This window comes from Monodelphis domestica, chromosome 4 (genome assembly GCF_027887165.1).
Source record: "Monodelphis domestica isolate mMonDom1 chromosome 4, mMonDom1.pri, whole genome shotgun sequence".
Taxonomy (NCBI): Eukaryota; Metazoa; Chordata; class Mammalia; order Didelphimorphia; family Didelphidae; genus Monodelphis; species Monodelphis domestica.
This window is the reverse complement of record NC_077230.1, coordinates 419,080,146-419,203,058: the sequence shown is the minus strand read 5'-3', so window position 1 is coordinate 419,203,058 and position 122,913 is coordinate 419,080,146. Positions and strand designations below refer to the sequence as shown.

At 51.8% G+C, this 122,913-nt stretch overlaps 9 protein-coding genes, 1 long non-coding RNA gene and 1 pseudogene across 25 annotated transcripts in view; 5 read left to right on the top strand and 6 right to left on the bottom strand.

Annotated features, from left to right (window-relative positions):
- LOC130453938 (uncharacterized) overlaps nucleotides 1–12,520 on the bottom strand; it is a 19,486-nt gene extending 6,966 nt beyond the window's left edge. The window contains exon 1 of the long non-coding RNA XR_008911615.1: nucleotides 11,778–12,520. This is a non-coding gene — a long non-coding RNA (uncharacterized LOC130453938). The remainder of the gene's footprint in view (nucleotides 1–11,777) is intronic.
- Nucleotides 12,521–16,090: 3,570 nt separating this feature from the next.
- On the top strand, nucleotides 16,091–23,552 carry LOC100018471 (cytochrome P450 2F2-like). 2 transcript variants are annotated; one of them, XM_056796217.1, is made up of 7 exons: nucleotides 16,091–16,865; nucleotides 17,501–17,658; nucleotides 18,683–18,886; nucleotides 18,992–19,133; nucleotides 19,512–19,699; nucleotides 23,052–23,193; nucleotides 23,300–23,552. In XM_056796217.1, the coding sequence occupies exons 1-7, from the start codon at nucleotides 16,685–16,687 to the stop codon at nucleotides 23,479–23,481; spliced, it is 1,197 nt and encodes a 398-aa protein (XP_056652195.1). In that variant the 5' UTR covers nucleotides 16,091–16,684; the 3' UTR covers nucleotides 23,482–23,552. The 2 variants fall into 2 exon arrangements, with proteins under 2 accessions (XP_056652195.1, XP_056652196.1); XM_056796218.1 differs by having other exon boundaries at nucleotides 16,117–16,865; nucleotides 18,710–18,886.
- Nucleotides 23,553–23,617: 65 nt separating this feature from the next.
- On the bottom strand, nucleotides 23,618–34,615 carry EGLN2 (egl-9 family hypoxia inducible factor 2). Of its 4 annotated transcripts, none has more exons than XM_056796219.1 (6): nucleotides 34,521–34,615; nucleotides 31,040–32,050; nucleotides 25,717–25,836; nucleotides 25,095–25,231; nucleotides 24,573–24,640; nucleotides 23,618–24,309 (listed from the first exon to the last, which is right to left on the bottom strand). In XM_056796219.1, exons 2-6 carry the CDS (start codon nucleotides 31,823–31,825, stop codon nucleotides 24,254–24,256), a joined length of 1,167 nt encoding a protein of 388 aa, XP_056652197.1. In that variant the 5' UTR covers nucleotides 31,826–32,050; nucleotides 34,521–34,615; the 3' UTR covers nucleotides 23,618–24,253. The 4 variants fall into 4 exon arrangements, with proteins under 4 accessions (XP_056652197.1, XP_056652198.1, XP_056652199.1 ...); XM_056796220.1 differs by lacking the exon at nucleotides 34,521–34,615 and adding an exon at nucleotides 34,342–34,473; XM_056796221.1 differs by lacking the exons at nucleotides 23,618–24,309; nucleotides 24,573–24,640 and adding an exon at nucleotides 24,647–24,797.
- Nucleotides 34,616–36,198: 1,583 nt separating this feature from the next.
- On the bottom strand, nucleotides 36,199–38,910 carry RAB4B (RAB4B, member RAS oncogene family). Its single transcript, XM_001364471.4, has 7 exons — nucleotides 38,736–38,910; nucleotides 38,507–38,587; nucleotides 38,260–38,374; nucleotides 37,985–38,047; nucleotides 37,737–37,891; nucleotides 37,028–37,123; nucleotides 36,199–36,869 (listed from the first exon to the last, which is right to left on the bottom strand). The coding sequence occupies exons 1-7, from the start codon at nucleotides 38,749–38,751 to the stop codon at nucleotides 36,754–36,756; spliced, it is 642 nt and encodes a 213-aa protein (XP_001364508.1). The 5' UTR covers nucleotides 38,752–38,910; the 3' UTR covers nucleotides 36,199–36,753.
- A 936-nt stretch (nucleotides 38,911–39,846) lies between these two features.
- On the bottom strand, nucleotides 39,847–41,819 carry MIA (MIA SH3 domain containing). The gene is made up of 4 exons (XM_001371604.4): nucleotides 41,289–41,819; nucleotides 40,868–41,001; nucleotides 40,458–40,568; nucleotides 39,847–40,009 (listed from the first exon to the last, which is right to left on the bottom strand). The coding sequence occupies exons 1-4, from the start codon at nucleotides 41,416–41,418 to the stop codon at nucleotides 39,986–39,988; spliced, it is 399 nt and encodes a 132-aa protein (XP_001371641.1). The 5' UTR covers nucleotides 41,419–41,819; the 3' UTR covers nucleotides 39,847–39,985.
- Nucleotides 41,820–48,530: 6,711 nt separating this feature from the next.
- On the bottom strand, nucleotides 48,531–55,690 carry SNRPA (small nuclear ribonucleoprotein polypeptide A). Of its 3 annotated transcripts, XM_007491937.3 has the most exons (8): nucleotides 55,585–55,690; nucleotides 55,085–55,258; nucleotides 52,538–52,633; nucleotides 52,184–52,356; nucleotides 50,203–50,379; nucleotides 49,752–49,925; nucleotides 49,560–49,648; nucleotides 48,531–48,946 (listed from the first exon to the last, which is right to left on the bottom strand). In XM_007491937.3, the coding sequence occupies exons 3-8, from the start codon at nucleotides 52,608–52,610 to the stop codon at nucleotides 48,787–48,789; spliced, it is 846 nt and encodes a 281-aa protein (XP_007491999.1). In that variant the 5' UTR covers nucleotides 52,611–52,633; nucleotides 55,085–55,258; nucleotides 55,585–55,690; the 3' UTR covers nucleotides 48,531–48,786. The 3 variants fall into 3 exon arrangements, with proteins under 3 accessions (XP_007491999.1, XP_007492001.1, XP_007492000.1); XM_007491939.3 differs by lacking the exon at nucleotides 55,085–55,258 and having other exon boundaries at nucleotides 55,585–55,684; XM_007491938.3 differs by lacking the exon at nucleotides 55,585–55,690 and having other exon boundaries at nucleotides 54,959–55,095.
- Nucleotides 55,691–55,848: 158 nt separating this feature from the next.
- On the top strand, nucleotides 55,849–63,736 carry ACTMAP (actin maturation protease). 3 transcript variants are annotated; one of them, XM_056796216.1, is made up of 6 exons: nucleotides 55,849–55,966; nucleotides 57,854–57,922; nucleotides 59,144–59,268; nucleotides 59,428–59,557; nucleotides 59,673–59,743; nucleotides 60,313–63,736. In XM_056796216.1, the coding sequence occupies exons 1-6, from the start codon at nucleotides 55,875–55,877 to the stop codon at nucleotides 60,624–60,626; spliced, it is 801 nt and encodes a 266-aa protein (XP_056652194.1). In that variant the 5' UTR covers nucleotides 55,849–55,874; the 3' UTR covers nucleotides 60,627–63,736. The 3 variants fall into 3 exon arrangements, with proteins under 3 accessions (XP_056652194.1, XP_016277726.2, XP_001371587.3); XM_001371550.5 differs by having other exon boundaries at nucleotides 55,904–56,696; XM_016422240.2 differs by lacking the exon at nucleotides 59,673–59,743 and having other exon boundaries at nucleotides 55,900–56,696; nucleotides 59,428–59,568.
- On the bottom strand, nucleotides 60,962–74,473 carry ITPKC (inositol-trisphosphate 3-kinase C). Of its 2 annotated transcripts, XM_056796211.1 has the most exons (8): nucleotides 74,360–74,473; nucleotides 73,091–73,299; nucleotides 64,789–64,888; nucleotides 64,332–64,545; nucleotides 63,885–64,089; nucleotides 63,163–63,264; nucleotides 62,775–62,846; nucleotides 60,962–62,323 (listed from the first exon to the last, which is right to left on the bottom strand). In XM_056796211.1, the coding sequence occupies exons 2-8, from the start codon at nucleotides 73,112–73,114 to the stop codon at nucleotides 62,120–62,122; spliced, it is 921 nt and encodes a 306-aa protein (XP_056652189.1). In that variant the 5' UTR covers nucleotides 73,115–73,299; nucleotides 74,360–74,473; the 3' UTR covers nucleotides 60,962–62,119. The 2 variants fall into 2 exon arrangements, with proteins under 2 accessions (XP_056652189.1, XP_016288774.2); XM_016433288.2 differs by lacking the exons at nucleotides 73,091–73,299; nucleotides 74,360–74,473 and adding an exon at nucleotides 66,144–69,019.
- On the top strand, nucleotides 71,830–91,599 carry COQ8B (coenzyme Q8B). Of its 4 annotated transcripts, none has more exons than XM_056796215.1 (14): nucleotides 71,830–71,970; nucleotides 72,491–72,727; nucleotides 72,906–72,972; nucleotides 76,944–77,021; nucleotides 77,110–77,229; nucleotides 77,898–77,983; nucleotides 78,066–78,206; nucleotides 78,287–78,368; nucleotides 78,499–78,592; nucleotides 80,791–80,932; nucleotides 81,172–81,279; nucleotides 81,374–81,439; nucleotides 90,864–90,950; nucleotides 91,040–91,599. In XM_056796215.1, the coding sequence occupies exons 2-14, from the start codon at nucleotides 72,494–72,496 to the stop codon at nucleotides 91,322–91,324; spliced, it is 1,590 nt and encodes a 529-aa protein (XP_056652193.1). In that variant the 5' UTR covers nucleotides 71,830–71,970; nucleotides 72,491–72,493; the 3' UTR covers nucleotides 91,325–91,599. The 4 variants fall into 4 exon arrangements, with proteins under 4 accessions (XP_056652193.1, XP_007491997.1, XP_007491998.1 ...); XM_007491935.3 differs by having other exon boundaries at nucleotides 77,107–77,229; XM_007491936.3 differs by lacking the exon at nucleotides 71,830–71,970 and adding an exon at nucleotides 72,097–72,365.
- Nucleotides 87,396–90,855, top strand: LOC130458869 (uncharacterized protein C1orf131-like; annotated as a pseudogene).
- A 989-nt stretch (nucleotides 91,600–92,588) lies between the features above and the next one.
- NUMBL (NUMB like endocytic adaptor protein) lies at nucleotides 92,589–101,573 on the top strand. 4 transcript variants are annotated; one of them, XM_056796212.1, is made up of 10 exons: nucleotides 92,589–92,854; nucleotides 93,894–93,981; nucleotides 94,221–94,474; nucleotides 95,109–95,183; nucleotides 95,732–95,806; nucleotides 96,736–96,876; nucleotides 99,047–99,236; nucleotides 99,434–99,748; nucleotides 99,985–100,107; nucleotides 100,199–101,573. In XM_056796212.1, the coding sequence occupies exons 1-10, from the start codon at nucleotides 92,807–92,809 to the stop codon at nucleotides 100,801–100,803; spliced, it is 1,914 nt and encodes a 637-aa protein (XP_056652190.1). In that variant the 5' UTR covers nucleotides 92,589–92,806; the 3' UTR covers nucleotides 100,804–101,573. The 4 variants fall into 4 exon arrangements, with proteins under 4 accessions (XP_056652190.1, XP_016288773.2, XP_056652192.1 ...); XM_016433287.2 differs by having other exon boundaries at nucleotides 92,590–92,854; nucleotides 94,335–94,474; XM_056796214.1 differs by lacking the exon at nucleotides 92,589–92,854 and adding an exon at nucleotides 92,876–93,288 and having other exon boundaries at nucleotides 94,335–94,474.
- Nucleotides 101,574–122,913: the final 21,340 nt, after the last annotated feature.

Here is a 122,913-nt window from a genome sequence, read left to right as displayed (position 1 = left end):
TCCCTTCCCACTTCCCTTCTCTTTCCTCTTCATTTCCCTTCCCTTTCCTCTTCCTTTCCTTCCTTTCCCTCTTCCCTCTCTCTTCCCTTCCCTTCCCTTCTCTTCTCTCCTCTTCTCATTTCTTCTCTTCTCTTTCCATGTCTTCTCTTCTTTTTTCTTCCCCTTTCTTTTCTTTCTCAAACCCTTCCCTTCCACTTAGAATCAATACTATGTTCCAAGGCAGAAGATCAGTAAGGGCTAGGCAATGAGGGTAAAGTGACTTGCCCAGATCACACATCTAGGTGGCCAAATTTGAATCCAGGATGTCCCATCTCCAGGTCTGGCTCTCCATCCACGGAGCTACCCAGATGCCCCTACCTGGAACTTTGTTGGCAAAGACACTGGAGTGGTTTGCCATTTCTTCTCCAGCTCATTTCACAGATGAGGAAACTGAGGCCAATAGGATTAAGTGACTTGTCCAGGGTCACACCGTTAGTAAGTATTTAAGGCCAGATTTAAGATCAAATCAAGAAGATGAGCCTTGGCGCCTCCGGACGTGACGCTGCCCCAAATGCTCTCCAATGTTGGTCTCCTTATCCTGTTACACTCTTAAGAATTATCGAGGATCCCTAATGAACACATGGAAACAGGTTTTGCCTGATAATACATGCAGAACCCGGATTAAATTGTTGGCCAGCTCTGAGAAGGCGGGGGGGGGGGGGGGGGGGGGGGAGGGGAGGGGAGGGGACGGAGATCATTAGGATCCTGTAATTGGAGATAAACTTGGGTGGAAATCTGTTGTTATATGTAATTGATCAAATAAAATCTTTACACAAATATCAGTGAGGATCCCAAAGGGCTTTTGCTTGCAGGTTACGTCCCATACGTCCCTGTGCTATCACTTATATTGATGTTTACCATATTAAAATTTAAACAGATATATTTTTAGATGTTTATTAGTTCATTAAAAACAATAAGTCAAAATATTAAAACAAACGAATGTGAAAAATAAAATAAATAAATAAAATATATGAAGAATAACTGGATTTTACAAGTCTAAAAATTGAGTGAGAAAACAGGCCTCTTTGCAAATTTCTTTAGAGTCTGGCTAAGTAGAAGACGGGATTCTCGTATTTGCTTCTGCATTCAGTCTGGCCTCACATGCATATGTAGTTGGAAAAGGCCAGAGCATTTTAATAAGCAAATAACATCTTAGCATTGTTATGAAAAGAGTTTTGAACTTGCAGATACTCTAAAAAAAGGCTCAGGGAGCGGGCTCAGCTAGGTGGCTCATGGGATGGAGAGCCAGGCCTAGAGGCAGGAGGTCCTGGGTTCAAATGTGACCTCAGACACTTCCTAGCTGTGTGACCCCTGGACAAGTCACTTCATCCAATTGCCTAGTCTTTACCGCTCATACTCAGCATTGATTATAAAACAGAAGGTGGGGGGGGGGTAAAATTAATAAAAAGAATAAATGTTTAGTCTCGGGGCTCTGTGGGTCACACTTTGGAGAAGCAGTACTCTAAGACAATTCCATACATTTGTAGCATGTAGTCTGTACCTGCCACTCCCAGGCACATACATATGGATCAGAGGCTCTTCATAAATGTCCGTAGCCACCTTCGTAAGGTGGTACTGAGAGGGTTCCAGGCCTAAAGGCAGGAAGACTCACCTTCCCGAGTTCAGATCCAGCCTCAGACACTTACTACGTGCCTATGTGTAAGCCACATCACCCTGTTTGCCTCAGTTTCCTTATCTGTAAAATGAACTGGAGGAGAAAATGGCCCGCCACTGCCAGAATCTCTGCAAAGACCCCAACCTGGGTCCCAAAGAGTCCAACCCAACTGAAATAATAAAAAGAACTAAAAGCACCCTCTGTGTGCATGGATTGGGAAGCCAGTGGTGGGCCACTTCCTTCTCCAGCTCATTTTGCAGCACAGAACAGTGTGGCAAACAGGGCTAGGACGCCCGGCGTCCTACAACTAGTGAGTGTCTGCGGCCATATCTGAAATCAGGAAGACGGGCCTTCCTCCCCAGGCCTGGCACAGTCCACTGCGCCGTCTCGCCGTCCAAGGATCTTGTGTTGGGCCCTGAGCACGAGAGGAAGACGCCAGAAGGAACTCACTGAGTGGAAGGGCAGCCTGGGCAGGGCTGCGCTTGAGGAAGGCCTGTCTGAGGGCAGAGCTGGAGAAGGGAGATGCTAGAGGAGGGTAAAGCAACCCTAAGCGATGGGCTCGTCCAGACTTGCCATGACGAGCACCCGCCTTGTCAGAGGGCAGAAGGGGCCACCTGGAGAGATGTCCTGAAGGGAGCATCCCTGGACAGAAGTCGAGGATATTCCTCACGTGTGAGCCCGGGTGACCAGAAAGATGAAATCAGGAAGGGAAGGCCTGGGGGGAAAGAGGCCGAGCTCCGCTTTGGACGGGTCCGATCGAAGATGTCTCCAAACTCTGGTTTGAAATGTCCAGGAGGGAACTGGGGAAACGAGACTGGAGATCGGGAGGAAAGTGCCATGGATGAGAATCAAATCCGTGGACGCAGACGGGATGGCCAAGCAAGCTAGAGGGAGAAGAGGAGAGAGGCTGGAGCAGAGCTTTGCGGGACGCTGGCCACCACTGTGTGTGAAGATAGACTGAAGAGGAGCAGGCAGGCAGAAGAGAGCAAGGCCATAAAACCCTAGAGAGAACGTGGGTCAGCATGGCATCTGACGCCCCATCTTCCTGACTGCCTAAGTACCGCACTGGGCCCTCTGCGCCCTGCCTCTCTTCCCCATACTTCCGCCCTAAGTCTATCTCACTTGGCTCAAAGCCTAAAGCTGGAAAGAAGTGCAGAGGTGATCTGATCCGCCTCCCCTCATCTTAAAGAAATTAGCAGCGTCTTTAACATCATCTCCATTTCCCCGTAGATCTCTTCCTCTTCCTCCTCCTTCTCTCCCCCAGAGCTATCAGCTTAGCAAAATGACTTACACAAGAGTCAGAAAGTTCTGCGGGTGCGGTGCGTGGCTCCATCACCTCTGCGAGAGGGCGGAGGCCCATCGTCCTCCCTCCAGTTTCCAATGTTATTGTTCTCTGCCTTTATGAGGCCGGAGACATCTGGTAAGACATGCGTTTACTTAGTTCTGTTTATTTCACTCTGTGTCAGTTCGTAGAAATCATCCCATAGCTCTGTGCGTGCTTCACAGTCATCACTTCTTCCCAGACAGTCATCTTCTACCACATCCGGGTAGCACAACCTGGATAGTCATTTCCCCAAAGGATGGGCATTTCTTGTATTTCTAAATCTTGGTGCATCGTCGACCTGTGACCTTCCTGGGATGTGTGTCCAGCAAGCGATGTCTGCATTCGTAGTCCAAAGCTGTGGACATTTTCACTGTGCTGGAATATATTATAATATAACATAATTAATCGACGTTGCTTTCCAGAATCAACAGTGTATTGGGTGACATATGTAAAACCCGATGGGATTGCTCATGAGCTATGGGAATGGGGTGGGAGGAGGAAGGGAAAAAACAGGAATCTGGTAACCATGGAAAATATCCTTAATTAATTAAATAAAATTTCAAAACCCAAGGTATGGGGGTGCCTCGTCTCTCCCCAGCCCCTGCGACAAGGACTCTGCTCATCTTTCATGACCTTTGCCAGTTTTCTAGCTGTCAGAATTGTTTGGATTGCCTTTCTTTTATCGTTAGGGACTTTGAGTGGTCTTCCTTTAAACCACTAATGGTTCGGCTTAAGAAAATGGTGTGTGCGTTTCTTTTGAGTACTTCTCCGCGGGAGCGGCTTTGGGGTTGTGATGTGGGTGAAATGGCTTATAAGGTCTTGGACTCATCCCTCCCCTCCATCAAAGAGAGCTCACACGGACCAGGGCTGACCCGAAGGGTCCAGTTCTCTCTCGATCGCTGCGCCCATCCGGACGTCCCCAGGAAAAGCTCTAAGGATTCTCAGGGGGTCCTTTTAGAGTCAACAAGGCCCGGCGGGCAGAAGCAGCCAGAAGGCCCGCCTCTACACCTGCGGGGCAGTGACTCTGGGCGAGCCCCCACCCAACTCCCTGGCCCTATCAATCGCTGAGCAGCATCGAGAGGGAGGTTCCTAACGCCGTGTAGTCATGAATGAAAATGAGTTCTTTTCATGACAGGCCACAGCTTATGGCTAGGCGCTCCCAAACGTGTCCCAGCTGCATGTCAGGCTTGGGGCATTTCCTGCCCAAGCAGAATGCATGCAGTTGCAAAGGCCTGGCGGGAAGCTATGCACACATGGAGCGCTCAGACGTCCTAGTGGACCTTCCCTCCTCTCTGTGAATGAATGAAGAAGCCCTTAGGAATGCTCACCCCGCGCTTGGGTGCCCAAGGGAAGGCCGGCTCCACTCTAGCGGGGAGTGGAAGCCGGGGAGGTTGCTTACCAATGTTCAGAAATGGCGAGCGACGCTTCGGGGCGACAGACTAGGCTTGATCACGGTCCCAGAACTGGATTGCACTGGGCTGCTGGCAGGGGAGAAGCTGTCCAAGGTGGGCAGCAAATCCAGGTGGACTAGGACAACACTGATCAGGACTTCTGGACAGGAGTTCTGGGCATGGAAGGGTAGAGGGCTGCCGCGCTGCCCCCTCCCCTTCACATCTGACCTCCAGGGCAGAGCAATTCATGGTCACAGCAAGGAAAGCAGAAAGAGGTGCAGATCTCTCAGTCCCCTTTGATTTCAATCCATTGATCAACAATCAACATAATATTGAGTTGAAGGGGCAGCAAGGTGGCTCGGGATCAAGAGCCAAGGCTAGAGATGGGAGGTCCTAGGTTCAAATTTGACCTCAAATATTTCCTAGCTTTGTCACCCTGGGCAAGTCACTTACCCCCATTGCCTAGCCCTTATCACTCTTCTGTCTTGGAGCCTATACTCAGTATTGATTTGAAGGCAGAAAGTAGAGGAGGAGGAGAGAAGGAAGAGGAGAGGGAAGAAGAAGAAGAGAGAGAGAGAAAGAAAGAAAGAAAGAAGAAGAAAGAAAGAAAGAAAGAAAGAAAGAAAGAAAGAAAAGAAAGAAAGAAAGAAAAAGAAAGAAAGAAAGAAAGAAAGAAAGAAAGAAAGAAAGAAAGAAAGAAAGAAAGAAAGAAAGAAAGAAAGAAAGAGAAAGAAAGAAAGAAGAGAAAGAAAGAAAGAAAGAAAGAAAAGAAAGAAAGAAAGAAAGAAAGAAAGAAAAGTGAGTTAGGGATTACATAAGGCCCAGATATGAAGGAGAATATTCCAGGAAGGGGTAACCTACACAAAGGTAGGAGATAAAATGGCATGTACAAGGAATAACAACAATTGGAGGGAGTGGGTACTGATGAGGAATATGTCATCAGCCTGATAAGAGAAGGTAAGGCAGAACATGAAGAAGTTTAACCCTAATTCCAAGGAGTTCATAGTCTATTCTACAGGCAATGGGGAGCTATAGGAACTTCTTGAGGAAAAGAGTGCCATGACCAGAACTATATTTTAGGAACGGCCATCTGCAGTTCTGACTTATGATAAAGAATCCATCGACGAAAAACTGTCTTTGGAGTCAGATTCAGATCAAAGCATACTGCTTTTCGCATTAGTTAATCTATGTTTGATTTAGGGGGGTTGGTTTTATAGGAATATTCTCTTACAACAATGACCAATATGGAAGTATATTTTGCGTGATAATACACGTATAGCTCAGATCAAAGTGCTTACCAACTTGAGATGGGGAGGGAGACAGTTTGGATCTTATATTTTCAGAAAACATAGGTTGAAATTGTCATTACATATAATTAGGAAAATAAAATAAATTTGAAGAAAGAAAAAAAAGACGATCATCTTTAAAATGAGGGGAGGGGGAATGTCAGTCTAGCAGTTTTGTAGAAGTCGGATTGAAGAGGAGAGAGGGATGCAGTGTTTAATTCTAAGGCTATTGCCTTAGTCCACGATTGTTCTAGTGTGAGCAAAAAAGGAGGGACAAGACAGCTGGGTGGCTCAGTGGATTGAGAGCCAGGCCTAGCGATGGGAGGTCCTGGGTTCAAATTTGGCGTCAGACACTTCCTAGTTGTGTGATCCTAAGCAAGTCATATAAGCCCAATTGCCTAGTCCTTATCTCTCTTCTACCTAGGAATATTAATTATTAATTCTTAGATGGAGGGTAAAGTGGAAATAAATGCTTGTGACTCTGGGAGGGGGGAGAGGAAAAGGGGGGGAGATGACAGGAATCATGTAACCATGAGAAATTTTTTTTAATTTTTTAAAATTATTTTAAATTTTAAATTAAAAAAAAAAGATGAAAGGTAAGTTACCAATGACCTTATTCCTGTGAAATGGGACGGTCTTTTCTAGTTCCCACTCTTCTTGGCCACCTCCTCTCTACTGCCTTTGACACCATTTTGGACTCTCTCTCTCTCTCTCTCCTTTCTATCTTTCTATCTCTTTCTCTCCTTCTCTCTCTCTTCTCTCTTCCTTCCTTCCTTCTCCCTCCCTCTCTCCTTTATTTCTCTCTCTCTCTCCTCTCTCTTTCCCCTCTCTCTTCTCTTCCTCTTCTCTGGCTCTCGCGCTCTCGCCCGCCCTCACTTCTCTCCTAGCTATCTGACACTGCCTTCTCAGTCTTTTCTCCCAAACGGGGTGTTTCCCCGAGTCTATCTCTCTTCTCTCTTTCGGTGGCCTCAGCAGCCCCTCTGGCTCTACTTATCATCTCTACCCAACGCCTCGGAGATCTCTTGTCCAGTCCCAGTCTCTGCCTGAGCTCCGTTCGGTCCAGCCTTTTGGGCCCGTCAGACTGGACGCCCCAAGGACACGTCGAACTCAGGATGTGGGAAACAGAGCTGTCACCTTTCCTCACACCCTTCCCTTCTTCCCGTGAGCTCCCAGTCTCCCGTGTTGGCTCCTTGGCTCTGGCCTGGACTCTCCGCCCGCTTTGCATCTCATTTCCAGATATTTGCCCAATCGTGCTCTTCTGGCCATGACAGCAGCCCCCCCAGTCCAGCCCTCTTGTCTCTTGCGCCAGCCTCCGAAGTGGGTGTCGGGGTTCCAGCCCCTCCTCCTGGTGGGCTCCTCTGAACGGCCACCCCCGGCTCGCCCGACTCCAGGGGCTCCCTCCTCTGTTTAGCCCTTAAAGCCCCCCCGGCCCGTTCTCCCTCCCTGGGCCGCAATGGCTCTCGATGCCACCGGGGCTCTCGTCCTCTGCGCTGGCTGTTCCCATGCCAGGGACGGCTTGGCCCCCCCCTCTCGTGCTCGTTCCTTCTCTTCCTCCGAGCTGGGGCTCCAACGCCATCTCCCCTCCGGAGCCGCAGGGCCTCTGGGAGCACCACAGCGGCCCTTGCCCACCTTCCCGGCTTCTTCCGCCCTCGGCTCTGGCACCAGCCAGCGGCCGGCCTCCTGGGCGTCCTGGCCCGGCCGTCTCCCTCTCCGGGTCTGTCCTGCCTTCTGCCAAGCGCCTCTCCGACGGCCCTCCGCGAGGGGCCCCAGCTTCTCTGCCCCCTCTGGTCGCCCTTGTCTCGCTGGGGATTCACGCGGCCTTCCTCGAGTCAGGGCGGCGCCTGCCTGGCCCCCCGGCAGCTAGAGCCCTCTCCCGGGGCCTTTGTGCTCCCCGGCTCGCCTTCACTGTGTGGCTGCATTCCGTTTGTCTCCCCAGCAGAACGCAGAGCCCTTTTTCGCCCTTGCATCCCCTTGGCCCGGCACGTAATGGGTGTCGTGGTTGAGTCAGTGGCCTTGAGCTCCTCCAGGAGACAGGTAGCCCAGAGGAGCGAGCCCTGGACCTAGAACCAGGAAGACCCGAGTTCGAATCTAGCCTCAGGCACTCCCCAGCTCAGGACGTCCCAGGACGGGTGGGGAGTCACCACACAGGAATGTCTGTAACGCACTGCGCAAATGCACAAGACTCCTGCTGGGGACACCCAGGGAGGCCAGCCGGGCCTCCCTCCCCGGGCAGAGCCTGGTCGAAGAGAGCAAGGCTGGCCGAGGAAGCTGGGCAGGAGGGAGGGGACGGGGGACTAGGAGCACCAGGACTGGGGAAAAGCCATCCGATCTCCGACACCCCCAAGAGAGCGTGAGCCCTATAAAGAAGGGGCCCAAACGCACACAGCCGGCCCTGTGAAAGGCTGGTCTTCATTGCTTAGAACAAGGGAAGATTGAAAAGGGCAAAGGTGGGGGGGGGGCCGCTGGGGCGGGAAGGCAGGCCCCCTCGGCCCCGTGAGGTTGGGTTTTTTGTCGTAAAGTCTCCCCTCCTGCCTTAGAATCCGTATCACGGCCCGGTTCCAAGGCAGACCAGCAGTGAGGTCTAGGCCAAGGGTGGGGCGACTTGCTAGTCTGGGAAGTGTTGGAGGGCAGATTTGAACCCAGGTCCTCCTGGCTCCAGGCCCACTCGCTCCCCCTGGCTAAGACTCTTCATGGAGCTATGGGGCAGCCCTCTGGCAAGCACCTTCCCAGCGCTCTGCTCAGAGAGACCCCCGCTGCTCCGAGACGCCCCAGCCCGCGTGAGGCCGCGGTCAGCGGAGCTCCAGAAGAGGGAAGCGAAGCGGCCGCCTGGCGGGGCCGCCCTTCGGGCCTTCTCATGAAAAGGCCTTTTCTTGAGCCTCGCGGCTCCGCCGGCACCCCTGGCTGCATTTGGTGCTGATGGAAGGGAGCAGCGGGGCCAAGAGAGATCAGCGGAGCCTTGGGTGGAGGACGGAAAGAGCAGCCAGTCTGGAGCCCAGGGTCGGCGGAGGGAGCGCCACGAGTAATGAAGCTGGAAGCTGCACGCCCGGCCTGGAAAGGCCTACGTGCCCGAAAGAGGATGTTGTATTCCATTCTGAGGGTCAGACGGAGCCACGTGATCAACGTGCCCTTCAGGAAAGTTCCTTTAAAGGCTGCCAACAATGGAGTAGAAAGTAGGAGAAAATAGCGTGGTTCGGGACCCCGCTCTAGAGGCTTAAGAAGCAAAGTTTGTGGACAGCCTCTGGGAGAAGGGGGCATTTTTAAAGCGAGGGGATGCCCTTCCATTGGGAATGGCTGAGCAAACTGTGGTACATGTTGGTGTGGAATACTAGTGTGCCAAAGGAATAATGAACTGTAGAAGGACCTCCAGGAAGTGATGCAGAGCGAGAGGAGCAGAACCAGGAGAACATTGTACACAGAGACGGATACACTGTGGTATATCGAACGTAATGGACTTCTCCATTGGTGGTGGTGTAATGGCCCGGAACAATCTGCAGGGATCCAGGAGAAAAACACTATCCACATTCAGAGGAAAAACTGTGGGAGTGGAAACACCAAGGAAAAGCAACTGCCTGACTACAGCGGTTGAGGGGACATGACAGAGGAGAGACTCTAAATGAACTCTCTAATGCAAATACTATCAACAAAGCAATGGGTTCAAATCAAGAAAACATCTAATGCCCAGTGGACTTACGCGTCGGCTATGGGGGGTGGGGGGGGGGAGGAAAAGAAAATGATCTATGTCTTTAACGAATAATGCTTGGAAATGATCAAATAAAATATATTAAAAAAAAAGAAATAATAACAAAACAAAAAAAAAAAGAAGTGAGGCGTGATCTGCCCGAGATTGGGGCACATATAGAACTGTTGGCCTTCGTCAGAAAACGAGGGCAAAGAGGAGAGTGACAGACTGGGAGGCCAGAACAAGGCGCCCCTTGTGAGTGCCCTCAGTCTGCTCAGTAAAATGAAAGGTCCTCATTCAAAGAGAGAGGTGGGGAAGGGCCGGGGTGGCGAAAAGGAGAGAGAAGCCGCAGAGGAGGAGGAGGAGACTGTCCGGGGCTGCAGGGAGGGCCTAGCTGAGATTAGAGGCCGCGGGCCCCAGACAATGGTGAAGGCCAGGCAGATTTGAATCCATGCTGCAGGCTGCCCTTGGCTGGAACCCAGTCTCAAAGAGTGAGAAGGTGGATATGTGTGAGAACTCCCAGGGTGCCTCCTTCCTCACCTTATGGGCCTGCCCAGAACATACACTCGTGGGGACCCAATTCTGTTCAGAGGCAAATCGTGGGAGGAATCTAGAACTGGTGTTTGTCGGCCTCTCGCACTCCCATGGTGGGGAATGGCGGTGGGGGGGCCTCGGGCCCCCGCAGCATGTTGGCTAGTTGTGTTGAATTTCTCTTCAATCTTGGCTCACTGGGTGAGAGGAAAGACGCAGATAGTCAGGAAAGGATGTCAGGTCCAAATAAAAGCTATCCGTAGGAACGGGCCGATGAAACGAAAAGTAAAGCCGGAAAAACAATTCTCAACTTTGAATGAAAGCAAGAAATGCCCTTCTTAAATACTTCCTGGGTCCCCTCTTCTCCAGGCTAAGACTGCCTGCAGCGTTTCCTCAGGTGTCATGGGCGCAGAACCCTACATCGCCCTCTTCGGGACACTCTCCAGCTCCAAGTCCTTCCTGGGGCTGCCCTGAATGCAGTTCTCCAGGTGAGGAGTGCCCAGGGGGCTGCTGCTTTCTCCTCCTGGAAGCTGTCCTTTTCTGGATGGACTCGGTTTCTTCCTAAGGGTCCGACATGGACGAGAGATTGACCGGCATAATTTGAAGGAATTGTAGCATGTGGAAGCATATTTAGAAGTAGAAATGCAAGCACAGTTATACGCACAGGGAAGGGCCCAGTAGATAAAGAGAGCTTGCAAATGAGACAGAGACTGAGAGAGGAGAAGGGGGGGGGGGAGAGAGAGAGAAAGAGGGGGGAGAGAGAGAGAGAGGGAGGAGAGGGAGAGGGAGGGAGAGACAGAGAGACAGAGAGAGGAGAGGGAGAGAGAGAAGAGGGAGGGAGAGGGGAGGAGAGGGAGAGGGAGGGAGAGAGAGAGAGGGAAAGAGAGAGAGGGGGGGGGAGAGGGAGAGGGAGAGAGAAAGAGAGAGAGAGACAGAGAGACAGAGAGACAGAGAGACAGAGAGAGGAGAGGGAGGAGAGAAGAGGGAGGGGGGAGAGAGAGAGAGAGAGAGACAGAGAGACAGAGAGACAGAGAGAGGAGAGGGAGAGAGAGAAGAGGGAGGGGGAGAGAGAGAGAGAGACAGAGAGACAGAGAGACAGAGTGACAGAGAGAGAGAGGAGGAGAGGGAGAGGGAGAGGGAGGGAGAGAGAGACAGAGAGACAGGAGAGAGGAGAGGGAGAGAGAGAAGAGGGAGGGAGAGGGGGAGGAGAGGGGAGAGGGAGGGAGAGAGAGGGAAAGAGAGAGAGAGAGAGAGGAGAGGAGAGAGAGAGAGAGAGAGGGAGAGGGAGAGGGAGAGAGAGAGAGAGAGAGAGAGAGAGAGAGAGAGAGAGAGAGAGAGAGAGAGAGAGAGAGAGAGAGAGAGAGGAGAGAGAGAGAGGGAAGAGAGGGAGAGGAGAGGGAGAGGGAGAGGGAGACAGAGAAGGAGAGAAAAAGGAGAGGGAGAGAGAGGGAGAATGATTGAAGGAACAAGCATCTACAGAGACAAGGAGGAGAGTGAGTCAAGGGCGAAAGTGGAAGGGTTGGGGTTGCCCAAGGTCCCCTTTGCCTCTGAGACTGGATCAAAGGAAGAAAAGATGGGTTATAGCTGATGTGACTTGGAATGTGGAATTAGGGAGGAAGGAGGGGACCTTGTGAAGGAGAAGTCCTCGATTTTTTCATAGAAGGATGAAGCAAGATCTTCTGCTGGGCAGCAGGAGGTGGGGGTGTAAGGCAACCCCCATGGCCCAGCCCTAACGTTCTTCTGATGCACAGTGTAGAGTCTAAGATGGAAAGTAAGGGTTTATACGTATATTTTATATCAGAGAATCTGCCTTTCTCACCGTGTTTCCATGCCCTTTCTTGCAAATGTGCAAATGTTGCTGGGGAGGGGGGGGGGGGTGGATTATGTGTTACTGTAATTGATAGTTACTTACAGTTGCCTCGGCTATCCCATCTGCCATTTCTTCAAGGACCCAAAGACAGAGTTCAGGCTGGACCAGGTGACTGGAATTCATCGAGGCAGGGGAGATGCTTTCTTCCTAACTTCTTCATTACCTGGATACCAACCTCTTGGTCATCATTTGGGGTCTGTTGTTTCCAATGTAATTTTAGGTCGTTCTCCTTCGCAGAAAATAGAAACATACGATTAAAACAGCTCTGCCTTGCCTCTGTTGTCAGTTATCACTGTCCCATCACCCGCCCCAAGTAAATGCCCCTCTCTCCCCACAGATGCTCCTTTCTCTCAAATAAACAAGCTAAAAATAAGCAAGCAGCCTTTGTGTTTGTTCGTTTGCCTCTGTGTCCCTTTCTGACTGGGCTGAGCTCGTTCTGAGTATTAGCATTCCTGACTCTCTCTTTAGAGTGTCATAATCTTACGTTCATGTTCTGTTATCTGACCTTGCTTTCATTTTCGGTACCATTTGGGCTTTTATCTAAGCTGGTGGGTGAATTCTTTGCTCTAAGGACCACCATATTTTTCCTTCCTCAGGGATTTATTTCCCTTGATGGCTTCTGGAGCATCTCTCATCCTCCTGGTCTGACTTCCCCTATAATCTTTTTCTCATGGGCTCATGGACAGAATGAAGAGGAGAAGGTTGAAGTCAATGTCTTGGGACACACCCAAAGTTAGGGGAAGTGATACAATGAAGATGAAGCAAATGAAAGAGATTTGGGGCAGAAAAAAATGCATTGTAGAGGCAGCTGGATAGCACAATGGATAGAGTGCCAGACCTGAAGTAGAAAGGACTTGGATTCAAATTTAGCCTCAACACTTACTAGCTATGACAACCCAGGGAAAAATCACTTAATCCCGATTGCCTAGCCCTTTTTCGAATTGATACTAAGACTGAAAGAATGGATTTTTTAAAGGAAAGAAAAGAGAAAGAAGGAAGGGGGGGAGGTAGGGATAGAGGGGGGAGGAAGAAGAAGAAAGAAAGAAAGAAAGAAGAAAGAAGAAAGAAAGAAAGAAAGAAAGAAAGAAAGAAAGAAAGAAAGAAAGAAAGAAAGAAAGAAAGAAAGAAAGAAAGAAAGAAAGAAAAGAAAGAAAGAAAGAAAGAAAGAAAGGAAAGAAAGAAAGAAAGAAAGAAAGAAGAAGGGAAGAAGAGAGGGAGGAGGAAGGGAAGGAAGGAAGGAGAAGGAAGGAAGGAAGGAAGGAAGGAAGGAAGGAAGGAAAGAAAGACAGAAAGAAAGAAAGACAGAAAGAAAGAAAGACAGAAAGACAGAAGAAAGAAGACAGAAGAAGAAAGACAGAAAGAAAGAAAGAAAGAAAGAAAGAAAGAAAGAAAGAAAGAAAGAAAAGAAAGAAAGAAGAGAAAGAAAGAAAGAAAGAAAGAAAGAAGAAAGAAAGAGAAAGAAAGAAAGAAAGAAAGAAAGAAAGAAAAGAAAGAAAGAAAGGAAAGAAAGAAAGAAAGAAAGAAGAAAAGAAAGAAAGAAGGAAGAAAGAAAGAACTAGTAATCTGTTGAATAAGTTGAAAATTGGTCCAGCCATTCTAAAAGGCACTTTGGAACTATACCCCAAAAGTTACTAAAAACCACATATTCCTGATTCAGTTATGCTACTACCAGGTCTAAGCTCAAAAAGATTTTTTAAAAGGAAAAAAGGAAACCTGGGAAGTAGGAAGAGGTTCACCTATTGGGTAATGACTAAACGCGTGGTATAAGAACGTATTTCAATAGTATTGTGCCTTCTTGTTGTTGTTCAGTCCTTTCACGTGTCACTGACTCTGTGACCCCATTGGGGTTTTCTTGGCAAGGATACTGGAGTGGTTTGCCATTTCCTTCTCCAGCTCATTTGACAGAAGAGGTGAAGTGATTGCCCAGGGTCACATAGCTAGTAAGTGTCTGAGGAAGGATTTGAACTCGGAAGTCTTCCTGACTCTGGGTCTCATGCTTTATTTATCTACTGCACCACAGAGCACTGCCTATCTGTGCCATAAGAAAAGGCAAAATGGATGTGCCAGAGGAAACTGGAAGAATCTCTCTGAAATCACACAGAACAAAATGATCAGAAGTAGAACAACATATTCTGATGATCATATTAGAGCAAAACTACAGAGTCAATGACCAAGGGGGGGAGACAGAGACACAGACAGAGGCAGGAGCAATGTCATGACAAGCCAGAGAAAAGAAGGACAGTCAACTGTTGAAAGCTGCAAGGTCAAGAAGGATGAAGACCCTCCCCTGTTGGCAACTCTGAAGAGAGCTGGGTGGAAGCCAACGTGGAGAGAGAGGAAAGAGGATGGAGCCATCCCTTCTCGACAGCTTTCTCAAGGCTGAGAAAGGGAGAGCTATAGGAAGATGGCCAGCAGGGATGGTGCATGGTACACACTCGGGTCTGACGTTGCTCGGAGACATCTGGCTGGGTCCTGCCTCCTGCAAGGATGAGTTAGGACCCCAGAGAAACAAAGACAGATGTGCAAAGGCAAAAGCCTAGAGAGGTGGAAACAACAGTAAAGAAAGAGATTTGAAGCTAGACAGAAAGGCCAAAAGGCAGAAGCAGACGGAAATGTTGGGAGACACTTTGGTGAAGAGGTGGATGGAGAATGATAGAGTTTTCCAAGACAGAGGAGTGGGACAAGGGAGTATAGTAAAAAAACCTTCTGGATCAGAGCTAGGAGGCAGAGGGCTCCAGCCTGGGTCCTCCCTGGGTTACTTTAATGGAGTCCCATGATTCTCTGTACCTCAGTTTCCCAGAAAATAAGAAGTCTGACCTAAAGGCGTCTGATGTGCGACTGACGTTCAGCCATTTTTCACTCATGTCGGACATTTTGGGATCCCTTTTCTTAACAAATACTGGAGTGGTCAGCCATTTCCTTCTCTCGCTCATTTGACAAGTGAGGAAACTAGGGCACATGGCGTGAAGTGACTTGTCTGGAGTCATACAACTAGGACACATTTGAACTCATGTCTTCCTGACTCTAGGCCCCTCACTCTATCCACCAAGTCACTAATCATCCTGGAAAAAGAAACCACAGAGAGACGCTGGCCTTAGACTTTGCCCAGGCCTTCCCCATCTCCCCCAAGTCAAGGCAGAGCCACCGAGGCCGGATCCAGTTGAGGAAGACCGAGCAGGAGTAACCACTCTTTATTTCAGCTGCCCTTCCACTAGCCAGAGCCTGGGCCAACTGCACACCTACTGCCTAGCCAGAGATCCAGGGGGCTGGGTTCAGAGGCTCCTGATAGTGTCCCAGGGCCTGGGGGCTGGTGTCCCCCACACCGAGGCTAAATGCAAAGGGGAGGGGAGAAGGGGAGGCCTCAGGAGGGGGGGGTTATGTGGTCCCCCTGGGCTGCAAAGAGGGCGCCCCCAAATGCTAGATTTGAAGGGATGAAGTATTTGAATAGCATTAGTCACTGGATGTGGGGTGCCTGGAGCCCCTCAGCTGGGGAATCCAGGAGCCCAGCCTCCCAGAGAGTTGGGGCTCTCAGGATTGCATCTGGGGGTGCCGCCAGGTGCCTAGCTCTCATTGCTCAGTTGCCTGGTTCCCCTCATTATGAGGAGGGGCCCAGCGTCCCAGAGAGCTGGGGCTCTCGGGATTGCATCTGGGGTGCCGCCAGGTGCCTAGCTCTCATTGCTCAGGGTTTGGGGGTGCTCCTCAGTGAGGGAGGCGGGGTCCAGGGGCCCAGCGTCCCAGAGAGCTGGGGCTCTCAGGATTGCATCTGGGGGTGCCGCCAGGTGCCTAGCTCTCATTGCTCAGTTGCCTGGTTCCCCTCAGGTATGAGGAGGGGCCCAGCGTCCCAGAGAGCTGGGGCTCTCGGGATTGCATCTGGGGGTGCCGCCAGGTGCCTAGCTCTCATTGCTCAGGGTTTGGGGTGCTCCTCAGTGAGGGAGGCGGGGTCCAGGGGCCCAGCGTCCAGAGAGCTGGGGCTCTCAGGATTGCATCTGGGGGTGCCGCCAGGTGCCTAGCTCTCATTGCTCAGGGTGTGGGGGTGCTCTCAGTGAGGGAGGCGGGGTCCAGGGGCCCAGCGTCCCAGAGAGCTGGGGCTCTCAGGATTGCATCTGGGGGTGCCGCCAGGTGCCTAGCTCTCATTGCTCAGGGTGTGGGGGTGCTCTCAGTGAGGGAGGCGGGGTTCAGGGGCCCAGCGTCCCAGAGAGTTGGGGCTCTCAGGGTTGCAATCTGGGGGGGATGCGAAGAGCCTGGGGCTCCCTCATTGCTCCGGGGCGTCGGAGAGGGAGCTTGCTGAGGCCGGGCTCTGGCAGGAGTGGAGAAACCTGAGCGGTTCTGCCGTGCAGCGGGGGGCACGCCTCCAGCCGGCGCGGGGCCACGCCCACGTTCGAGCGTTTGACCCCGGGCAACGGTGAGCGAGCGAGAGCCGGTGGCCGGGGGCGGGGGCCTTTGTCCCGCGTGTGTGCGTCCGTTCGTATCTGTCTCCATTCCTCGTGTCTCCGCTCCCGTGTCCGTCCCCAGCGTCCTTTCCCCATGTCTCTCTGCTCGTCCCTGTGTCCCTATGACTGTGTGTACCCGTCGTGTTCGTACCGCTGTTACCCCCGTTATTCCCTGTCCTCGTGTCTCTACCCCTTGTGCCTCCCGCCCCCCCTGTCTCTGTGTCTCCCCCGTCGCCGTCGCCCCCTGTGCCCCCGGGTGTCGTGCTCCCCGTGTGCCTGCCCCGCTATTCCTTCCCCCGCCTGACCTGCTCGCTCTTCCCCCGCCTGTCGCTGGCCTCGTCCCTGTGCTCCCCGTACCCCCTTCTGCTCCCCCTACTCCTCCTGCTGTTCCTCCTGCTGTACTTCGTGCTAAGTGTAGTCTGAGGCCCCGGTGCCTCCGTCGTCCCCCTGGCCCCCTGTCGTCGTCGCCGTCGTCGTCGTCGTCGTTGTCGTTCCCCGGACCCCGTTCCCCAGTGCCCCATGCCTTTGGGCGCCTGTGTGACTTCCTGGGTAGGCATCGCCCTTTCCAACGGCTCCCGATGGCACACGCTCCGAACGCTCACGTTGGGCGCCCTGAAGGAGATGGGGCTAGGGATCAAGGATATCGAGGAGAGGATCCAGGAAGAGGCGGTCGCCCTCTGCAAGGAACTTGGCCAAAACGGTGCGGCCCGGCCCGGCCCGGGAGAAGGGGCCGAGCCAACGGCCCTAAGGAGGGCCGCCGAGGGATGGGGGCGGGGCGGGGGGAGATCGAGCCTGGAGGGGACGCCGGAGGCCTGACCAAACTGGAAGAGGGAACACGGACTCCCAAAGGCACTGGGGGCCAAGCCATGAAAGATGGGGGAGGGGGCTGCTTTCCCCCCGCCCCAGGCAGAAAGAAACAGGGACGCCGGAGGCAAGGACACGCCGAGCCTGGGCCGGACCAGGGCCGGAGAACCGTACAGAGGAGATTCCGAGCGGGATAGGCAGCCAAGGACCTGGGGGGATGGGCAGGAAGGGATGGAGACAGTAACGGCCGAGACCCCGGCGCGGGGCCTGAGACCCAGCCCGGGAGGGGAGGGAACAGGCGGCCTGGGGGCGGCCGAGAGGAGGCGCGAGGGAGCAGAGAGTGCCAGACGGTAGAGCCTCCGGGAGCACACACACCAGGGGGAAAGGAGAGCCGCAGGGAAGGCCCAGGGCGGGGGGAGGCCCACGGGGACAGGGACGCCCGCGGAAGGTGAGACGAGGAAAAGAAGTCGTGGAAGGCACCGCGGGCCGCCCTGGGCCTTACCCTCCGCCTCCTTCCTCTATTTCCTCCAGATTCCTCTAGCCCCTTCCATCTCCTAAGCAATGCCCTGTCCAATGTCATCTGCGCAGTGGTGTTTGGGCAGCGCTACGACTACGATGATCCCGATTTCAAGACTCTGCTGGATATGCTGAATAACAATTTCAAGCTCATTGGTTCCCAGTGGGGCCAGGTGAGCCCCTCCATCCGGGGGCCTTCCCTCAGCCAGCACATCTCTGAATGGGGAGGAAGCACTCGTGGGGGGAACTAGGGCCAGGGGAAGCCTGCCGGGGCAAAAGAGGCACGAACAGGGCATCGGGACTTGCCCCAAATCACACAGCCCATAAGGAGCAGGGAGGGCCAGAACAGAAGTCATGGGGAGGATCTTGGGGTCTTCGGGGAACATGAGAAAGCCCCTGAACTGAGAAAGGTAGAGGGAGCATAGGACTAACTTTAGAGTCCCGGGTTCTAATCCTGGCTGTTACTTAAGGAGCTGTGGCAGCCTGGGCAAGTCAGTGAACCTTCCTTAGCCTCCATTTCCCCATCTATAAACCAGAGAGCATTCTAGCAGTAAGTGGTACCCTCCTCACAAGGTTGTTCTGAGGCCCAAATGAGATCATCTCCCTAAAGGGTTTGCAAAAGTTAAAGTATGACAGAAATGTCCCCTTCTGACCCGTTTTCATCCGCATGATCATCTGGGACATGTAGGTGGCACCACAGAGCATAGAGTGCCAGGCCTGGAGGCAGGAAGAATCCTCTTCCTGGGTTCAAATCTGGCCTCAGATATTGACTATATCAAGTCACTTCACCCTGTTGGCCTGTTTCCTCATCTGGAAAATGAGCAGGGGAAAGAAATGGCCAACCACTCCAAGTTCTCTGCCAAGAAAACCCCAAATGGGCTCTGAAGTGTCTGAGGAAAACCAACAATCACAACAGCTAGAGTCACCAGAGTCCTTTAAGGCTTACAAAGCCCTTTGCTGATGTTATCTCATTTGGTCCTCCCAACAAAGCTGGGAGGTAGGGTTGGTTGCCTCCATTTTACAGAGGAGGAAACTTGCCCAATGTCACACAACTAGCACGTGAAGCAGAATTTGAACTTGGGTCTTCCTACTTCCAGGGCTCTCCCATTTCACCACATAGTTACTTCATAGCTGGGAGACACTGGGAGGGGAACCCAAGAGGAAGCTCACGCTATGCTCTCCTCTTCTCCACCTCAGCGTCTTCCTTCGTATTCCTCATCCCAGATGTACGACATGTACCCCTCCGTCATGGATTGGGTTCCTGGTCCCCATCACCAAATTTTCCACAACTTTGAGTTGCTTCGGGCCTTCATCTATGACCAGATCTGGAAACACCAGAAAACCAGGAAGCAAGGAGAGCCTCGGGACTTCATTGACTGTTACCTAGACCAGATAGACAAGGTTCAGTCCCTTCCCCATCCCTGCCCCTTCCCTGATCTTTCCACCTCCCCCCTCCCTCCAGAGAGCACCCCTTCCCTAAGTGGCAGCCTCATTCTTTTGCTACAGGACAAGCAAGACCCCTGGAGTCACTTTCACATGGACACACTGATGATGACGACCCACGATCTCTTTTTTGGGGGCAATGAGACAACAAGCCCAACACTCCGCTATGCACTGCTGATCTTACTCAAGTATCCTGAAGTGACAAGTGGGTAGCCTGAGCAAACCCCTTCATCTCCTTGGCTTCTGTTCCCTCATTTGTCAAATGAGGGAGTTGGGCTCCAAGTTTCCCCAGGGGTCTTAACAGCACTAGATGCCACAGCGAAAGGTGGCATGGTGCCAAGGAAAAGCACCCTGAAAAAGTCAAAGGATGGGGGTCCAAATCCCACCCCTGGCATTTAGCACCTCAATGATCCTGAGCAAATTACTGGATTTCTCTAGGTCTCAGTTTCCTTATGTGTAAAACAAAGGGGTTAGACTAGATGGCCTTTTAGGTCCCTTGAGTATAATGGGAAAGGGGGATGAGAGGAATAAGAGATGGCAGTCTCCTCAGAGTCCTTCCCTCTTCCTCCCTCTGCTTTCCCAGAAAAAGTCCAAGAAGAGTTAGATCGTGTAGTGGGTCGGGAAAGGGTTCCTCGCCTGGAAGACAAAAACAACCTGCCCTATACCAACGCAGTCCTGCACGAGATCCAGAGATTGATCAGCATCTTACCCATGGACCTGCCCCGAGCGGTCACGGAGGACACCATTTTCCGTGGTTACTTCCTGCCCAAGGTGCCCAATTTGAATCCATTCCATCCAAGGAGGGCTGGGGAAACCCAGAAGAGCAGGGAGAAAGGGAAAGAGGAGGGAGGTAAAGCTGATCTAATGAGGAGGAGGAGGAGCCTGGCATCCTGGGATCCCAGTCAGTCAACAGTCATTTATGAAGCTCCCATTATGTGCCAGGCACTGTGCTAAATGCTGGGGCTATTTTTTTTTTTATGACGTTCCTATTCTGAAGGAGCTCCCAGTCTAATTCAGGGAGATAGCATGCCAACAACAATGTACACACAAGATACATACTGGGTAAATGGGGTGAGGAGATCAGAAAAGGCTTCATGCTGCACCAGATTGGATTTGATCAGAATGGTGGAGGAAGATGGAGAAGCCAAGAAGCAGAGCTGAGGAGGAGAGAGCATTCTAGTCATGGGAGACAATCCAGGGCAAATGACAATGGGGTTTAGGGAATGACGGAAGGTCCTTACTGGAGGAATCGCCGAGGAAGACCATCACTGCATCATGGAGTATGCTGAAGAGAGTAAAGGGTAATAATACTGAGAAGGCAAGAAAGGGCCAGGTTGTGAACTCTCTCCAGAGCTGTTGAGGAGAGGAATCACATACTCAAATTGGTCCTTTTGGAAGATCCTTTTGACGATTGAGACTTGGGACATGGAGATGAGCCAGAAGGCCTGAGATGATGAGGGCATGTAGCCTACCTTCCGATAGCTATTATCCTAGATCTCCTCTCCCCATCTCAGAGCATAGCTCCTTGGGATGGTCGTTACCATTGGTGCTTCCACCAGTTCTCTGTTAGAAACCCTCTGGAATCCAGCTTCTGACCTCATCATTCAGCTGAAATTGTTCTCTCCAAAATCACCATTGGTTTCACAATGGCCCAATTTCATTCTCCTTGGCCTCAATGCTGCCTTGGACTACTCTCCTCCTGGGCACTCTCTCCTCTAGGTTTGTGTGGCACTACACTACTCCTACACTATACTGGATCTTCAGCTAGATCATGCCCTCTGTCCTAGGTCACCTCTTTTCTCTCCTTACTTTGGTGATCCCACCATTTTCCATGGATTTGATAGCATCTCTCTGCAGATGATTTTCACAGCTATATACCCAACCCCAACCTCTTTACTGAGCTAATCTGCCTTGGAAACCTTGTCCTTTTCTGATCTTACCTATTACTGCCTAAGATACCACCCATCCTCCCAACTCAAAACTTCCAATGGTAGCCCCAGTCCCTCCCTCACACTCTTCACCAATCTTCACCAGTTCATGAGACTTCAATGTCCTTTCACATCTCCTAATATCATCCCTTCTCTCCCCTCTACTCACCCCTCATCACCTAGACTGACACAACAGCCTTTTAACTGGCCCCTTTGCCTCAAGTCTCTCCCCACCCCGAGCCACCTTCCAATCAACTGCCAGAGTGATTTTCCCAGAGTACAGGTCTACTCTAGAAACTCCAGTGGCTCCATTACCTGCAGGATCCCTTCTCTTTCAAGATTTCTTGGTCTCGCCCCTCTTCTATAGTTTACAACCCTCAATCACATTCCCATCTCCTGAGTTTTCATTGAAGCCTTGGAGCATTTATAGACAACAGGAAAAAGAAGAAAGATGAGCCATTTCCCCTGGCTGTCCCTCATCCCTAGAATGTGCTCTCCTCCACCTGGCTTCTCTGTCTTCTAGAAACGACTTAAATACCTCCCTCCCCCATCCACCCACTTCTAGTGCCTTCCTCTAGAAATGACATCCTGGTCATTGTATCCCCAGCTCTTATAGCATGATGCCTGGCACACTGAGGCCTCATTAAATACTTCTTGACTGACTGGTATTTAGGTAAAGTGGGGAGAAGGGGGGTACATATATAGCTAGGAAGGTAGAGACCAGAAGACTGACAACAAACTAGATCTGCCGAGTTTAGCAGAGGAATTGAGAATGGCATTGAAGTTTCAAGCCTGGGTGCCTGGAAGGATGGGAAGTGACCTCAGCAATAATAAAATTTGGAAAGAGTGTTGGGGCTAGAGTCACCAAGACCCGAGTTCAAATCCAGCCTCAGGCATACAGTAGATCTGTGATCTTGGGAAAGTGACATAAGTCCCACTGCCTCCTTCCTCATCTGTAAAATGGGGACAAATAGCCCTTGTGAGGCTGTTGGGGAAATCAAACAAGACCAGTGTAAAACGCTTTAAAAATCTCAGTGCCCTATAAATGTTTGTTCATTTTTATCAGTTCTACTTGGACATAATAGCTTGAGATGCCTATGGGGCATCCAGTTGGAAATGTCCAAGAGGCAGCTGGAGATGAAAATCATGAGAGATTTGGAGCTGGAGAAGTACTTTTGAGAATCTTGGGAACAGGATGATAATTGAGTTCAGAGGAACTGATGAGATTGCCAAGTAGCGTGGAGGGAGGAGAGAAAAGGGAACAAGATGGAACCCTGGGGGATCACCTCCCCTTAATGGGCATGATCTGGATGAAGAGTCAGCAAAGGAGACTGGGGAGGAGTCAGACACAGAAGAGGGAAATTGGGAGAGAAATGTAAAAAAAAATCTAAAGAGGATGTTAGGCGATGTCAAAGGGTTGAGAGGTCAAAAAGGATGAGGATTGGGAAAAGGCCTTTAGGTTTGACAAGATTACCAAGTGGATTAAGAGCCAGGCCCAGAGACAGGAGATCCTGGGTTCAAATCTGATCTAGGACACTAACTAACTGTATGATGCTGGGCAAGTCACTTATCTCCTATGGCCTAACCTTTACTACTCTTCAGCCTTGGCACCCATACACAGAAATCGAGGGTTTGTTTTTTAAAGGGGATAATGGAGGCCTCTGGTAGGCAGCTTCAATAGAATGATAAAGTTCAAGTCCAAATTGCAGAAGGCTTACAATGGAGAAAAGGGAAGGCATCAAGAATGGACAGCTTTCTCCAGTTTAGCCACAATGAGAGGAGAGAGATGGGATAAGAGCTAGTGGGGATGCTCAGGTCAAAGAAGGATTTTCTTCCAGACGTGTGAGATACGTGGAGCGTTTGTAGGCAGGAGATTGAAGATGAGATTGTGGCGGTAAATGGTAACACATAGGACTGGGGCCAAGGCCATATGATAAGGGGTTTGAGAGACAAAGGTAGGTAGAAGACGTGGTAGCAGAAGGGGAGAAGGGTTTCTTGGCAAATGGTCTCAAAGGCATCTAAGAGGCTGGGGAAGCAATTAAAAGTTGAGTGGGGAAGCTAACACCACCTGAGGTGTGCAAGGATTGCCTAGCTTTGACAAGGGCCCAGCAGAAGTTTCCTGGCATAGCACAGTCTACCTACCTCTGGTGTCAGGCCCATTAGGTTGGCATTAACTGTCCTCCCACTCCCACCAGGGAACCCACATCATCCCACTCTTGGTCTCTGCAAACCGGGACTCAATCCAGTTCAAGGACCCACAAAGCTTTGACCCAACCAACTTCTTGGATGAGAAAGGGGCTTTCCGACCAAACAAGGCCTTCACGCCCTTCGCTATAGGTAAGGGCTGCCCAGGCTGCGGGTACAAAGGTAATAGAATCTGGGCGGGTCAGAAGGGACACGGGCAGGGTGCAGGCTCTGGGAGCCAACACTGTCCTCCCTGCAGGGAAGCGTGTCTGCCTTGGGGCAGGTTTAGCCCGAATGAAGATCTTTCTCTTCCTCACCACCATCCTCCAACGCTTCACACTCAGCACAGCGGAGAAGCCAGAGAACATCGACCTGACCCCCCAGTTCACAAGCCTGGGAAAAGTCCCCCCACCCTTCGAGCTCCGCGTGCTGGCCCGCTGAGCTCCCGCCCCAGGGGATGCCTGCAATCCTTCCCCACTGTGTCTTGTGTCTAATAAACTCCACCAAAGGCACTCCGTGTGTATGTGTGTGTTTGGGCTGTCGATGGGGTGGGCAGACAGTCAAAAGGCACCACACGTGCACGACTCTGAGGTAAACTTTATTTGGGGGCGGGCGGCAAGTCTGCAGCCGAGGCCCCCGCTGAGCACCCCCTACCCCCACAGGAAGCTCAGTCCAGGGGAGGCCAGGGCCAAGGCAGGGGGAGAGGAGGGGCACTTCACATTCCAGGCTGGAGGAGGGGGGTAGGAGTCCCCCCTACCCCCCTTGCCAGCAAGAGGCCATGACCCTCCCCAACCCCCAACAATTCCAATCTTGTATCCTGGTTAGAGGGGGCAGTCTCAGGGTGGGGAGGGGGGACTGGGGGGCCCACTGTGGGGCAAGTCCAAGGGAGGCTCACTCCTTATGGAGCTGGGGGAAGGGGAACTGGCCACCCTCACTCAGCCCGAGGGCCACGTGCATGGGGTGCTGCCTCTCCCTGCCCAGCTCCTCTGGTGCCCAGGAAGTGGGCACTCCTGCTCCTCTTGGGGGCTGGCAGTAACCCCTCCACCAACATGGGGAGGGGGAAGGCAGGCAGGCACAGGCAGAAGCAGCAATCGAGGGAATGGCAGGGATGTCAGGGACAGCCCAGCCCCGCAGCCAGCAGAGCAGCACAGGGCGAGGGGAGCTGGCAGCCCAGCCGAGGGGTGGCCATCTGGCTGATTCCAAGCGCTTTCCACTAAGTGGGCTGGCTTGGCTGGGGCACTGGCACTTGAATGCCCTTCTGGCCTGATGCTAGAGAGACACAGAAAGGCACTGGGTTAGCTGGAGGTCAAGACTGAGGAACATAACTAATCAGAGGGGAAGGGAGGGAAGTGGGGGGGGGGGGGCATGGGGAACAGCCTGAGCAGAGGCTAGGAATTGGGCTTTGGTGGGCCAGCTGGGAGAGGACATGAGGAAGGGGCCAAGGATGGAGCCACGTGGGTGGGGGTCGGGTTTGGGCTGGGAGAAAATGGGAAGGCATCAGGGTCCCCAGGGGATGACCAGATAGCAGGTACCTAGCTGATACTTGTCCTTTGCTGCAGCCCGCTCCTTGGCATCAAAATACCAGACGGTGATGGCGTACCTGGGCACACAAAGAATGCCCACCTCATGACCCGCTGGGTCATCTCTTGGGTACTGGCTCTAAACAGGACCCCAAGTGGGGCTGCTGAGCTTCCCATCCCCACAGCAGGGATGAGCCCCCAAACCCACACTCGAGCTGTTAAGGACCAAACCTAGATCTAGAGATGAAAGAGAACTTAGAAGTCATCTAGCCAAGGAGTAAAGCGAGGCTCTGGGAGGAGGAAGTCACCCAGGTACTCAGGAAGTGCTCTTTGCAAACCCGGGGCCCCTTTGAGGGGAGGCTTTGGGAGTCCGTGGACTTGGGGGTTTAATAGCCACTTAAAAAGCATGACTGAACAGGAGTCCAGGGCACAAACAAGGCAGGAAAACCTCTCCAGAGACCCACAAGCCCCCTCCCCCTGGCTCCCACCTCATTGGCCCCTGGAGGTGAAAGAGAAGGGTGGGCAAGGGCGCACCTGGTGGCATAGGCTGGCTTCACCTCGTGGGGGTTTCTGCGGTCGGACCAGAAGATCAGGAGCCGGTCAAACAGAGGCTCGATGTTGGCCACCACTGGCCGGCCCTCTGGAAAGATCTGCAGCAAGCCTCCGTGTGTCTGGGGGAAGGGGGAGTGGTGGTTTACAAGCCAGCCAAGTCAGATGTCAGAGAGGAGCTGGCCCCACAGCCAAGCTCTGGGAGGTTTCCCACTAGGGGGCTGACAAGCTCCAGCAGCTTTCCGGTCTCCATGGTTTCCTGCCTTGAGGTTATGGGATGTTTCCAGCTCCGCCCCCTTGGCAGGGGAGGGATGACATCGCATCCCAGAACCCGTTGCCATAGAGATGTCCAGGAAGCCACAGAAGACAGGAAGTGGGGAGGTGGGGGATGTTTATTACAGCCCAGGCGAGGAGAGGGATGGAAGCTGCCAAGGGAAGGAGAGCCGGTGGGCCGCACCATTCCACACAGGAGTGGGGGAGGCACGGAAGCAGCCATCTGTAAGGGGGAACAGGGCGGACTGCTCCATCCTCACACAGAGGGGGCAATGAGTCCCTCCCCGGGGCGCCCCCGCCCACATGCACCTCTTTTCCCGCTCAGGGGCCCTACCTTGATGTCCCAGTTCTGGTTCAGGTAATAGATACAGGTGATACAGCGCCCATCTCCGTGGGGGTTGTCCACATGCCGCACATAGCCCAGCCCGTTGCCAGGGTAACAAGCCACCATGGCCTGCAGAGGCACACAAGGGCGGGCCGTCAGAAGGCCCCTCCTCCAAACCAGACAAGCGGGGGAGCAGGAGGATGCTGGCCCGGCAGCGCCTGGTGCTGGATGAACCCTAAGAAAACAAGGTTCCCCACCCTGTCCCGACCAAGCCCCTGTGCGGAACAATTTAGAGCCGAGGCTGGAGGCGATCAACCAGAGAGGGAAAGCAGAGTCAGTCTATTACTATTAATAATGAATCGACACTTCCAAGGACTGCCAAGAGCTTCCCGGGCATCACCACTGACCCCCCCATTCTACAGGGCAGACAGAGGTTTACCGGACTTGCCCCAGAGTCACACTGGAGTGAGGCAGCACTTGAACTCGGGTCCTTCTGCCCAGGGGCTCTATCAGCTTCCTTTAAAAAAACAATTCTTATATTTAGCTGAAGAACTACACAAATGGGTCGGGCCTGAGGACACAAATGCAGGTCTGCCCCCTCCGCCATCTACCTTGAGCCAGCATCTGTATGATCAGGCCAGGTGAGACAGGCCAAACTAGTCTCCAGCTGGTCACAGTCACCAACCTTCTTCCCAAATGGCAGAGCCAAGAAGGGATGGCCTGGGGAGCAGAAGGCAGGCTTGGCTGTCCTCCGGGGGCTGCTTGACAGGGACAGGGGCGACATGCCAGAGTGACTGGCATCCAAACACTCGGCTGGCCAGTCGCCACTTTGATTCCACAAACATTTCTCAAAAGCCTACACGTGATGTTGTGCTGGTCTGGGCAGGGGGTCAGCCACAGGCCCTGCCCACCCTCAAAGACCTTCCCTTCTCCTAGGAGCTTCTTTCAGGCCAACAATACCACCTCAGCTGAGCTTGGGCTCAGGCCGGTGCCAGTGGGATCTGCTACCCACCTACTCACTCCCAGACTTCCAGCTAACCTCCCCAGGGGCTGCTAGCCCCACCATCACTAGGCCCTATCCCTACAATGTCTTGAAGATGGTCTGAGAACATTTCTTCCTACCCTAAAAAAAGGAACCATTTTCTGACTTCTGTCCTCATTTTATTTTTGACATTTGTGTCCTTGATGCCTAGTATACAGCCAGTGTTTAATAAATGCTGTTGATTGAACACTTGGTTCCCTGAGCTTCTGTGCAATCTCACTTCCCTGTTGCCCACCAGTTCCCAATGGAAAGCAGGTGGGAAGGTCAGGCTAAGCTCTGAGCATTTCATGCCCACTCCTCTGCCCAAGCGCAATTAGAGACTGCTTTGGGGTAGGTATGCAAAGTACTTTACAATCATTGCCTCATTCGATCTTCACAACCACCTTGGAAAAAAAGTCTATTGTTCCCATTTTACAGATGAGGAAAACCTGGGAATAAGAGAATAAGTGACTTGTCCCACAAGTACTAAATGTCTAAATATGAACTCGGTCTTCTTGACTCCAGATCCAGGGCTCTAACCACTGGCCCACCTTAGTTTCCTTGAATGCCAAATGGATATGTTCAGATGGTGTCTCAGAAGAGACAGTAGAGAGGAATCTGAAGGTGAATCCTGAAAAGTATAAGGGAGTAAGAGCAATGCTGTCCTCCCCGCCCCCCAAGCCAATTCTTCTTGTGGTTGGTTGGACTGGCATCAGGTCCATCCAGACACAGCACGTAGGTTCTCCCTAGCACATGTGAGGATGGGCTTTGCATCCTCCATGACCCCTGGCCATACATAGTGCAGTGCTCCTGCAGATGCCCAACTTGCTGACAACCCCTGGGGCCTAGGGGTGGCTCTCCCCACTGCACCAAGGCCACCCACTCCCTGTCCTTGGCACTCACTATCTCTCTCTCCAGCTGCTGACATCTGGGGCATTCCCATCTCCAGCAGAGAATCTCGGGAGTTAGCAGGGTATGAGACACCATCAGATTTGTCCTTGCCAAGGACACCTTAAACCCAAGTGCTCCCTTCTCTCTGCCCTACAGGAATCCACCCCACCGAGTCCCAACCCTGGCAGGGACAGGATCACAGCCTGGAAAGGACCTCCTTAGAGGCCATTTAATCCAACCCTTCATCTGATGCATGAGAAAACCAAAGTGACTGCTCCAAGGGTACCTCCACTGAGGTTCAGGGGCAGATCTTGGGCCTCTGACTCCAAGCCAGGCCCTTTCCCACTGGGTCCCACAACCAGGACCCAGTAGGGGCCAACACCTCCAAGTGCTTACTAGCCTTAGGCTGTGGGAAAACACCTGCATCAAAGAACTCTGAACTGCTACATGGTTTATGTACCACAGAGAAGGGCCTGAGTCTGCTGCCTTCAGAATTCCTACCCTTAAGCAAGTTGCTGGTTTATGGGGAAAATTTGAACCCAGGTCTTCCTGACTCAGCCTTCACTAGAGAGACATCTGCCTCCAAGTGTAAATCTCAGGACCATACCAGACAAAGACTATGCTCCGTGCTCTTTCCCAGACACCGAGCAGCTAGAGCCCTGTCCTTTCCACTGGGCTCCTTCAACCGTGTGCTTCCCTCCCGATCTCAGGCAGACAATCCTTGATCTCCATCTCTGTGCAGAGCCCACTGTCTCTCCCACCAGGAGAAGCAGACCCTCACCAGCAATTCCTGCTGAGGCAGCCCTCCAGGGAAAGGTGGGCAAACCTCTGGTCATTTCCAGTGAAGATAAACCTGCCTGACCTGAAGGCTCTCCCCCCCCCCCCCCCCCCCCCCCGACCCACCCCATCCTGGGTCAGAAGTGAAGTCTACGTTCTCCCTCATTGGCCAGAAGACCTCCTAGAGAGAAAGCAGTTTGTCTTTTCTGTGATTAGCATGTGCCTGGCACACACTTGGCATTTAATAAACGCTTCCTGGGAGGGAAAGCTCATGTCTTGAGGACAGAAAGAATGCTAAGAAATGGAAGGGGCCACGGAGACCTCTCATTTTACAAACAGAGAAACTGAGGCCTGGAGAAAAGGCCTGGCTAAAGGTCATACAACTACTAACATGGCAGTCAGAACTCAAATTCAGGTCTGGGCTCTGTGCCCTATACACTTCTCCCGAGGACCAGCCTCACTTCCATCTCCACCCAGTGGCCAAGCCAGGGCCTGCCCCATGGGGGCAAGCGAATGGATAAGAGGCAGGCGCACGCACACACATCCTCCCATCTTCTTCCCACGCGCCTCTAAGCCTCAGCTGTACACCCGCCGCTGGGCTGTGTGAGATGCCTGTGGGCAGGCAGCTCCACCATTTCTCCTGCAATTCACCTTCCCTCGCCCCACTCCAGACTAGGCACAGGGCCTGCATCAGTCCAGCCTTGGAAGGGGCTGGCCCCAGGGCTGAGGATGGCTCCTGGCTCTGGGGAGGGAAATCTCTACTTCCTGCCCCTGAATCCAGAAGCCTGGGCAGGGCCCTGGGTACAAGGGGAGAAGGCCTCTCCCCAGCCCAACCCTGGAGCACCCCTCACCAACACAGTACTGAGCCAAATGCCCAGAGAGGCAGGAGTTAAGGGCTTCCCAGAGCCAATTCCTTAAATGCGTCAGAGCTAAGGCCAAGGCCAGGGGCAGCAGGCCCCACCTCCTCGGACCTCTTAAAGGAGGAACCAAGGAGCCTAGGTCCTTAGCTCTCACCCCTCAACACCCACTGGTAGCCCCAGGCCTGGGGCAGGGAGAGGCAGAAAGGGCAGCGGGAGGGGAAAGGTCAGCTCCCTGAGAGCCCAGAGGCCCGACACCCAGGACTGACTACCAGTGGGCAGAGGGCTGGGACCCTGAGTCCCCAGGTAAAGGGACGCATGTGCCCTCCCTACTAGCCATACCAGTCCAGGCAAGAGCCAACTTTCCTCCATCACCACCACCACCACCATTGCCCTTTTAATCCAGGAAAAGCTGGAGGATGTATCTCCTGGGAGCTGGGGAAGGTCTGAGAGGGAGGAGGGCCAGTGGCCCATCCTATCCTGTCCTGTCCTCTCCCCTCCCCAGGGCCTGCAGGGCCTCCTCCTCCACCCCAAGGCCAGTCAAGAGAAGACCCCAGGCCCCAGGGAATGAGCATCTGCCTTTCCTCAGGATGGAGCTGAGGGAGAGAAGAGTGCAGGAAACAGGAGGCCCAGCCCTTGTCTGACAGATAAGGAAAGGGACTTGGCCCAGGTCACACAGGTGAGAGAAACATGGCGCTCAGTAGGAACTCCAGATCAGGGCTGTTGCCACTCTAAGGCATGACCACATGGGACTTGACCCATATCATACCCATTGGACAGATGAGGAAGCTGGAGGCAGAGATCAGTGACCCACTGACTGAGGACACAAGCTGGGGCTGGCTCAGGCCCCTAGGCCAGAGCTCCGCCCTCCTGCAGAGCTCCTGCCCCTTGGCCCCTCCCAGACACCCTTGGGGCAGAGGGACCCACCCACTGGCTGGGGCCAGGCCAAGGGAGGGGACCAGCTGGGTGGCTATCAAGTAACGGGAGGGACCAGGAAAATTTCCATCTTCATTTTTCCAGTGTCTGGGAGGGGGGAAAAAGAGAAACCTTCGACCTCCCTGCTTCCAGGTTGGGGGTGCCGGTGAGGGGGGCCAAGCCCTCAGAGGACACAGGGCCAAGCTGGCTCCAGCTATGCAATGCACAATCTCTGCCCAGAGAGAAACAAGAGGGGAGGGAGAAAGGGAGGGAGGGAGGGAGGGAGGGAGGGAGGGAGGGAGGGAGGGAGGGAGGGAGGGCAAGGGAGGCGGGGAAGAAGGGGGAAGACAGAATAGGAGGGAGAGATGGAGATATGCAGGAGAAGAGATGAAGGGAGAGATGGAGAAAATCTAAGGAAAGAGGGCTAGAGGGAGATGAAAGAAATAGAGAAGGGGAAGAATCATATGGATAAGGAAGAAAGGGAGAGGAGGGGGAAAGGAAGGAACAGAGGGTTAAGGAAGGGGGGACAGAGAAAAGACAGGAGGAGAGACAGAGGAAAAGGCAAGCCGGTGAAAACAGAATCACAATGTGTCTCTCTGACTCTGCCATACACACATACAGGTCCTGTTCCCATCCCATCCCGCCTCGGCTTCAGAGCTGGAGAGCACATCCAGATCAGAAACAGAAAGGAACAAGGGCCCTGCCCAAGGCTGCAGAGTCCCACCAACACCACCCCGAGCCCATGGCTTCCCCCACTCTTCAGGAGTGGCTTAAGCAGGGCCAAATCTACCTGGTGCCCACAGAGCCCCCGGGGAGCCTCAGGGCAGGTGGTACCACCCCATAAGGCCCAGCCCCTGGGCCTGGGCCTCACCTTGGTCCTGCCATTGATGACGTAGCTGCCCAGACGGCCAGCACAGTGGAGAATCACCTCATCCACATGGGCCATCAGGGCCCCGATACTCTCACAGCCAGGCTCACGCCCCTCCACCCAGGCAATCTGGTCTCCCCGGATACTGCGCGAGGGGATAGCCCTCTGGCTCACAAGCTGTCCGTCCCGAAAGCGCCCGTCTCGGTTCAAGGCCTCCACCTCTGCCAGCACCCGGCTGCCCAAGGCTGCCCCCAGGAAACCATCCTTCACACAGATGCCATAGCAGCGCATGCAGGGCACGATGTAGTCCACAGCCAGCCGCTCGGCAGCGGTGACCACAGCCTCCCTCTGGACCGGCGTTTCACTGCCCTCCTCTGGCCAGCGCCGCTTGCTGGGAGGAGCATCACCACCGCTCTCTACCCGCTTCCGCTTGGGGGTCTCAGGCTGGGCCCCCCGAGCAACCAGCAGTGGGCACTCCTTAGTGATCAGCACGGCAGCCCCCTCACTCTGCAGGGGCCGCAGCTCCCCTCCACCCTGCCCGCTGCGCCCCTCTGGCATGGGGCTGGCTGCAGCTGAGGGGATGCCAGCTCCTGGGGGCAGAGGTCCACCCCCGCTGCTGCTGGGGCCGGCTGAGGCTTCGCAAGGACCAGACAAGTGGAAGGAGGGCTGCGAAGGACAGGACACATAGCTCTCCAAGCCCATCTTGGCAAGGCTGTGCCCAGGAGCGTCCACAGTGGGCAGCTGGGGGAGACTTCTGCTCAGGAGGTCGGATTGGCATGGGCTGTCCATGGCAGCGTTTTCATCCCCCAGGCACGGAGGACGCTGCCCGGGCCCATGGTGCCAGCCTCCTCCTCTTCTCACTGCAGCTGGGGATAACAGTGGCAGAGCCTGGCACAGGACTGAATGGGGCTGGGCAGGCAGCTCTTCTCATAGCCCGGGAGCCTGAGACATGATCCCCCGTTGACCTTGGGCCTTTCTGAGGTAGCGATGGGCCGAGGAGATGACCAAAGGGGGCTAGAGAGAGAGACAGAGGGAGGTGTGAGATCCAAAAGGGCCAAGGAGAAGGGGACGGAGACCAGCCAAGGGTAGGGGGCAGCTGGAGAAAGGAAAACCAGGACCTGAATGGAAGAGATGTGATAAGCATGAGAAAAGATGGGGGGCATGGGACAACTCAAGGTGTAGAGAGAGGGGAAGCTGATGGCGGAAGGGAATCCTGGGGCGGTGAGGGGGAAGGCAGGGGAGGGGTCTTAACAAAGTGAGTGGGAAGAGGAAGGGGCACTCTGGATGGGGAAGAAGTGGGGGAGACTGGAAGATCTGGTGGGGATGGAAAGGAAAGCTGAGGGATGGGGAAAGGGAGACCCCCGTTAGGGAGGGATAAGGCAGCTGAGGGGCTGGAGTTTGAGTAGGGCACTATGGGAGGGAGCTGACGGGGGACCCTAGCAAGAGAAGGGGGTAAAGGAAAGCGGACTTGGGGCAGAGAGGGGGACTGAGGAACTGCCTGAAGAGGGGAAAGAGGGAAGAGAGGAAGGGAATGAGCAGAAGGGGGCCCAGGGCCAGAAGGGGAGAGAGGAAGAGGGGCCAGGGAAGAACAGGGGGGATGGGATGTAAGGGGAGGGGGCAAGTCAGACTGGGGTACCAAAAGAGGATCCAAGAAGGCCAAAGCTGAAGGAATGAGAGGGGCAGCAGCCAGGAGAGAGGGGGACAGAACAGGGGAAGGAGATACCAAGGGCAGCAGGGCCAGGGAATCCAGGAAAGAAAAGTGGGGACCTGAGAGGGCCCCCGCAAGAGGAGGGGGAGAAACTGGGGCCTGAGGGGCCACCGGGGAGACTGTGAAGGGGGCAGGAACAGGGGGCTCCTGGATTAACAAGGAAGCAGCACAAGAAGGGGGTACACTGCAAGGGGGATGGGAAGAAGGGACTGGAGGAGGAAGAGAGGTGAGGGGAGAAGAAGCAGGTAGGGGAGGGGAGAGAGGACCCAGGAAGGCCTGAGGGCTGGGAAGGGGGAAGGAGGGAGAAGCTGACCCTAAAAAGGGAGAACAGGAGAGCTCATTGGGAGTTTGTAAAGTAAGAGGACAGGAGGAGGGAGAGGAAGAGGAGTCCTGGAACAGGATGGTCTGAGCAGATGGGACTTGGGGGGGAGAAAAGGGAAGGGCAGGGTCCTGGGAGGGTAAGGGGAGAAGGGAAGGGTGACCAAGAAATGGGGGAGGAGAGGAAGACTGGGGGATGGATGGGGCAAAAGAGAGAATCTCAGGGCTGGCTGGGGGAGGAGAGGAAGATTGGGGGGTGGAGGAGAGGGAAGAGAGAGTCTGGGGGGTGGATGGGGGAGGGGAGGAGGGAGTCTGAGGGGTGGATGGGGGAGGGGAGGAGAGCGTCTGGGGAGTGGATGGGGGAGAAGAAGAGGGAGTCTGGAGGGTAGATGGGGAAGGAGAGGAGAGAGTCTGGGGGGTGGATGGGGGAGGGGAGAACAGAGTCTGGGGGGTGGATGGGGGAGCAGAGGAGGGAGTCTGAGGGGTGGATGGGAGGGAAGAGAGAGTCTGGGGGGTGGATGGTGGAGAGGAGAGAGTCTGAGGAATGGATGGAGGAGGGGAGAGAGTTTGGGGGGTGGATGGGGGAGGGGAGAGAGTCTGGGGGGTGAATGGGGGAGAGGAAGAGGGACCCAGAAGTGGGAGAGGAGGAGGAGCCTGAGGGGTAAAAGAAAGAGAATGGAGATCCAGAAGGGGCAGAGAAGGAGAAGGGTCCTGGGGAGTGCCCGGAGGAGGGGAGGGAGGACTCAGAGGTGGGAGAGGGGGTGAGGATGGAACCTGAGGTGTGGAAGGGGGAGGAGAAGGAGGACCCAGAGGAGGAAAAGGGGGGGCAGAAGGGACCTGGGGTGTGGATGGGGGAGGAGAGAAAGGATTCAGAGGGGGGAGAGCGGGAGAAAACGGGACTTGGGGGGTAGATGGGGGAGCAGAGAGAAGACTCAGAAGGGGAAATGAGGGAGAGGAGGGGACCTGGGGAGTCGAGGGGGGAGGGGAGAGAGGACTCAGAAGGGGGAGAGGGGGAGAAGGGGCTGGGAGTGAGGATGGGGGAGGGGAGAGAGGACTCAGAAGGGGGAGAGGGGGAGAGGCGGGGGTCAAGAGGGACAGAGACCAGGGAGGGGAAGGGAAAGGGGGCCCCGCAGTCGGGCGGGGGCCGGGGGAGGGAGGACCCAGGGCAGCGCTGAGAGAGAGAGAAGCGAGCTGGGATCAAGGCCAGCACAGGGCGAAGTGGTGGGGTTCAGGTGAGCGCCCCCCTCCCTCGGCCCCCCTCTCCCGGTCCCTTCCCCACCCCCTCCCCGCGGCGCGGGTTCGGCCGACGCAGAAGCGGTTGTGGGGGGCGCTGGCGGGGGGACGCGTGCCCCTCCTTCCCTCCCCCAACGGCTGCCTGGCCCGGCCCCGCGTGGGGGTCCCCTCCCTCGGTCCCCGCGCGCCCCTCCCCCTTCCCGGGCGCCCCTTCCCCCCACTCACCGGGGTTTTTCCTCCGGCCCCGGCGCCGCCGCCTGTGCCAGCCGCCCCGCGCAGCGCCGCGCGCCATTCCCCGCCCCCTGCCGCCCCCAGACCCCGCCCCGGGGCCCCGCCTCTGCACGTGACCGTGAGGAGCCGGCGGGGGAGGGGAGGAGCAAGCGCGCGTGCGCGTGCGCAGGAACCAGGCGGGGGAGGTCTGGGACACCTCCCTTCCCCCCGCCTTTCTCCCCTGGGACCCCTCCCCACACAGGTACTTCTCCAGCCCCTGGTCCCCGAGAACCCGCCTGTGACCCCTCCTGCCTCCCCCTCTCCCTGCCCCTGGTCCCCAGTGATTCCCCCCCCCTTTCACGGTGTCCCAGAGTTCGAGCTCGAAGGGGCTCCTGGTACCCAGGATAAGGAAGATGACCCCAAGAGGCGCGACGGGGCTCGTCGGCCCCTCTCAGTGCAGCATTCTGCCCCAGTGTCGATTCTTCCCTCAATCTGCCCCCCTCCCCAGGGTGAGATTCCTGGGTTTGGGCTCCCTTAAATGGACCCTTCCCTCCCCCCGCCCCTGACGCCTCCGCCTCGGAGGACGCCTTCGAGAAGAAGGGGCTGTGGCTGGGGGAAGAACCCCGAGGCCTTAGGGAATAGCCTCTCAGTTGCGAGGTCACCGAGCATTCATTAAGCACCTACACTGTGGCAGGCTACGTGCTGAGCCCCACCGGAAACCCCACAAAAGGCAAAAGCAATTTCCTGCCTTCAAGGAGCTTATAATTGAGTGAGGACAAACAACTTTGTCCACAGAAGATCCTTATGGACAGGATAAACTAGAAGCAACCTCAGAGGGAGGGGAACAGGGGTGTCAGCTGGCTAGCCCTGGAATGGGGATTTGCAGACACTATAAATACCCCCTCCTGTGCCCTCCACTCACCTCGGTCCCTGGCAAGGCTATCCCACAGGGACAGAGACGTGGGGTACGTGACCCAGGCAGCCTAGGGGCCAAGAGGCCCCTCCCAGAACAGGTGGAAGGGCACTGGGAGCCTTCCAGGAACTGCCCAGGACTGGAAGATTGGACAATTGGGGCTGAGATGCGTTGTGGGAAACCCAGGCCTTGGGGAACTCCAGGGATGGCACTAGGGACCCCACTTCCCCATCCCCCCACTCCAGATAGGGAATTTTTCTGTCCTGAGCTGAAGGGCCTCATCTAGGACAAGGCAAAGTATTTGTGATGTGTCTGAGGGAGGGAGTGTGGAACCTGTCCCCCCTCCCCTGGAATCCCATATGCCCCTTTTCCCAGTTTCCATTCTGGAGATACAACTCTGCAGACCCAACTTACTTTCCATTCTCTGGGGTTCTGTTCAGCCCTCCCCCCTTCCCCCCCCCCTCCCAAGTACCCAACCCAATCTCTGAGCCCTTACCAGACTACCCAACCCCCTATCCCTTCTTTAGTCCCCATCCTAGACTGAGGATGTTGCAGGTCCCTCCCTGCCAAGCCTCACTCTTGGCCTTGGCCCCCACTCCACCCTCAATTCTTGTCCCAGTCCATAGACCTCGCCCAGGCCATGCCACCCCAGCCAGGACCTCAGGTCCTATGTACCCACCCATGATCAGTCCTTATGCCAACTCCTAAGGTATCATTCAGGAGGTCTCAACCCTTTTCCTGAATTTCCCTAACCCATGACTGAGGAAACTGAGACAGAACTGAAAAAAAAAAAACATCATTTTATATATCTCTATATATAGTGTGTGTGCGTGTGTACGTGGAAACAGACGTCATGGTCCCCTCCCCACCTTAATGCCCCACCCCACCCCCAGTCTAATAAATACCATTTACAAGGGTCAGCAGGGGCCTGGGGATTCTGGGAGTGTTGAGACTGGTGGGAGGCTCAAGTCCCTGGTCCCAAAGTTTGGGAAAATGGAAAGGGAAATAAGGTTGATGACAAGTCACATACAGCCCCTCCAAGGCTCAGGGTTGTACATGGGGGGTTCCCCCCCAGCTCCACCCTCAGTGGCTCAGACAGGGGTCCTTCCCAGTCCCCCCTGGAATACAAAGGGGCAGCTCTATACCTAAATGCCCTCTCAGAGAAATTGGGGCAGGATGGGAAGGGGCAGGGAGGGCCATGGACCAGACCAGGCAAAGGGAACAGAATGGGGGAAAGGTGTTGGACACAGCTGGTCCCCAGGTCCCCAATCCATGGCTTCTCTCTGGCATCCTGGAATGGAGGCAGATGTCCAACTCCAGAGGGAAAGAGGAAAGTCAGCAGCCACACTGCTGTCTGCTCTGGGCCTGAGTACCCCGGGGCTGGCGAAGCTGACGTAAGGATGCATCACCGTACTGGATGCCTGAACCCATCCTCTCTGGGTCCAGCTCACCTAGAAGGGAAAAGGAACAAGGGAGAAGAAAACAGGTTCAAGATGTGATGGACCCAGTTTGAGAGGCCTTCTGAGAGACTGACTGACAGCAACAGAGACAGAGATAAAAAGGCCTGGGGTCCCCCCCAGTCCCTCCCCAGCTGGCTGGGGGACCTCACCAGAGTCAATCTTGTTCAAGATGGTTCGGGCACACTTGAGAAAAGCTTCTTCTACATTCTCTCCCGTTAAGGCGCTGGTCTCCAGGAACATCAACTCTGTCAGGAAGTAATGGGGGAATCAAGGAATAGAACTCATTGAGCAAACTCTCAATACCAAGTGTCAGCCCAAGGCAGAAGGACCCCTGGGGCAGCCTAGAACAAAGTATCATAAAGTAGACAGAGCCCTAGGGCAGCCTAGAACAGTATCACAAGTAGAAAGAAACTTTGGGATATCCTTAAAACAGAGAATATCATAAGTGAACAGATTTGGCCTTTGGGATATCCCATAACACAAAGTGTCACAAGTTGGATAAAACTCTTGAGGCGGCCTTAGAACAAAGTATCCTAAGTGGACAGAGCCTTTGGGATATTCTACAGTGGAGAATATCATGAGTCGTCAGAGCCTTTGAGGTGTCCTTAGAGCACAAAGTGTCACAAGTGGATAGAATCCTTGGGGCATCCTTAAAACAGAGAGTATCATAAATGGACAGAACCCTTGGGCTATCCTAGAACATAGTGTCACAAGTGGAGAAAGCTCTTGGGATAACCTTGAAAGTCAGTATGCCATCTAGTGATGGGGCTCTCAGGGCAGCTGAAGTCTCTTTGTCTGAGTGGCTCTTCCTTCCTCAATTCACCCGATACTTGGGGCCCACCTTGATCGGGAGCTCACCATTCTCCTGGGCAAATCGGGAAGCCTCCAGGAAGGTGACCTCCCGCTCTGAGTCCAAATCCTTCTTGTTCCCACACAGGATGACCACAATGTTGGGGCTGGCCAGTGTCCGGGCATCCGTGAGCCAGTTAGTCAGGGAATTGTAGGTTTCTCGGCTAAGGAGCAGGAGGTGAGGCAACAGAGACTCAGTCCTGAAGTCCTTCCCTCTCCCTCACTGTCACCTTCCAGCCAGGTTCCCAGACACCCACCTGGTAATATCATAGACAAGCAATGCTCCTGCCGCTCCCCGGTAGTAACTTCTTGTCACTGACCTGAAAAGAGCAGTTGATGGGTCTAGAGCACAATGGTCCAGATGTCAGTCTCTGCCCAGACACTTGCCCTCCAGTGAAGGGAAGGGGGGGAAGGCTCAGAAGCCTTCCCCACAGGGCCACCCCATGATCTTCTGTTCCTGTGACTCTAAAGGGGGCCTCTGTGCAGTGCCTCAGGCCTGGTTCCCCATATCCCGCCCAGGGTTCCCTCAAACCTGAACCGCTCCTGGCCTGCCGTGTCCCAGATCTGCAGCTTCACAGTCTTTCCACCCACATTCACAACCCTGGAGCCGAACTCCACTCCAATGGTGTGATTGGAATCCTGTTTGACTGGGGAGGGGAGAAGGGAAGGAAAGGGACATCAGCACTGGCCTCTGGCCGAGCCCAGCTCCCTCTTAGCCCCTTTCCCAGCCAGGACCACAGAGGCCCCACGGACACGGGTGGGGAGGGGAGGCTCCTTACACTTGTTCTCGATGAACTGGTGGAGGAGGCATGACTTGCCGGTCCCAGCACTGCCGATCACCAGGAACTTGAAGAGGAAATCTGCAGAGAAGGAGATGGAGATGGGAGATGGAGGTAGAGGATGCCTGGGCCCAGAGAGGGCAGCGCCCAGCCTGGCGTCACACAGCGGCGGAGGAGGGGGAGCCCAGGGTCCCGCCCCAACCCGACCCAAGCCCCGGCCCCTCCTCACCGTACGTCTCGGCCATGTCTGGCCGCGGCAGCCGCTGCGGCTGCGGATCCGGCTCCGGCTCCGGCTCCGGCCCCCGCGCCTCCTCCTTCCGGCTCAGCACCGCGGCCCCGGCCCTGCTGCGGCCTCCGAGGATACGCCCCCTCCGGGGGCGGAGCCGATGCCCAGAGAATTGATTGGCTCTGAGGCCGGCGCGGGGGGCGGGGCTGAAGGGGACGACCCGAGAAAAGGGGCCGTGCAAAGTGGGCAGGGCCCTGATTCCGGCGCGCGATTCGTCCAGGCCACAGGACGGGGGAGGGGGAAAGGTCGTGGATTGGCAGAGAAAGCAAGGGTGGGGTTGGAGACGGAATGGGGCGGGCTTTGGATGGGGAGGGAATCTGGGCCCACGATTGGCCAGAAAGTCATGAAAGGGGCAGAGCCAAGAAAGAGGAGAAGGGTTGTGACTAGAGACGGAACCGAGAAAGAGGAGGGGTTTAGGGTTGCCTGGGATCCGGGATGAACCAGAGATGAATTAAAGGAGTCTAGAGGATGGCCAGGGATTGGTGGAGCGATACGAAGGGGGAGGGCACGGACTCAGTACTATCCCAGAGGGCACAGATCAGGAGCGGCGACAAGAGTACAGAAAAATACATCAGGCTCGTCCCACTCCCGTAATGACTGATTCAAAAATCATCGCTGAACCCCGGGTGCAAGCCGAAGTGGCCTCAGAAAGGATTTTTCTGATTGGTTTTAGTGATTACCAAGAGACTTCCTATTGGGTGATGATAACCCCATCTCGTAACTTGATTGGTCTGCGCCCATTGGGGTCCCGCCTACTTCGGCATCCATTCAGTAGTCCGCTAGTCCTAAACCTATGGCTTCTGCTGGAGATTGGCCCGGCCACGCACCCCACCTTCTGATTGGCTCAGTTCCCATACTCCGCCAGAAAGAGGCAAAAGTAGCCGAGTCTTCGCGTCTCTCTGTAAGGGAAATCTGCCCAGCAACTAGTGATGGTGGCAAAACTCAGTTTTTTGGATTAACCGAATCCGGGACTCCGGAACTCCGGGCACCCCTTAGCCTTTCCCCTACCACGCTCACACGCATACGCGCACACACAAAAACACCACTGCTGGGCTTTCTGCTGCACATGGGTGTTATTGGCACAAAGCTGGGCAAGAGGCACAATGGAGAGGAGGGAAGGAGGCAGGCATCTTGGGGCTCGGGGCCAGCATCATCCTCAGGCGAGGAGAGGCAGGGGTCGGGAGATCCTGGACTCACTGGCAGTAAAAATCCCATTTCTGTAAAGAGAGACCGAGAGAGATGTACAGAGGAGGCCTGGTCTGCTTACGGGAACCCTGGGAGCAGGGGAGAGGATTGGGGGATGGGAGGAGAGAAGGGGGAGGGTCCCCAAACTGCCAGTCCTGTTCCAGGACAACCGAAATCTTTCTACGAAAAGCTGCTCAGGACCCAGGGAATCGTAGGGATTACCTATAAAAATGTGAGCCTTAAAAAAGGCTTCAGGATTGTTTAATTCAAGCCTTCCCAAATTAAGGAGGAGGAAACAGGGCAGCTCAGAGAGATATTCACTTCAAGTCACTCGTTGGGGAAACTGAGGCTCAAGCAAGGTAAAGGAGCTTGCTTGCCCCAGGCCATTGATCGCTGAGTAGTGAGTCCCACCTTAGAAGGAAGAGTTTAACCGCCCGGAGGAAGGGGGGAGGGGCAGGAAGAGGGGGGAAGGGCACTCACGTCCGTTTTCACTTCCACCTTTCCTGGCTTCAGAACATGGTCCTCTCGGAGAATGCTGCTTGGGAAGTAGCCCAATCGGGCGGGCTGGGACCCGTAATACTCCCCCTGGACCTGGTGCGTGGGTTAGGGCAGTAGTGAGGACCAGTAAGCCAGGAGCATCCCCTCACACTGCAGCAGCTCTGAGAACTATCTGCAGACAAAGGTGATTTGCCCACAGCCACCAAGCTAGTGTCCGACCCTGGGTTTGAACTCGGGTCTTTCTGACTCCAGGTCCAGATCTCTTAGATGCCTTTCTTAAAAACTGAGAATTTAGCTTCCTTTTCCATCACATCCCTTCTCCTCCCGCCCACTTCCCAGCTCCCAGCCTTTCTAGCCTTCCTCCCCAATCCCATGCCCCAGCCGGGACTCACACTCCCTCCCCAGAAGAGACGACCTCGGCCCATCAGCTTGGAGTAGACAAAGACAACTTGGCCTTGTTGCACAGACAGGAAGCGGCAGTCTGGGGCCGAATAGTCTTGCAGGGCAACAGCCTGAGAGATGGGGTCTGGGGCACAAAGGTTTAATGAGAATACTTAGATGGTCATTTCCTGAATGCACCTCCATTCCTGAGCATTCATAGGAAAGGCCATCACTGCCCAGACTCACTGGCCTGAAAGTTCTTGAGGTGGCGCAGTGCCAGACTTGTTCCTCTTCCCAGCACCTAGTTCCCCCTCCATGGCACAACAAAAGGTGCCCCTTCCTGGCATGAAGCACCAGCAGGATCCCTCTTTTCCTGATCAAAAGCACCCCCACCCTATCCCTCCCAAAGCCTGCCCCCTGCCAAAACCTCACAGCTGCACTCTTCATCCGCACACAGCTTCCTGGATGCCAGTTTGGCCATTGGTCTCCCTCCATCGCCCAGATTGGGGAAGCTGCTGAGAATAATGGTAGCAAGGAGCAGAGATGCAGGAGTCCAGATCATGGCGTTGGTAGTTTGGATCAGTGTGAAGTCTAAGGAAGGGGAAGGCTGAGGCTGCCAGACCTCCCTTCTCAAGTCACCTGGGGGTCTGCCTCTCAATTCTGGAGTTGTTATGCCTGCCCTGAGTCCTTTTCAACTTTGCAAACTACCAGCCTCTCCCCAATCCAGGAAGATTCAAGTCTCAGTGTAGTCCGGAGCACTGTGGCTAAGCCCTCTCTTGGGGACTCAGGATGGAATTTCCTACCATCCTGGAAATGCTCAAAAAGTACCTTGTCCTACAAAGATGCCAAAGGCTTGGCTAGCATCAAATCTCAACCTCAGACCTTGCCCTCCCTCTCTGCTTGCTGGCCCTACAACCAAAGAAGTCAAATAGGAGAGGCAGGGCCAGGAATCATGTGGAGAATTTCCTGTGGGCAAAGGGAGTGGCAAGGAAACAAGGAGGCTCTTGATGAGAGTGGGTGGAGAGGGAAGCCACCTCTCAGGCTGCCCCATCCCCTAGCTCGCTCCCTACCTGCAGGGATCCAAAGAACAGCCCCCTGTGGTCAGATAGAAAGGACATCCTGAGCCTTAGATGATGGTTAGAGGGGCTTCAGGGAGATCAGGATATCATTTCAGAAAATTGTTAAATGGACAGGAGCTCAAAGGACTGAAGTAGAACAGCCTTTGGAAAGCACCTAACTCAACCTCCCCATTTACAGATTGGAGAGCTGAGGCCAGAATGAGGAAGAGGTCACTAGAGAGGAAATAGCAGAGCTGAACTCAAGCATACCGAATCCAATTCTGTTTCCCCCAAACCACAAAGCAAGAACCTAGCCACTTGAAATCTGTCGTGTTAAGAGAGGAAACAGACACATTCAGAGGGGGAAAGACATGGTTGAGTCAGGAACTCTTGAGCTGAAAGGATTTCATTAGAACCTTCCTTGACCAGCGGTCATCCAATTGGGAACCCCCAGAGATAGGGAACTCACTACCACTATTCTCAAGGACAGCTGATTCTATTTTTGGAATCTCTTTCATCATTCCCCATTGCTCCTACTTTTTGCCCTGTGATGCCAAACAGTCAATAATTAAGCATGGTGCCATGAGTGGAGGGTGGCACTGTGTGTGGCAAACACAGCCTCTGCCTTCAAGCTCAGTCTATTGGACCTTGCAACACCGGAAATCAAATGGCAGTCTTCCCATACTATATCTGCCACCACAAAGCCATCCTCTCTGCCCTCCATCCCCATCATCTTGAACTTTTAAATCCCCAAATCCCTAGATGGATTCCCACCCACCCCCCACTGTCTGCCTGTCCCACTATGGCCCTTCTCAGCTCGTGGGTTCTAGGGAAAATTGTTGGGTCCCCAGGTTCTATCCCACACTCTCCTATCTCTGTGGCTTGGCTCATAAAGTCTAGCATGACTGGGTAGTTTTCATCATGACTACTGAAGTTTTTCCATTCATCTAAGGTTCATAGATGTCACTCCCACCCTAAATGCTTCTATGGTCCTTCCAGGTAAAAGTAGATTTGGAATCCCCTCCAGCTCCCCCCACCCCCCAAGTCTTTATACTCAGCATGAGGGCACCATTGTCCAAATAGTGAGCTTGAGCAGTACAGACCTCATAGGCTGGGAGTTAGATGACACATGTAAGGAGGATCCTTAGCCTCTACTCCATGCCCTCTTGGGTCTCCCCAAACCTTCTTCCTTGAATCATTCCCTATCAACTCTCATTATTGATTCTACCTAACACCATGCCAGTCTCCTCCCATGCTTTAAAATTTTACTTCATCCTTTCTCCAGCTAGCTAAACTCCCCTGAAGGATTTGACCTCCTTATCTGTGACCACACTGGTCTCTCTTTCTTTTTGCATCACTGCAAGTCTGGTCCTAAAGCATAGGGGAAATCCCATAGGCCCTCTTCTCAAAGGTAATCTCAGAACTTTCATGGGTTCCATTTTTGACTCTACAAAGATGATTCCCAAATCTGTATCTCTTTCACCTTGTCTTCCCCATCAGTGCCTTTGGCATGTCCAAAATAGAGCTCACCTTTCCCCTAATATCCTTTACTTCCTTCAAACTGCTTGTGGGAATGGCCATGTTGGGCCTCTGGTCACCCCACTTTGCCCCTATTCCCCATAGCAAATTACAGTCATTGCTTCTCTTTGTCCATCTCTCACAGACTTTCCTCTTCCTCCACAGGGCCTCTACCCATGTAGAGGTCCTTGTCGCTTGCCTTTCCCCTTCTTTCCATTCCCCTAAACCCAAACCCATCTGACATTCCAGTTACTTTAACGTCCCTAAAACCCATGTCTGAACGCGTCACTTCTGAGTAAGAATCTTTCAGAACTTCTTTTGCCTCCACAGCCAGAAGAAAAAAAACAAACTCCTGTCTGGCACAAACAGTGTCTTTTCATCTTATTTTCCCAGGTTAACCTCAGAACCATAAAGACTCAAGTTCAAGTCCTGCCGTTGATATTTCTGGTTATGAAAAGCCGTTTATTCAATCATGCCTTACTCTTCAAGGCTCCATCTGGGGTTTTCTTGGCAGATACCGGAGTGGTTTTTCATTTCCTGCTCCAGCTCAGTTTACAGAGGAAACTGAGGCAAACTGAGTGGCAGTAACTTGCCCATGGTCAGTCTGAAGCCAATTTTGACAGTAGGGTCTTTTATGTCTAGGTCCGGGGCTCCGTACATCATAGTGCCACCTAGTTGCCATACATAATGCTGAAGAAGCATTATTAATCCTCTCTAGGGCAACTAAGATTAAGAGATGGTTTTAGGAACACTGCCTTAGTGGCACAGGGCCAGGCCTGGGGATGAGGTCCTGGGTTGAAATTTGACCTCAGATACTTCCTGGCTTGTATTACCTTGGGCAAATCAGGGGCCAAACCTCTACTTGCCACTCTCCTTGCCTTGGAACCAATATTTAGTATTGATTCTATGAGAACAGCCAAGTTTTTTTTTTTGTTTTGTTTTTTTAAGTCCTTACTTACCTCACTGGGAGCTATCAGTGAAATCCCAAATCTAGTTCTCCCTCGATCTGGCCAAACTGGATTAGAATCCCTTTCCAAAGGCCACCACTCCCTGGTGTATGGAGAGGATGTCCTGCTCTAAATGGGCCTGTGAGGCCACAGTGAATAGACATGGGCCCCAACTACCTTTAACATCCTAGGAAACAGCACTTCCTACAAGCTGACACCCCCTCCCCCAAATCCCTCTCATTTTTCTCCCTCAACATGGCTGCGCTCTGTGAACTCAAGCCAGTATTTCACTCCCAAAGTGGTTTCCTTGGTCCTGCTGCCTCTCTTCTCCCTCCCCTGGCAATGCCTTGCACCCAAAGCTCACTGGGATTTCACCATCCCTTCTCAAACAGTGATTGGTCTGCATGTCATTTCTGCCACCAAAGGAGCATAGATCAGAGCTACAGGAGCAATTGAGGCCAGTCACTCATGGGGGAAATGCAGCGAGGTGTGACACTGAAAGCCCTTAGGCAGATTCCAAATCCAGGCTAGTATTGCAGCCAGCAGGAGAAAAGGACAGACCTTCTGTCAATCCAGGGCCTCAGAGCAAAGGATGAGACACATAGCTGGAAGGCAGGCACCCAGGGATGCCAGCAGGGGTCTTACTCCCAAAGAGGGCAAGGGAGCACACGCCAGTCTCCACACATATCCTTGTTTTTGAGAGGGAGGAATGAAGGGTGTGTGTGTGTGTGTGTGTGTGTGTGTACGTACGCACATACATGTATTTTGCCTGAAGGGTGTTTGGGGAGCCCCAGACCAACATTATGCACAAGGAAAAGCCTTGTGCAAAAGGGCCAAGGAGAGTAGAAAATCTTGGTGGTGCTGAATGGACAGAGCTGTGCCACATGGCTGGGAGTCTCAGGACTCTGCAAGCCTAGGTCTCCCCTGCACCCAGAGTGGTAAGGGAGGAAGACTCAAGAGTAGGTCTGTGCCAGAACCAACAGTGATGCACTGGAGCTGTAAAAAATAGACTGTAATGATAGAAATTTTAGGCTTCTGGGAGAGGTTATAATATTGTAATGGCTAAAAATGTGGCTACAGGATTTATGTAATATTGAACAATGGCCGCCAAGGAATTTACTTATGAAATTCCTAAAATGAAACACTCAAGTCAGAATGGAGTTTATGGAGGTTTAATCACACTGGGAGTAGAGAAAGGAGAGGGAGAGAAGGAGAGAAGAGAAACAGACTTTTCAAACAGAAACCTAAAAAGCAATGGGCTGTTTAAAAGGATTTTTGGCTCTTCTGGCAATTTCATTGATTTTACCTGCCTGTCAGGGAGCAGACTCAGCCCAAAGATTCAACTTTAACTTTGGGGAGGAAAATGGGTAGCCCAGCGAACTGGAAGCCAGGCCCAGAGACGGGAGGTCTCTAGCTAAAATCTGGCCTCCGATGCTTCCCAGCTATGGGGCCCTGGACGGATCCCTTGAACCCCGTAGCCTAGCCTTTACTACTCTACCTTCGGACAATAGACATTTAAATGGATAATTAAAAACAAACAAACAAAAAAAACCCAAGGAACTTTGAAGAGCCTAAAGGCTATATTCTAAGGCATTTCAGACTCCAATGGTTTATAAAAAAATCTCTGTATTCTATTGCATTTTTTGTTTAAGGTTTAACTTTGTGATTTTAAGTTCATATATTACTGGATTCAATATTATTCTGCTTGAACTGAAGGTTGATTGAATTTATTTTGAATGTACTGAGTTTTAAAATTCTGTTGTTTTTCCCCTATAACTGTTGAACAAATATTGTTGTGAATAAGCCCATATATGAAAAAACAGCTTTTTTCTATTTTGCTGAGGATAGATGGACTTCAGAACTGGTTATAATTGTATTAACAACCTTTGGAAAATTTAATGTGCTAAATACCTCAAATGATTTGATTTTAAGGGTTTTTTAAATATGATTTTTGGAATTTTTTTTAACAATCTGGTTATTTTTGCCTGCTCCTACCACGAGGTAAGGCCCATTACAGTAGCTGAAGTGAAATGTATTTTATAACCCCCAACCTTCCCAGATGTGAATGGAAGTTGGGCAGTTAATCTCAGGGCATTTGTATCCCTATAAGCCTCCAAGAAAAAGGAGCACCCCTTTATTTATGCTCTTCAGCTCACTATTTTACTTCTACCAGAATGATATATAGATTTATTGATTATCTTCTAAACCCAAGATGAGTTTTACTTTGTTTTAAAAAATGTTTATTACCAAGGTTGAAGGATTGCTATGTTTGTAAAAATTGTGACAAATGTCCATCAATTCATAGGTTTTAAAAATGTCATACAGCAATTTATGTGAAATATGAAAGTGTGTTTGTTTGCTATTGTAATTAATTGGGCTATTGAGAATTTTGGGGATTTTGATATCTACATATTTGTACTACTGTATTTTTAAAGATGAAAAATTGTTAACCTTGTTCAATTCATTTGCCTTCTACTCACAGTGATCATGGCCAGATACAAAGAGGAAATGGATCTCATTTTTTGGTGAGAAAGGCTTGTATTTTATATTTTCTTAACTGACACAGAGTGTCAATGATTATAAGCTATATTTTTGAATTTTTAAAAGCTCTTTTATTATTATATTTTTCTTGCATGTGCAATATACTTTTTCAAGTTTTTTTATTTTTTCTCTCCTTTTTATATTTGAAGCACATGTCACCAGTATTAAGATTTTCTTTAACCTTTTGATTTTCAGTGCTACAAGTTTAAGATACATTTGCTAATGCATGCCCTAAAAAGCTTGTGACTATAAAACTGATGCCACTAATTATTTAAATAAATTATGGGACTTTGCTTAATGATTCTGTCTGATTCCAGGACAAGAGATACACACAAGAGCCATTTCATAGGGCCAAAGAAAGGACAATCTAGGATGGATTGATGCACTTCTAAGCCAATACAAAGGTCTTGAACCTAGTGTGAAGACTCAAGGTTACTATGTTTAACATGTGTTAAGACATAGGCTTTCCTTGTATCTACACTCACTCTGAAGATACTCAAAGATGAGTATCCCCAAAACCTTGGCTCCTACTTGGCTTCTATAATCTGGTCCCTTTCTTTTCTGCCTCTCATAGTGTGGTACCTTTCTGTAGTCCTGGCACTGACTGGGTAAATGCATCATTACTTAGATCATTTTGATTGGGCCCTGATTGAAGGACCTGTTATAGATTTATTTTTCTTCTACTTGGAATTTTTACATATAAGACTTTGATAGTCTATATTTTCATCCAGAAATTTTTCTTTTCTTTTGGATTTTCTGATGTCTTTTTAATATCTCTTGCCAATTGATTCATATACCTCATACCTCAGCCATGCATCCCTAACTGATTCTGAATCTTTCAATCACCCTCTTAACGGGGGGAATGTAAAAAAATATCATTATTTAAATTGCAAAGTTTAAATTCCTTTTGAGAAGAATTTTAGGTAAAGAAGATGCTACTTCCCTGAATTCAGAAACTGAACTGTTGGAGAAGCCATCATGAAGAAGCCTCCAGACCACAAGCTGCACAAAATGAACTTTGGGTGTGGTTAATGAACATTTATTTGCATGCATACTTTCATGCCAAAGGGGACTGCCCCCTAACTGGCTTTCTGTCAATGCGTCCAGTAATTATTGGTTTTATTCTTTTCTTTCTCTTATCCTCAATTATTGTAATCTTTAAATTGATTATGTTTTCATGATCCTTTGGAAAAAAATTAATTTTTTGCAAATGATCAAAGGGGGGTATTGTAAAAAATAGACTCGAATACAGGACTACAATCCCCATGAGCCTTTGCTCCACTTCCCCAGAATGCCTTGTAATCTCACCTGATCGAGAAGGTATTTAAGCGGATTCAAAGGCTGTTGAAGGCTCTTGGCTCTTTTTGGACTTCCGTTTTGGAGCAGGCTCGTCTCTTCCGTGATGTGAGGTTATTTTGTCTAGGCCTCTGGCCTAGGCACATGTTTCTTACTTGTATATTCTTTAATCTTTAGCCTTTAATAAACCTCTAAAAAATATAATACTCCTTGCAGAGAGAAACTAATTTCTACCTGCCTCAGTCTCCCCATATTCCATAAATTTTAATCTTTACAGAGCCAGTAGGCCAAGCGTGAGAGAGATGAGGACGACATTGTGAAAAAACCAAGACTTCCAACATTTTATTTTCGCCCCACAGCTCCAGGTGCAATGTCTGTAGGGCAGACTCTGGGTACAATGCTGAGGCGCAGGCATACAAGGTAGGCACACTCACGCTACAGCTGGGAGGGGGTAGCAGGGACTTACCTTCAGGGTACGACAGCCCCAAGCAGAGGAGCCAGGGGAGGGCCGCCCTGGAAGGAAAGAAGGGAGGAAGGAGAGGGAGGAGAGGGGAACCAACAGGGACAGGGCTACTTCTTGGCAAAAGAAATCTTCATGGCATTGTTCTGGGTAATCTTGAAGCCCTGCAGGGCATCTCGGGCAGCCCCAGCCTGCACCTCATTATCAAACTCCACAAAAGCAATGTCATGACGCCCAGGCACCAGACGCACCTCTTTGAAGCCAGGAAACCTGTGAGGAGAAAATCAACGGCTCTCAGAGCACAAAAGGTCCTTAAGAGACTCTGACCCCTCCCCCACTTATGACAAGAGGAGAAACCAAGGCCAAAGGGGAAAAGAAATGAAACCCATGTGACAAACCCTATAAGTAACAGAATCCAAGATTCACACTCAAGTTCTCTGACTCAGTTGGACACCAAGAGGGAGTCTATTCTCTCAGAGTCCTGGAAATAGAAAGGACCCTGGGGGGACATCCAGTCCAACTCCATTTCACCCAAAAGAAACTGAGGCCCTAAGAGGTCATGTGGCCTGTCTCAGGCCATCAAAGCTCAGAAACAAGTTGAAGCTGCAGACTCAATTCCCCTGACTCCTTGATGCAGCCAAGGGAGCACCCTTAAATGATCCCACCTCTGAGACTAGGCCCAAAGCCTCAGGCCTCCTAGGATCAAAGAAGGCTTTGAGGTCCACGGTGAAGGCAGCTCAGAGCAGCAGATTGCCAGCAGATAAGGAACAAGGCTGCTCCAGAGAAGGGGAATAAGGATCTTGACTAGTCTCAGGCCTCCTGGTCATGCCAATGGCCCTGGATCTCCCTGTCATGGCACCCCACCCCACTGCTAAAGACTTACTGATTAAAGAGCATAGACAGCATGAGTTCATTGGTCTCCTCTGGCAGGTTGGTGAGGAACAGGATATGGTTGGGTGGGTTTTCAGACAGCTATGAAGGAAGAATAAGCAGCCATGAGGGGTGATTCCCAGGCTAAATCCTCCCCAAGGCCCACCCCACCCTGCATAGCTAAAAGGAACAGAGCTGAGCTCACCGGCTGGGCAGGAGGCATCTGTCCAGGCATCATCTGCTGTGGGGGCATGGCACCAGGTGGGATCTGTCCAGGGGCCAGACCAGGTGGGGGGATCATGCCAGGAGGAGGCATATAAGGTGGCTGCCCTGGAAGATGGTGCATGATTCGAGGCGCCTGGGTCATGGGTGGCATCCCCTTGGAAAGAGAAATGGTCAGTCAATCACAAAGCTGCAACAGGTCATGAGGGTGAAAAGGGGAATTATTTATGGGGAGGAGGCAAGACACAAAGAATGAATCATAGCAATGGATAAATAGGGAAACTAAGTCTGAAGCAAGGAGTTAATAAAAGAAAACATGCAGGCCATGCAAGGAAAGGCTGAGCAGGAGGGACACACACATCCTAAATGTGGACTATGGGCCAGGCAGGACACCTGCCACAAACTGAGCTGTGGACAAGCCAGGGGACACTCACTGGAACAGGCTGGACAGCAGCCACAACAGGGGCCGCTGCCCCACCTGGAACGGCCTTCTTGACTGCAGGGGTTTCTTGGCCCTTGGGCTTTCTCTTCTCCCGCTTCCGGTCGCGCTCCACATATGTGCCCTTCATCTTGGCAATAATGTCCGAGTCTGACTTGGCATACTGGATTCTCTGAATCACCCAAAAAGACATATGAGCAATGGGGTCCTTCACTAACCCCTCCCCAATGGATGGAACAGTTCTAGGGAGATGACTCCCTGAGGCAAGGACAAGAAGGCTCGTGGTGGGCATCTCTGTATACAGGGGGATCAGACTGGGGAGGATTATGGAGGGGAGGAGAAGCCTGCTATGCAGGGGCAGCAGAAGAGGCCTTGTGCAGTCCCCGAACTGATCAAAGGGATCAATGGGAACGGCTGAGAAGGTGGGTAGCTCACAGGCTGCAGAGCTGGAGGGGAGCTGAGCACTTGGGCCACTCCCTTCCCTCTCTCTACACTATCTGATGCCATTCCTCACTTCACCTGCTCCTCCATAGAGCATCCCAATGAGAGGGCTTCCTCTCTCCCCTTTGTGAGGTAAGAGGGGAAGAAGGGCACAGCACACTGTCTCTAAAAGATTCGCCATCACTCCAATAGAAAATGCTTAATACCTGTTAGCTGACTGACTGGCCATTGACCCTGTAAGGTAGGTGGTTCAAATATAATTATCACTCTTTCAAGGAGGAGTAACTGACTCGCCCAATAGACCAGTACAGGTAAGATCAGAACTAGAACTGAAACCAGATATTCTTACAAGTATTCTCACGGGCCTCTGAGGGTCTGTGTTTAACTGGCTCTATGATGGAGAAGAGACTGGGTCCATAGGCTCTCTGGGACAGTTAACTCCTGGGGAGGAAGATAAGTCAGTAACCTTTCCCCATAAGGTACAGGGCCCAAAGAGCCAGCAACAGAGCCAGTCCCAATGTTTGTTTGTTTTTTTAAACCTTTACCTTCTGTCTTGGAGTCAATACTGTGTATTGGCTCGAAGGCAAAAGAGCGGTAAGGGCTAGGCAATGGGGGTCAAGTAACTTGCCCAGGGTCTGTCTGTCTGTCTGTCTGTCTTTCTCTCACACTCACACTCACTCACACACACACACACACACACACACACACACACACACACACACACACGGCTGTGTGACCCTGGGCAAGTTACTTGACCCCCATTGCCTAGCCCTTACCGCTCTTCTGCCTTGGAGCCAATACACAGTATTGACTCTACAATGGAAGGTAAGGGTTTAAAAAAAAATAATTATGGGGGGGGGTCTCTGCCTTCTCCCATGTAGCCCTTCAGGAGCTGCCCATGAGGACCTCAGGCAGACCCCATGCATAAACAAGAACAGTTAAGAAATAAAATTATAATGGAACATAGGTATGTTCATGTGTGATGTCCTAGGCAGATTCCCACCAACTTTAGGCTAAAATACAAAGTCTTCCCCATTAGACCATGGTCTCTGAAGAGAGACCGACTCCACTTTCTAGCTGTATCTCCAACTTTATTCTGCACACAGTAAGAGTTTTAATGCCTTTCCATTCATTTGTGGCCCGCTACAAGCTGACACCAACTTCTATCTAGTCCATTTCCCCCTTATTGTGCACATGGTTGTACCACCTGGTCAGGATGAGCCTGTTCTTCCCTTCCCAGCCTCTCTTCTCAAACATAAGACAAGTTTGTCAGGCCTGCAATGCACTCCTCCTCCTTCCCTATCTCCAGCTACTGAAATCTATTCTGCCTACAAGTTCAGCAAAGGCCCACTTTCCAAATGGAGTGATCTAGTATTTGTCCCCTCCAGTTTAGCCTCCCATCATGCTTGTGTTCTCTCTTCACCCCCATAAGGGGAGATAATATATCATTTTTCAGACCCTTGATCCACAGACATGGGGTCTCCGGACATTTACCGGTATTTGTTAAAATGAAGTGAAATTATTAAAATGCTAACCATGGGCTTGTCATAGAAGGGAAATCCTTGCATGGATCTCAGTGCATTGGTAGCACTGCTGATCTCCTTGAAGATGACAAAAGCTTGGCCTCTCATCTTCAGGCTTCTTGATACCAGGATGTCCAAAATCTGGCCGAACTGGGAGAAGATGGCATAAAGGGACTTCTTCAGTTCTGAGGAAAGAAAGCCCAGAAACAGAGCTGTCAAGCAGGAACTTCTTTTGAGAACTAAGAGATTTTCCAGGCCAAGGTTGCCCTAAGCAGCCCACACACAAATTAAGGGGGAGGGGGGGAAGCAGAGGCAACAACAGGAAGAGAGGGAGGGATGAGGAAGGAAAGGGCTTCATAAACTCACCATCCTTCTTTATCTTCTCATTGAGATTGTTTATATAAATGGTGTGGTTGGGACGTGACTCAGGCACTGCCATGGTGGATAACTTTTGAATTTGGCCTGAAAGAACAGTAGACCTGGTTTAGACAGGTGCTAGGCCTTCTTTAGCCAGTCCCTCCCATAGAATCTCAGCCTAAAAGATTACCAGCAGCTATAATCTAGTTCCACAGGCAAGATAGTATGAGGTCCTTCTTGCAACAGCTCCACTAAGAGAAATCTCTGCCAGAAGACCTCAAGAGACAGAAGCTTTCAATCCTTTGAAAGCCATTGCTTGTAATTCTTTTCGTGCCCTGCCACCCATTGATTCAAGCAGATAAAAGTCTGCCTTCTCTTCCCTCCTGGCCCATCTCTAGGGAAGTTCAAGGAGTGATTTTGTTATCAGCTAGGAGAGTGGAGCTTCCTGAGGGAAGAAGGCAGAAAAACCCTTACCAAGCCAATCCTAGACACCTCGAAGCAAGATGGAGGCTCTAGAACTTACAGGAAGCACTAAGTAAATGTTCAAATGAATTGTCTCCCCAACCTCTCATGGATGCAACATCTTACAAAGCAGGCTCTCAGCTCAAGTCAGTAAATGCTTGTTGGAAGGAAAGGTCATGGAAGGATCAGTAGCACTACGAAAGGAACTGCCCCCTTTTGTAAGGTTTTTACACTGCCTATCAATCCTTCTTCCTAGATCTGCCCCCCCCCCCCTTTAATCTCCCTGGGTCTAGGGCTCTCAATGTAACACATGGGCCTCCCAATCACATGAACACCTCTGCTCAGGAATCTTATATCCCTTGATGCCTCCTGGCTAGAAGTCAAATGCCTTCACCTAGCATTCAAGGCCCTCCAAGATGGCTCCAAGCCAAGCATCTCCCCCTATTCTTTATCCAGCCTATGATTTAAGCCAACACCAATTTCAATCAACAATTAAGCTTGCCATGTGCTGGGTCCAGTTCAAACAATCCCTGCTCTCGAGGAACTCCTATTAAAGGAATAGGACGGGGAAGAAATATGAAAGGCACAGTCTAAGAGAAGTAAATGAGGGGCAAGGAGACCAGTAGTTAATGGCTGAGTAGATAAAGAACCAGGCCTAGGGACAGGTCTTGGGTTCAAATCTTGGTCTCAAACACTTCCTAGCTGTGTGACTTTGGACAAATCACTTGCCACAAGTTGCCTAACCCTTATCACTCATCTGCTTTGAAATCAATACTTTGTACCAATTCTAAGATAGAAGGAAAGAGTTTTTTTGAAAAAGGAAATGAAAGATAACACGAGGAAGAAAAAACCATGAACTCCATAGTCAAGGCAAGGCTTCATAATGTATTAGAGCTGAGCCTTGAATGTTAAACAAGGGAGTTGGGGGGGGGAGGGGATGCATTTCAGATATGGGGCAAAAGCAAATAGAAGGAATAACTTCCAGAAAACAGTAAATAGTTCCATTTGGCTGGAATGTAGAAATTATCACAATCACCCAGGCCAGGGGCCTGAGGCATAGTTTGTGGCCCTTTGGCTTGGGAGAAGAGGAAGCATGTGGGATATGCTATGGCAGCATTTCAATGGATAAGATTTTACAATTGACAGCATACAGGAGATTAAGGCAAGTAAAAGAGTTGAGGATAACTCCAAGGGGCTGGCCTTGGATGATGATTGGAAAGATGGTAGCACCCTTTGTGAATATAAGGAAGAAAATGAATTTAGGGAAGAAAGTAAATGAGTTTCATTTTGGATATAGTAATTTGGAAAAATGGAGGGATATCCAAGAAGCAATGGGGAAGACAAAAGTGGCACTCAGTTGAAAGATTGAGGGGCAGCAGCTAAAAGGCTTGGTAGATTGAGGGCTAAGCCTAGAGACAGGAATGTCCCTTAACCCCCATTGCTTAGCCCTCACCACTTTTCTGCCTTGAAACTGACAAATATAGTAATTATTATAACACTAATTACTATTCCAGCACAGTATGGGAGATAGGATAATTTGGAGGCAGGGTTGGATGATGACAAAGCAAACTAAGAAATGGTCAGAATACCAAATGCCAATAGAAAGTCATGGGGGAAGGGGAATAGCTGCTAGGAAAAGGGATTGCTGGGCAGAGTAAAAAGCATTACAAAGCAAGGGGAAGCCCCTTGTGTGGTAGGGATGGAAGGCAAGTCTTTTGAGAGTTGCAGATCAGAGAGGATGAAAAGGCCACTGAATTTGGTCTGATTTAAAACTATCAGCACCTTTAGAGGTTTCCTCCAATCCCTCTATTTAGATGAAGAAAGGGAAACCCAGAGTCTAAATGACTTGCCTAGGGTCATACTGCTTACAACAGAGGCAGAATTTGAATGCAGGTCCTGACTCTTGAGCCCCACACTTATCCACTATGCCCCCAAACCAGGATCCTTTGAAAGTTTCGTTTGACTCACTTAACTAGCACTGAGTGCAGAAAAATACAAAGCCTATTCCAGACAGCTCCTGTAGAACTTATTCTCTTAAGGGGGAAGAACAGGCAGCAGAGGGCCGGGGAGATCGTCACCAAAGTCCCGACTTGCCCAATTCACACTGGAACTAAGGAGTGTCCACGCCTGATTCCCTCTAAATCCAAATCCAGGGCTCAGGCCACCGCACCGCTGACACAGATTCCAGGATACAGAAGCAGCAACTCTCCCGAAGGAGCCTCGGAGTTCGACAGGGAACTACGGAGGCTGACCTCAAGCCACGTGAGCCTGCCAAAAGGGAAAGGGGGTGGGGAGGACCCTGGAAAGGCCAAGGGCTGATTCGCGTGGGTCCCACGCGCAGCTGGCCAAGAGTCCGGGGCCCAGCAGGGCGCGCTGCCATTGGTGGACGCTCGCGTAGCCCCGCCCCCCGGAAGGGGGGGTACTAAACCTCGTTTATTGTGGCTGGTAGGGAATGGAGGAGGACGGAATTAGGAGTTGGATCGTTGAGAGGGGCCCCGAGCAATGGAGGTCAGAGGCCCAGCAGGAAGGAGAGTCCCAGACCGTATACGCCACCCGCCCAGGCCTCATGGCGGCCGCCCGCAGGGAATACTTACTAATGGCGAGCGTCCACGCGTCCTGCCAGCGATTCTCTGGCGGGTCCCTCCTCCGCGGCGCCCAGACGTGCTAGGACACGCCCCCTACGTTAAAGGGACCAATCCAGACGCGGGAGGTCTAAACGGATGGCCAACCAGAGGTGGCCCCGCCCCATGTTCAGTCTCCCACCAATAAGGATACGTCTTAGTCTCCCGCCTGGTCTTGGAATGGCCAGGAAGAGGGGAGAGCTCATCCTTTCCTGTCCAACCCACTATGTGCAGCGCGTGACCTGTTACGTGAGGAGTGTATCATGTGGCCTCTTCGGGGCGGGGAATTAACGCTAATCCGGGAGAAAGAGGGCTTTCTGTCACGTGATGCCGTAGCGACCGCCATGTTGAGAAGGTGGTGGTTTTAGGACGTGGGCGGGGAGAGTTGAAACTTCGACCTTGGGAACCTTTTCTGCTCTACTACCTGCGCTCCTGCCCTTTGGACCGTAGCTGTTCGGCTCGTTTTCTTTCCCGACCTCTGACCTTCGCTGGCACCTTGACTGGGCTCGGCGTGACTTTTGACCTTTACCCCCTGACCTCAGGGATGCTTCATAGGAGGCCCCTTCCTGCTCTAACGACCCCCTCACTTGAACTCTTTTCTTCAAAAGCCACCCCTCCCTGGTCTTATTACCCTCAAAACTCCCACTCCAGGACCTTTGCTTGGCTCCCATACTTCTTGCTTCCCATCCCTGAGCCCTTCCACCACCCTTTAAACCTCAGAATTTCTTTATCTGAGCTCCCCGAGACCCTGATCCCAGCCCCTGACTCCCCCCCCACCCATTTTTTCTGACCCCTACAATGCTTCCATTGGGCCCCTGAGCCCCTCCTTCAGTCTGTTGGAGTCCCCCAACAAAGTCTCTGCTGTCACCCCTGGAGTCTCAGAGGTCCCAGCTCCTCAAAATGGCTGCCCAGGGATCTCTACCCCCCTCCCCACCTCCTCTGCCCCTACCTGCCCTTGCTGCAGCTCCCCCTCATGTCTTTGGGCTGGAGAAGAGCCACCTCCTGAAGGCAGCCTTGGAGAGGTCTGGGCCAGGGCTGGGGGCCCTCCAGGACATCAAACGGCTCTTAATGCTACAGAAGGACCGGTAGGACCCAGCCCCACCAAGCCAAAGCAGGAGGAGGAGCAGGGTGGCACTTGGGCATCAGCTATCCTTGAAGGAGACCCTTTCCTGTTAACTCTGTCTCCTTTTGGGCTGGCCTGTCCCCTTTACTTGGAGTTGGTGACCCTATGGGGCTTGTCTTTTGTGATCATAGTAGGAGGTGGGGGCTTTCCAGAGTTCCAATGCAAATGGGAGGGGGGAATGTGTCCACGCTTTAAACCTTCAGTTGCTTACTTACAAGATAATGTTATAGTACTTAGTAACTATTTATCCCAACTCTTGTTTCACAGATGGGAGAGAAACTGAGTCCACAGAAAGGAAAGGATTTATCTAAACTCACACAGCCAGGAAGGGGCAAAGCTGTATCTAGGGCCCAGGGCTCCTGGCTCCCCACCCAGATCTTTCTTCCATTTGTCCTAGATATTCAACATCCATAAGACCTCAGCTTTCCTAAACACACAATGTAGAAGTTGAACCAAGTGATTTCTGACAGCCCATGTTATGTGGCATAGGCAGAAAAGATAGCTAGATTTGGATCCTAAGCTCTGTTAGGGCAATTTGTAGGCACAGCTTGGAGTCAGGTTGACCTGGGTTCAAATTGGCCTCACTTTTGGCTGTGTGACCCTGGGCAAGTCACTCCACCTTTGTCTACCTTGGTTCCTCATCTGTAACAGCACTTGCCTCTTAGAGCTGTTATGAGAATTTAATAAGATAATAATTGTAAAGGGCTTAGCACAATTCTAAGGTACTCTATATGTGTAATTATTATAAAATGAGGGCAATAGTATTTATTCACCTGCCTCTTAGAATTTTGAGAAAATGCTCTGTGATCCTAAAAGCCCCTTGAGTCAGGTCTTGGCTCTGAGCATCTAGGCTTGACCATCTGTGGCCTACTTTCTGCATCTCTACCTCTTTTTCTAAAAACATTATGATCATTGAAAAAATAATTTGGGGCCACCAAGTCCTATCCTATGTTGAAGGGGAGAGTGAAATAAAGAGAAGGGAAAGAAACCCTCTCACCACATTCTAAAATAGAATGTGCAGCATCTGGAGATGACCCTGTTGGTCACCTCGTTGTGGATATCCCTGGCTATTGGGATTCAGCCTTTACAGCTTCTGGGCAATGACTTGCCTTTCTTCAGTTTCAGGAGCGACTTGAAGTGGATTCTGTTCTGTTCTGACGTGCCTTCCCTCATCCAAGAAGGGCCTCAGTAAGTAGCCCTTGCCCATGCTTTCACTCTCCTGGAATGGGCAGGGTAGGGCTAGAAGAGATCCATGAAAGACAACTCTTCATATTTAAGAACCGAGAGGGGGCAGTAGTAGTCAACATAACCAATGAGATATTTAGAGGGGAAGAACCGGGAGGTGCAGCCTCAACAGGAACTAGAGAGAATGGTCTTATGTGATGTCAAGGGACTGAGTAGATGAGTAGCACAATTCCTTCCCTGATTCCTTCAAGGATCGGTTAATATTACTTCTCTTTTTATAGCGATTCAAGATACTTTAAGCCACATTGGTCTTTTAGGCATCCCTAGGAAGAGACCAACAGCCTTAAAATTATCCCTTTTTATAGCTGAGAACCCTAAGAAAGGCCTACAGCCGGGATTTAAATCCAGGTGTACAGGAGAATATTTACAGGAAAGATGCCTAGTGCTATGAGGGGCAGTGGCTACCAGGGAAAAAACCTTGGGTTTTAGAGCCCCAAGTACATGTGTTTAGATCTTAACCCTGTCACATAGCTCCATCTGTCAGTTCAACTGGATGTTCCAGAAAGGTCCCTTCCAGCTCCAGGATTCTCTGACCTGAGATGGAATCATGTTCCCCTGTGAGGACTGTGGACAAGAGGTGTCCATCCCTGCTTCTTACTGACTCCACTGGCCAGAGAGAGAGTTCAGAGAGAGGATATTCTCTAGGGGAGCCCAGGCCCCACTGAGGAGGAAAGAACAGAGAAGAGTCTGCTTCCGTACCTAGCCTTCTCTTATGAACCCACTCCTCAGGGAGATCCACTCTTGCTCTCCTCTCTGACCTTATCCCTTTTCTCAAACTCAGCTCTGACATCTCCTTGTCCCCAGACTGACCTAAGCCAAATCCTTTCCTGTCTGGTTCAGGCAGTCACTTACCCAGCCTCAAGTGCCTTCCTCAGTCTCTCCATTCTACCAGGCCTTTGGGAGCTCTCTCCCCATTTTTCAAAAGGCTTTAGAGCTTTCTACCACAGGAGCTTCTCAGACCTGTTTCTAATCAGCCCCTGCCTTTAGCCTTAGATTTTCTTCTGCCCTAGAGAATTCTCCTTAGTCTTCAGAAAGATGTCATTCTTCCCCACTCCTTTTCCTCCTCTCCTAGACTTTCTCTCACTGCCTGAGGGCCTAGGAACAGGGGTTGGGAAGGTGTTTAAGGACTTGGATGACATTGGTTTGCTGTTTGTCTTTTCCCAGGTGTGGGCTGGTGGCCCTGTGGATGGCAGGCTCTCTGCTGGCTCTCCCCCAGGAAGTCCCCTTAGAGAAGATTGTGGCTGTGGCTCTGGAGAGAGGGTACACAGCTCAAGGAGAGATGTTCTCAGGTCAGTGAAAGCAGAGGTGGCCAGGGTTGGAGCCTGGATTCAGACCACCCTCCCTCCAGGTAGTCAGGGCTCAGTGCTGGGCTACTCTCTTTCCTGTACCCCTACAGCTGAGAGCTCAGTTTCTGTACATGACTGACATCCTACCTCTCTTTGCTGCAGCAGCCAACATGGCCCGGCTGGCTGAAGAAGTCTTTGGATGCCAAGTGGAGCTGCTATCTGGGGGCCTAGGGGAGCCCAATCAGAGCCATGTCTTCCAGCACCTCATCTCTGGCTGCCCACTGCTGGTCCCGTATCCTTCAGGTGCCAGGGCAGCTGCATACTGACATGCCCTCTGGGGTGGTGTGGACCAAAAGGGACCCTAGCTTCCTTCCTTCCAAAGTCTTGACCTTGACTGTCCTGCCCAGCTACGATGAGGATTACAACCATGAGCCCTGTAAGAAGAAGGGGCACAAAGCCCATTGGGCAGTTGGTACAGGTAACTCCAATCAGGTTGGGGGCAGGAAGGTTATCCTCAGGCCTCAACACACAGCTCTGCTGCCTTAGCAGGACAGGGGCAGTCAGGCAGCAGATACCTTTCCCAAGTCCTGGCTATGATGCCTAAGGCCTAGGCCGGACAACAAAGTAGAGGGCTTTCCCTTGCCAAACATCAGGTTCACTGCCTTTAGAAGGAATGGGTTTGTAGATGATTTCTCTCCTTCTTCCTCCCACCTAGGACTAGATTTCAGATTGTCTGAGAAAAGGCCAAGGAAATAGTAACTGGCATTTAGTAATATGCACCTACTATGTGCTGGGCACTCTGCTAAGTACTTCACAATGATCTCATTTGATTCTCACAACTACCTTGGAAGGATGAGTGTTACCGTTCCCATTTTACTGATGAGGAAACTGAGGCAGAGAGGAAGTGATGAGTTACTCAGCTAGTTATTGTTTAAGGTTACTTTTGAACTTAAGTCTTCCTGACTGTAGGACTCAAGTTTTCTCCAGGATCCTACTAGCCCCCAAGGATAAAAGCAAGATCATTTTTCTTCTCCTTTATCCTCACAGGCCTCCTGCTTGGGGTTCCTAGTCCCACACTGAGCTCAAGTTATAAGGAGGACTCGGAGTTGAAGGGCCTATTCTACCCAGCATCTGACAAGCCCCCTCTCTTGCCTGAAGATCCCCCTGAGGCCACCTACCTCCTCTCTAAGCAGGGCAAGAGCTGGCATTACCAGCTCTGGGATTATGAACAACTTCGTGAGAGTAATCTGCAGTTGACTGATTTAGCCCCAGTCAGGACCACAGATGGCAAGGTCTACGTGGTGCCTGCTGGTGGGGTGAGCGAGGGCCTCTGTGGCCATACCCTGCTGCTCCGACCCTAGGATTTGGGGCCATCCCTGGGAGTCATTGACCTGGCCTAGAATCCTGTTCAACCAAGGACTCTTTGTGATGCTGAGCTCCTCCCTCCTTGTCTTCAGCCTTTGGTGTAGGGCAGAGAACGTTAGACCTGGAGACTGGAGGCTTGGGCCCTTGACCCCTTTCAGCTAGGGACAACACCATGGAGCTATGCTTTTCTCTGGGACTTCGTTTCCCCCTTTTTGGAGGTGAGGATCAAAGGCAAAAGTGGTTTCAGAGACTGCCACCATCCCAAACTGTAATCAGCCTTTCTCTGGCAATCTGGATTCCTGGAGGAGGGAACTCAGCATAACTCGAAACGTGTGGAAAACCATGTCACTTTATTTAAGGGACTAGAGAGGCCCCTGCCTCATCCCATCCTTTCCAGCACCAGCCCCCCCTCTATAAATAAGTAGGAAGAACATATACCCCTTGTCCTCTCTCCATCTCCCCCTAGGCCGGGGGGTGGGAGGATTCATTAAGGCTAGACTCTGGGGAGGCAGCCGGTATGTAGTGAAAAGATAGCAGTGGGGGTTGAACCCCCAGCTCTACCCCTTCCCATAACTCCATTGGAAGGAAAATGGGAGTTGGACTGGATCAGCCCCTAAGGCCCTGTCAAACTCCTGGGTAAATCCAGGCCCTCCCCAACTCTTCCTTGGGGATCAAGGAGATAAGGGACAAAACCCTCTCTCCCCTTTCAGGTCCGTGGACTGAGGAGTCTTTGGTTCTTGTGTTCAGAAGGGGGTCAGGGTTGGTACTGACACTGCTGGTGTGCCCCCACTCTGGCTGAAGGCTGAGCTGAAGGCCTGGGAATCTGTACTATAGGCCATAGTGGTCACACCCTCTTCTTCTGTGCAGGGAGTATAGGAGACGCCCTCGTCCATCCCACCCCCAGCCTCTTTCCCTCCAATTCCAATCTAGGAAGGACAGGCCTTTGGTAGGATGAACAAGGCAAAGGGTTAACCCTGAGGGCTGGCGGCAGAGCCCAGAAGGAGGTTAGATAGCACCTCCACCACTGTCACCACCAGTGGTTCAGGATGTAAGGAAGAGCCTAGAAATCTCTTGTGTTGACATCGTCACTGAGGTTCTTTGCCCCCTGGCCCCCAACTGGTGAAAGGCCCTTAGGAGGGAGGCCTCTGCCCACAGGTTGCCCCACAGCACAGCAAGCAGCCCGTCTTGGGGCCCTGGCATCTCACACATACAAAGTCACAGGATCTCAGCAGAGCTGAACATACATGTGCCCATCACACCCTGGCACTGACAGCTCCTCTGCCCCCTTTGGTTCCACAGCTTGGGTCCCCCTATTGAGAATGGGAGGGGTCATCAGAAATGGGATGTCCGTTTCAAGTAGCATCCCCTCCTTCCTTTCTTCCTTTGGGTTCTGCCGGGCTCCTGTCTAATAGCTTAAATACCTTCAAATAAATAAATCCCAAGGTGGGAGCAGCCCCCAATTCAGTCCTGCCCCCTGTGAGTCTCTGGCTCAGCTCAGGGCCAGGCTGTCCAGAAGCTGGATGATGTTGTCCAGGCCCCACAGGTACCCATCTTCACGGTTGCCTTCTTCCCAGGGCAGCCGATGGCTGAGAGTCTGGGGTGCAGGCAGGGGAACTGTCTTGCCAAAGTCAATCATCCAGACCTTCGCCAGGCCCGTCTGGTCATGGACAAAGAGAAGTGAGCTGCCCACCACCTGGAGAGGGAAGAGGTTACAAGGAGGCCATGTTAGGGAGGAAGCTGGGAGCAGAGACTCGAGACAGAGGCCATAGTGCATCCCCCTCCCATCCTAAAGGCCCAAAAGCCTGCCCAGGGAACTGCTGAAGGTCACTCAACTGGTCAGTAAGGCATTAGAAAGATGAATGCTGCAAGTGGGAGCTGCCTTAGCAATCTACTCAAGAAAGTGGTGAGGGGAAAGGGAAAAATAGGGAGCAGAGGGCCAAGACCGTAACAGAATAGGGAAACTGAGGCACAGAGAACCAGCCAAGGAGCTGTTGCCCTCCAAACTCTGTAAGTGCCTTCTTAGCAATGAGGATACAGCATAGAAATGAATGACATGCGCACATATGGCAGGCTAGAAGCCCAGCCTCTGCGCACTGCTATGTGGCTCTGCTCTAGAATTCAGTGTCCAAGAGTCCGATGTTCACCTCATGAGTCCGGAAGAAGGGGGAGGTTTCTAGGGTTCCTCGAAGCTCTTCTAAACGTTCCACGTACTTCCTCTGTGGAGAAAGGGAAGACTGGAGGTGGAGGCATGCCTTGATGTTTCCCTATCTGGCTCCCCCAAACCCAGGAAGTCTCTAAAATTGTCCAGACTCCCTCCTGTTTCTCAGAGAAGAAACCCTGGATTCTGAATGTATTCACTCAGGACCAGAGCTCTACAACTGCGAGGGGCTTCAGAGATCAGCCAGTCCAACCATTTTACAGATAAGGAAACTAAGGTCCACAAATATGTGAAGACTAAATTCCGTTATTAGGGCTAGAATTTGACCTGGAGTTTGAAGTGGATGGGAAGGAGGAAAACCAAGCTTAACTCACCAGAAGGCTGCGGTCACCATCCACAAAGTCCTCCAGGGCTCGGGTGACCTGTTCTGTCCCCTGTGTCTTCTTGAAATTAGTGTTACAGGTCCCATCGGCCTTCTGAGGGAGCAGAGGACACAAGGCCAATTCCAGAACCATTCCCCACCTGGCCCCAACCACATCAGACTGCTTTAGGATTAGGGTATCTGTGCAAACAAGTGTATCCCCCCCCCCACACACACACACACTCTCAGCCTTCATCCATTCCACACAGACCCTTACACCTGGGGAGCCAGGAATGCCAGCCATCACGGGAATGTCTGGGAGCTTGGGTGAGGTTGGGGGCTTCTCCTACCATTTTGATAACTGAATTTCAATTCTAATTGGTTTCCTTTGTAATCTTAGGGACAGAATACTCTGTGCATTTAAAAATGACCTTTGGAGGTGTCCAAGATGCAAAAAAAGATAAAGGTGCCTTCTAGTTGGGGAAAAGGAACCTTTGTCCTCAGTAATTCACATGTAATTACCCAGATTTCTGTAACATTTTAAAGTTTGCAAAATAAAGCACTAATCCCCATTTTACAGAGAAGAATCTATGAGTCAGATCACGTGAATGGCTGTCAGATCTTAATCAAATGGCAACTGGGGGCTCATCCCAGTTCCCTTGGACTTGGCTTTCCCTTCCAAGCCTTCCCTAGTTCCTTCACTCTAGCAGAGCTCTCCCCCAAAGGCTTTCTCACCTTGATGCCCTCGATCCGGAAGCCCAGAGTGGCAGTCGAGCTCACCGTCTCTCGCCACTGCATGTAGCGGGGCTTGGTGACAGCACCCTGGGCGTGCTCCTCTGGGGTTGGGGCACTGGGGTCCACAGCCACCATCTTTTCATACATGTCTCTACGAGGCCGGGGACGCTCTCGAGCCTTTGCTAGCTCTTCCTCGAGGTATGTCCTTGGGGGAAGATGCCAGGGGGGAGGCTTCAGGGATGTCCCCCCTCCCCACCACAAGGTTTTCAGGCCCACATCAGGCTAGGAGCCCCAAAGCTCCTGGTGTTCCTCACATCCCTGAGTCAATGCCTCCTCCCTCAGACATCCCTAGCACTCTCTAGGGTCCCTCCCATACTTTCCTCTGTCCCCACTCATTGCCCAGTACCCACTTCCCCTCCTGAGATGACTCAGTCCTAATCAGCCCACCTACTGCCCATCTTGCAGTCCATAATGGAAGGTGCACTAAAGTCAGCCAGCAGGTCCTCCATCTGGTTGAAGGTCTCTCCATCCTGCTCCACTACCCCATAATAGGTAGGCACAAAAGGTCGGAGAGTATCTCCCATCAGCTGTTCCAGGCTTCGCTGTTCACTTTCACAGAATCTCTTCAGGATCCGCCCATCCTCCCCAGCCTGGAAGTTCCCTAGAAGTAAAGTAGCAACTTTCTGAGTGGGTCAGAGCTAGGGCAAAGAGAGAGCCCACCTTCCTCCTCACAAACCAATCAGAGCTTAGGGACCCTGGCAGCCCTGTTCTGCAGCGCATTCACTTCTGTTCCCTGCCTCAGTTTCCCTTCTGGAGAAGGGCCTGGACCCTCTCCCTAGGGTGCAGAAGGGCCAGTCGTCAGTGGGCTCCATCCCTCCCTCCCTCGATGGATCCTGGCCCCTACCCTTGTGTCCGGAAAGCTGGACCCAGGGATAGTGCTTTCTGAAGGAGACAACAAAGGGGGAACAGTGCACAGCCGTCTTCAGCTTCCTCCAGGGCATGTTCTGATCAAGAGAGAGCAGAATTTTTAGTTTAAGTGGAGGGGGAAAGTAAGGTGAGGTACTGGCAGGAGAGTACCAGCAGGAAGGAGGCAACCCCGCAGACCCTCCCACTGGCAAAGGCTGGAGGGAAAGACACCGTCCCAAGAGACCTCACCTCTCTGGAGGCAGATTAATCCTTCTCAATAAGGGCCAGGGGTCAGAGACAAAGAGAGGGAAGGAGAAGGAGATGGAAAGACCACCACAGAGGCAGAGATGGGGGGAGATAGAGGGAGCCCAAAGTAGACAGAAACAGAAGCAGAAGAGGGAGAGGAAGACAACAAAAGGAGAGAAGACAGAGGTTGGGAATGATTGGTAAAAAGAAAATCATGTTCCTGGGATGGCCCTCCTGTTGTGGGGCTGGAAAACAGTTGGGTGATGTCCGGGCTAAAATAAAATTGGGGAAGCCTGGCCAGGGAAGCAGGAGCCCTAGGATTTTCCTCCCTGACTCACTGCATAGCACTGGGAGATTTCCGTCTCTCCAGGAGCCCCAGGATACCCACCTATCAAATGAAGGGAAAGGAGGCTACAAGGCCCTTTCCAACCCTGAATATCCCTAAGTAACTAAGAGAGATGGAGGAGACAGACGGAGAGGCAGAGTAACAAAGCTCTAGGATTCCACATGCTGGTCTCCTCCGCACATATACATGCTTTGACATGTCCCTTCCATGTGTCTATTTACATTCACCTGGCCCACTATATACCTTCATGCCTATGCATGAATTTGGATGGATTTCCTGCGCACTTCCTGCGCTAATGGAATGGAGGTGGAAATTGGGGAGGGCTCCGAGGTGAACCTTTTTCCCAACATTCCCTCTTCCAAGAAGCCCACTGAGACTGGAGAGGAGAGGGGTGTGGGATTCTGGGCAGCCCCCGCTGTCATTCTCTCAGAGCCCGGTATCTTGCCCTAAGCCCCAGGTGTCTGACCAAAGAATTCCTGCTCCATCACTCACACCTGGCCCCTGGTCCCTCCAAACCAGCCTGGTGAGGGCAAGTAGGACCTGACTCACCAGGAGCCCCACCCTATGTTTTTGAGGGATGTGCAATGGGGAAAGGAGTAAGAACAGGTTGAGTGAAGACCCTCCATGAGAAGAAAGACCCGGCCGAGCTGGTGGGGACAAGGGGACAGATGAGGGGCAGTAGAAGTGAGGAAGGTGAGGGAAGAGAGTAAGAATAATCTGGGGAAGGGCATATGGAAACCATGGGAAGGGGTTCCATTCACCCTAGGTCCCTCCTCCGGGTCACTGCTGCCTCCACCCCCGATGACCACATCGTCCTCAGATTCATCGAAGGATGAAGCAGACGACAGGCCGCCACTGCCTCCAGGGCCTCTGGCTGGGGATCCCACGGGATGGATGGAAGGGCCTTCTTGCTCTCTGCACAGTAGTCCAGTCCCAGGCTCAGAGGTAATGATCACTCGAGGCACGGGACCCTGTAGGCCCCTGGAGAGCAGGGAGTGGCATCTCTCCTCAAGCAGAAGGAATTCCAAAGCCTCTCCTGGACCTCCTACGACCACCTGCCCTGGGGAGAAGTTGTTGTCCAAAGCAACCAGGTGTCCATCTTGGTCTAGCTTGGGCTCAGAGCCACTTCTGGCCAATTGTTCACAGATACCAGATGTCTCTGGCCTTACAACAGAGCCATCTCTACTGGGCCCCACCTCAGGGTCTTCTCTGTCCTGCTGCTCCACAGTGCCAATATCCCCATCCATTGGCACCCAGAAGCCAGCTGGCTCTGTTCCCACCAGGAGACCATCTCTGCTTGGATGCCCCTGAGTGATCTTGCTGTCCAGCTGTCCCAGCAGACCCTCGCCTCCTAGTTGCACCTCAGGGCCATATCTATGGGGCTGTGACCAGATATTGGGTCTCCCTGGCCTCACCAGAGAGTTATCGCCGTCTGGCTGTAACTGAGTGCTCTCTCTATCCAACTGTCCCATGGAGGCATCTCCATCCAGCTGTCCCCCAAAGCCAGCTCTCTCTGGCACTGTGGGAAGTCCATATTCACTGGCCTGATTACAAGGGACATCACCAATGTGTTGCCCCAGAAGTCCCTTTTTCTCTGGCCATGGTACAGAGCTATGTCTGCCTGAACAGCTTGGTTGTCCCCAAAAGTTGTCCTCAGGCCTCACTGGAGGGAAGTCTCTAGATGGCTGCCCCTGGAAGATGTCCAGCCTCCCCAGAGGACTTCCCTCACTGTCCAGCTGCCCATAGCAGTCATGGTTCTCTGATTGTGCCTCCGATCTGTCTCTCGTGGGCCTCCCAAGAGTGATCTTGTCCAGACTTCCCAAGAGATCCTCACCAATTGGCTGGGATGCAAGGCCCTCTCCATCCAGTTGTTCCCAAAGATTGTCCCTCTCTGGATCATCTCTGCCCAGCCAACCTTGGAGGGTGTCTCTGTTCAGTGTCCAAAAGCCATCTCTCTCTGGACTGACCTGGGAAATGTTTCTATCTGGCTTTTCCCAGAAGCCATCTCTCTCTGGACAGTCAAGGGCAACATCTCTGTTAGACTGTTCTGCAGGCCCTTGTGCTTCTGAGTAGTGTCTGTCCAGTTGTTCCCAGAGACCTGCTTTCTCTTGGCTTACCTGGGGGATACTTTCATCTGTCTGTCCCCAGCACCTTGTTCTCTCAGCCTGAGGATTTGGGATATCTTTTTCTGGTTGCCCTAGAGTCAAGTGGTGATCTCCGGTCAATTTTGTTTGACAGTCATTTGTCCCTGAATGTTCCCCAAAGCCAGCATTCTCTGGTCTTAATGGGGAGACACCTCTGCTATGTCTCACCTGGGGTCCATCTTTGTCCCAGGGATCCCAGGGACCAGATCTGTCCATTTGTCCCTGAGGGCATTTTCTGTCTAGCCTAGCCTTGGTGCTCTCTCCATCTTTCCATCTCCAGGACCCAGCTCTGCTAGGTATCACCTGGTGGCTGTCTTTGTTTGGCTGATCTGGAGAGCCATCAGCCTCTGGCCTTATTCTAGGGCTGTCTCTGTAGGGTCCTCCCTGGGGGTTTTCTCTGTCCAACCCAGTCTCAAGACTGTCTCTGTCTTGTAATTCCCAGGACCCAGTTCTATTCAGCTGTCCCTGGAGGCCTTCTTTGTCCTGCCCATCCTTGAGAACAGCCCTCTTTGACCATTCTTGAGATCCTTCTCTATCTGGCTGAGGCTCAGGGATGTCTGTGCCTGGTTGTCCCCAGGGCCTGGCCCTGTCCAGCTGATCCTGGGCTCTGGTAGTGACCAGCATCCTCAGAGGCCCAGCTCTGTCCAGCTGATCCTGAGGCCCAGGATCATCCAACCACCTCTGAGGCCCAGCTCTGATCTGCTGATCCTGGGTCCCAGCAATGTCCAATGTCTTCTGGGGCAAGTCTTTGTTCCTCTGGTCCAGGGGCCCAACTTTAACTAGATTACCTTGGGCCTTGGTGGTGTCCAATGGCCCCTGGGGCCCAGCTATGTCTAGCTGATCTGGAGCCCCAGGGAGGGGAAGCTGAGGTTCAGGACCCTGTGGGTCCTGCTGATTCCAGGCCAAGGCGGTGTCCAGTGTTCCCTGGGGCTGGTTTCTGTTCTCCAGGCCCTGGGCTCCAGCAGTGTCCAGGGTCCTCTGGCGCCCTGCAGTGTCTAGTGTACTTTGGGGCCCAGCTCTATCCAGCGACTCCTGGGGCCCTGTAGTGTCCGGCCGATCACCGGACCTGGCAGTGTCCAGCGTCCCCCAGACTCCGGCAGGGTCCAGCATCCCCCAGGCCCCGGCGGTGTCCAGCGTCCTTTGGGCCCCAGCAGTGTCGGACCGGTCCCCAGTACCGGCAGTATCCAGTGTCCCTCGGGCCTCGGCGGAGTCCGGCCGATCCCTTGGCGGGGGAAGCCCGCCCCCCTCGGGCCCCGGACCTCGGCTCCGCCGTCTCCGCGCCTCGGTAGCCGGCGGCGCCCGGCAGGGACAGCGCCTCATACCCTCCTACAGGCCGCTCGCTACTCTCCCTACTCTCGTTCTGGCCGGCCCGGCCCGGCCCGGGATCCGCCTGGGGCCCCTTTAAATCCGGGGGTGTGGCTGGCCCACCGTGCCGCGGTTCCGGGTCTCCCTCCCAGCGCAGCCGCTTCCTTCCGGCCCGACCGCGGCGACCGAGGGGTTAACCGAGGGAGGACCCGCCCCCTCCCAGGACCCGCCCTGCCCCGGGGAAGCCCTGGCTCCGCCCAGAACGTGCGTGCGGTGACGCACAAGGGTGGGAGGGAATCCCTGGCTCCGCCCCGAGGCCCATACCGAAACCCGACCAGCCCCCAAATGATCTCCTGGCGTCTTATAAACATCCGGGGCGTGACAGAGAATTGGACCCGGAGCACTCAAGCCCTGGGTCCTCTCCCTATATTAGTCATTTTGCCCTCTCTGAGCTCCCTCTATTCCTAACCTAGAAAAATACCCGAGCAAATGGCACCTCTGTCACAGCCTCAGTCTCCTCATCTGTAAAATGGAGATAATAAGAGCAGCGATCTTCCCAGATTATTGTGAGAATCAAATGAATTAACGTATGCAAATGTTTTGCCAACAAATGCTAGATATTACTGTTGGGTCTTTTGCTTTTGTTGAAAGCGGATTTGTGGTAGAACACACCTAACTCCATTTTGTCCGTTATTTGCTATTTTTTTTCCCATGGGATGCCCCTTTGGCTAGTAATGAACTTGCCTCTTTATAAACTTTCCCTCCCTTAATCTCTTTATGACTCCCCAAGGACTTCCCAAGGAGAGAAAGGCATTCCTCCCTTCTCTAGGTCCCATCAGATAAAGCACTTAGTAGGCCTTTAACAAATGCTAATTGCTTGACTGACATTCCTGAAGGTACCCTTTCCTTGGGTCTAGGGGAAATGGATATGCTAAAAAGGACATTCTTTCCTTTATAACCATTCAAGCAATCTCTTTTTAGTTTTGATTAGTGCCTTTGCCCACCTTGAACTTAACCACAGGGTTAGAAACCTGTCTTTGTGTTCTGTTGTTCTCTGAGTGGGCCACACTGCTGGGAGGAGAGAAATTATCCATACATTCATACATATTTATGTCATCTTCAGAATTGTGGCAGGTGCCCATCACTTACAGATGGTGTGTGTCACACTTTAGAGTGAATAAAATGCAATTTACCCAGTGGAGAAGTAGCTGGTAGAGACCCTGAAAATTCTTGCAACAAAATTACTATTATTATTTAAAGATAACAAATGCCTGCAGTTCCTCCCTCACAGAGACTTCCTCGAGACAATTTGGGGAAAGTGCCTCATCAGCCTTCAAACTACCAATGAAGGTTAACTATTATTATTATAAGGGCTAGATCAGTGGTTCTCAACCTTTCTAATGCCGTGACCCCGCAATGCGGTTCCTCATGTCGCGGTGACCCCAAACCAAAAAATTATTTTGGTGGCTACTTCCAAACTATCGTTTTGCTACAGTTATGATTCGGGATGTAAATACCTGCTATGCATTCTGTATTCTCATTGCTACAAATTGAGAGGTTGAGAACCCGAATACTCGGGTCCCTCGGCCAGGAAAAAGTCAGTCATTCAAGCAATAAGCATTTAGAAATTGATACCATGTAGCAGGCACTGAGTTCAAATAAAAGCCAGGGTAACATGTCAGCAACAATGTTCATGCAAGATCTATCACTGTATATATGTGAAGTAGTTTGGGACTAGGGAGGAATCTAAATCCCCTTGGAATGGGAGATTGCCAGAGTCTGGGTCCAGATAGATACCTAGATATGGACTTCTCACTAGCCCACTCATTTGACTCAGGAGTTGATGTCACTACAGGTAAGTGTTGGGGGGGGGGGGGGAAGGAGGAGGGCCATAGAGGGGACTTTCAGCTGAAACTGAGTCACCTGGAGGGCTGGGGTCAGGTCCAGACTGAGTCACAAGAGGAAGAGCCTGAAAGTAGGAAAGAGGTTTCTGAGGCCCCATTTTCTAGCCCCCTTGGGAGAATGGGACAAAGAAGAAATGACAGGTGCTGGGATGAGTCAGCCATGCTCCCTCCTGGGCACTCTGTGTGTGGAGCCTGGAATTCTCCCAGGCACTCCCAGCTGCCGGGCCCAATCTCCACCCCCACCCCCACCTCGGATTTCCTAAAATGCCAGGGTTGACTCAAGTCCCTACAGTCCTGCTTCTCATTCCTATCGCTATCCAGGGCATAGCACCCACTCCCTCCCCCAGGCTCTCCCCACTTCCCTTTCCTAGCAAACCAATGAGCCAGATAATCAGGGAAAAGAGGAGGGGAGAAGTATCCCAAGAGAAAAGAGAAGCCTAGGTGGAACTAGCCTGAGGCCGTCGGTGCAACTGACGTGAAGAAGAGTGAGTCAGGAAGAAGATAATAACTAGAATTTACACGGAGTCTATAAAAAACAGCCGAGAATGTTAACCTCTTAAATCTTTTGAGCCTTAGGGTAACTTAAGTCAAGGACCCTAGGGTGTAGGGGAGCCTTGCCAGCCCAGGGTACGGTCATCCTCATTAGGGAAACTGAGGCTCAGGAAGGTTAAACGACTCGCCCTGTGCCACACAGCTACCAAGTGTTGGGAGCAGGATTAACACCCAGTGTCCCCGACTCCAAGCGTTTCTCTTTGAGCTGCGGGAAGAGTAAAGAAATCGGGATGGGGGGAGAAGGGGACAATGAGAAAGGAGAGGAGGGAGAGCAGAAAGCGAGGGGCCTTACAAGGAAGACGGAGGGGGAGAAGTGGGGGGTAGCCGAGCAAAGAAAGGGGGAGGGGAGCAGACGACGGGGTGGAGAGAGAGACAAGGAATGCAGAGGAGAAATACAGAAGGGAAGCTGAGGTGGGGTGGAGAACACGAAGGGGCGTGCACAGCGAGACGCGAAGCCAGGTCCCTGGTCCAGCCCCGATACACTGGCCCCGCCCCTACCTCTGCACACGCATGCCTCTCCCACACCCCTCTCCTCCCTTGAAATTCCGACTCCCGTCAGTCAGCGCAGCTGCCCGCCCTTCCATTGGCCCTGCTCGAGGAGAGGGGCGGGGCCTCCCGGAAGTTGAAGGGCGGAGCTGAATTTACGAACCGGTCCTTGAGGAAGGGGGGCTTAGCACGAGGAGGTGCTGTGGGTTCCTAGCAACGAAGGAGGGTGCAGGAGGGGCGGGGAGGGTGGGGGGAAACGAAGCCGGGCTGGGGGCACAGAGAAAGGGAAGGGGAACTGGGAGGGAGAGGAGTAGATAGAGGGGAGGGGGTGCAGAAAGGAGGAGGAGGGGGCCGGCGAGAGCGGGGGAGGGGGGACTGGAAGGGTGGCTGTGGGGAAGAGAAAAGGGAGAGGGGTAAAGAGAAGGGCCAGAGAAAGGGGAGGAGGCAAAGAGAGAGAGGCCAAAACGGTGGGAGTCAGGGGAGAAAGGCAGTAGAGAAGAGTCATAGAGAACAAGTGAGGGCCAAAGAAAAGGAGCAAAGAGAATGAAAAAAGGAGGCAAAGAGAGGGACGACAGCAAAAGGAAGATGTAGAGTAAGGGGGCAGAGAAAGGGGGACCTGGAGGCAATGACCCCTGGCCTGGGAAAAGGAAAGGAAGAGGGGCCCCTGGTAAGGGGGAGGGACGAGCTGGGACCCATCCTCTACTCTCTCTCCCCTAGGCCATGTGGTCTCAACACTTCCTAGGGACTGGCAGGAGACTGGGCCAGGCTCTGGGCCCCACCAGTGTTTCCAGAGGCAATTGTCTGTGGCCCCCAGCCTCCCCCTCCCACCTCCATGGTGCCTCAAGTATCAGAGTTCTGCATGGTGATGGCCCAGCCTCCGTCTCTGGGCTGAGCAAAGAGGACATCCAGAGAGCCCGGGAAACAGCCCCACCCAGAATGGGGCTGAGGCCCCAGGTAATGCCTCCCCTGCCAGCCTCACTTGTGCTCTCAGTGTCGCTTGGCAGCTTCCCCTCTACCTTGTCCTTTGGAATCCCCTCTATACTGTCTCCTGAATGATGGCTTCCACTGACTCAACCTTCCCCACAGTGTCCCTCCTCAGGCCTCACTAATCAATTTCTCCCAATTTCCCCAGCTGAGTGAGCGTTCTCAGGAGCGAAAGGTGCCTGCTTCCCGAATCAGTCGCCTGGCTAATTTTGGGGGTAGGTACCATCCCCGTGCAGTGGGAGGTCAGCTATCTCCAGGGGCATAGACACTAAGAGACAGGCCAAATGGGTGAAAGTATGAGGGTTACGAGTTTTAAAAAGGCCAATCTCTCACCTTGGAAGGTAGCAGGCTTCCCATTATTGGAGGTGTTCAAGGGACCAGGAAGATCATTCATCAGGTATTACTGTTTAGCACAGGTGGAACCCTGTCATTTCTCATCTTTAGCACCAAGTTCCCATGATTTTGTGGCATCGAGACAGGACCAAGAGAGCCAGCCCATGTCAGAGGCTGAGAGTATTATGTGTGAGGGACTGACATTGGTGCTGGAGGTAAAAAACAAAATTGAATATCAGAAAACATTAAGTACCTATTGAGTGCCAGGCACTGTGCTACCTAAGTGCTGGGATACAAAAAGAAACCAAAAATACAACCCCTGTGTTCAAGGCACTTACAATCTAGCCTGAGAGACAACATGCAAATAAATATGTACAAAACAAGCTACATGCAAGATAAATAGGAAATAATTAACCAAGGGAAGGCACTGGGATCAAGAGGTTAGGGAAGGGTTCCCGTAGAGGGTGGGGTTTTAGTTGGGATTTAAAGAAAGCCAGGGAAATCAATAATTGGGAGTGGGGAAAGGAATGGCTTCCAGGCATAGGGGACAGCCAGGAGAAATGCCCAGAGTCTAGAGGTTGGAGCCTCTTATTTATGGAACAATATTATTGGCTGAAGAGAACATGTCTTGCTATAGGGTGTAAGAAGACTGGAAAGAAAGGAAAGGGCTTTAAATACCAAACAGTATTTTTTATTTGATCCTGGAGGTAATAGGGAGCTACTAGGGTTCATTGAGTAGCTGGGTGCAATAATAGAACCTACACTTGAGGAAAATCACTTTAGTGGCTGAATGGAGGATGGATTCGAGTGGGGAGAGACTTGAGGCAAGCAGATCCTCAAGCAGACTGCTGAAGTAGTCCAAGTGTAAGGTGATGAGCTTCAGGAATGCAGAGGAGAAACATTGAAGGGAAGCTGAGGTGGGGTGGAGAGCTGGATCAGGAGAGAAGGGAGCATACTAGCAAAGGTGACATTGATAGGCCTGGATAGAGTGTGTGTGTGTGTGGGGGGGGGGTAGTGAGGAGCCCAGGATGCCTCCTAGAGCCTGAGGGACTAGAAGGAGGGCGGGCCTTAGCCTCTACTGTAAGTAAAAGGAAAGTTGAGAGAAGGGAGGGGGTTTGGGGGAAAGATCCATTTTGAGATACTTACAAGATAGTTGGAGATTGGATTTGAGCATCCTCATAGAGCACAGAGATGTGATGAGCAGTCAGTAAAGGTAATATGGAGGGAGAAGAGAAGAGGTTGCCCAGGGCAGCCCTGAGGGATGCTTACCATTAAGGAGCTGATGTGATTTGGAGGTGGATCCAAGAAAGGAAATTTTAGACTGGGCCAGAAGCTAGAACTGAGCTCTCTCCTCCTGGGTTGTTCCGTTCTTATTACCATCTGCCTAATGGAGAGGAGTGGTGTGAGGAGGAGAATAAATGTTTCTAGAGTACCTACTATGTGCCAAATCTTATCTCATTTGTTCCTGGATATAGGAACATATATATATATATACACACCTGGATAATAGGCGCTGGTTATTATTGCCATTTTACTCTTGAGGAAATTAAGACACAGGATAAATGCTTGCCCAGGCTCACACAGCTAGTTGGTATCTGAGGCTGGATTTGAACTCAGGTCTTTTTTGACTCCAGGCCTACCCCTCTGTTAACTACACTGTCTTAGCCTAAACTCAATATATCCAAAATAGAGCTCATTATCTTTTCCCTTAAATCTCCCTGTCTCTCCCAATATCCCAATATCTGTTGAGGCTCCCCAGGTTCATCTCTCCAGAGTCATTCTCCGCTTCCTGTCCAATTGGTTGACAGATCTCATCTATTCAGTTTCCATAACATCTTTGTCATCTAGCCCATTCACCCAGAGCTTCTATCCAAGGTCAGGTCCTTAGCACTCTGTATGGGTCTCCTTGTCTCCACTCTCCCATCCATCCTCCATAGACTTCCAAAGTGACTTTACTAATACGCAAATCAGACCTTGTTTCACCCCCCCCAATCCCACCTAAAAATCTGTAGCCCCTTCCTGTGGCCTCCAGGATCAAGTACAAACTCCTCAAGTTGTCATTTCAAGCCTTCCAAGGTCTGTCTCTCATTTATCTTTCCAGTTTCCATGTCCCCTTCTTTTTTTCCTTTTTTTTAAACTCTAACCTTCTGCTTTGGAATTGGAACTAAGTATTGGTTCTAAAGCAGAACAGGAAGGGCTAGGCAGTTGAGGTTAAGTGACTTGCCTAGTGTCACACAGCCAGGAAGTGTCTGAGGCCAGATTTGAACCGAGGACTTTCAGTCTCTAGGCCTAGCCCCTAATCCACTGACCAACCTAGCTGCCCCTTCTTCCAATTTTCTCAGTCAGATTGGCCCACCAGCCAGTCTCTGTAAGACCTTTGCTTTCACAGCTCAGTCTTTTGCCCAAGTGGGACACCCCCTCCTCCCAACTCCTAGAAATCCCTCTCTCCTCACCTGACCCTCTGAATACCCAGCTTCCTTCAAAGACCAGCTCAACCCTTTCCTCATGTAGGATCATGAACACCCTCTCCTTGAAATTCCCTTGGTTGTGTTTTGTACTTAATTATGCAGCAGTTTGTGGACTCGAAGCCCTTTCAGGACAGACTCTCAGTTTTGCCTTTGTATCTACAGCACCCAGCACAGTCCCTGGCACCCAGTGGGTGCTTCATAAATATTAGTCAAACTTATCAATCAGCACGCAGTTGGAAGTACTCTAGAACTAAATTGACAAATAATTCCAAGTTTGAGGGAGAAAGTACTAACAACAGAGGGGTTGGCAACATCTTCCCATGGGAGAGAACATCTATGCTGAGCCTTGAAAGGGGGTCAGGCTTTTTAGGGATTAAGAACAGCCTGGGCATAAGCTTTGAGATGAGAGATCGAGTATGAAGTTGGAGAAAGAGCAAGTGGATCCATAGTATCCATAAAGGAAACTGATGGGAAATCAGACCAGAAGAGAAACCAGGGGATACGAAGGAGAGCATGGATGGAGATAAGAGAGGAGAGAAGAAAATGGGGTAGGGGGCCACAAAAAGGAGAGAAGAGGGGGAAGAGTTGAGAGGGAGAGAGAAAGAGAAAGAAAAAGGGAAAGGCAAAACAAAAGGAGAAAAGAGGGAGAAAGAAGAGAGAATGATAGACCCAGAGAGGGAGAGACTGCCATTTAATGCCTATGTGATATGAAACAAACTGATTCACCTTTCTGAGTCTCAGTTTCTTTATTTGTAAACTGTGGGGTTTGGACTAGATGACTGCTGAGGGCCCTTCCAGTTTGAAAGCTATGACCTGTGATTGAACCCCAGAGAGGAAAAGCCAGACAGCTTGAAAAGCACCTGCTAAAAAGCCAACAACAGCACAAGATGCCAAACAAGACAATTATAGCCAACTGTAAGAGCGGCCTAAAAGTGGGTCTGGCTACCTGGGCAGGCAAGCAGGGAACTTCTCCCTGGACTTCCTCCAGCAGAGCCAAGAAACCACTTGCCAGGGATGGGGCACGGAGACCACATGCCTGACAAGGTCCTTGGTTGCCCTGAGATTCTGTGACAGGTGATGGAAGGGAGACAGACCAAAGAAAGCCAGAGCCCAAGGGAAAGACGAGAGAGTGAGAGGAAGCTGACAGCAGAGACAGAAGGAAGGAGCTGGCAAGCGGGGCAGACAGGCTGGATGAGGTACAGGGAGATGGGGGTGTGGAGAGCAAACCGGAGGGCTGCAAAGCAGGAGGCACAAGATTAAGAGAGAACATGACAGACGGGGAGAGAATTCTCGCAGGAGAAAGCTTCAGGGTGAGTGAGGCAGAGAGGCTGGCAAAGCCCAGCATGGGGGTGCCATACAGCATTTAACTCTGCCTCCCACCCCAGGACTAGCTGTGGGCCTGGGCCTTGGTGCTCTGGTTGAAGTGGCCAAGACGTCCCTGTCAGGAGGGCAGGCGCCCAGAGGTAAGTGAGGATGTCCAGTGGGGCAGGCAGACTGGGCTGGGCTGGCTGTGGGGGCTGCAACATGACTCCCATCATGCCTTCCCAGAAGGTGGTCCTATTCTGGGCCCTAGCCCCTTCCTCTCAGAAGCCAATGCTGAACGGATTGTGAAGACTCTGTGCACAGTTCGAGGAGCAGCCCTCAAGGTTGGCCAGATGTTAAGCATCCAGGGTATGGACCTCTGGCTCTCTTCTTCATCCCCAGGCCCTTCAGTCTCCTGGATGCCAAGATAGGCCACCTAGTCACCCTAGGCCAGTGATGATGAACCTATGACATAGGTGCCAAAATGGCATGCAGAGAACTCTCTGTGGGCATGTGGCTACCCTCCCTCCCCACCTTCCACCCCAGAGTTTATTACCAGAAAGGCAGAAGGATTTGGGTGGAGCTACTCCCCTCCCTCTGTCTCCCACCCCTCTACCCAGCAGCCCAATGGGAGCTCACAGGGGGTAAGGTGGGCAACTCACAGGTAGCAGAGCTAGAGGGGAGCAGAGGGCTTGGGCCATTCCCCTCTCCACTCCTGAGGACATTCCTCACTTCATCTGTACCTCCACCCAGCCACCCAATGGGAGTGCTCCCTCCCCTTTGTGGGGGGGGGGTACCCAGCATGTGAGGGGGGTATATGGCATGGGGTGGGGGGTGGGCATGGCACTCCATCTCTATCTCTAAAAGGTTAGCCATCACTGCTCTAGGCCAAAAACACCCTCTCTATCTCCCAGACACCCTTCCCTGATCTCAGGACCCCCATTTCCAAAGTACTAGACTCACTTTTAAGCCCTTCTGCTCTGGCCCTCAGCCTCCCAGACTCCCTGACCCAGCCACCTCTCCCTTGCCCTCTGCAGACAATAGCTTCATCAGTCCCCAGCTACAACAGATCTTTGAGAGGGTCCGGCAGAGTGCTGACTTCATGCCTCGGTGGCAGATGATGGTAAGTGGCTAGGATGCTGCCAGGGCAGGGGCAGGAAAGCATGGACCCCTCCTGACTGCCCTATGACTTGCCTCACCTGCAGAGAGTCCTAGAGGAAGAATTGGGCAGGAACTGGCGGACCAAAGTGGCCTCCCTAGAAGAGAAGCCCTTTGCTGCAGCCTCCATTGGTCAGGTGCACCAGGGTGTCCTGCAAGATGGAACTGAAGTGGCTGTGAAGATTCAGGTAAACTGCAGGCCCAGATGGGAGGATGGGGTCCTGAAGGGGAGGAGAAGCTGCCAGTGGCACATGTCCCTGCCCCACAGTACCCAGGTGTGGCCCAGAGCATCAAGAGTGACGTGGAGAATCTGCTAGCTGTGTTGAAGTTGAGCGTGGCCTTGCCTGAAGGTGAGCCTGGAGGGAGGGGAATGGCAATCCTTAAAATGGGGATGATAATAGCCCCCAGATTATATCTCTAAAGTGCTTTGCACCCCTTTAAGGCCTGGGCAAAGGCTACTTGGGATTATCTATCTCACAGGCTTGTTTGCTGATCAGAGTCTCCAAGCCTTGCAGCGGGAGCTGGTGTGGGAGTGTGACTATCGCCGGGAGGCTGCCTGTGCCCGAAACTTCAGGTGAGCCATGGGCATTTGGCCTCCTTCTCCCTCTGTGGTCCCAGACTCAGTCTAGGTTAGGCAGTGGCAGGCAAGCCCAATTTCTTGCTGAGTGGCCAGCCCAGTGTCTCCCAGGCCCTACCTCCTCAGGTTCCAAGAATCAGGAGGCCCCTCGTCTGGCTCCACGTTTGTCTGGCTTTCGTCTGCTTCTGGCCGTTACATCCTAGAATGGACATTGCTAAGCTAGAGAGTGTCCAGAGGTCAGCCAGGATAGAGAAGGGCCTTGAGTCCATGTCACCCGAGAAACAGCTTTGACTGAGAAAAAAGAAAGACTTGGGAGGGGCATGAGAGCAGTCTGGAGGACTTAGAGTTGTTTTGGCCCAGAGAGTTGGGCTAGGATCGCAGAGGGGCCATCCAGGCCACTGTCCGGGAATACTTCCTAACAGTGAGTGAAAGTGAGCCTCCCCCTCCCCCTGGTGGCCTTCAGGCTGAGGAGCAAGGCCCCAGGTCCTTTCTAGCCCCCACCTTCTGTGGCTGCTGTGGCTCCAGTCAGAGCCCCTCCAACCCAGCCATGAGAGATGCCCAGGCCAGTGGGGGAGCCTGGAGGGAGGCCCATCCAGAGAGCAGCACCTAGATGGAGGCCTAGAATGAGGCCAACACATTTATTATTTTAGAGGTGAGGAAACTGAAGGCTGGAGCTGCCAGGTCCCTTGTGAAGGATTCATTCAGGGGATCCCAGAGTTAATGCTGGAAACCCCTCCCCTTAAAAGCCAAGTCCATCTAAAGGGCATGGGCATACTTATTATGGGATTAAGATCGCTTTTTAGATAGCCAGAATTTCTCCCAATATCCCTCCCATCTTCCATCCCAAATAATAGGACACAGAATAAAGAATATATTTTAAAGGGGAAAAGAAGAAGAGAAAAAAATCATCAAAACTTTTAAATATAGGAGCAGCTAGGTGGCCGAGTGGCTAGAGAGCCAGGCCTGGAGATAGGAGGTCCTCTGTTCAAATGTGACCTCAGACACTTCCTGCAGTTGCTTAGCCCTTACGGCTCTTCTGCCTTAGAATGGAGACTTAGCATTGACATAAGAAGGTAAGGGCTTCATAAAACCCAACGTATCAATATGTCCAGTTAGGCTGCTGTTGCCTTCTGTGTTCCACCCCCACGGCTGCAAAGGAGTCAGTAGAGAGGCCCTTTGAACTCTCCTTCACCCAGCATTTATTAAGCATCTACTGTGTGCTGGGCACACACAGAGTTTCATCATTTCATCCCTCAGGGCCCTTAAGGCTGGTCCCCCTGGAAATCCCTGCTTGAACGTGTGCCAGTGCTGTGTTGGGCATTAAGGAGAGAGACAGAGACTAGAGCAGGTCCTGGCCTCAAGGAATTTCTGTTCTTTTAGAAGGAAACCATCCAAACAGGAGTAAAGAAATAGAAAACCGAGAGAGAGAGAGAGAGAGAGAGAGAGACAGAGAGAGACAGAGAGAGAGAGAGACAGACAGAGAGACAGAGAGACAGAGAGAGAGACAGAGATAGAAAACAGAGACAGAGAGAGACCATCCAAACAGAAGTAAAGAAATAGAAAACAGAGAGAGAGAGAGAAAGAGACAGAGAGAGACCATCCAAACAGAAGTAAAGAAATAGAAAACAGAGAGAAAGAGACAGAGAGAGACCATCCAAACAGAAGTAAAGAAATAGAAAACAGAGAGAGAGAGAAAGAGACAGAGAGAGACCATCCAAACAGAAGTAAAGAAATAGAAAACAGAGAGAAAGAGACAGAGAGAGACCATCCAAACAGAAGTAAAGAAATAGAAAACAGAGAGAGAGACACACAGAGAGAGAGACAGAGAGAGAGACAGAGACCATCCAAACAGAAGTAAAGAAATAGAAAACACAAAGTAATTTTCAGAGAGGAGGAACTTGGCTCCTGAGGGAATTATCAGCTGAGCCTTGCAGGGAGAGCACATAGGTGTTAAGACTTGCAGCCTCTGCTTTCCAGGCCTCCCTTCTGCCAGATGTCTGCTGGGAGGCCTGAGGGGCTCTTGGAGATCCCCAAGTCTCCTGTCTAAACCCTTGTCTTACCCTGGAGGAAGCCTAGGCGCAGAGAGGTGGGCCCTTGACCAGGTCTCCCAGCACCTTAGAGGAGAGCAGACCCAGAGCTAGCCCATTTGGGGGGAGACCCCTTCCTCCTCCCACTCCTGTCCCTGTGACCTTCAGGCAGCTCCTGGAAGGGGACCCTTTCTTCCGGGTGCCAGCTGTGGTCGAGGAGCTGAGTGCAGGTCGGGTTTTGGCCATGGAGATGGCTAGCGGGGTGCCCCTAGACCAGTGCCAGGACCTGAGCCAAGATGTCCGGAACCAGGTGAGTGGGACCAAGGGGCTGGGTGAGATCTGGGACCACTGTTGCAGCCTCTGGCCCTGTTTTCTTCTCTGTAAAATGAAAGGGTTGGACTCTATCTTGTTTAAGGTTGTTGAGCCCCGGTCAGTTCTGGGCTCCCTTGAGGGGGGAAGCAGGTGTGGGTGGCTGGCAGGAATGGGAGATAGCCCCAGGGTGAGGACAGAATCCCTGGATCAGCCTTCACTCCCCATCTTGGCCCTTAGATATGCCGTGAACTTCTGCGTCTCTGCCTTCGGGAACTATTTGAGTTCCGATTCATGCAGACGGACCCCAACTGGGCCAACTTCCTCTATGACTCCTCCAGCCACAAGGTGAGTGCCTTGAGACCTGGACTCACCCGGGCGGGGAGGGAGCCCAGAGCCCAATTCATTCATCAGCCCCTGGTCTCTGTTCCTGCCCCCATAGGTGACCCTGCTGGACTTCGGGGCAAGCCGGGGGTTTGGGTCAGAGTTCACAGACCACTACATCGAGGTGAGTTTCTTCTCCTTGGGAGGAGGGGCCTGCTGGCTTCCTGTGCTCGCTCCTGCCTAGAACATCCAGACCAGAAGCCCAGCTGAGGCTTCCCCAACATGGGGTCATCCAGCCTCTGCATGGACACCCCCAGGGTCCGGCCCTGGCTGGCTACCATTGGCAAAAAGGCTTTTGTCTGGTTGAGCCAAGCCCTGCCTTCTTTGGTGGACCCTGACGCCGGCTAAGTCTCCCCGGACCGGGGCTACTTCCCCATGACGGTCCGGACGCCCCGAGCATCTCCTTGCTCCAGGTTTCTTCTCCCTTTCAGGCTAAACAGCCTCAGTTTCTTGTCTTGACCGTGCCTGGAGGGGCTCTGAGTCTCCTTCCTTCCTAGCTGGAGGACCCCCATTTTTAATCATCTCCTACAATGTGGTGCCCAGAGCTGGAGACAGTACCCCACCCCAGATGGGAGGCCAGGGGCCCGGGGCCACCTGAGAGCCCAGGAGCAATCTGGGCTTCCTTCTGCTGCCCTCTACCCTGATCAGGGCCCACCTGGACAGGGATGGGGACAAGCCAGACGGCACCCAGTAACGGGCTGTGGAGGTGGGGAAGAAAGGCTTGGACTCTGATGAGGATCAGGGGAAGGAAGTGGGGGCTCCTGGCCTAGAGAAGAGAAGGCTTGGGGGACACGGTAGCATTAGACTTGCCTCCTTTGACCCTTGACAGAACTAGGCATTGCATTGAAAAGTGCCTAGTAACAATCCTGCTGGCTAGAGCACTGGGCTTGGAGCCAGAAAGACCTCAGTTCAAATCCAGCCTCAGACACTTCCCAGCTCTCTGACCCTGGGCAAATGACTTCACTAGCCTGTGCCTCAGTTTCCTGTAGAGATAAGAACAGCATCTACTTCCCAGGGCTATTGTGAGGATCCAGTGAGGGAATGTGGGAAGTGCTTTGCCAGCCCTAAAGGGGGAAAATATTTAAGGGCAGCCATAAAACCCCCTAATCCTTTTCTTTCTCTTAAAAAAAAAAAAGAATTACTGTCACATCCCTACTCCCCTCCCCCCAGACCTATGCCTTGTGAAGAAAAAATCCTTAAAAAAAGAAAAAAGGATGAAAAAGCAGCTCAGGAAACCCAACTAGCAGGGCAGCTAGGTGGCTCAGTGGATGGAGCATCAGGCCTGAATTAGGAGGTCCTGGATTCTAATCTGGCCTCAGACACTTCCCAGCTATGTGACCCTGGGCAAGTCACTTCACCCTCATTGCCCAGCCCTGACCACTCTTCTGCCTTAGAACCAATACACACTATTGATTCTAAGATGGAAGGTGAGGGTTAAAGGAGGCTGACAATTTGGGTTGTATTCCACATCCAGAGAAAAGCGGGGGGGGGGGGGGGGGGCAGGATTCCCTTGGCTCCCTTTGGTCCCCTTCTGGGGTCTTACTTGGTCATTGTTCTTAGGTCTCTAAGGCCTGGCTTCCTGGTTCTTCCTTCTTCACTTGTATCATTGTTCATCCCCCGAGCAGTTTCTTACCCTGCAGTCATACCCATCATGTCCATGGCCTTCGACCATGGCAAGCTGGCTATTTTGCTGCTCTGAGACCTTTCTTTCTTTTTTTAAACCCTTACACCCCCCACCCCAAGACCTTTTTTTTTTAAACCCCTATCTTCTGTCTTGGAATCAATACTGTGTATTGGTTCTAAGGTAAAAGAGCAGTAAGGGCTGGGCAATGAAGGTTAAGTGACTTGACCAGGGTCACACAGCTGGGAAGTGTCTGAGGTCTGGGAAGTGTCTGAGGTCAGATTTGAACCCAGGACCTCCCGTCTCTAGGCCTGGCACTCAGTCCACTGAGCCACCCAGCTGCCCCCCTTCTGAAGTTCTGCAAGAGCACTTCTTTCTTTCACTGTCCAGTATTGATTCTAAGATGGAAGGTACGGGTTTTGTTTTTTTTAAAGAATGGCATGGGATGCCCTGTCAGCACTTGAAGGCATTCCTGATGTCTTCTGGCAGCCTTCATCCTTTTCCCCGTTCCCCGCTGCTCAGTTTGCCCTTCTCCAGGCCTCTGGTCCCTCTCCCATTCCCCATGGTCTGTCATGGACACCAGCAGGGCCTCAGCAATCCCACCTGCCACTTGTTCCTTGTCCTGATGGGGAGCACATGTGGGCCTGATGACTTGACCCCCTTTGACCATTTCTGTCCCATCTTTTGTGATCCGAAGATCGTCCTTCTTAGCGGAGAGAACAGAAGCGACCATCTCCAGCTACTTTATCCCTCTTCTCTGGGCCTTCAGGAATTCTTCTGGCCTTAACTTTGCATGTGCCTGAGGCCTTGCTTCTTGCACTCTTTCCCCCTTGGCACTCAGACATCTACACTGCAGGCCTGCCCTCTCCTCCCCCCCCCCCCCCCCCAGCTCTTCTCACTCTTGGGTTTGCTTCTGGCCACAGAGGTTCAAGAGGAGGACGAGGCATGCCTGGGAGTATTAACAACAGTGAGGATAGTAATCGTGGGGGTAGCTAGCATTGTGATGCTTCAAGAGGTTTGCAAAAGTGCTTTATGGGTGTTTCTCACTTTGTAATTATCTCCATGTTATAGTTGAAGAAACCGAGGCAGACAGGTTAGATGGTTTGCCCACACAGCTAGAAAGTGTCTGAGGCAGGATTTGAACTTGGGTCCTCCAGGCTCCAGATCTGGGTCTCTATCCAGTGTGCCATCAGCTCCTCTGAAAGCTCAAAATAGTCCCCATTTTGAGTTAGCAAAAAGGGCGAGAGGGTTTAAGTCATTTGGCCAGTCGCATGGTGGAATGTTGGAAGAGGATTCAAACAGAGGCCTCACCAAAGCAGTCTGTACTCACCTACTCAAGTGCCCCACTGAACCCAGCCCCCTTCACTGCCGCGGTCCTTCCTGCACTGGCCCTCGCTGCTGCCCGGATTGCACCTCTTACCTTTGCCCTGGCCCAGGCCTCTGGTGAGGAGGGGGCCTCCCTGCCCGAGAGATCAGCCCTTCGCTCTCGCTCATCTCCAGATTTCAGTTTCTCCTGGCTCCTTCCCTAAGGCCTTCATTTGAGCCCGCCACCCCTTGAAGTCGCCATTCCTAGGCAAAAGCCTAGAAAAAGCGGGACATTCCTGTGGGCCATTTCCCTACCTCCCCCCGACTCTTCAAGCCTCCTACTCTGCTTCCGACCTCATTCATCCATGAAAACTGCCAGGACCCTTCGCTGCTGTAGCCAGAAGGACCTTTTCGGAAGCCCGGCCCTTCTTGGCCTCCCCGCTGCTTTGGCTACCGCTGACCCCTTGCCCCGTCTGGATAGCCTGCCTTCCTTCGGTTCTCTCCTCCCAGGAAGGTCTGAGCATTCCTCCGTCTCCTCTGCTGGGTCCCCTGCCTTCCTCCTTGACTGTAGGGGTCCTCCCTGCCTCTCCCTCAGCTCCCAGGGTTCAGTTATCATTCCCGTGCAGACGTGTAGTGCTCTGCACTTTCCTCCAATAGATCTTCACACGGGCGCCCCACACAACGTTTTTGTTGGTCCGCCATTTTAATCCTGCCCAGCTCTTCAGCGCCTCACTTGGGGTCTTCTTGGCAAAGATCCTTCCTGCAGCTCCTCTGACAGATGAGAAAACTGAGGCCCAGAAGGTGAAAGGACATGCCCAGGGTCCCAGCTATTAGGTGCGAGGTCAGACTTGAACTCAGAAGAGAAGTTTGTGCTCCATGGCGCCACCTGCCCTGCCCATAGGACATAGGATGCCCCAGTTCCCTCTTAAACCTGCCCCTCCTTCACAGGTCCTCCCCTGCGGGATCCCCTTACTCTCTTTCACCTCTAATCCCATCAGCTGTCACATGGTGTCCATTCACACTCCACAGTATCTCTGTCTGTCCCCTTCTTTCCACTCCTAAGGCCCACATCATCACCCTGTACTATTGTAACGTCCTCCTAATCGATCTCCGGGTTTCCATCGCCTTCCCTTACCAATCTATTCTCTACCCAGCTGAAAAAATAAGCTTCCTAAGGCAAGGGGATCAGTCCCTCGCCGCCGCCCCCCACACCCAAGAAAAGAAAAAGAGGGAGAAGGTAGCGAAATCAATATTCCTCTAAAAACCCTAACATGGCATGGTAGGGAAAATGCATTGAGGTGGAGGTTACATTGTTCAGAAAAACCACTATACTGCTCAAATCCAATCTTCAGTGATTAAAGGCTGGCCTCCGCCAGGGTGCCCCAGGAATGCTGCTTGGGTCCACCCAGATCAATCTTGTTTGGGATTGCCACACCCAGCACTTGGGGATGGGCCCACCCGTCTGTTTGGGCTCCATCCAAATTCTGTTGACTGTCTACACTTATTTATGCATCTACCTGGCTTTCAAGTTGCCCCTTCCAAGGTTCTTCCCCTGGGCTTTCTTGGGTAAATCCTGAGCCTGGAGCCTGCTCTCCTCTGCTAGACAACCTAAAGACTTTCTTTCTAAAACTGAGATTTGGGAGCTATAGTCTATGTCCCTGCGAAGGGGGTGGGACCGGGTGGCCTCCCAGCTCTTCTGAGAGGCCACTCAGGGCATTATGAGTCTGAAACATCCACTTTCAGTGGGTTGGTGGTGGGGCTTCTTTCTCCTTCCATTGTCACCGCCATATTGTTTTCCTGGCTCCACTCCCTTCCCCCTGCATCAGTTCATATTAGTGTTTCTGGTCTTCTCTGCACTCATCTCTTTGTCATTCCTTACAGCACTGTCATATTCCATTACCTTCATGGACCATAGTTCTTTTAGCCATTCCCTGTTTGTTTGCCGCCTCTAAATCTCACGGGAGATGACGGTGATCTAAATATTTCATAATCATAATAGCTGGTATTTCTAGTGTTTGTGGAGCTCAGGTTCCTCCTCTGTTAAATGAGGGGTGGGAATGGAGTCTTCTGTAGTATGGACCAACACAACGTTGCACCCATCTTCTACCTCTCCTGTTAATAATCTGGCTGGGGGTGAGCCTCTTCCCTGGCTCCCTCTCCCCAGCCCTCCAAGAGCAGAGAAGACATGGCCAGATTGGGGGATTCTCCCTGGGAAGCCAGATGAGGCCAGTAGAGACAGGGCCCTAGGGATGAAAGAGCGACTTGGGGGCCCTTTGGGGTTCACAGAGTGCTTCATTCATAAGGCTTAACTTGATTGTCAAAACAATCCAAGGAGGTAGGTAGGGAAGGAAAGCCTTTATAAGGCACTTACTGTGTGCCAGGCATTTTTTCCAAGTAGAATCTCATGTGATCTACCTAACACTCCTGTGAGTAGGTGCTATTATTAATCCCATTTTACAGCTGGGGAAACTAAGGCTGAGAAAGACAAAGTGGCCTGATTCAGGGTCACATGGCTAGTGTCTGAAAGGAGGATTTGAATTCCCTTCTTCCTACCTGGAGGGAAGACCCAGTGCTCTTAAGCATGGGGCCACCGGTTGCCAAAATAATTTCTTGGTTGAGAACTCCTGGGGCATTCTAGACCTGTGTCCCTTTGAAGGGAGGTAGAGAGGAGGTGGGAGCGCATTTCTAGCACAGACACTGGTGATGGCATGGAGGACATTTGAGCTGGATACATGACAAGAAAGAATGTGTGATGACTGGAAAGACAGGCTGGAGCCCAGCTGTGAAAGACTTTTGGTGGGTACCAAAGAGAGAAGCGGATGTTTTGTCCAAGAAGCAAGAGTGAACTGCTAATGATTCTGAAACGGGAGAGCTCTGCTCTAGGAGGAAGACTGGCAGCTAGCTGTGTAAAGAGGGTGCTTTGGAGCCAAGAGAAGCCACTTAGGGGCTGGAGCTGGGGCCAGGTCCATGGAAAGAAGGAAACAGATGTTGGAGATGGGAGTTCTGACATCATTGGGTTGGGTGTGAGATGCCTAAGACACATGCAGGCCTTTGGTGACTTGAGATTAGAGCTTGAGGGAGAAAAGAAGACTGAAGGCTTGGATTGCCACCGCAAAAGGAACTTTTTCGTCTCCTCTTTTCCCTATCTCCCATAATGGCCAAGGAGCAAAAGCCAGGAGGACAGGACTTTTCCAGGCCTGAGAGTCTCCTGGACACGCTGCACAAACTCTACGACTTTGGAGAGACGGTAGATAAAAAGAAATTGAAAAGAAGCAAAAACAAAAAGGAGAACAAGAGAGATTCCATAACCAGAGAAGCCTTGGCAGTGAACACAGCCTTGCAGCCAGAGTCTTTTTAGAGGACAAAAGAAAAGTACTGTTAGCTTCTTCAAAAAGCTTAAGGAAGAGATTCTTTGTGACTCTTCTCAGGGCTCCACTGGGCCTGCTACTCCTCCAGAAGTCTCTACAATGGTTTTCCCCATTCCATTGCTAAAGAAGGGCAAAAGAGACCCAGTGGGAGTGGTTGAGTTTCAGAGCAGGAATAAGAAGAAAACAAACTAGAACCTCCCAAAGATGAGGACACAAAGACATCCTGAGAAGGAATCAGATATGCAAGAGTTTAACTTGGAAAAGGCCCGTTTGGAAGTGCATCGATTTGGATTTGGGATCACTGGATATGGGAAGGGGAAAGAACAGGTTCTTGAACAAGAGAGAGCCATCCTGCTGGGTGCAAGGACCCCAAAAAATAATTACATGAATTACAAGGTTTTGCGGGAGCAGATCAAAGGGAAAAAAAAGCAAAGGAAGAAGAAAAAAGAATGGCCCAAATCACAGACACTTTCAGAAAAAAGAAAAGATTCAGAGGATAGTGGAAAGTCCAAAAAGAAAAAAGTGGCTCCCAGTATTTTGCCAATGGGATCAGCAGGACAAATTGGAAAATTCAAAAATGGGACACTGATTCTGAGTAGTGTGGATATCAAGAAAATATATTCTTCCAAAGGAATTAAATGAAACATTCATTGAATCAGCTAAAAGGAGAAAAGAAGCTGAGATAATCCTCATTATCCTAAAAGAAGACCTTACAAATTCCCCAAGTTTTGAAATGTTGAGTTGTTATGTCTGTTCTGTGTTTGCTACCTCTTGACATGATTTGCCTGTTGTATAAAATAAATACGAGTGACATTAAGGTAAAAACAAAAGAAGACTGAACATGTTGCCCGGAAAGTCACGCCTAGAATAATCATTGAAACCTGTGGCCAGGATAGAGCCCTGAATTACATTCTCAGGGGGAAGGGGAATGAAATGAGGAAGAGCAGGGATACTCTAGCGTCCATGGAGACCAAGAACAGGCAGACCACTGTCCCATTAGCCAGAATCTTGGCATTGCTTTTTACAAGTCACAATCTGGACATCCACTTGGCTTTCTCCAGTACCATCTTCAAGCAGCTTGTTGCGGGCACCATCCCTGCCCTGAAAAACTCCCATCCTTTTTGCTGTCTGCAGCATGGACTCCTTGCCAGATCATTGGTACCCAAGTGAATTACTCAAGGTGGGCGGTGGTCCCCCAGTGCCTCACCTCAGCTCACCTTTTCTCCAATCTTAGATCTTAAGATGGCAGACCTCTGTTGTGGTTATCAGACTGACCAACAGCTACTATGTCTTTCCCTTCTTTCTTCCTCCATTCTTCTCTCCTAACATTCTTTCTTCCCTCTATTCTTTCCTCCCTGCTCTTCTCTATTCTTTCCTCTCTTCCTTCCTCTGTTCTTTCCTTCCCTCCTTTCAATGAAGATACACCACCCCACCCCCTGCCCCACCATCCTACTTGTCTTCCTCTGGTCCTTCCTTACTGAACAATCTCCTATTGAACAACACCTATAGCCTGCTCATAGCACTCTTCCTTGAAAGCCAAACAATGACTCCTTGTTCAGGGCATCTGGAGCCCCCCTCCATAGGGCAGAACCCAGGGTCCAAGGCCTTTGTTTCCCCATGTTACCTACCACCCTTCAAATTCTCCTTTGTGCAACATTCTTCCACCTTCCAGCCCCCTGACCGGTCATCCTTCTCTGCTTTTACACCGAAGCCTATTTCCATTCTCTCTGTAAGCTGGAGAGTGAGGAGGCTGCCTTCATACCCCATTGTCTTCTCTTCCATGCTGGTCTGAGGGCCCCTGAGCAGAAATCCAATGCCATTCTCTGGAGGTCACTGCAACATCCTCCCCTCCGCCTACCTCTGGAAGCCCTTGATGCTGTTTAGGGGAAGAGAGAATCTGGGGGGGTTATTTGGGATTTTTGAGGTGATATTAGGATGTCCAGAGTTGGAAAGTCTTTTGGCATTCATTCCAAGTGAGAGAGGGAAGCCCTGGGAAATGGAAAAGGAGACTGTTAGAAGGGCAAAGCCCAGAATCTAGTGGGGCACCTTCTCTAAAGGCCTAGTCTATGGAGGGGAGATGAGCAGATGGAGGAGATGGTCTAAATTCCCATTCAAAGTCAGCCTTCATTGGGCACCTACCACATGGCAGGCCCTCAGAAGCCCAGGATGGAGAGAATGGCCAGGAAAGGAAGGGGTGGTCCCTGCAGAGGTTGAGGACTGAGTGGGTGAAGCCAATGGCCAGCTCTTGTTCAGTTGCTTCAGTTAGATCTGATTCTTTAGGACCTCATTTGGGGTTTTCTTGGCAACGATACTGGAGCAGTTTGCCATTTCCTTCTATAGCACATTACACAGCTGGGGAAACCGAGGCAGACAGGGTGGAGTGATCTACCCAGGGTCACCCAACTAGTGTCTGAGGTGGGATTTGAACTTGGGAAGATTGAGGCCAGACTCCAGACCTAGCCCTCTATCCAAGCCAGTAGGCTTTGGCAACTAAGAGGTCCTCAGTGGGCTTGGACACGGCATTTTCAGTAGAAATGGGCCGCTGGTCCAGACTGTGATGCTAGACCTTTTCTGGACCTTCGGTAAGAGAAAGAGATGGGGAAACTGAGGTGCAGGAAGGTGGTGTCATTTGGCATATGTGGCTCAGCTGGGCTTTGACCCCAGGCCCTCTGCTCCCCCTCCCAGCTCTGTCCTCTCCACGTACGTAGGACAAGCTGTGTCTGCCTGTACCCAAGGCGTTAATGCCCAGCAGCAGCAGCCCCGGGGCCTCTGTGGGTGCTCTCCTTGCACAGCGGCAGGGCCTGGATTCAAGCCCAGGCCCTGACTGCAGAGCCTGGACGATGTTCCTTCCCTGTGGGTAGGAGCAGGAGCTGGTGCTGGGGAATCCGAGAAGTGTGGAGGAGGCCAAGCGAGGGCAGTCAAGGCAGTTGCCGGCAGATGGCCTTCATTTTCTCAGTAAAGTGGGAGGCTAAATCATGGGGGCGTGGAGGAGATGGGGTGCAGACAAGAATAGAGCTGCCTCTCCCCCATGAGGATCCTAAGGGTGCCTGTCTGCCCACAGACCAGCTAACAGGGAGGCCCTTCCCTTTCCTCTGTGAAGTGGGGGTGGCCCCTGGGGTCCCTGTTGGTAGAGCAGGGAACACTGGGAAAGGAGGCACATCCAGATGGGGGGATGCCCCCAGGGAAGCCAGAGGTGGCCGAGGGCGGTGCTCACAGAGGCCCCTGACGGGCTGGCTCCTGCTCCCCATCCCCAGGTAGTAAAGGCTGCTGCGGACGGTGACCGGGCCCGAGTCCTAGAGAAGTCCCAGGACCTCAAGTTCCTGACGGGCTTTGAGACCAAGGTGAGAAGGGGAAGGGCACAGGCACGGCTGGGCTCCAGGAGGTCCTGGGCCTCCCTGGCTCGCCTCACAGCTCCCCTCCTCTGCTGCAGGCGTTTTCCGAGGCCCACGTGGAAGCAGTCATGATCCTAGGGGAGCCCTTTGCCAGCGCAGGCCCCTATGACTTTGGGGCAGGGGACACAGCGCGCCGCGTGCAGAGCCTGGTCCCCACGATGCTGCGCCATCGGCTGTGCCCCCCGCCAGAAGAGACCTACGCCCTTCACCGGAAGCTGGCAGGGGCTTTCCTGGCCTGCTCCCGACTTGGTGCCCACATCCCCTGCCGGGACCTGTTCCAGGAGGTCTACGAGCACTACTGGGCTGCCCGCCCACCAGGCTAACTGGCCCTCAGCACTCCTGGACCCACCTGAGCCAGAGCTCTGCTGTCTCTCCCTCCACTCCCTTTGGGACCACCCCAAGAGCTGGCAGAGACCTCGGGGCCCCTTCCCAGGCCTCAGCCCTGGCCCCCTCCCTGCCGGGCCAGCGTGGGCCTGGGGAGCGCGTTCCAGATGGCCTGTTTGCCGAGGTCCTCCCACCCTCACCAGCTGTCCTCGGCCCAATGGGCAGTGCATTCAGTGCTATCCTAAATAAAGGGGAGCCACCCCCCTCTCTCCTACCCCCTCTCATTTTCTGGGCTTGGGGGTGGAGTGGGGCTGAAAAGATGGGCGAGGCTTCTGGGAGCGGGCCTCCAGGTGCAGATGGTGGCCCGCCTCGCCCCTCCCCCTCTCCCCAGCCCTGAAAAGCCCGAGCCCCCAACCATCTGTTGCCAAAGGGCCAACCTCCCTGCCCCCCACGTGCTGGCCACCTGCTCTGACAGCTGACAGCCTGGACCCTGCCCCCCCCCCAGCCCAGCTTCCTCCCGGGGGGCACAGCTGGGCTCAGGGGGCCGGGGCCGAGCTAGGAGGCGGCCAGCGCAGGGTCCCTTCCCCGTTCTTCACCATTGCCCGAGGGAGCTCGGCTCTACTGGCCGGCCGCTAATGGATCTTAATGCCCAGGCCTGGCGGCAGTTGCCGAGCCCACAGCATCAGGGGGCCTCGGAGCGGCCACAAACAACCCCACCCACCTTGGCTTCCCCTGACGTCGTCCTCCGCAGCCCAGGTGCCCCCAGACGGGGCTGGAGGAGGACCAACGTGGAGGGCCTTCCGAACTAGCTTGGCCGGAGCCCCAGGTTGGGGGTCCGGGTTAGAGGGTGGACAAGAGCCGCTATGGTGGGCTCCCGGAGTCAAAGGGCACCGCGGAGCGGAAACTGGGGATCGGCTGGCCAAGGCCGAGGAGAAGCAACTGTTCCCGACAAATATTTTCGGGGGGCGGCCCAGGGCGGGGTCTCCGAGCGCTGGGGGAGGAGGGGCTGCTTTGCATATTGAGCAGGCGGCGGGCCAATGGGCGGTGTCTGCTACACGCCGGGTGGGCGGTGGGCTCCACGGGGGCTGTTGAGCGGGCGGCGGGCCAATGTGGGGGGCATGGGGCGTGGCCACGCGGCCGGCTCGGACGTGGCGGAGGGGAGGGCCAGCTCCTTTTTTGCATATGGAACAGGCGGCGGGCCAATGGGCGGGGACGAGGGGCGGGGCTTGGAGGGCGAGGGGGGCGCTGTGAGGGGGAGTCGGGGCTGGGGCGGGGGGGGGGCTGGCCCCCCCAATGGAATCCTCCCGGGAGCCGAGCAGGCGCGTGCGTGTGCGGCCCCCACCATCCCCCGGCCTCCGTCCCTGTGCCCGGACTCCGTCAGTCGGCGCCGCTGCTGCAGAGCTGTCCGGGGGCCTGGCTGGGGCTGGAGGGGAGCCGGGCCCGCCGGGGTCCGCGGGAGGCGGGGGCGCCGGGGCCCCTGGATGTCCCGGAGAGCGGCGGCAGCCCCGGAGCCGAGCCGAGCGAGCGCAGTAAGCGGCCTGCGCTGCGGGACTGGGGTGGGCTAGGAAGGGAGCCGGGGGATCCGCGACTTGGGGACCCGGAGAGGTGTCGGGGACCGGGGGCTCCACAAGGGTAGCGCCCCGCGCCCCGTCCAGCTCCCGCCCCTTTGTCCCCACCCGGCTGCCGGGGCCTCAGGCCAGCTGTTGTGGAGGCGACTCCAGAAGGGCCCCGCCCGCGGACAATGCGGGCCTGCCCCCCCCATCCGGTCCGATAAGATCCGACCCGGGGGTCCGTGGGGAGGAGGCCCCGGGGGCGGCTCCCCGTCACCTGTCACCTTCCGCCGTCTCACGGAGCCGGCCGTGCAGGACGGATGTGGCTGCCCCCGCCTGGGTCCCCGCGTGTGTGTTGGGGGACTCTTCCCCATGAAAGTGGGCTCCCGGTGTGTGTGGCGGTGAGACAGGCTGTGAGTGTGCGGGCCGGGCCGTGGGTGTCTTCTGGAGCGGCGGGGCCGGGCTGCTGGCTGGGGCTGGGGGGGGGGGGGGGCGGTAATGTGCGATCTTGTGTCATATGTGGCCATCGCTGCGGATCTCCCCATGGGCTCCCGTCCCGGGGGGAGGCTGTGTCTGAGATCATGCGGGGCTGCCGATTGTCTGTGTGGGACTGTCCCTCCGGGAGAATGTCTGTCTCGCTCTGGGTGTGTCTTCGGGAAGCCTCCTGGGCCTTCCTCTGGCCCCCCAAAGCTCCCAGACTCTTCCTTTCCCTTAAAGGGCCGCTGGGCCATTCTCGTGGCTGGGCCCACACCCTGGCACAGCTATACCCCAAGTGTCAGCCAAGGCCGGAGATGCACCCCCCACCTCACCCCCTACCCCCTCATTCCTGGGGCCTGGTAACCACGGGGAGGTCTCCCTGGTAACTGTTGCTATAGCAACAGGGGCAGGACTCTTGGGTCCTTCCAGGAGCCCTACCAGAGGTCACAGAGTCAGAGCAGGGGTCAGTGTGTTCCAGGCAGGGGGAGCTACGAGATAGGGGAACCCCCAGCCCTCACAGCCTTCTCCCATGTCTGGGCAGGAAAGGCCCAGGCGGGCCCATCAGCGTTTGTCCTCAGCCCCTCCTCGGCTGGCCCTGGGGCCCCCCCAAACCTTCAGGACGGAGCCCGGTGAGTGAGTACAACATAGGAAGAGGGGCCCGGGAGCCCGAGGGCCAAGCCCTGGGGTGGGGGTGGGGGGTGGGGGAGGGAGGCAAGGCCAGTGGGGTAACGGCCTTCAGGAGGAAGCTCCCAGCTCCTCTGGGGAAGGATGGGAGCCAGTCGGGGTGGAAGTGAAGGATGGACGGGGCGTCTGAGCCCCTCCACTGCCTGCCATGGAGGAGAGTGAGACAGAGGACCCCGGCCCACAGGAAGCCACATGCCCAGAGCCGAGACCCCCCACATTCCTGAGTGCCCCCATTTCACCAAAGCCTCTGCTCCCGAGCCCTTGGGCCCTGACCCTGAAGACCCTTCCTTGCCCCCAGACGGCGCTGGCACCATGAACAAGCTGCGTCAGAGCCTACGGCGCAGGAAGCCGGCCTACGTCCCCGAGGCCTCCCGCCCGCACCAGTGGCAGGCGGACGAAGATGCCGTTCGTAAGGGCAAGTGCAGCTTTCCAGTCAGGGTAAGAATGGGGGACACCAGGGTGGGGCTCTGGGAACATCTGTCGGGGAAGGGCTGGGCAAGGGCAAGAGCTCTGGGCTCCCAGAGGGGCTGGAAGAACAATGGTCTAATCCCCGACCTGTGCCTGTTAGCTTCTAAGCCAATCCCTTCTCTGCTGGACCTCAGTTTCCCCTGATGTAAAACAGGGGGATTGGGCCTCTAGGCCTGTGTCAGCTCTGACCATCTGCAGCTCAGTAAGAGGAAGATGAGGGATGGGGAAAGAGAAAGCCTGAAGCGATGGCGAGTGAAGGGTGGCCAGAGAGGGATGAAGGATGGAAGGGTGAAGAGGACATTTGGGTGCCAAGCTCCTTAAGGTTTGCAAAGCGTTTCACCTACCTTATCTGCCTTGGTCTTCACAAGAGCTTTGGGAGAGAGGAGGTGCTAGAGTCAGCCCCATTGTACAAATGAGGAAACTGAGGCAGAAAGTGGTTGTTCCCTCTTCCCAGGGCCATAGAGCTAGTTAGAATCTCAAGTAGAATTGGAACCCAGGTCTTCTTGGCTCCAAGGCCAGCCTACGAAGAGGTGGGCGGTGGAGGGGATGCAGACATAGGGCCCCGGTGCTGGAGTTACCGCTGGTCCTCTTCCTCCTCCCCCAGTACCTTGGGCACGTCGAAGTGGAGGAGTCCCGGGGCATGCACGTGTGTGAAGACGCAGTGAAGAAGCTGAAGGCGGTGAGTGAGAATCCCTAATTAGCATTCCCAGCTTCTTGGAAGCCGGAGGAGCGCAGTCACCATCTGGTCCCTGACCCCCAGCTCCTGCAGCAGGCTGCTAGCCCTGCCCCCTTGTGAGCTGGATCTGCTTTGCTTCGTGTCTGTAGGCATGCTGCCAGCCACTCGCCCACTGGCCCCATAGAATGTGAGCTCCCTAGGGGATGGAGAGCCAGGCAGGCCTGGGTTCAAATCTGGCCTCAGACACTTCCCAGCTGGGTGACCCTGGACTAGTCACTTAACCCCCATGGCCTAGCCCTTACCGCTCTAGTATCTTGGGACCTATACACAGTACTGTCTCTAATATGAAAGGCAAGGGCTAAAAAAGCAAAAACAAAACAGTGCAAGCTCCCCGAAGGCAGTGCTGCCTCCTTGTGTTCTTATCCCCAGGGGATAGCATAGCCCTTAGCACACAGTAGGGCCTTTATCAATGCTTGGGGAGTGAGTGAGGCTCAGGAGCCCCCCCAATCCCCCACATTCCCCCCATCACCCTTTCCATTTCATTCCCCTAGACTGGGCGGAAATCCGTGAAATCTGTGCTGTGGGTGTCAGCAGATGGGCTGCGTGTGGTGGATGACAAGACCAAGGTATTGGGGCTGCAGGCAATGCCTCCCTCCCTCTCCCTATTCTCATCCCGATTCCCACCTCTGTCCCTGGTACTACAGACCCAGGAAGGGTTCCCTCTCCCCAGGGCCTTCTGAGCTGATACCCGGCTCATCCCCAACTCCCTTCTCTCTCTGGCCTGGCTGGTCTGGTTAGGGGAAAGAGGCTTGCAATAAGAGAAATAAGAGCCATCTTCTTTCTTCAATTCTGCGTGACCTTGGGCAAGTCCCTTTCCTCCCATGTCTCAATTTCTCCATCTGTAAAACGCAGGGGTTATAGTCTGGTTGTTCAAGTCCCTTCTAGCTGACATTTAAAAAGCAAAATTGTCCCAAGGGCCTCTCCTCTCGAGAGTTTGTTCTTCTTGCCTTAAGAAAAAAGTGTTCTTAAAAAATATGTTGGGGGCAGCTGTGTGGCTCAGTGGCTTGAGAGCCAGCCTGACGGTGGGAGATCCTGGGTTCAAACAACCCCTACTGACTGACCTTTTCTGTTTCTCTGGCTTGGAACCAATACACAGTATTGATTCTAAAATGGAATGTGAGGGGTTAAAAGAAACAGAGACAGAGAGAAGAAGAGAGGAGAGAGAGAGAGAGAGAGAGAGAGAGAGAGAGAGAGAGAGAGAGAGAGAGAGAGAGAGAGAGAGAGGTTAAGAGAGATTGAATGGCTGGGTGAGAACCAGGCCTAGAGATGGGAGATTCTGGGTTCAAATCTGATCTCAGACACTAACTGTGTGGCCCTGGGCAAGTCACATAACCCCCATTTCCTGGCCCTTCTGCCTTAGATCCAATACACAGTATTGATTCTAAGACAAAGGTAACTGTTGCAAATATATATAGAGATATGTTCTAAGGAAACTTGTTGCTCCAATTCGCTGCATCCGATGCTCTGACCCCCTTCCTCTGTCCTGCCTTTCTAGGACCTGCTGGTGGACCAGACCATTGAGAAGGTCTCCTTCTGTGCCCCTGACCGAAACCTAGACAAAGCCTTCTCCTACATTTGCCGGGATGGCACCACTCGACGCTGGATCTGCCATTGTTTCCTGGCACTCAAGGACTCGGTCAGTGACCCTGAAGCGATAAAAAAAACCAAACCCACCTGGTCCCCCCAAATCCCATCGGAAGGTGGTGAACATTTATTAAGCACCCAGTCCCTAGTCCTATAAGGCTTGGTGGCTACCAGGACCGAAATGCAAACCCAAGTCCTGTCCTCAGGTAGCTGACGGTCTACCTTGGGCACAATGTCAGGGGAAAAGAGGTGGTAACAGTTGGAAAGGGGAGGATCAGAAAAGATACCATTGTGTAGGGAGATCACTAGGTAGTAGTAGCACAGCAGAACTGGCCTCGGACCATATCTTTAGGATCCTGGGTAAGTCATTTGACCGCTAACTGCCTCAGTTTCCTTAACTGTTGTTTTGTAAGGATCAAATGAAGTGATATGTTTAAAGTGCTATAAAGAGAGCCCCATGGAGATATATCCACACCTGCATATCTATAAATAAGATAGGGCAGATAGGTGGTCCAGTGGATAGTGCACTATGCCTGGAGTCAGGAAGACCCGAGTTCAGATCCAAACTCAGCGACTTCCTAGCTCTGTGACCCTGGGAAAGTCACTTCATTCTGTCTACCTCAGTTTCCTCATCTATAAAATGAGTCGGAGAAGGAAATGGCCAACCTCTCCGGTGTCTTTGCTAAGAAAACCCCAGATGGGGTCCTGAAGAATTGGAATCTGGTGCCTAGATATGTGTCGGTGTGGATTGCCGAGAGCAGCAAGCTGGTCCTCGAGGCAGACAGACCTGAGCCTTGAGTTGGGGGGGGGTGCCCACCCTACCCACTCTGTGCCAGGCCCATTTAGTGTACTGACTTCCCAGTGTGGTGCCGCCCTTCTGCCCACAGCCAAATGCCAAGTGCCAGAGGAGGACAAGGGCTCGTGTCCTTCTTGTCTCTGCTTCCCCAGCTCCCAGCCTGGGCTAGGATGGGGGGATACAGAGCCTGGGGGGCCGCCAAGGTCTGAGCCTACAGAACTCAGAGGGGTATTAGGGATATGTAAAGCCCCAGAGGGACCCAGATTCCAGACCTGTATTCTAATCCTGCCTTTGGAACCTCCATGTTCTCATCCATAAAATGGAGCTGGACTCGGTGGCTTCTACAGTCTTTTCCTTCTCTGGATCTGGGCTCATATGGGGCGATATCTGAGCTGCTTTTTAAGGGATTCAGTCAGCCAAAGTTGGGAGTGGGGGGAGTGAGGAGCGGGTAACATTCCTGGCAGGGCAGAGGGAACAGAGTGAGCGCCAAGATAGGAACACACAGTGCTCTTTTGGGGAGCAAAATTCTAGTTGGCCTGGAAGGGAGAAGGTATATGGGAGAGCAGTGTGAATTGAGGCTGGGAAAGAGGGGAAGCAGAGCTAGCAGAAGGCCTCGAGTGCCTGAACATCAGGCCGCAACCCCCAGCCAATTCCACAGAGCTTGGCCCAGACCCTGAGACACAGCCGATCCCCAACATTATCCAGATAAGGGAAACTGAGGCTGAAGAAGGGACTCACCCAAGGTTGCATACATAGAAGAGCTAGAAGGAACCTTCATTTTACAGAAGAGAAAACTGAGGCCCTGGGGAGGGAAAGGGTTGTTCCAAGGCAACAAACACTAGAGGTGGGATTTGAACCCGGGTCCCCTGACACCAGACTCTATTCACTCTCCTAAACGGATTCCTCCATCAGTCTCCCCCGCACCTTCCACTCAACCCCTTTCCATCACCATCGGAAAAAGGATCAATAGGAAGTCGTCTTTCACTCCCCAATGTGCATTTCCCAAGTTCCATATGGCAGGAGATGGATGGACGGCAGTTTGCAGACTAGCCCAGACTCCTGACGCCACTCGAGTCAGCAGTGGGTGACGGCAGCCTGCCATTCTTCTGGGAATGGAGGCTGTGTTTGGAGAGGTTCGGCATTTAGGCCCGGGGACCCATCCTAGAGCCATCCAAGATGGCGCCCGGAGGATGGCTGGAGAGGACGCCTGGGAGAAGAGAAGGCTGGGGGGGGCTCCGGGTGGACGGGCGAGCACAGGGGTGGTGCAGCTCTTGACGGGTGGGCTCCTAGGTTTGGGCTTAACTGAAGGACCAGCCTGTGAGCCGCAGAGGCGTCCCGGGAAAGGCTCGGGGCTCCCGGCCAGGTTGGCCGCAGCGGGCACGTGGGCCTGAGCCTGGCTCTCTCCTGTTTCCTCTGGGCCCTGCAGGGTGAGCGGCTGAGCCACGCCGTGGGGTGCGCCTTTGCCGCCTGCCTGGAGAGGAAGCAGAGGAGGGAGAAGGAGTGCGGGGTCACGGCGGCCTTTGATGCCAGCCGCACCAGCTTTGCCCGGGAGGGCTCCTTCCGCCTCACCGGGGGCAGCAGGCCCGCAGAGCGCCAGCTCGCAGAGAAGAAGAAAGGTGGGTGGCCCCGGCTGGGACGCGGGCCAGGCATCCTGGGGGCTCCGGGGGGCAGAGCTTCAGAGGCTTTCAGCAGGAGGGTGTGATGGGAGAGGAAGCAGGGAGGCGCGTGTGGGAGGGGATGGAAGGGTTCTTCTGGAGCAGAGCCCCGGAGAGGGCGCAGGCTCGATGGTCACCCCTGCCCCTGCCCACTACAGCGGAGGCCGCCGCCGTGCCCGCCGTGCCCGCCCCGGGCCCTGCCCAGCCCGGGCACATGTCCCCGACTCCCGCGGCCACATCTCCAGGGGAGAAGGGAGAGGCGGGCGCGCCGGGGCCGGCTCCCCTGGGTCCCGCGGCTGCCGCCATCCCCCGGCGCCACGCGCCCCTCGAGCAGCTGGTGCGCCAGGGCTCCTTCCGCGGCTTTCCTGCCCTCAGCCAGAAGAACTCGCCCTTCAAAAGGCAGCTGTCGTTGAGGCTCAACGAGCTGCCATCCACGCTGCAGCGGCGCACCGACTTCCAGGTGAAAGGCACAGGTGAGGAGTGGCCCTGGGGGGCGAGGAGGGCGCGAGCCGGGCATCCGCGGGCATGCCAGAACACACAGGCTCTCCTGACCCTTCTAAAGCCCTCCCTCACGGAGGAGGAAAGGGCCCTGCTGGCTCCGGGGGACATGAGGCACGTCCCCGCCGCTGCCCCCGCCCCGAGCCGGGCACCGGCCGGGCACCAGCCGGGGGTCCTGCTGTATCTGCTAACTGCGCGTCCCTCCCTCCAGTACTAGAGATGGAGCCGCCGGGGGCCAGCGACAGCGATGGCATCAACGCCCTGTGCACGCAGATCAGCTCGTCCTTTGCCAACGCGGGCGCCCCTCTGCCAGGGCCCCAGCCCTCGGCCGCAGGTAATGCCGCAGGGCCCCCCCGGGAGTGGGTGGCACGGCGGCCCCCGATGCGCCCCAACGCGCCCGTCTGCCTTCTTCCCTCTGTCTGCAGGGCCCTCAACCTGGACTGAGCCAGGCCTGCCCACCCCGCCGTCCGGGCACAAGCGGACGCCTTCGGAGGCGGAGAGGTGGTTGGAGGAGGTGGCCCAGGTAGCCAAAGCCCAGCAGCAGCAGCAGCAGCAGCAGCAGCAGGGGCTGCCCGGGCCCCGGGCGCCTGCCGCACCTGCCTCCTTGCCGCCTGCTCTCCAGCCTTTCCCAGCTGCGCCTGCCCCCATGGCAGTTTTCCTGCCTGCCCCACACATGCAGCCTGCCTTTGTGCCCACCTACCCAGGCCTGGGCTACCAGCCGGTGCCCCGGGTGCCCGTGGTGGGCATCACACCTTCCCAAATGGTCGCCAATGCTTTCTGCTCCGCTGCTGCCCCCTCGGCCACCCAGCTCCAGCCTGCGGCACTGGCCGGGAAGGCCACCCCCTGCCCCCCACCGCCACCCCCCCGGCCCAATGGGGCCCCCTGGCCCCCTGAACCCGGGCCATCCCCAGCCCCAGAGGCGGACCCCTTTGAGGCTCAGTGGGCCGCCCTGGAAGGGAAGCCCCAGCCCGAGCGGCCATCAAACCCTTTTTCCGGAGACCTCCACAAGACCTTTGAGATTGAACTGTAGCAGGGGCCCACGCCTATGTACGGGCACCCTCTCCAGCCCAAGTGTCCCTGTACATGTCCCCCTCCATGTGCCCAGCTCCATGCCCCCTGGCACCGTGCCTCCCACCCCCACCCTTTCCTCTCCCTTCTCCCCACGTTTGTCCAAAGGGAAGAGTTCATATTCGGGTCGTGGGTGGCGAAGGGGGATGTAATTCAGGGATGGCCCCAGTCACTGCCCCGTAGAAGACAGAATTGGCCTAGCACTGCCCTAACCCCCTCTCTTGTGATGCCCTCAGGGGCGTGGGGGCTGCGTCTCTCCTCCCCTTGCCCTCCCCACAAGTATAGTTCTTTTCTTCAGCCTGCTCCCCTGGCCGGGGGACGGAGGGGTGGTGCGTGGCAGGGGAAGAGAGGCTTGCTTGGGGGGTGCAGGCCTGAGCACAAGACAAGGGGCTCCCCCCCAGCCCACCCCACTGCCACTGCCAATGCCCAGGGGGCGTCCAGGCCTATCCCCCCTTCTCTTGCCCAGGGCTGGGGGTGAGGGAGAGGGAGAGGTGAAGCGCGTAGGGGGCCTGCACAGAGCTTGGGCAGGTTGGGGAAAGATGCTCAGTTACCTCACTTTTGTGCTCGCCACTGAGGGAAGAGGGGAGCAGGGAAGGGACGCCCGGCGGGCACAGGGGCTGCGCCCATCACCGCCTGGACTTTTCTATCTTTTATCTCCAGATTTTTTTTTTGTATCTAAACCTGCAGATTTGTATTATACAATGAGAGCCAATAAAGAAGGAATATAACGGAGCCTTGGGGGGTGGGGGGTCCTGTCTCTGTGTGTCTGGGCTTGGGGAGAGGGCTAGGCAGATGGAAATGGCAAAGGGCAGGGCACCAGGTTACCAGAACCCCAGGACCTTTCCTAGACAGGACAAGCGGAGAAGGTCTACTTAACAGTGCATGGCATGGTAGAAGAAAGCCGACAAGAAACAAGCATGTTCTAAGCATCTACTTACTATGTGCCAGGCTTACATGGGGGTGCAAAGGCAAGAGCCAAACGAGGAGCTTACATTCTATCAGAAGAGTCACCTATCAATATATACATATGATAGTCATTAAGGAGAGAGAGGGAAGGGGCACAGAATGGGGTGGGGGGCATTCCTATAGGGGTTGTTCCTGGAGCCAAACCCTTAGGTCCAGATTGTCAGCTCATTTAAGCATAACCCTGGAAAGTAGGCAGATGCGATTACGATCTCTATTGAAAGATAAGTAAACTGAGGCTTGTCTCAAGGTCACAAAAGCTAATAAGGGTTTGAATGTGGGTCTTATTCCCTGGAAGGTCAAGATGCTCTCCCCTGGACCACCTAAGAAAGAGCTCTGAATAGCCATGCCAAAGGGGAGTCCCTGCCCAGCTCCTTATTGCCCTTTCCCCACCCCACCATCCACCCCCATTCTGGTTGCAGGGTGCTAGGAAGGAATCTCCTAAAGATTTACAGTGAGCCTCTCCTGGGGGACCTCAGTTTTCTTATCTGAAAACCAACCCATACCAGTCTTGGAGACAAAGGATGTGAGTTCAGATGAGTCCTCTGCAGCTTCCTACATGACCTCAGCCAAATCAGTTGCTGTCCCTGGCCTCAGTTTCCCCTTTTTCAAAATGGGCTAAAAGGTTTCCAAGATCCCTTCTAGCTCTGAATCTGTAATCTAATAAAAGAGTTTACTTCCTATCAAAGGACTTTACATATCACATTATATTATCTCTTGTATCCCTGTTTTACAAATGAGGAAACTGAGACTGGGGTAAATTGACATGACCAAAGTAGATGGAGAGCCAGGGCCAGAGATAGAGGACCTGGGTTCAAATCTGACCTCTGACACTTCCTCGCTGTGTGACCCTGGGCAAGTCACTTAACCTCAGTCACTCTGATTGTTTTGATTCTAAGATAGAAAGTAAGGCGTGTTTGTTTTTTAAAAGATACCAAGCCCAGGGTCATACAGCTCCTGGCTGAGGCAGGATTGGAACCTAGGGCCTCCTAAGTCCAAGTCTGTTATGGGAAGTACTTGAGTCTAAATCCCACTTCTCAGGCATAGTATCCATTGTGTGGGCCAGATACTCAGCCTCTCATTCCTCATCTGAAAAATGGGTATTACAATGTCAGTTCTCCCAAACTCAAGAGTTGTGAGGATTAAATGAAAGAACGGAAAGGGCCTGGCAGACTCCAAAATGCAGTCCACATGCCAGTTGCCATTACAGTTGGCACTCTGTCTGTACTGTTTCTAAAGCCAGATTTCATCTTTGTGGGAGATCAGATAGAGGGGAAGGAGGAAGGAACTATAGCTCTTTCTTTCCTTTTCTGCCCTTAGATATACTGCTTACTGTGGGATATCAGGGAAAAGTCTGGTGTCTGGAGCTTTGGGGGTTCAAATACCAGCCCCTTCTCTCTCTTTGAGTGAGTCACTGAGACTCACTGAGCCTCTGTTTCTTCATCTGTAAAAGGACAGGGTTGGACCAGATGGCCTCAGAGATCCCCTTTGGCCTCTAGATCTAAGAGCCTCAGGCCATTCTGGCCAGCAGCCCCCTCCTCGGAGACTGATGGGGGCTGACGCTTGTTTACCCATGGCAACTTGCAAAATATTTTGGCATTCCCTACAATGCCAGCACAAGGGCCAGGAGAGCTCCCCAGCCTGATGGCTTGGTGGGGCTTCCCTGGCTTGGCCCCAGAGGGCGTTTCCATTTCTCCTCCAGATGCTGGAAGATCCATTTTCTGCAAAAACCAAAGAAATCTGTGAGAAAGAGAGAGGAAGAGAGAAAGAAAGAGAGAGGGAGGAAAGGAGAAAGAAAGAAAGAAAGAAAGAAAGAAAGAAAGAAAGAAAGAAAGAAAGAAAGAAAGAAAGAAAGAAAGAAAGAAAGAAAGAAAGAAAGAAAGAAAGAAAGGAAGGAAGGAAGGAAGGAAGGAAGGAAGGAAGGAAGGAAGGAAAAAAGAAAGAGGAAGGAAGGAAGGAAGGAAGGAAGGAAGGAAGGAAGGAAGGAAGGAAAAGAGAGAGAAAGAAAGAAAGGAAAGAAGACAGACCCCGGGCTTGCACTTCTGGAGGGAATAAATCACAGACCCATTTCTAGAGCTCCTTAAGAAGAACAGTTCCACAGTTCTCTCTTAGCTAAAGTTTGGCAAAGCCCTTTCTTCACAGTGACCCCCACTTTAAAGTATTGTCTTCCTCTTAGAGTGGGAGGTACGGAGTCACATGACTAGGATGTGTCTCTGAGCCCAGCACCCCCTCTTGGTGTTTTCTCCACAAAGACCCCGAATTATTCCACTGTATCCTGGAAGAATATTGGTTTGGATACAGAAAGGGAACAGGGTTTGTTTATGTCTAGCCAGACTTAGGGTCTTTCCACTTGGCCAGCTTGGCCCAAGATCAAAGTCCAAAACCCTTTTTGGTCCTCCACCATGACTGGTATCCACACCACTCAGCACAGTGCCTGGCCCATAGTCTTGCTGTTCAATTATGTGTTCAATTTTGTGACTTCATCTGGTCAAGATACTGGAGTGCTTTGGCACTTCCTTCTCCAGCTCATTTTACACATGAGGAAACTGAGGCAAACAGGGTGAAATGACTTGCCCAGAGTTGCTTAGCTACTAAGTGCCTGAAGCCAGATTGGAATTCAGGTCTTCCTGACTCCAGGTCCTAAGCACACAGATGGTACTTAATAAATGCTTGTTGACTGACCAACCACTCTTGTCGTTAAGAAAATGAAAACATTGTTAATTTAACATGCTCTTATTAAGCCCCAAATGCCCAGCATATACTAGGTGGTAGTAGATCCTAGAGATTTTTTAAAAAGGAGAAACTATTTCAATCCCTGCCCTCATGGAGCTTACAGTCTACTTGGAGGCAGCTAAGTGAAGTGGCACAAAAGACCTCAAGTCAGGAAGACTCAGGTTCAATGCTGGCACAGCCTTAGACACTACTGGCTGTGTGACCTTGGGCAAGTCACTTCATCTCTCCAAGATTCAATGACAGCATCTGTAAAATGAGAATAATAATGGCCCTTGACTGCTATGAGGGATTGTTGTGAGGATCAAATGAAATTATGTCACATAGTCGGTGCTATATAAATGCCAGCTGTCATTACTGGGTAGCTAGGAGACTCAGTGGATAAAATGCTGGGTCTGGAGTTAGGAAAAATCTTCTTCCTGAGTTCAAATCCAGCCTCAGACACTTCCTAGCTGTGTGATCTTGAATAAGTCTTAACCCTGTCTGCCTTAGTTTCTTCATCTGTTAAATGAGCTGGAGAAGGAAATGGCAAACCAGACTAGCATCCTTGCCAAGAAAACCCCAAATGGGGTAAAAAAAGAGTTGGATATGACTGAACAACTATTCCTCTGTAAACCTCAGTTTCCCTATCTGTGTGAACCTTTCCCGTTTTGTAAACACTTGCTTCTCCTAAAATTACTTTGGCTTTCCTTGTCTGTAGAGATGTTGTCTTCCATTGGTTATAATAATATTGCTGTCATTCAGTTGTTTCAGTCACATCTGTAAATAGGAGTTTGAAAAATGCAAGAAGATGCAAGACCAAAATTCATTTTTTTTGGTTCTGCTCAGATTGTAGGTTCGACTCCTAGCTGGCTCGCCAACTGAAATAAGGGGATTTTGGGGAAGGGAAGATTTTAAGGAAGAGATCACACAATTGTATAAAAGAGTTTTATTAACAAAGGACAAGGGAATGACAGGGGATGAGGGACCAACTTACTGTTACCCACTCAGATATTAATTTACTAAGATTTCTAATATAACTTAATCTGATTACTAAAGGGGTAGTTAAAATGGAAAGGGATTTGGTAAAGGAAAGCCAATCCAGGGACCTAAGGGATCCTCACAACAAGAGTCCTCCTTTGCTCCAGAGAAAGATGTCAGCACCTCCAGAAGAAATCCAGGTTCTCTTTGTAGTGTGATCAGGAAGCAGTCAGGTACCTCAAGATAGCCACAGAGAGGGGACTGAAAGGTTTTTCCTTGGTCCACCCAAGGAATACCAAAAACAGCTACCCTCTCAGTATCTTGAGAGCAGAGAGCAGGACACATATCCTAAGGAGTCCAACACCAACTGATAATTGCTTTTTTCAGTTACTGTCTCTTCCTGCCCAGTCCCAGGTCCTTGGTGCTCCAAATAGAATTCTGGTCTTGCATCTTCTTCTTGCATTTTTCAAACTCCTTTTTACACATCCCACTCTTTGTGACCCTATTTGAGATTTTCTTGGTAAAGATACTGTAGTGGTTTGCCATTTTTTTCCTCCAATTCCTTTTACAGATGAGGAAACTGAAGCACTTGCCCAGGGCCACAGAGTGAATTTGTCATTTCCTTCTCCAGTTCATTTGACAGATGAGGAAACTGAGGCAAACAAGGTTAAATGACTTGCCCAGGGTCACACAGTGAGTTTGCCATTTCCTTCTCCAGCTCATTTGACAGATAAGGAAACTGAGGCAAGCAAGGTTAATGACTTACCCAGGGTCACACGACTAGGCAGGGTCTGAGGTTGGATATTCACTCAAGTCTTCCTGACTCCATGTCGGACACCATCCACTGCATCACCTAGAGCCCTTTCCAAAGTACAGTGCCAGGAAGAGACCCAGAGCTCCTGACTTCCTGACTTCCCTTATTCACAAAGGGAGAAATAGACCCAGAGACAAAGAAGGACTTGCCTAAGGTCACTAAGCCTTTTGGAAGTAGATTATTGGAGGTAGGAAGGAGGTAGTGAGTCTCACCAAACTCCGCTCTATAGGACTAGTTAAATGAGAATGGGAATGGAAGTTGGGGGAGAGGGCCAATGCCCCCAAAGTCCAGGGATCAGCCCTGTTCTATATCTGGTCCTCTGACTCAGCTTCCCTGCCTTCCTTTCTTTCTTTGTCCTAATTGGAAATGAGTGTGAGGGGCCCCTTCTGTTTTCCAAATCTCACTTCCATTGGGGTGTGACATTCTTTTCCTTATAGTCAGGTCCTTTCCTAATGTCTCCTTAGATCTCAGGGTGACATTCCTTCCTCCCTCCACCCCACAACATCCCTTCAGCCTCATCTTTTTTAAATGAATCCAGCTAGGCAACACAGTAGATTATTGCTGCACCTGGAGTTAAGATCTGAGTTCAAATCCAGTCCTAGACACTTAGTAGTTTTTTGACCCTGAGCAAGTCATTTAACCTCATCTGCCTCAGTTTTCTCATCTGTAAAGTGGGAATAATAACACTTCTCAGAGTTGTGAGGATAAAATGAGATGTTTGTAAAGGTGCTTTGTGGATTTTAAAGCACTAACATTATGAATTAATATTACCGATGTCTCCTGGAAATGGGTCGGGACAGTCTCATCCACTTTAGTGGCTGTATCATTTCCTTAGGCCCCCCCCCCCCCCACAAACTTGGTGTGACACCCCTCCTCTCCTCTGGATGTCTTTGTCCTTTTTAAAGATCCCCTTGGAGCTCTGAGGGACTCCTTTCCTTTGCTGGCTTCTTTCAAGTTCCCAAGGAGCTGCGTGGGATCCCCTCGCCCCAGGGACCTCGTCCTCTTTTAAGGTTCCTTTCGATTGGGGTGTGACCCTCCTCCTCCTGGAAGCGGGAGCAGGCCAAGTGAGAAGGCTCTTGGAGTGCTTAGCACCGAGCCGGGCACTTAGTGGGCGCTTTATACATGTTTATAAATGACTGAGAGAGCCTACTCTACCCGGTCCCACCTAGGCATCTTCCCCAGCTCCTCCTCCTCCCCTTCCCCTCTCCCTGATCTCCCTGATCTCCCCGACCTCCCCCATCTCCGCACTCTCCTCTTCCTCTATCTCTCTAGTCCTCTTCTACTTTCCGTCCCCCTCCCTCTCTCCTTAGCTCCTCCTTCCTCATCTTCTCCCCTTTCCCCTAGCTTCCCCCTCTCCCCTCCCTTCCCCTTCCTCCTTCCCCTCTCTCCCATCTCTCTTTCCTCCTTCCCTTTCCCCTCTCTCTTAGCTCCCCCTCCCCCTTCCTCGTCTTCTACCCTTCCCCCTTTCCCTTAGCTCCCCCTCCCCCTCCCCTCCCTGCTCCTCCCCTCCACGTCCCCTCTCCCCCATCTCCCCCTTTCCTCCTTTCCTTCCCTCTCTCACTTAGCTCCCCCTCCCCCTCCTTTTTTTTTTTTTTGGAATCTGGGTTGAACAGCGCGCTGAGGGGGCGGGGAGGGAACGGCGCCCGGAGAGCTCTCTCCCGGGAAGGAGCTAATTCTTCCAGATGACGAGTCTCTCCTCCCCGCCCCCACTTTCCTGGGCGCCGGGACCTCCGCCCTCTCCTGCGGAGTCTCAGGCTAGATTTCTTCCGGGAAGGAGGCGGCGGAGGGCGGGGGTGTCCTTCATAGTCCCAAGTCTGAGGGTCGGGGCCTCTCTTGCTCGGTTCCCGGGATGGACACCGCGGAGCTTGGCCAGGCAGGGAAACTGAGGCTCCGAGAGGAAAGGGGGAGGGCACTGCAAGCTTGAACAGAGCTATGGAAAGAACCCAGGCTTCCCGGAATCTCCGAGCTGGAAGGGACCTCACCAGGGACCAGCCCCTCCGGCCTCTCTAATGGAATTGTAATTCCCTCTTCAGCATATTTGGAAAGAAGCGCGCCGGTCGGCTTCGTTTGAGTCCTGGAGGGCTGGATGCGGCCAACTCCTCCGGGACGGGCTCGCAGAGGGTCCAAGATCTGGAGCTGGAAGGCCCGTTACTCAGCACGTCAATGAGTCATCCCATTTTACAGATCCGTAAACTGAGGCCCGGAGAAGTTCCGGAGCGTGTCAGCACGGGGATCTAGTTTCCCCAGCTTGACAAAGAGCTCCCTCTTGGGAGTGGGGGATGGAGGACAAGAGGAGGCTACTGCGATGCTCGATCCTTTGGAGAAGGAACAGGAAATATTAACCCTAGAAAAGCTGAGACTCCTCTGTTTCTTGAATGCCAGTCTTCGAAGGGCCATCCCGGGCAAAGGCCAGCAGACTCAGTCATTCAGAGAACTCGGCTTTGGCCCCGAGGGTGTGGAAGGGAGGAGGCTCCTTGAGACGTACCAGGGCACTAGGGGACACTCGAATGACTTCTACCTATGTTATAGTCACTGTCCTTTTTTCAGTCTTGTCTGGCTCTGCAGTGACCCCATTTGGACTTTTCTTGGAAGAGAAACTGGGGTGGGTTGCTGTTTCTTTCTCCAGCTTATTTTACAGATGAGGAAACTGAGGCAAACAGGGTATAGTGACTTGCTAGGGTCACACAGCTAGTAAGTGCCTGAGGCCAGGTTTGAACTCAAGGTTTCCTGACTCCAGACCCAGTGCTCTATCCACAGTGCTATTCTTGTACCTGTTATGAGTATGAAATTAAATTAAACACAAAAGTAATTTACCAAATATTACCCATAACCCCCGAGGAACTAATCTCAAAGCTCTAGCCGGGGAAGTCAACAAGTATTTATTAAGAGCTTACTGTGCACTTAAAGCTGGGAAAACAAATTCATACAAAAAAGAAGCTAATCGATGCCCTCAAGGAGCTTAAAATCTAATAGATGAAGGACCTAATTGAGAGGGGAGGGGGGAAAAGATACCATGGGAGGGAGAGGGGAGCCAGTACTGTGTAGATAAATAGAATAACTGACAAAGAGAGCATATCTTATATATAAATATTATGTGATATATTTATATTATATGCACATAATAGATGTATATAATAAGTGTGGAGAATCAGAGGCAAAACCAGGAGAGGAATAGACCGAGTATGGCTGGTCTGCACATTTCCTTAAAAATGGAGGGTCCAGCAGGAACTGACCAATCAGAGTTAGGGGCTGGGGGGGGGTCTTCCAGGGTTAGGAAGGCATTGTCCAGGGCATTGATCTGTCAGGGGCTTATGGGAAAGAGACAGAAAGACCCATCAGACATATTCACCAAATATCCAGTCATAGCAACCTCCTCCAGAGAGATGTTTCAGGGACAGGGGAGCCCAGACCAGACCCCACACCCTGCTCAGGTCTAATATGCGCAGCACTAAATATATGCAGTACCTTTGCTCAGGACCAGGGATGATGGGAAGATGGGAAACACCAGTACCTGTCCTCACGAAGCTTATATTCTCGTTGGGGGCCCTAGATGGCATGTACCTGAACAAGCATGACTCTTTCATGAGTGAATTTCTGGCTTACCTTTCCTTCCTTCCTTCCTTCCTTCCTTCCTTCCTTCCTTCCTTCCTTCCTTCCTTCCTTCCTTCCTTCCTTCCTTCCTTCCTTCCTTCCTTCCTTCCTTCCTTCCTTCCTTCCTTCCTTCCTTCCTTCCTTCCTTCCTTCCTTCCTTCCTTCCTTCCTTCCTTCCTTCCTTCCTTCCTTCCTTCCTTCCTTCCTTCCTTCCTTCCTTCCTTTCCTTCCTTCCTTCCTTCCTTCCTTCCTTCCTTCCTTCCTTCCTTCCTTCCTTCCTTCCTTCCTTCCTTCCTTCCTTCCTTCCTTCCTTCCTTCCTTCCTTCCTTCCTTTCCTCCCTTTCTTTCTTTCCTTCCTTCCTTCCTTTTTAATTAATTTAGTCTTAAATATTTCCCATGGTTCCATGATTCATGTTCTCTCCCTCCCTGCTTTTCTCCCTGCTCCTGAAGCTGACACTGACTTAACTTTCTTACTGCCATGATGAGGAAATCATATAATTAGCTTTAGCCTACAAAGTCAAGCTGAGACATCAACTGGAGCCCCAGAGTTTACTGGTTAGTTCCTGCTCTACCTGTCTGCAAATTCAACTGGCAATATCAGCTGTGGCCCCAGCGTTGACTGGACAGTTTCGCCTCCTTCTGTTGTCTCTTCTTTGGTCTAGAAATCATTATCTTCCTTTGTTCCTTCTTCAACACTCCCTTGTATCCATCCATCCTGCTTATGTAACCAGAACCTATATGAGGATGCTGAAACTGTGCTGATTCTCTGGTCCTATGAGACCAATTCTCTGGGAATAATCAACTGACGTGTTGTTCACTTGTCTCTTCATCCTTGATTGTAGAATTGGCAGTAGTACATAATCAATGATTTCTCAGACAATTTTTGTCACAATACCAACTGGAATTGTTTTAGGCAATGGAAAGTTCTGTGGTGATCCAGGAAGACTCACTGGAGGAGGAGGTGACAGAAGCTCTGGAACCAGAAGGAAAAGAAGGATCTGTGAGAACTGGGTAGAGGTATGAGAAAAGGGAGATAGCCTGAGTAAATCCTGAAAGAGGACCAAAATGACATTGATTAGTTGGGATCAATGAGGCAAAAGGAGATAGTTCACTTGGTATGGGAGAAAGAATGCTGTTTCAGGAGTCAGGAGCCCCGAATCAGGAGCCCCGAATTCAAATTTTACTTCTTTAACTTACTCTTCCTATAACCTTTGCACCTCAACTTCCTAACCTTGTATTTAGAGTATCTACTTTTTTGGATCAACGTGTTTCCTCAGAAAGCTCCTTGAGGTCATAATCAAGACATGCTAGTTGATTGGTTGGCTTTGAAGGTCTTTACCAGGTTCAAATCTCTGATCCTGAATCTGTGTTCCTAATATTGGTGGCACAATGGATAGTGCACTGGGCTTGGAGTCAGGAGGACCCAAGTTCAAATTGTGAAAAAGAATTGATTGATTGATCTATGACCTATCTATAGTTTGTTATGATCCATTCCTGCTTTATTCCCAAGTAGTATTGCTCATCTGGTCCTATACCCACATACTACAGGGGTGTAAGACCTGGCTTCCCCCCTGCCAGCCTTCTTGGAGAGAAGCAGATAGCAGTCATTGGACTTGCAGGCTCCTGCCCTGTGACCCCGGTCAGCACTCTAATCTCTAAGCACTCCCAGAAACTCTCCATGATTGGTAACGGGAGCTTCCATGCTTATAAAGTCACAGGTCCCAGCGCTCACAACCTTGTGATCTTCAAAAGGTCAGAAGAGTCTCCAGAGACCCAGCAAGTGGAGCCTCTAATAGAGTTTGCCAAGACCAGCAGCAGCAGCCAAGGCCAGCCGGGAACCAGCCCTGAGGAGCCACCCTTGACCCAACCCAACGACTAATTGACAGCAGCTGAGCCAGGAGTCCAGCAAACCGAGGAAGGAGTCACCCAGCTGCCCCTACACACCCAGGAAGAACCTGGGGGAGGGGAATGTTTGTAGCCACCCCTTTCATTTTGAGCTCCCTCTTCCTCCCAGCCCTGAGCAGCAGAAGAGAGGAGGTGCTGAGGCTGTTTTGTTTGGGGTTGGCCTCTCTTTTCACGAACCTTAGTCATAACTGATATTCTTTGGTAAATAGCAAGAAAGAATCAACTGACCAAAATGATCTTTAGAATGTAACTGGCACCAGAACACTCATAAAAATCTGCTGGTGGGTCTGCCTGTCTTACGTCCCCATGTCAACTCATCCTCTAATCACTAAAGTGATTTTCCTAAAGTGTAGGTACCATCATGTCACCCCTTACTCAATAAACTTCAGTGGCTCCCTATTATCTTCATGATCAAATATGAAGCCCTCTGATTGGTATTCAAAACCCTTCATTACCTGGCCCCCATCTCCCTTTCCAGTCTTCTTACACTTTATACCCTGCCACATACTCTTTGATCCAGTGGCACTAATCTCCTGGCTGTTTCACAGACAAGACCCTCCATCCCTACTCTGGGCATTTTCTCTGGTTGTCCCCCATGCCTGGAATGCTCTTCCTCCTCCACTCTGACTATTGATCTCTCTAATCCTTCCTTCCTTCCTTTCTTCCTTCCTTTCTCTCGTTTCCTTCTTTCCTTCCTTCTTTTCTCTCTTTTCCTTCCTTCCTTCCTTCCTTCCTTCCTTCCTTCCTTCCTTCCTTCCTTCCTTCCTTCCTTCCTTCCTTCCTTCCTTCCTTCCTTCCTTCCTTCCTTCCTTCCTTCCTTCCTTCCTTCCTTCTTTCCTTCCTTCCTCCCTCCCTCCCTCCCTCCCTCCCTCTCTCTCTCTCTCTCTCTCTCTCTCTCTCTCTCTCTCTCTCTCTCTCTCTCTCTCTCTTTCTTTCTTTCTTTCTTTCTTTCCTTATTTCTTTCCTTCTTTCTTTCTTTCCCTTCATTTTCCATCTTAGAATCAATGTTTTGGTTCCAAGGTAGAAGAGTGATAAGGTCTAGTCTATGGAGGTTAAATGACTTACCCATGGTCACACAACCAGGAAGTGTTTGAGGTCACATTTGATCCCAAGACTTCCCTTCTATAAAGATTAAAATTTAGGGGAGACTGAGGCAGGTAGAAATTAGTTTCTCTCTGCAAGGAGTATTATATTTTTATGAGGTTTATTGAAGATTAAGGATTAAGGAAAATACAGGATAAGAAACATGTGCCTAGGCCAGAGGCCTAGACAAAATAACCTCACATCATGGAAGAGATGCCTCTGCTCCAAAACAGAAGTCCAAAAGAGCTCAAAAGCCTTTGCAATCAGGTTAAATCCCTTCTCCATCTTGGCCCAGGTGAGATTACAAGGCATTCTGGGGAAGTGGAGCAAAGGCTTGTGGGGATTGAAGTCCTGGATTCCAATCCATTTTTACACTTCTCTAGGCCTGGCTTTCAATCCACTGAGCCACTCACCACTCCACCTGATTTCTTTTAAGTCCCAACTAAAATCTCATTTTTACTGGAAGCCTTGACCAATTCCTAATTACAGTGCCTTCCCTCTGTCAATTATTTCCTATTTATCCTGTATATAGCTTGCTTTGCATATACTGTATTTGTTTGCATGCTGTCTCCCCATTAGATTGTAAGCTGCTTGAAGGCAGGGATGGAGAGTGTATTTTTTGGGGGGTTCTTTTTGTAACCCCATTGCTTAGTACCATTCTGACTCTCTACTATGTCAGATATAGTTTTAGCAATTAGGAATACAGAGAGAAAAGTAAATCAGACTGTGGTCTCAAGGACCTTATATCCCGTCAGAGGAAATTATGCTTACCTGTATTGAGGGCCATGTATTGGCTTGAGAACCATAGTGTTAGATAACTCCCAATCACTCAAGATTAATGAACTAGAACCAAGAGGGAAGGGAGATGGAATCAACTGAGTTCTGAAGACTGTGATTTTAAAATCTCCATCTTTCTTGGTCTAGCACCCAAAATTGTGCACACCCATGCTACACGGGCATGTGCTAGGCAATGGCAAATCAGAAATAACTGACTGCCCACCTGGGCTGTCCTAAGCCAAGCTTGAGCCACCATTGGCACTTGTGAGGCACAGGAAGTGAAGTAGGGAACAGCCTCTGGAGTTCGCTCACTTCCTGGGGACAGGGCTAGGGGCCAGTTTGTGCTAGGAGCTGGAGCAGGGAGGAGGCCCACAGACAGCTTTCCTTCAGATCGGTCACGTGAGTCAAGGATTGATTCTCTTCTCTACCTTGGCCTTCCAGGCCTAAACTCCCTCTGGCTCTGCCAGAAGGTAGGGTTAACCTTTTCCTTTTTCCCTTCTTTCCTTCTCTCCCTCTCCTTCTTTCTTACTCCCGTTGTAATTAAACCACCATAAACTCCATTCTGACTTGAGTGTTTCATTTAGGAATTTCATAGGTGAATTCCTTGGCGACCTTAAATTAATATAAATCAGTCTTTAAAGGTGATTTGATATCCCAAGACCCAGATCTGCTAGTGGAATGAGGTCACCCTCAGAGCCAATAGGCTGAAACAAAAACACAAAAGAATCACAAAAAATAAAGAAAAGAATCTTAAATGAGCAGAATGTAACTGCTGATCTATCCACGTGGCTGGAGGATAACTTAAAACATTAAAGTTTTAAATGCTTTATGGGACTGCCAAACAAGCATTTCACCTTCACCTCAGCTCTGCAGTGTCTTCCTTGAGGTCCATATTTTTCAGTGTGGGTTTTAAAATTAATATACAATAACTAAAGTATTATATTTTATAAAGTTTATGAATAACAACTAGAGTAAAAGCTACCTAAAACACCCAGCCTGGTAGTGAAAGAAGAGAGCAATAGGGAGGAGCTACAGAATTTATAAGTAATTATGTGAAGATGCAAATGTAAACAAAGGGAAAAGCATTCTGGGTAATGTAGTTTTAAGGGTTTAAGATTTTCTAACTATATATTGGTAAGACTAGGTGAATAAAGATCAAGGCCTAGAGACAGGAGGTCCTGGGTTCATATTTGGCCTTAGGCACATCTAGCTGTGTGACCCTAGGCAAGTCATTTAACCCCTAATGCCCAACTCTTACTATTCTTCTGCTTTGGAACTGATACTTATTATCGATTCTAAGACAAAAGAGAAAGGGGCTGTGGTGGTCATGGACCTTCTTTTGGTGATCATCACCCAGTGCTGTGATAAATGAAGGGGGTGTTTTCCATGGCATACTCAGCACCAACTGAGGAGGCTGGTCATACTGGCAGTAAACAAGGGAAATGGGTTTTGAACCCCGAACTTCGGTCTCTTGGACTTCTTCTAGACAGGTTGAATTTGAGATGCTGGTGGGACAGCCAAGCATAAGTGTCTAGCTGGCAGATAGGTCTAGAACATAATGGGACACTGGGATAGGCATATAGAAGTGGGCATCATCATTGAAACTCTTGGAACAACTGATCTCACCAAAGGAGAATAAGGGGGAAAAGTAAGCCCAAAGGAGGCCAGGAACTCCTACCCTTTCCAACACACAAGGATACCTGGAGGCTGAAAACCATTCATGTTCCGATTACCATCGAAGACATCAAGGCTCAAGGAAAGAAATAAAGCTGAAGCAGCTAGAGTCCTGAATTCAAATCTTGGACTTGCCTGGGCTGCCATGTTTGACTATCTTGGAATCAATACTGTGTATTGGTTCCAAGGCAGAAGAGTGGTAAGGACTAGGCAATGGGGGCTAAGTGACTTGTCCAGAGTCACACAGCTGGGAAGTGTCTGAGGCCAGATTTGAACCCTGGTCCTTCCATTTCTAGGCCTGGCTCTCCATCCACTGAGCCACCCAGCTTCCCCCCAGTTTGACATTTCTGCTGGAGTGAGTAAAAAAGCATCCATCCCTGCCCATGGCCCCACATGAAAACATGACACATGTTTCAGAGGAAAGAAAGAAGAGATCACCAGAGGCCAGATCACTGCCTTTAAACTGCCAACAAAGAGTCATGGGGCCTTTGGGAAGTGACCCAAGGTTTTCCCTCATTACACATACCCATTGTTTCCCCAGACAGAATATAAGTTTCCTGAGGCCAGGTCTGCTTTTTTCTCGGTCGCCCAATTTCTTTCATTGTATCTGACAGTATCCAGTTTTGTTCAGTTGTTTCAATCATCCCTAACTCTTCATGACTCCATTTGAAGTTTTCTTGGCAAAGATGATGAAGTGGATTGCCATTTCCTTTTCTAGTTTATTATACAGATGAGGAAACTGAGGCAAATGGGATGGGGTGACTTGCTCAGGTTCACACATCTAAGAAGTGTCTGAAATCAGATTTGAACTCCTGCCTCCAGACTCAGTATTCTTTCTACTATGCCAAACTACAGAATAGGCCCTTAATAAATTCTTGATTGATGTTTATGTTCCCTCCATAGAATATGAACTCCCTGAGGTCGGCGACGATTTTATTTTTCCATCTTTGTAAATTCAGTGCTGTGTATTAAGTAGGTGCTCAATGGATGTTTGCTGGGAATAAAATTCAGCAGAGTTAGGAAAACAACCTACGCAATGACTAGGACAATGCGATCGGAAAGAATGACCAATAAATGGAACACTGTAATTAGAATGACCATCCTTGGCCCCAAGGAAAGGATGAGAAAATAGACCTCCCTGAGAGAGTGCAGAGGGCCAAACGAAGGACACTGGGTGTGGAAGCCTGCGAGTCATGTTAAAATTGGTCCATGTGTTGGGTAGTTTCCCCATACTTGCCCCCCTTCTTTTTATTTTTTTGTCATGGGGGGCTCACTAGATGGGGAGGGGGGGAAGAATATATTGCAAAATGAAGTTGATGTAAAAATAAAACATATTAGAATCTTACCCTCTCTGTACCTTGCTTAGTTTCCCCATCTGTCCAGTGAAAATGATAGGAATACTTCTCTCCCATGATTGTTGTTCGGATCAAATGAGAGGATATTTGTAAAGAACTTTGCCAATCTTAAAGCATTATAAAAATGCTGCTACTCTCACTTTTATATTTAACTTTAATTCGATTTGTTCTCAATTTATAGGTAGACCAAAGCTCGTAACATTTGTTTTATTTAATTTTGAGTTCCAGTTTCTCTTTCTCTCCCTCCCTCTCTTCCTCCTCTCCCCTTCTTTGAGAAGGCGAGCAATTTGAAATAGATTATACATGCAAAACATTTCCGTATTAGCCATGTCGTAAAAGAAAATGCAGGCCAAAAAAGGAAGCAAGAATAATAAAATTAAAAAGGATGATTGAAGCTGCATGTTGTTATTATTAATAGTAAATATTTTCAGGTAGTGTTTGCTAGATTTATCTAAATTAAAGCCCCAATGGAGACCAGAGAAGGAGCACATAGTTTGGAGGCTAAATAGAATCAGAGAAATGCAAGGCAGGAGAGAATTTCCAGGAGAAGAGAGAGGTTGGCGGTGCCCAGGGATGCCGAGGGATCGTGGAAGGAGAATCCTGAGACAAGGTGGGCCACTTCAGCAACAAAGGGGTCATTTGGGATCCTCAGGGAGACATGCCTTAGGAAAGTCATAGAGATGAAAGTCAGACTGTGGGAGAGACTGAAGGAGTGAGTGGCTCATGAGGAAGTTGAAACATCCAGGTATATTTTTATACTTCAACCTAGGAGCTTGGCAGAAATAGGAGGCCAGAGGTAGAGAGATAGCTTGACGGGACAGGGAACCCATGGAAGAGAGTTGTTTTTTGTTTGTTTTTTTTTTGTTTTTTGTTTTTAGAATTGGGGAGATCTGAGCCTGTCTATTGGCAGCAGGGAAGGAGCCAGTAGATAGAGAGAAAGTGAAGATGAGAGAGCAGGGATGATTGATAGAACAAGGTCACAAAGGAGACAGGAGGATAGAGGATCAGGGCCTCCCTTCCTACAGTCCCTCCCCTCTCTAATCCATCCTTTGCAGAGCTGCCAAATTATTATTCTCAAGACACAGACTTTACCTCCTCCCTCTTGGAAAAGGATCTCTCTCATACCGAGGGGAAAAAAAATAGAAGCCATTATCCATTCGCCTTCCTTTTCTTCTCTATTTTGCATCTCAAATCCATGACATCATCCTGTCTTCTCATCTTCACTCAAGTCTCTGATGAAGATTTTGCCCTTCTCTTGGCAAAAGCCAATCATCCCCTGTACTAGTGCCCTCGATCCCATCCATTCCCATCATAGAGTATTTTCTTTTCTTTTCTTTTCTTTTCTTTTCTTTTCTTTTCTTTTCTTTTCTTTTCTTTTCTTTTTTCATCAGAAGGTCTTGACAAGCAACCTAGTATGGAAGATAAAACATTAGACCTGGAGTCAGGAAAACCTGGTTTGAATCCTGCCTGAGATATTCTTTAGCTATGTGACCCTCTGCAAACTCCAGGACTCAATTTCCTCATCTGTAAAATGAGATAACCTCTACTATCCCTTCCAACTCTAAATCTATGATCCTGTGATCCTCTTTTCTTTCTTTTCTTCAGTCTCTTCCTATCTACTAATCCCTTCTTTGCTCCCTATGTCTCCCTCATCCTTATAAATCTCTCCCTTGAAATGACATCCTCTCAGTCTATCATTCTAAACCTCTCTTCCCTTTCACTGCCAAATTCCGCTCCTGTTGGTTTGACTTCCTTTTGTCTCTCATTTTACACCCCTTTGAAATCAGCTTTCTGACCCCTTCGTCCAACTCAAACTTCTGTCTCCTGGATGACCAACAATCTCTTCATGACCCTTTCTCAGGCCTCATTCTTCCTGACCTCTCTGCTGCCTTTCCTGACACTCCCATCACTCTCTCCCAGATGGGTCTTCCTGACTCTGTCCTTTCTTGGTTCTCCCACCTGTCTGGTTGCTTCTTCTCAGTCTCCTTTGTCCGGCCATCTTTCATGTCCAGTCTTCTAATTGTTGGTCTAAGGTTCCAGTCTTGGTGATTCCAGCAGTTCCCATGGAGTCCAGAGTACTACCATAATATACTCATTTTTTAGGCATTTATCTTCTGTCTTAGAATCAATACTGTGTATTGGGTCCAAGGCAGAAGAGTAATAAGGGCCAGGAAGTGGGGGTCAAGAGACTTGTCCAGGGTCACACAGCTGGGAAGTGTCTGAGGTTAAATTTGAACCCAGGATCTCCTGTCTCCAGGCCTAGCTTTTTATCCACTGAGCCACCCAGTTGCTCCCTCTCTAACATACTTGACAAGTGATTATCTATCTTCTACTTGAAGAACTCCAGTGAGAGGAGACCCAACTCTTCCAAGGTGATCTCATTTCACTTTTCAACAGACCTGGAGTTGGGATTTTTTTCAACTATCAGCTCTCTGCAGATGGCTCCAGCCATACTTCCTCTTCTGAACACTGGTCCAGCCTCACCAGCTCCCTACTGGACATTTTGAACTGGATTTTTTTTTCTGGAACTGGAATTTTCCAGTGTGCAGCCCCAGGCGACGGAGAGCCAGGATTATAGACTTCCAAATACCTTCCGGTCATGGCGGAGGAGCTTGGGACTAGACCAAGGGCAGCCTACATAGCTCCTCAGTGGGGCCTGACCCAGATTAAAATGGAATTGGGAAATGGTGAATGAAATAAATAAAAATACAACAAAACATAGATAACGCTCATTTGTGTTTTCCCAAGTCAGTATGCAATCAAAAGGGACCCATTTCTATATGAATTTGACACCAATCAGGACAATTCTTATCTGTTTGGAGGTTTCTATGGCCTCAATGATAGGACTTACATTCAAGTTTAAGAAGGGGAGAAATTAGGGGACAGCTGGGAAGCTCAGTGGATTGAGAGCCAGGCCTAGAGATGGGATGTCCTGGGTTCAAATCTGGCCTCAGACACTTCCCAGCTGTGTGACCCTGGGCAAGTCACTTGACCCCTATTTAGCCCTTATTACTCTTCTGCCTTGGAACCAATACACAGTAATGATTCTAAGATGGAAGGTAAGGGTTAAAAAAAAGAAAAAGAGCTCACTATGGGGGCAGCTGGGTTGCTCAGTGGATTGAGAGCCAGGCCTAGGGACAGGAGGTCCTGGGTTCAAATATGGCCTCAATCACTTCCCAGCTGTGTAACGCTGGGCAAGTCACTTGACCCCCATTGCCCAGCCCTGACCACTCTTCTGTCTTGAATTAACACACAGTATTGATTCTAAGGCAGAAGGGAATGGTTTAATTTAAAAAAAAAAAAGTGGAGAGATTAGAGCAAGCTGTAATGAGCCGAATGTGTAGCCTGGAAATCCAGAGGAGAGAAGGGGAGGTGGGGCAGCGGCAGATTGGTGCCAAAACCAAAGCAGACTGGCAGTTGGTGAGAGTGAAATCAAGTCAACAGCGCCTTTCTTTCCCCTGCTTTTCTCAGAGTACAGTGCTGGCAAGATTTCCTCCTTTCCAGAGTTTAAATTGCAATTCCTTCTTTCAGCAACCCCCCTCCCCCAGCCCCTAGACCAACTGGGAGCAGAACGGAGAAGGGGGAGAGCCCCATCAGAGCCTCCTACATGGGGCTCCAAGGCTTGTCTGCATGCCCGGCTACTTGAGCCGGACTAATAAATCCTGTGGCATTGACAGAGATTTTGTCCAAGCCCATCAATTCAAGGCCCAAGCCCGAGAGGGGGGAAGCTCGCCAGCGGGAGGGAGGCCTGGGCCAATTTTGTGCTTGAGTGGGGATGGGCCAAGAGAAGGGACCTTCTGCAACTTTGGTCATTACTGACCATCTCTCCCCTCCACTGCCTTTGAACCTGGAGACGGAGAAGGAATCGAGCCAGTATCAGTGGCCTAGGCATTGCCCACAGCCTCCGCCACACATTGCCCGGGTCTTGTCTCCCCCCAACCTCGCCTTGTTTCCGGCAGGAGCACGTCGGTCCTTCCTCTTGCTCATGCTCCCAGTCTTAGGCATCTTCCTTTCCCTTTCCCTCATCCCCCAGAGCCAGGCATTTGTCACGGCTCGTCATATTTACCTCCGTGTCACCTCGAGGATAAAATATTGGAGTCTTTTTTGGCATTCAAACCCCTTGACCACTTGACTCATCCTTGCAGGATTACTGCACATCACTCTCTGTCACCAGTGCTATGGGCCAGCCAAACGGAACTGCTTGCTGTTCTCTTCACAAGAGGCTGAATTTCCTGTTTCCTGATGCGGCTGCCAGAGCCTCCTCCATGCCCCGATCACCCGTACTCCTGCCTCAAGAGATCCCTGAGGGCCCGAACCTCCCTGAACCTCCCCAGCTGCTGGGGCTTCCCTTGAAATGACTACATATATATGGACAGAGACAGAGGCAGAAAGAGACAGAGAGGTGGGGGGGGGGGGAGAAGAGAGAGAAAGAAAGAGACAGAGACAGAAAGAGATCAGTAGAAAGAACAGCTGGAGTCAGGTAGATCTGAGTTCAATATCTGACCTCAAACATTTACTAGCCATGTGACCTTGGGCAAGTCATTCATTTAATCCTATTGGCCTCAACTTCCTCATCTGTCAAATGAGCTGGAAAAGGAATTGGCAAACTACTCCAGTATCTTTGCCAAGAAAACCTGAAATGGGGTCAGGAAGAGTCAACATGACTGAAAAGCAACTCAACATCAGCGATCCACAGATAGATAGATAAATAGATAGATAGATAGATAGATAGATAGATAGATAGATAGATAGATGGATGCATGAATGGATAGATGGATAGATTATGGATATATAGATAGATTAATGGATAGATAGATAGATGGATAGATGGATGGATGGATGGATAGATAGATGGATAGATAGATAGATAGATAGATAGATAGATAGATAGATAGATAGATGGATAGATACATACATACATACCTATGGATGCATGAATGGATAGATGGATAGATTAATGGATAGATGGATAGATGGATAGATGGATGGATAGAGAGATAGATAGATGGATGGATAGAGAGATGGATAGATGGATAGATATGTAGATAGATGGATGGATGGATGGATAGATAGATGGATGGATGGATAGAGAGATGGATGGATGGATAGAGAGATGGATAGATGGATAGATATGTAGATAGATGGATGGATGGATGGATGGGTAGATAGATGGATGGATGGATGGATAGATAGATGGATGGATGGATGGATAGAGAGATGGATAGATGGATAGATATGTAGATAGATGGATGGATAGATAGATGGATGGATGGATGGATGGATAGAGAGATGGATAGATGGATAGATATGTAGATAGATAGATGGATAGATGAATGGATGGATACATACATACATACATACATACATACATATGGACGTGTGAATGGATGGATGGATAGATTAAGGATATATAGATAGATGGATGGATATACAAATATGTGTATGTATAACAAAATCTCTGAGACTGGCTTTTGGATAAGAATGCTTAGGCTAACATAGACCAATAGATTGCCAGTTAATGGCCCCCTCTATGACCAAAGACCCCAAAGGTCCCTCAGGCAGACCCCTAAAAACAGTTTTGAAAGCTCATCATTCAGCCTCTCCCTAGGACATCCCAAGACATCCCTGATTGTTGAACAGTTAATGAAGGGTTTGTTCTTTAAGACTCTCAATCCCTTCCGCCATCCCCCACTGGCAATGGGGTCAGGAAGGCAGGAAGAGCCTTTATCTATTAACCAGGCTTTATGGAGTTGGGGGGAACATTCCTAGGAGCCCCTAAGAACAAAGCAAATGCCCAAATCAGCAGAATGGTCAGAGACTCTGGTCTGGGACCTCAATCCAGGGATTCTCTCTAATCCTGGACTATTATTTAGAAATAACACAATATAAGAGAAATAAATTCTCACATTCACATATATATGTATGTATGACGTATCTAAATAAGTCATCTCACATCTTTCTCCCAATTGAATGAAAGCTTTTTTTTTTTAGCCTTTACCTTCTGACTTAGAATCAATACTAAATATTGGTTTCAAGGCAGAAGAGTAGTGAGGGCTAGGCAATGGGGGTTAAGTGACTTGCCCAGGGTCACACAGCTAGGAAGTATCTGAAGCCATATTTGAACCCAGTACCTTCCATCTTCAGGCCTGGCACTCTATCCATTGAGCTATCTAGCTGCCCCAGGCATTTACATTCTACTGGAGAAGACAACACATAAAAG

Excerpts from the sequence above, each read along its gene's own strand:
- EGLN2 (XM_056796219.1), bottom strand. The coding sequence starts at position 31,825 with ATGGACAGCCCATGCCAATCCGACCTCCTGAGCAGAAGTCTCCCCCAG. Across the intron at positions 25,837-31,039 it reads TCATCAATGGCAGGACCAAG|GCCATGGTGGCTTGTTACCC; the intron begins GTGAGGCCCAGG and ends GTGCCTCTGCAG. Across the intron at positions 24,310-24,572 it reads AAAGGACAAGTATCAGCTAG|CATCAGGCCAGAAGGGCATT; the intron begins GTACCTGCTATC and ends GTGTCTCTCTAG.
- MIA (XM_001371604.4), bottom strand. The coding sequence starts at position 41,418 with ATGATCTGGACTCCTGCATCTCTGCTCCTTGCTACCATTATTCTCAGC. Across the intron at positions 41,002-41,288 it reads TGCGGATGAAGAGTGCAGCT|ACCCCATCTCTCAGGCTGTT; the intron begins GTGAGGTTTTGG and ends TTTGTGCCCCAG. Across the intron at positions 40,569-40,867 it reads GTCTCTTCTGGGGAGGGAGT|GTCCAGGGGGAGTATTACGG; the intron begins GTGAGTCCCGGC and ends CCCACGCACCAG.
- ITPKC (XM_016433288.2), bottom strand. The coding sequence starts at position 68,846 with ATGAGGCGCTGTCCCTGCCGGGCGCCGCCGGCTACCGAGGCGCGGAGA. Across the intron at positions 63,265-63,884 it reads TCCGGATCGAGGGCATCAAG|AAGGCCGATGGGACCTGTAA; the intron begins GTGAGAAAGCCT and ends CTGCTCCCTCAG. Across the intron at positions 62,847-63,162 it reads ATGGTGACCGCAGCCTTCTG|AGGAAGTACGTGGAACGTTT; the intron begins GTGAGTTAAGCT and ends CTTTCTCCACAG.
- SNRPA (XM_007491937.3), bottom strand. The coding sequence starts at position 52,610 with ATGGCAGTGCCTGAGTCACGTCCCAACCACACCATTTATATAAACAAT. Across the intron at positions 52,357-52,537 it reads TGAGAAGATAAAGAAGGATG|AACTGAAGAAGTCCCTTTAT; the intron begins GTGAGTTTATGA and ends TTCTTTCCTCAG. Across the intron at positions 48,947-49,559 it reads CTGTCTATGCTCTTTAATCA|GTTTCCTGGCTTCAAAGAGG; the intron begins GTAAGTCTTTAG and ends TTCTCCTCACAG.
- LOC100018471 (XM_056796217.1), top strand. The coding sequence starts at position 16,685 with ATGCCTTTGGGCGCCTGTGTGACTTCCTGGGTAGGCATCGCCCTTTCC. Across the intron at positions 16,866-17,500 it reads CAAGGAACTTGGCCAAAACG|ATTCCTCTAGCCCCTTCCAT; the intron begins GTGCGGCCCGGC and ends TATTTCCTCCAG. Across the intron at positions 17,659-18,682 it reads TTGGTTCCCAGTGGGGCCAG|CGTCTTCCTTCGTATTCCTC; the intron begins GTGAGCCCCTCC and ends TCTCCACCTCAG.
- ACTMAP (XM_001371550.5), top strand. The coding sequence starts at position 56,512 with ATGGCTGCCCAGGGATCTCTACCCCCCTCCCCACCTCCTCTGCCCCTA. Across the intron at positions 56,697-57,853 it reads TTAATGCTACAGAAGGACCG|TTTCAGGAGCGACTTGAAGT; the intron begins GTAGGACCCAGC and ends GCCTTTCTTCAG. Across the intron at positions 59,744-60,312 it reads CCATTGGGCAGTTGGTACAG|GCCTCCTGCTTGGGGTTCCT; the intron begins GTAACTCCAATC and ends TTATCCTCACAG.
- COQ8B (XM_007491935.3), top strand. The coding sequence starts at position 72,494 with ATGTGGTCTCAACACTTCCTAGGGACTGGCAGGAGACTGGGCCAGGCT. Across the intron at positions 78,207-78,286 it reads AAGTGGCTGTGAAGATTCAG|TACCCAGGTGTGGCCCAGAG; the intron begins GTAAACTGCAGG and ends CCTGCCCCACAG. Across the intron at positions 80,933-81,171 it reads GCCAAGATGTCCGGAACCAG|ATATGCCGTGAACTTCTGCG; the intron begins GTGAGTGGGACC and ends CTTGGCCCTTAG.
- RAB4B (XM_001364471.4), bottom strand. Across the intron at positions 38,048-38,259 it reads GCAGGCCAGGAGCGGTTCAG|GTCAGTGACAAGAAGTTACT; the intron begins GTTTGAGGGAAC and ends TGCTCTTTTCAG. Across the intron at positions 36,870-37,027 it reads CTTGAACAAGATTGACTCTG|GTGAGCTGGACCCAGAGAGG; the intron begins GTGAGGTCCCCC and ends TTTCCCTTCTAG.
- NUMBL (XM_056796213.1), top strand. The coding sequence starts at position 93,196 with ATGTGGCTGCCCCCGCCTGGGTCCCCGCGTGTGTGTTGGGGGACTCTT. Across the intron at positions 94,475-95,108 it reads AGTGCAGCTTTCCAGTCAGG|TACCTTGGGCACGTCGAAGT; the intron begins GTAAGAATGGGG and ends CTCCTCCCCCAG. Across the intron at positions 100,108-100,198 it reads GCCCCAGCCCTCGGCCGCAG|GGCCCTCAACCTGGACTGAG; the intron begins GTAATGCCGCAG and ends CTCTGTCTGCAG.